This window comes from Acinonyx jubatus, chromosome B2 (genome assembly GCF_027475565.1).
Source record: "Acinonyx jubatus isolate Ajub_Pintada_27869175 chromosome B2, VMU_Ajub_asm_v1.0, whole genome shotgun sequence".
Lineage (NCBI taxonomy): Eukaryota > Metazoa > Chordata > Mammalia > Carnivora > Felidae > Acinonyx > Acinonyx jubatus.
Genome location: NC_069385.1, coordinates 132,022,196 through 132,154,343, shown reverse-complemented (window position 1 = coordinate 132,154,343; position 132,148 = coordinate 132,022,196). Strand labels below are relative to the sequence as shown.

At 40.3% G+C, this 132,148-nt stretch overlaps 2 protein-coding genes and 1 pseudogene across 2 annotated transcripts in view; 2 read left to right on the top strand and 1 right to left on the bottom strand.

The window, feature by feature from the left end:
* Positions 1–12,156: 12,156 nt before the first annotated feature.
* On the bottom strand, positions 12,157–120,950 carry SYCP2L (synaptonemal complex protein 2 like). The gene is made up of 30 exons (XM_053223403.1): positions 120,752–120,950; positions 120,256–120,375; positions 117,521–117,625; positions 116,465–116,489; positions 104,281–104,366; positions 104,075–104,163; positions 101,867–101,901; positions 100,868–101,010; positions 99,032–99,084; positions 98,409–98,454; positions 96,676–96,768; positions 96,518–96,578; positions 81,294–81,439; positions 79,056–79,149; positions 78,449–78,549; positions 77,649–77,709; positions 77,476–77,554; positions 50,663–50,711; positions 48,778–48,925; positions 48,109–48,158; positions 45,895–46,024; positions 44,795–44,868; positions 44,556–44,625; positions 31,010–31,111; positions 29,836–29,942; positions 28,851–28,942; positions 26,731–26,830; positions 26,578–26,636; positions 19,285–19,347; positions 12,157–12,656 (listed from the first exon to the last, which is right to left on the bottom strand). Exons 1-29 carry the CDS (start codon positions 120,932–120,934, stop codon positions 19,323–19,325), a joined length of 2,526 nt encoding a protein of 841 aa, XP_053079378.1. The 5' UTR covers positions 120,935–120,950; the 3' UTR covers positions 12,157–12,656; positions 19,285–19,322.
* On the top strand, positions 92,071–93,148 carry LOC106971959 (tetratricopeptide repeat protein 19, mitochondrial-like; annotated as a pseudogene).
* Positions 120,951–128,685: 7,735 nt separating the features above from the next.
* The window catches only part of GCM2 (glial cells missing transcription factor 2), an 8,827-nt gene continuing 5,364 nt past the window's right edge, over positions 128,686–132,148 (top strand). The window contains exon 1 of the mRNA XM_015068884.3: positions 128,686–129,050. Within this exon, the coding sequence (XP_014924370.2) occupies positions 128,961–129,050 (90 nt within the window). The 5' untranslated portion in view covers positions 128,686–128,960. The remainder of the gene's footprint in view (positions 129,051–132,148) is intronic.

Sequence of the window (132,148 nt, the reverse complement as noted above, 5' to 3'; positions counted from 1 at the left end):
TGATTTTGACAATTACTTTTCCTAAGAAGAAAAACTCTTCTGCCAAATCCTCATAGCTCAGGGGCTTCGGATAGGAGTAGTTTCTCACTTTTTAATTTGGTTTCCTTAACTATTCACATAGTCCTGTCAACCTCCCATGTTAAATTACCCTAGTTTAGGTTGTAAATGGACACCATGATCGGTTTTAAAAGCAGCATCTGAATCTGGCTGCCCGCTTTCGGATCAAGGAATCTTCCCTTCTCCTTGGAAGACTAAGCCACTGGAATATTTATGAATCAGAGCAGTTGGGGCAAAATAGACATTGAATTTGTTCACTCTTGTATTATCCCCAAATACCTGCTGTCACTCTTTTCAGGTTAAGTTTTTGAAAACAGGAAGAAAAAGAGGACTATGGAAAGATCCCAACATTGAGCCTTGGGCTGGTAATGAGCCACAGTGAAAAGTGCCAATTTGGCAAACCCGGTATATCCTACCCCTGCCCAGGTAACACGAGTTCTCCTGAGAACAGGCACAAAAGTGGAGGAAAACATATTTTTTTCCTCCCTAAATATTGGACTTTTACTACTAAATTGCATCAAGCATGGAAACAATATGTTTTGAAGATGTGAGGAAGATTTATACCCTATGAAACTAAAAGACTTGCCAAGTTTGACGCTTTTTCTTTCTGCTCTTCCCTTTAAAATAACTTTGAGGTCATAATGTTAAGGTCAAACACAGAAGTGCCAGAAAGGCATGCTCGCCATTACCCAGTGTTCAATCTGGGAGTGCCTCTCTGTCCTTTTTCCCCCCCCCCCCCCTTGCTTTCTAGTCTGAAAATTATTTCCCCCGTTTAAAAAAGAGCACGGACTTGGGGACGGCATTGCACCACGGACACCAATCCAGGTCTCCCACTTCCCGCTCGTGGCCGCTACCCTCTCAGGCCCAGCCTGCTTTGCAGAAGGTGACTGACCTTAGCTGGTCTTCGTGGGAAATGTGCTGTGCAGATGCGTGCATGTCACATGTGGGCACTTGGTCCATTTTTATCGAACAGACACCCACTTACTCTTGGATTTATTTTTCTAAGTTTTCTAAAGCTGATTTTTCTAGGGTGCCTAACCCCCACTTCCTCCCATCCCATCCTAACAGTGTTATGAGTATTGTCCTCTCCCAGAAACCTGTTTCAAAACAAGGGCTAGCTTCCAGGAGTTCTGTTATTTCTCCTCTGTAACAAAACGCGAGCTGGACTCCAGTGCAGTTTGGGGTCCCAAACAAGGGCTGAAATCGGTGACCAAAGTGCATTCCAGGTAAAAATGAGACACAGAGGGAAGCCAGACCTGTTTGTTCATCGTAAGCAGCTTATTCTCAAATGTCAGTGAGGCCCTAAAGTCTCAGACTCTGCGTCACACCTGCAGTTTTGGTGACCTCACCCACCCCATACTGGCAGAGCAAGGAGGGAAGCCAGCCTTCGGCAGAATGGCAAAGCCAGACAGCTGTTAAGTACAAGGCAGTTGAAAACCTCTTAGATCGAAGGGAAAAACGTGGGTAGTTGGTACTTCCAAGCTCAACTTAGAGGCGTTAGGATGCTATTTTCCCACTGGGGCTTTCATTCTTGTGAAGCCGACCAAACACTTCTAGCCTTAAACCATTCAAGGGCTGATACAAGAGCTATGAAGTCTTAGCCACAAAAACTGAATCAGGTAAATATTTTAACCTGTCTTTAAGCGTTGGAATTTAAAAAAAAAAAAAAAGTCTACATTTAATGTGATTTTCCTAGAACCAGGAAAAAAACTCTCTAATCTGTTAAAAACTTTTGTGCCTGAATTTCCTTTTACTCATTAGAATGAAAATAATACTATAAGCACATGTTACAAATTCAATTTTTTTAAACAAAATGGAATGTTAAATGGAAATGAGACATTTTCAACCCATCAAAATTATACATTGAACCAGTTAGGCTTATTGAAAGATAAGGTCCTCCCTATCCCCGTCAGAGGTATCTATTTTTATTGGTAAGGAAAAATGATATTTACTGTGATGGGCAGAACCGCACTTTGTAAGAGACCATTCTGATACTTCCGTATCATTTTATGATGTTTCTAGAGTCTTCCTTATTTGGAAAATAAGGATATCACTTTTTTGTTTTCTTTTGAAAGTACTTGAGAACATAATATCATGATTGGGGTGGACAGGGAAGCAGGAGAAGCCATTTTTCTTTGTAGACAGATAAAAAGCATTCTGTATGATTGTTGTATAATAAATTTTTACACTAAAGCAAAGCATGTTGAGATTATTCTTATTTGGTTGCAAGAAGTTAAAACGTGTGCCTGCGTGGTATTCCAAATGACCAATTTTACTCAGGAATTTTTTTTTTAATAAAGGGATATTTTAGTAATTAATTTTAGACATTTAATTCATTTCAATAAAAAGTGCACGGCCTTTTATAGCATTATTAGTATATGAATACTATGTAAAACTATTTCAGAAAACGGTCATTACAAGAAAAACGTAGGACCAATTAGAGGAGTAGAGGCTATAATGGCTATTATAAATTTAATGGTTTAATATAATGGTTATATTAAATTTACTGTGTGGGAGCACCGGCTTGGTTGAGGGGACGATGTTAGGCAGAAACACCATACAGTGCTCTGGAGCCTCCGACCATCACTCTGTAGAGTGCCCAGACCAGCAGAGAGGGTGCTGCTTCCGCTCAGGAGTGGGATGTGAGCTTTGACCATGGGGAAGCCCAAGAAAGACACGTCAGTCAAGGTCATGGGGCAGGATCACCGATGGGTGGTGCATCAATGGAGAGTTTTGAATGGTTACATTAAAGAGAACAAGACAGGCCCAAAGGCCATGCTCAAAGTCTGTTTACGAAATGGCTTAAATTCCTGGATGGTAACAGGGATGGGGCAGGGGTGGGGTGGAAGAAAGGGTACGAGAGGTGGCACAGAAGGGGAGAAGGTTCAGTTTCGCTATCTGAACGGGGACCCGAGTTTTTGGGCGGGGGGGGGGGGGAGAGGACATTTTAAAAAGTTTCCTTGTAACCTACTGAGGCTTCATTTTAAACAGTGGGTGGAACCAATTCACGTGTAAAAAGAAACCTTTTTGTCTCTGTGGCAAGGCCTAATAATTCGTTGCAGAGTGAAAGAGCTGCCTGACACGTGGGAAGCATTCACCTAAACACATTTCCTAGTTTCTGTATACAAAGAAGATTGCCATGTGTTTTTATTACAGCAGGCTTTCTTCAAAATCAGCTACGTTCACTTACTTAGGGGACAGCTGTCTTCCCAGGCAAAGAAGTAAGCACTCGTACAAGACTACAGTCACCTAAGATATCCCTTCACCTTCTTCACCTTCAGTCATGGAGAAGAGGAAACGTGATCAACGTGTAGGTCATTTTGCCCTGTTAAAGCGTGTAGAGGGGACACTGGAATAAGAGCAGGAGGGCGCAAATCTGAAATTTGTACCCTCATCGGGCAGCTTGTCAGCACAGGTCATCGTGGATCTGCGGAGCAGCTCACGGGGAGCCCTCGAGGAAGGTGTCTGCGGCCAGGTCACGTTCGGCAGCCCGGGTGAGGCAGACCTCTGCTCCCTCCGTGCACTTGAAGCTCGTGGCACCGACCTGTTCCGTTTGCAGGCACTGCCGTCTGTAGCCCGGAGATGGGCCCGTGAGCTTGTTTTTGCCACAGTTATCATCTGCCTTCGGTCAACAAACCTAGCCGCCCCCCGAAAGGCACGTGGGTCTGTGACTCCCAAGCATTGAACAACAAAAGGCAAGGTTTTGCAGCGTTGCCTGGGATAATGTCACGTACGAAGAGGGAAATGAACTTCACACCCACTAGTAACGAATAGAAGTTGCACATTTCTCTGAAAGATTTAAGCACTCTGCCTGGGCTAGTCCATGTAAAACTGGCCCTTATGTTTTTAATGCTAGTTTAGTCCTACGGGATCTGATAAACTCTGGAAATAGGAATGTTCACTTAAATATTTGTCAAATCTACCTCGCCCAGTGCTGCGTATTACACTAGAGGTACAGAGGCGCCCCAGGTGAAATCCTGCCCGTAGCCTTCATAGTCTGGTTAAGTAGATGGAGAAATGTTTAGTTAGAAAATAATGGATGCGTTAAAAATAGTGGGGGCACCTGGGTGGCTCAGTCAGTTAAGTGTCCGACTCTTGGTTTCTGCTCAGGTCACGATCGCGCAGTTCGTGTGTCCGAGCCCCACATCAGGCTCTGTGCTGACCGAGGGGGGCCTGTTTGGGATTCTCTCCCTCCCTCTCTGCCCTTCCCACACACTCTCTCCAAAATAAACTTAAAAACAACAGCTTACCAAGAAAACTTTCCTAAAGGAGGCAATAATGCCTGAGCTTAGTTTTTGATGGATGGGAAATTGTCCATATAGACAAGGAAGGGACCTTGTTCAAAAAAATCCCAGAAGTTAAACACCTAGGATTCCAATGGATTCCATTACTTGAACAAGTATTTGAATGCCTCCTATGTGCCAAGCATTGTCCCAGGATTTGGAATAAAATGGTAAAAAGAACAGACGAGCAGTCTGCTCTTAAGGAGCTCATGCCTAGTGGGCACCTTCTAGAGGGAAAACGAGCAGTTACCACGCTCTGTAAGATGCGCTATTCACATTAACAAACATGCACTGGGGTCAAGAAGCCTTTGTGCCTAAAAAAGGGAGAGGAGAAAGCTGGCCCCGCCAGAAACTTAGCCAGAAACGAAGGCCTAAGAAGCACTGAGAGAAAGAGGAGGAAGTAGTGTCCCAGAGGCCAAGAGAATATTTAAACAGACTCAGATGCTGCAAGGTTATCAGCTGGGCAAATGCTGGGGGAAGAAAAAGGGCATTAGGTTTGGTCAATGGGAGGCAATTAGCAGATTTCAGGGGCTTTAGAGTTAATGAGAAGCCCTTCTCTCCCCCCCCCCCCCCCCCGCCAATCAAGCCATATAAAAATAATGTCTAAGAGTTAGAAACAGGAAGGGAGAGCTCTAGCTGCTAAAAGAGAGTGAAGCTGAGTGAGCTGCAGTTAGAGGGCAAGTCCAATGACCTCGCAGCTTGAGGGGAAGGATCGGGCAGTCGGGCCCCTCCCTTTGTTCCCACAGGAAAACTACTCAGAGTCCACTGCTGCATCACCTGAGAGCCATCGATGGCCTTGAACGGACCCTACACAGAAAGCAGCCCAGGGGCGTCCTGCCCTTGGGCAACGCTTGGCCTCACTCTCTTTGCCACAGGAAGGGTGAGAAGGAGCCAAGGGGTGGGAGAGATATGAAGATGGGAGAGGCACCCACAGAGCCCAACTTGTGTCTCAAACTGCAAAGTCCAGTTCAAGATGGCAATGTAGTTAGAGTCTGAACTCGCCTCCCCCACAGAACACACCAAATCACATCTATTAATTCAACAGTTCCTCCTGAAGAATGATCGAGGGCTGACCGAACGGCTACTAAACAACCCCAGGCAAAGAAACCAGCAAGAGAGACGGAGACGTGGTAACAAAGGGAACCCCCACTCCCAACTCTGTGACCAGCAGTGGGGAGGGACAGTACTGAGAAATCAGGAACAGATCCCTCTCTGTCCTTGGGCACAGAAAAAAACCCAAGGCTTAAGAGAGCAACACTAGAACTCTGCCAAGCAGCAGGGTCACCACAAGAACACTCTCCAGGTCAGAGGGACCAGAGAATGACACAGTTTACGTTGCCACCCTACCTTGGGAACTTGGACTGGAACAGAGTCCAGCCACCATGGCGAGCAGGTCTGGTTGTTTCGGTGGGCTTGTGACCTCAGCGAACCCAGGGTCCACAAGCCCACGCCAGCCCTAGACACGCTGGAACACAGAAAAAGAACCATGGTTTAAAAGGGCAGAGGAACTATGGGAACCCTCTCCCTTCCATCTGAAGGGCCCAGACTGGAGCAGGTCTGGCTGCCCACAAGGTGTGGGTTCAAGATGCCATATTGGAGGGCCCTGGTACCATAACTGAAGCCCACAGGAGCCCTGGCCATGATGGTGCACAGAAAATAAAAAGCCAAGGTTTACAAGGGCTGAGGAACTGTGGGAAGGTTCTCTTCCCCTCCACCTTCAAAGTCCAGACGAGAACAGGGTCCGGCTCATGGTGAGTGTGCCACCTCAGTAAGCCCAGTGTTCACAAGCCCACACCAGCTCCCCTGTGGTGCTGGGGCACAGAAGACACAAGCTATGGTTTTGTGGGATTTTTATTTCTTTTCCTTTTAAAAATTTGTCAGGTCTTGTTTGTATTTTTTTCTTTTTGGTCTTATTCTTTTTCTTTTTTCTTTTAGTTTACTCTTTTTAAAATTTCATTGTTTTTTCCCTTTATTCTTTCTGTAAAAAGCCATGGTTTAAGAGAGTAGCTGGTGTATCCAGCCACAGCTCCAGCCATCCAGCAGAAGTCACAAAGCACACACAGTCTACGTAGGGAACACCATACAGGGGACCACTCCTTCAACTGTAGGAGAAGTAGCCGTTTTGCTTAGTCCACAGTAAAAAGCACAAAAAGTCAAGCAAAATGGGGAAACAGAGAAATATACTTAAAAAAAAACACTCAGAAAAAGGACCAAATGAAACAGATCAGCAATATGTCTGATAAAGAACTGAAGTAATGATTGTAAAGATATTACTGGGCTGGAGAAAAGAATGGAAGAACTCATTCCAAGAAGTGAGACCAAAAAAAAATATTAAAAAGAACTAAGCAGGAGAGTACCTGGGAGGCTCATTCAGTTAAGTATCCAACTTCAGCTCAGGTCATGGTCTTGCAGTGTGTGAGTTCAAGCCCCGCATCAGGCTCTCCACTGTCAGCAAAGACCACTTCAGATGCTCTGTCTCCCTCTCTCTGCCTGTCTCACCGGTCCTCTCGCTCTCAAAAATAAATAAACTTAAAAGAACCAAGGAGAGCTGGAGAATACAATAACTGAAATAAGAAAACACTAAAGGGAATCAACAGATTAGAGGATGCAGAGGAACATATCAGCAATATGGAAGAGTAATACAACAAACTAAACAAAAAGAAAACAAAATTAATGAGGTTAGATTAAGAGAGCTCTTAAGCAACATCAGGTGAAAAAACACTTGCATTATATGGGTCCCAGAAGGAGAGGGAAAGGTCTAGAAGACTTATTTAAAGAAATAAAAACTGCAGGAGTACCTGGGTGGCTCAGTCGGTTAAGTGTCTGACTCTTGATTTCAGCTCAGGTCATGATTTCACAGTGGTGGGATCGTGCCTCACATCAGGCTCAGCATGGAGCGTGGAGCCTACTTGGGATTCTGTCTCTCTCCCCCACTCTCTCAAAATAAATAAATAAACTGGAGCGCCTGGGTAGCTCAGTCCATTAAGCATCCAACTTCACTCAGGTCATGATCTCACGGTTCATGTGTTTGAGCCCAATGTGGGGCTCTGTGCTGACAGCTTGGAGCCTGCTGAAGATTCTGTATCTCCTTCTCTCTCTGCCCCTCTCCTGCTCATGTTCGGTCTTGCAAAACTAAATGTTTTTTTAAAAAATTAAAAATAAGTAAACTTTAAAAAGAGAAATAACTGAAAACTTCCCTAACTTGAGGGAAATAGATATCCCAAGTCCAAGAAGCAAAGAGAGTTCCAAAGAAGATGAACCCAAGGCGGTCCACACCACGGCACATAATAATTAAAATGTCAAAGGTTAAAGATAAAGAGAGGATCTCAGAAGCAGCAAGAAGCAAACAGTTACTTACAAGGGAAAATTTATAAAGCTATCAGCTGATTTTTCAGCAGAAACTGTGCAAGCCAGAAGAGAGTAGCATAGTATATTCAAAGTGCTGAAAGCAAAAAACCTACAACTAAGAATACCCTGCAAGGTTATCATTCTGATTTGAAGGAGAGATAAAGTTTCCCAGACAAACAAAAGATAAAGTAGTTTCTCACCATTAAATCAGCTTTACAAGAAATGTTAAAAGGACTTCTTTAAGTGGAAAAGAAGTGGCCATAATTAGACATACGTAAAAGAGGAATAAAAAGATGTAAAATACAACAACATATACTTAAAATGTGGAGAAGCGAGTAAAAAGAGAAGGGGGAATCTTTTTGTTTTTAAGAATGTGTTTGAACTCAAATGACCATCAAATTAACCTGGAATGCCATTTAGTTAGGATGTAAATGGTAACCTCATGGTTACCATAAACCCAAAACATATGATAGACACACAAAAAATAGAAAGAAAGCCAAATAAAACACTATAGATATTCCTCGATCACAAAGAAAGAGAGTAAAAGAAGAAAGAACTACAAAAACAACCAGAAAACAATTTTTAAATGGCAATAGGTACATACCTATCAATAATTACTTTAAATGTAAATGGCCTAAATGCTCCAATCAAAAGAGTGGTGGAATAGAAATAAAAAAACAAAAAACACACAAGACCCATCTATACACTGCCTACAAGAGGTTCAGCTCAGATGTAAAGACACATACAAACTGAAAGTGAAGGGATGGAAAAACATTCCACATGCAAATGGAACTGATCAAAAAGCCAGGGTAGCAATACTTATGTTAGACAAAATAGGCTTTAAAACAAAGATTTTAACAAGAGACAAAGCCATTACACAATGATAAAGGGATCAGTCCAACAGGAGAATATAACAACTGTAAATATCTATGCACCTACCACTGGAGCATCTAAATACATGAAGCAAATGTTAATGGACATAAAGAGATAAATTGATGATAATACAAAAGTAGGGGACTTTAATACTCTGCTCACATCAATGGATAGATAATCTAGACAGAAAATCAATGAAGAAACAATGTCTTTGAATGACATATTGGGCCAGATAGATACAACAGATATATACAGAACATTCAACCCCAAAACAATAGAATCCACATTCTTTTTACGTGCACATGAAACATTCTGAAAAACAGATCACATGTTAGGCCGTAAAACGAGCCTCAATAAATTTAAGACGACTTAAACCATGTATCTTTTCTGACCACCACAGTGTGAATCTAGTAATAATTCACAAGAAAAAAAACTGGAAAAAACACATACACGTGGAGACGAAACAACATGATACTAAACAACCAATGAGACAATGAAACAAAGAAGAAATTAAAAAAAAAAACACATGGAAACAAATGAAAATGGAAACATAATAGTCCAAAATCTCTGGGGCACAGCAAAAGCAGTTCGAAGAGCAAAGTATATGGCAGTACAGGCCTACCCCAAGAAACAAGAAAAGTTTCAAATAATCTGACCTTAAGCCTAAGAAATTAGAAAAAGAACAACAAAGTCTGGGGTAAGCAGAAGAAAGGAAATAATAAAGATCAGAGCAGAAATAAATGACATAGACACTTAAAAAAGAAAATCAGTAAAACAAACAGCTGGTCCTTTCAAAAGATCAACAAAATTCACAAATTCTTAGCCAAACAAATCAAGAAAAAAAAAGATAAAGGACCCAAATAAAATCAGAAATGAAAGAGAAAAAGTAACAACTCACATCACATAAATACAAAAAAATTATAAGAGATTAATTATTAAGATTAAGATAATTATAAGAGATTACTGTGATAAGATATATTCCAACAAACTGGACAACCTAAAAGAAATGGATAAATTCTTAGAAATATGTAATCTTCCAAAACTGAACCAGGAAGAAATATAAAATCCGAATAGACTGATTACAGGTAATGAAATTAAATCAGTTATTTAAAAACTACCAAAAAAAAAAAAAAAAAAGTCCAGGACCAGATGGATTCACAATCGAATTCTATCAAATATTTAAAGAAGATTTAATACCTATTTGCCTCAAACAACTCCAAAAAAATAGAATAGGAAGGAAAACTTCCAAATATATTCTGTAAGACCAGTATTACTGTGATGCCAAAACCAAAGACACCACAAAAAAGAAAACTACAAGCCAATATCTCTAATGAACACAGATGCAAAAATCCTCAACAAAATATGAGCAAGCCACATACAACAAAAAAATTATTCATCGCAATCAGGTGGAATTTAGTTCTGGGATGCAAGTATGGTACAACATTCCCCAATTAGTCAACATCATACACCATATCAACAAAGCAAAGAATAAAAAAATCGATAATCCTCTCAGTAGATGCAGAAAAGCATTTGACAAGGTTTAACATTCATTCATGATAAAAACTCAACAAAATGAGGTTAGAGGGAACATACATCAACATAATAAGGGCTATAAATGACAAACCCACAGCTGACATCATCTTCAGTGGTGAAAAATTGAGAGCTTTCCCTCTAACGTCAGGAACAAAACAAGGATGTACACTCCCACTTTTTACTTAACATAATACTGGAAGTCCTAGCCAAAGGATCAGCCAAAACAAAGAAATAAAAGACATCCATATTGGTAAACAAGAAGTTAAATTATAACTATTTGCAGATGACATGATACCATACATAGAAATGAATTCAGTGAAATGGTAGGATACAACATTTATACCCAGAAATTTGTAGCATTTCTAGAAATTAACAACAAAGTTGAAATTCTTTTAAATACCATTTACAATTGGACCACAAAGAACACCCAGAAATAAACTTAGCCAGAGAGGTGAAAGACCTATATTCTGAAAACTATAAAACACTGATGAAAGAAATTGAAGATGACACAAATGGAAAGATATTCCATACTCATAGAAGAATTAATATTATCAAAATATCCACATTACCCAAAGCAATCTACAGATTCAATGCAATCTTTATCAAGATACCACAGCATTTTTCACAGAATGAGCACAAATAATATTAAAATCTGTATGGAACCAGGGGCACCTGGGTGGCTCAGTTGGCTGGGGACTGACTTCAGCTCAGGTCATGATCTCACAGTTCGGGAGTTCGAGCCCCGCGTTGGGGTCCGTGCTGACAGCTCAGAGCCTGGAGCCTGCTTCGGATTCCGTGTCTCCCCCTCTCTCTGCCCCTCCCCTGCTCACCCTCTGTGTCTCTCCGTCTCTCGGTAATAAATAAACGTTAAAAAAAAAAAAATCTCTTCCTTAGCTACCATGTTCATTTGTCATTCTCATAAAGTCCTTCTAATCAAGCCAGTAAAGGCGCTTCGATTTGGGTCTGGACAAACTTTTTTTCAAAAAATTTTAACATTTATTATTGAGAGACAGAGCCTGAACAGAGGAGGGGCAGAGAGAGGAGACACAGAATGCGAAGCAGGCTCCAGGCTCCCAGCTGTCAGCACAAAGCCCGACGCAGGCCTCGAACTCATGAACCGGGAGATCGTGACCTGAGCTGAAGTTGAACTCTCAACCGACTGAGCCACTCGGGTGCCCCTGGGCCTAGACAAACTTAATTTCCACTAATACTCCATAGTATTACAGCCTCGGACCATTCCTGCATTTCTCTGCCTCTGTTCCAGGATTCACGTTAGTCCCTCTGTGCTAACCCTAGAGAAACCCACCCTATCCTTCAAGATCTCATAATGGCACTTTTCCTCCAGGAAAAGCTGTCCCTGATCACCCCAACAAAAATGACCTCTCCCTCCTCACAACCCTGCTTGTGCCCAGTTTACACTTCACATAGGACCCTTGTCACACACAACCTTGAGATTTTTCAGTTACCTGGTGTCTTAAGACTAACTTCTTACTAGCTAAGATCATGCCTTACCCATCCTACCCTGGGAGCTGACGGAAGGCTTTGGAGGGAACAGCTCTCAGATATATGTTTACCAGTTACCAGAAGTCATATACATTCTTTAGATGTTGTTCACTGAAGACGGTCAGTGTAATGGCACTGAAATCCACACAACTCCAGGTCACCAGGAACTGTAAGCCCTACACTGGATACACCCACATGAGATGAAGTGAATTAGATCCTATGGACTTAACTAAAAAGTGTTCTTATACTCTTTTATAAAGCTTACAATAATATACTAAACCATAGCTCATTAAAAAATTCTAAAGAAAAAAGATGACCATTAAATTGAGGCTGTAAACATTTGTTTAGGCAGACTAAATTTACACAACACAGAAGATATTATGTCACGATTATATAAGTTAACCGTTTTCAGTCCGTAGTCTTTAACTGCACTCATCCAATTATGAACAGAGTTCGTTTGTAGATGGCTTCAAATTACATAGGTTTTATTTTTCCAAAATAAATTCACTCAACTGTGCATGCAAACTTCATGCATTCAGACTTTATTAGAGCACTTAGGAATTGTCACATAGGCATCTCTCCTCTGCTAAAGCTGGCCGTTTTGTTTAAGTGCCGAAGAAACCAGAATATTTGCAGATCCAATGAAATAATAAGTATTTCAAAATACAACACTGTTTTCATCTGAGCTATTTGCATCACAAATTAAATTTTCCCTCTACGAGACAGACCAAACAGCAGGTATACAGATGCTAAAATTTTTCCCCCACAAAACTCGAGGACACCTCAAATAAAAGACTGATTTTACTTTAAAATCATTAAAAAAAAAAGCAACACCCCAAGTTAGTAAACATCCGGAGCTTATTTTCTGACCAAATTTTGATACAGAATGCTAACATTTATGACAACTGGACAATAACACAACTACAAACTACCAACGTATCCTGTTCTATTTCCAACTCTGCAGTTCTCAGGGATGCCATTTGTAGCAGAGCAAAATGAAGAAGCCGGGGCCACCGCTGTGTGACCCAAGCCAGCTTTGTCGTCTTTAGGTGGCTCAGACTGGTGGGAAAAAAAAAAAAAAAAACAGCAATTAGTTGAGCCTGAACTACCCAGCTCTTGGTCCCTCAGAACTCGGTGAGCCAACATGAACGTCACTCTGTTTTATGAGCTACGTCCCTAACTCAGATATCCAGCGAAGTTCTGTCTTCCATGGCCACTGGAAGCTAAAGTCAGTTCATTGCGGGAGAACTGGCCGGAGTCAAAAATCACCCTGCAAAAATGTCTCGAACGTGTGACGCTTCGAGGATGTGCCCGCCATCTCTCAACAGTCCAGCACAGCGGGTTATTTTTTTCCTCCCGTCTTGAAGAAAAGACCAGTATTTCTTGGGTGGAATACCAAAGGCAGTGGCTGGGCTGGCTTTTGGGGCCGTGCTGTGTGCAAAATGCATGTTTGTTAATACACAGATTGGGACTGAGCCCAACGTGATGCTCATAAAACAAGATGTAGGTAAGAGCTGATATCAACGAGGGAACTGATTTTCCCGTCCTAAAGCGTCCTAGGCACAGGCTCATCTGCAAAGAATGGCAGACAGAATCACCTGTGTGATTTAAGTTATTTCTCTTTTTTCTGTGTTCAGCTCGGGTAATTTGACTTGGGCATGATAGACAGTACTAGATATCTACCCAACATCTGTTCTCCCTTTCTTATTTACAGAACCCCACTTGTTAGGAAGACAGTAACAGTTAAATTCTCCCCCAACTCCCTTTCAACCAGGGTGGGCTACTGACCCAGTCAGTAAGATGGAGACAAACTTCTGTTGGTTTGGGCTTCCACGAAAACAGTTTTCTTAATTTAGAAAAAAACGGAAGGGGAAGGTAGATTTTCCTGGCACACGTCTTTGACCTTTCGCATTTCACCTATTCTCGTCCTTCCTACCTGGAGTGTAGAAGAGATACCCAGAAGTAGAGTGGACACTCTATCGAGCCCAAAGCCATATGAAGGATGGCTGAGCAGGAAACTAAAGGGACCTGGGTCTCTGATGGCTGCTTACTGTTACCGCATCACCGGCCCTGGATAACCTCCCTCCCTCTGGGCTGCCGCTTACAGGGAAAAAATTAAACCCTTATTTGGTGTAGCTGCTGCAGCCTGATTCCTGTTACATGTGATCAACTGTAACATGTACATTTAATTCACATTTGATCCAGTTCTCCAGTAGAGCTGGGAATTAGGCTAATATTCTTAGTCCAGATTTGTCTTTTTCCTATATCCTCTTTTAGTGCTATTTTGATGTGAAGATTTGTTATTTTTGTTTCTCTAAATTTTGGGGGGCCTTCCCAAATTTTTTCCTGATAATTCAAGTGATTCAAGATATAGGTCAAGTGATTCAAGATACAGGTAAAAGGATGATCACTACAAAATTATTTGTAATAATAATTTAAAATAACCTGGATGTGCATCAATAGGGAATCAAATGTATAAGTTGTAGCAGGTCCACAACCTAGAATATTTTATAGTTATTAAAAAATAATTCTGGACTTGGAAAAGGATCCTTTTATTGCTCAGAGAACGAACAAAAATACACATAATATTTTAGTATAACATTTATGTTACTTAAAGACATACACATGTATACTTATACAGACATTTGTATACATTCTTCTATAAGTATTGACAAAGTGTCTGAAAGAACATATACCAAACTATAAAGAGGTGGTTACTTCTAGATCACAGGTAAGAAGGAGGGTTAAGGAAAGGGGGAAAAAATAACTCTTTATAAATGTTATGTTGTTTGAGTTTATTCCACCAAAGTAATTCGTATCCGGGACTAAATTCTAAAAATACAGAAGTAATCTAATACAAGAAGATTCACCTAAAATGTCACTACACAGAAATACCCCAGTTTTGGTGCATATCTTCTAGAATCTAGACCTCTCACTGTGTATAAATGCACGTACATATGCGCAAACTCTCTTGTCACACCATCCTCCTTGTTATCTCATTGGTCAACTGGTTCTTCTCTTCTTCTCGCTTCATCTCCCTGGAGCAGCCCAAGAGCTTTGTCCTGGCCCTTCTCTCTACGCTCAGTCCCTAAGTCAATTCAGCCAGTCTTATGCTCAGCCTTCGGCCATGAGTTTCAGTCTCAAATATCCAATCACCCACTAGACAACTCCATTCAGATGCTGAAATCACACACTGAATATATGTTCCCAATTAAACTTTTAATATCTATCCACAACCTCCCCTTTGCCCTCCCTGCAAAACCAGACCTTTCCCAGTCTTCTCTATCTCATTAAATGACACCAATCTTTACCAGGCTACTCAAACCCCGACTCTGGATGTGGTCCTTTTCCCTTCCCACCACATCTAACTCATCAGCCAGCCTTCCAGCTCCCTCTCTGCTGCCTGTGTCATCAATCCCCCATCCCGACACACAGAGGGCATTAAGAGGAGTCCTTTACTATTACCCTTTTCACTGCCACTGGAATAAAATCCTGTTCCCCTTTCATAGCCCATAACGTGACCACTGCCATCACACAACCTCATACTACTCTGCCTCACTCCTGTTGTTTGGCCCCCACCGGAACATACCAAGCTGCATATGGCCTCAGACATCCATCTCGGCCATTCCCTCTGAAATGCCCTTCCCTGCTCTCCCCACGGCTGGCTCCCTCCCACCTTCCAAGTTAGCTCAAATGTCACTTCCTTAAGAGAAGTTTGACTGGACTGTTTCCATACCGAATCAGTCTCTTTCATCACACTTTTTTTCTTCTTACCACTGTCACAAATTTTTATCTATTTACTCTTCACTCTCTGTCTATCCTACTAAAATGTACCCTCTAGACGGTCAAGGACCCCTTGGGTGTCATTCTAGCCCCAGCAGTGAAGACAATACTTGGCACCTAATAGATGCAGCAATTTGTGGAGTGAATGAACATAATACACCCTCATCGAACATTTAAAACAAGTGGGATCTGGGGCGCCTGGGTGGCTCAGTCAGTTGAGCATCCGACTCTTGATTTTTGGCTCAGGTCATGATCTCACAGTTCAGGAGGTGGAGCCCCACATGGGGCTTTGTGCTGACAGCACAGAGCCTGCTTGGGATTTTTTTCTCTCCCTCTCTATTGCAGAATAAATAAATAAACTTTAAAAAAATAAAACTAAAAAACCAAATGGGATCACGTGATATACAATGCTTTTCAAGAGGCTTTTAACTTTTTACTCACGATCAAGTGTCTTCCGAATCAATTAATCTAATCTAATTCTTTTCAATGGCAACGCGACATATCATGTAAGTGTATCGATCTATTTAACCAAGCTCCAGCTAGGCATTCAGGTACTTTCCAACAGCTCCTTATCAGAACTGTTATACATACTACTCTACATATCCTTGCATAGTCCAATTTAATCTTTAAGAGAGTTGTCTAGAAGTGGGATTGCCGGGTCAAACATCACAAAGCACAACTTTGGATCCCAAAGGAGTTCTTAAAAATCAACCACTTTTTTTTTTTTTGATAACTACTATACTCTAAGATATATGGAATTACATTCTTAACGAAAATATATTTGGATATGGTCTACTTAGGGAATCTACCTTAGACCTCTAAATTGAAATTTTCAAGTCGGTAACTGTATAAAAAGCCCCATTAGTAAATGCTGTGGGAAAGAAGCCAACAGTACTCAAAGAACCTAACCGGGTGAGAGGGTTGCTATCTTTAAAGCGACTGCATCCAAGAACAGGATAGTTCGTAGTTGTTCAACACATTCTGTATTTGTTTACTCCATGGGTCTCACAATACTTCCTGAAAGCTCACAGGGTGGTAGCCCCACGAGCTGCTGGGCCATCTAGAGAAGCATTAGGGCTCATAGCAATACTTCTATAAACTTCTTCCTTGAAAAATCTCTCCAAATCCATCCCATCCTGTCTCCAATCCTCGGCCTTCCCAATATCCTCGGCCTCTTCTTGAAAGAAAATGTCTCCCTCCCTTCTCCTTTTCACTAAAATGTGGTTGACTTCTGAGGCTACCACCTTCCCCAACACCCTCTCTCAATTAAAAGTTTTTTGTCGTTGCTGTTGTTCTTTTTAACTCTGTTATCCCATTACTTCCTGGCCAGGCAGAGAAACAGGTATTCTCCTTGCTCCAAAATGCCAAAGACAGGAATTGTTCTTCTGCAGACACTTCTCTGCTGCTTATGCCAACCATCTGAATTAGCATCCGTCACCCATCATCTTGGCCCCTCTGTTCACTTGGCCCTGCTTCCTGTCAAGCCTTAGTAGTTACTGGAACTCCGTCATGAGGGACCCACCTTCACTCTCTGGCTTCTCAGTTCTTTCACTTCCTCACCTCGTGTAGGATTTTCTTCCATTTCACCATAGCTACACTCTCTCGGATGCTATCATTACAGAAGTCTTGATTCATAACATCCCGTTTTCTAACTGCATTTTTCGGGCCTTGCCCAGCCACCTGCCGTCCTTCCCTCACTGTCCTAAGTTTTGATCCCACTGAAACTGTCAGTCCATTGACATTATTTATGGACAGAATGTCTGTATCACCCCCACTCCATTCAATTGCGGAAACTCCCCCCATCCCCGCCATGTGATGGTGTTAGGAAGCAGAGCCTCGGGGAGGTAATCAGGATGAAATGAGGTCAGGAGATGAGCCCTCACAAGTGGATTAGTGCTCTTAGAAGAATCAGGACAGAGTTTGCATTCTCTGCTCTCTACCTTGTGAGAACGGACATCTTTATGTTACCGAGTCTCCCCATCTATTGGTCCTGAAATTAGTAATAATGCATTTAGAGTTTCTCCATTAAGCATGATACTGGCTTCTGGACTGATTTATCATACTACAGAGTATCTCATTACTACTATTTTATGTGGGCTTATACAAATTCAGACACAGATGTAGACTTTTCTCAAACACCTTTTGAAATCTATGAAAGAGAGTCACAATGATTTTTCTCCCTAGGTCTATCAGCAACCAATGTATTGATAGATTCCCTAATATCACACCATCTTTGTATGGCTGGAATAAATCTCCCTTGATCGTGACACATTATTCCTTTCATAAGGTGCTAAATGGTGTTTGCCGATATTTTGCTTAGAATTTTGCCTTAATTATTTTGAGGGAGATTTGCTCTATGGTTCTCTGTGTAATTCTTGTTGGATTTTAGCATTGTCACACAAGGTTCATTTAAAAATTGGGTAATTTTTATTCTTCTGTGTGCTGGAACAGTACTAACGTTACCCTTTAGTACCATTTAGTCAACAGCACCGAAGTTATCCTTTCCTGAAGAATAGAAGAACTTCGTGCACAATCTGAACCATACACATCTCCATGGTAGTTCTTTTTGACTCTCCACTTCTTCTATGAATAGTTCCCATCCCTGCAGGAGTCCATTTTGTTAAATTGTAGTTTCCTGGAAAATTGCCCATGATTCCAAGTCCTCATCAAAACCAGTTAACACATGAACAAATAAACTCTAGTCCCTGCTTGACCCACACATTCCTTCCACCCCAGGTCTCCCCCACCTCCCTAACTGGCAACGCCATCCATCCAACTGCTAGGAAACAGAATCCCAGGAGTCATCCTTACTTTATGCATCACTTCCATCTATCAATGATTTATAAACCCTGGCCCCAAAAGGTACCTGGTGTCTCCCCATTTCTCACCGTCTCCAAAGCCCCTCCATCCAGTTCAGCTCCTCTCCTCTATTCTCACTCCCCCAGTCAATTCTTAAGAAGGCAGCTAGGGTGGGATTCTTAAAATATAAATCAGATCACAGTACCCTCACCCCCAATGCCTTTGCTTGAACCCACCCATATTTCCCTTCACCTGTAGTATGAAATTCAAGCTCCTCAGCCTGTTCAGTGAGGCCCTGACCTCAATGAGACTCAGTCATGCTCCCAGCTTCCTTTCAAGTAACTGTCCCCTCAAACACCACTCTGAGCTAAGAACTTTCAGTTTTTCAAATATGTCATGTTCTCCCCTACCCAATCCTGTTGCCTTAAACTGTTCCTAAGTCTGGTTCCTTCCTATTCTTTTTTTTTTTTTTTTTAATGTTAGTTTTGAGGGAGAGACAGAGCATGAATGGGGAAGGGTCGGAGAAAGAGGGAGACACAGAACCTGAAGCAGGCTCCAGGTTCTGAGCTGTCAGCACAGAGCCTGACACGAGGCTCAAACCCACAAACCATGAGAACATGACCTGAGCTGAAGTGGGATGCTTAACCGACTGAGCCACCCAGGCTCCCCTGGTTCCTTCCTATTCTTGAAACCCTATCTTAAATGTCACTTCCCCACAGAGACCTTTGATGACCATCCTATCTGAAACTGCACACCCTTGCTCTCGGCCACAGCACTTGTATCCCTCAAAAGCACTTTGTCAACTTGTGCTTAGTTTATTTGCTCACTTGTCTCTTTCTTTCTTCAAGGAATTTATTTGCAACAGGGGCGGGAACATATCTGTGTGTTACCAATTGTAGCTCCATGTTTAGCCTGTTGCCCGATGCAGAGCAAGCACTCAATTATAAATATTTGTCCAATGAAAGACCAGATCCAAAAGGATAATTTCTAGCATGGAAAATATTATGAAAGAGGAGAAAGCTTCTTGGAGCCCAGAGCGTTAGAACATCTTTCACTGCTTACTTTCCCCCATTCCAATTCCATCGAAGCAATCCTTTGCACCTACCCCAGGAATGCAGTCGTCACACAGGACTTTGGCTTTCCTCATGAAGACTGATCCGGATTGAGCCTGGAAAAAACGGATCCATCTCATTATATTTAGCCAATTTAAGACTATACACAAATGTACATACATACATCATAAGGTTATTTCATAGATCGTTACATTCCTGGATGTCAGCTGAGGAGAATCAATGGCCAATCCAGAATATCATTCTAAGTAATTGATATTTTCACTTGATCCTATTTCATGCACTGCATCTGTCAACACCACTAGCCCAAAACATAGGTAGAGGGATCTCATGACAACCATTCAAAGTATTAATCCCTACTTCCTTGTAGCACTGCGCTAGGGGCTGAAATAATCTAGTCTGAAATAATCTAGTCTAGTGAAAGGAACGGTCTCCTTTCCCTAGCAAAATATGTAAAAAACCATCACTGATGCACAAACATGCCAAGAGGGCAGCCCCTGGGTACCAATCAGATCCAGATACTGGATCTTGACCAAGTCCAGCCTGGTGCCCAGTAAGCACCCAGCATGAGCTAAGAGCATCATTATCATCTCTACAAGCCACGGGGTGGTTTCCTTAGGTGATTGGAAGAGTGGAGAGCAAAGGCAAAACCCTGGGAGATGTGTATTTGGGAGGGATTTTTTTGTTTTTGAGTATTCTAAAGTCATACAAAGGGCCTATTGTCAAGGGAGGTGAAAGCAAATAGTAACTATTCCTACAATGTAATCTGTATGAACTGAAAAGACAGTTGTCTAAAAGCTGAGGTTTAGTCAAAATAAGTGAATTCTCCAGGTTTCAGAAATCTAGGAGGTATAATCCTCTCTGCTTCTTAATCTAGTGTTGGTTTATATCAGCAGTTCTCAAAGTGTGAACCTTTGGGACCCCCTAAGGGACCCCTTAATTTGGAGACCCCTAAGCTTCCAAAGGTTCCTTGAGTCCAAAACTACTTTGGTAATAATGGTAAGTAATAGTAAGACATAATTTGCTTTTTTTCATTCTTTCTTGCACAAATATACAGTGTCTTCCAGAGGCTACAAGATATGTGATATCACAGCAGATTGAACTGAGAAGCAGATATGAGAATACAGCTATCTTCGGTGAAGCCTGATATTAAAGAAATTTGCAAACACAACCCAGTGCTATTCTTCTCACGTTTGTCTTGAAAAATCTGGTTATTTTTCATAAAAATATATTACTCATATCAATATGTAAAATTTGTTATTTTTTTCATTAGTCATTGTATTTTTTTAATTTTTTTTTTAATGTTTATTTATTTTTGAGACAGAGAAAGACAGAGCATGAGCGGGGGAGGGTCAGAGAGAGAGGGAGACACAGAATCCCAAGCAGGCTCCAGGCTCTGAGCTGTCAGCACAGAGCCTGACACGGGGCTTGAACACACAGAGTGTGAAATCATGTCCTGAGCTTAAGTCAGATGCCCAACCAACTGAGCCACCCAGGCGCCCCAGTCATTGTATTTTTACAAACCAGTCTTTTGAATACGTTCAGCCATGAGTGAAAAAAACTCATTATCATTTGAATTGTGAGCTACATATATCATGACAAGACTTTTAGAGAGTGAACCCAGGATAAACCCATACCAGTAAAACAAAAACCACTAAAAATGACAACAACAACAAAAAACCTCCCGAACATGATATATAATAAATATATATACATATTAATTTAACATAAAAAATATTATTGGAAATTATGTATTATCCTGAGTTATTTATGTCAAATTCTATTTTTTAAATGTCTTTCTTTCACATTTTTAAGGTATAATTGATACCTTATCAATTGATACAATGTATTATTAGTTACAGGTGCATACAACACAGTGGCTTTAACAACGCTGTAGGTTATGCTATGCTCACCATGGTGTGGCTACCATCTGTCACCATACGATGCTACTAAAATACCGCGGACTGGGGGCACCTGGGTGGCTCAGTCGGTTAAGCGTCCGACTTCGGCTCAGGTCATGATCTCGTGGTCCGTGAGTTCAAGCCCCGCGTCGGGCTCTGTGCTGACTGCTCAGAGCCTGGAGCCTGTTTCAGATTCTGTGTCTCCCTCCCTCTCTCTGACCCTCCCCCATTCATGCTCTGTCTCTCTCTGTCTCAAAATTAAATAAACGTTAAAAAAATTTTTTTTTTTTAAATAAAATATAATGCCACGGACTGTATTTCCTGTTGTACCTTTCATCCCCATGATTTATTCCTTCCATAACTGGAAGCAGGTGTCTCCCACTCCCCTTCACATATTTTGACCGCTCCCCCATACCCCTAACCTACCTCCATACCTCTGATGGCCACCAGCTTGTTCTCTGGACTTAGGAGTTTTTTGATTTGTTTTTTAGATTCCACATACAAGTGAAATATGGTATTTGTCTTTCTCTGTCTGGCTTATTTCACTTGGAATACCCCCTAGGTCCCTCCGTGTTTTCATACATGGGAGATTTCCTTGTCTTTATGGCCGAGTAACAATCTGTTGTGCGTGTATATGTATATACACACATATACCCCACATCTTTACCCATCCGTCTGTTGATGGACATCTAGGCTGCTTCTGGATCTTGGCTACTGTAAGTAATAGGGGCGCATGTATCCTTTTTGAACTTGTGGTTTTGTTTTCATTAAATACCCCGTCACAGAATTTCTGGATCATATATTTCCATTTTAAATTTTTTGAGAAAGTTCCAAACTGTTTCCCACAGTGACTGCACCAGCTTACATTCCTACCAACAAGGGTTCCTTTTTTTCTCATCCTCACCATCTGTCATTTCTTGCTTTTTTGATACTAGCCACTTTGACAGGTAGAAGGTGATAACTCATTGTGATTTAGAATTGCATTTCTCTAATGATTAGTGATGTTGAGTATCTTTTTATCTGTCTGCAGGCCATCTGTACGTCTTCTTAGAAGAAATTTCTATTCGGGTCCTCCGCCTATCTTTTAATTGGAACATTTGGCTTTTTGGTATGGAGCTATCTACGCCCTTCATATATTTTGGATATTAACCCCTTAACAGATATATCATTTGCAAATATCTTCTCCCATTCAGTAGGTTGCCTAACATTATGTTGATGGTTTCTTTTGCTGTGCGAAATCTATTTTGATGTAGCCTCAATAGTTTATTTTTGCTTTTGTTTCCCTCACCTGAGGAGACACAGGGTTGTGTCAAAGAGATTACTGCCTATGTGTTCTTTCAAGAGTTGTATGGTTTCAGGTCTCACAAGGGATTAAGTCTCTAATCCATTTTGGGTTTATTCATATGCATGGTGTAAGAATGTGGTCCAGTTTTTCCAGCACCACTTATTGAAGAGATGGTCTTTTCCCTAGTGTATATTCTTGTCTTTTTTGTCATATATTAATTGACCATAAAAGCATGGATTGATCTATGGGTCTATATTTGTGCCAGTACCATACTGTTTTGAATACCATAGCTTTGTAATATAGTTTGACACTAGGATTGTGACACCTCCACCTTTGTTCTTCTTTCTTAAGATTGCTTTGACTATTCAGGGTCTCTTGTACTTCCGGATATATTTTAGGATTATTTGTTCTAGTTCTGTGAAAAATGCTGTTGGTATTTTGCTAGGGATTATATTGAATCTGTAGGTTGGGGTAGTATGGACATTTTACAAATGCTAATTCTTCCAGTCCATAAGTATGTATATAGTTCCATTTGTGTCCTCTTCAATTTTTTTCATCAAGATTTTATAGTTTTCAGAGTACAGGTCTTTTTTCCACTTCTTTGGTTAAGTTTATTCTTAGGGATCTTATTCTTGGTGATGTAATTGTAAATGAGATTGTTTTCTTACTTTCTCTTTCTGCTGCTTCATTATTAGTGTAAATATATGTAACAGATTTCTGTATATTAATTTTGTATTCTGTGACTTTACTGTATTTATAGGTTCTAATAGTTTTTTGATGGGATCTTTAGGATTTTCTGGATATAGTATCATGTCATCTACAAATAGTGACAGTTCTACTTTTTCCTCCCCAGTGTGGTGACTTTTACTTCTTTTTCTTCTCCTATTGCTGTGTAAGACTTTCATTACTATGCTGAATGAAAGTGGTGAGTGGGGACAACCTTATCTTGTTCCTGATCTTAGAGAAAAAGTTTTCCATTTTTTACCATTGAGTAATGATGTTAGATGTGGGTTTGACATATATGGCCTTTATTACGTTGAAGTAGGTTTCTCTAAACCCACCTCATTGGAAATTTTTATCAGTAACAGAATTAGCATTCTGTCAAATGCTTTTACTGTATCTATTGAGATGACATGATTGTTATCCTTCATTTTATTAATACAGCGTATCATGTGGATTAATTTGTGGATATGGAACCATCCTTGAGTCTCTAGAATAAATCCCACTTGATCTTGGAGAATGATCCTTTAATGTATGGTTGAATGCAGTTAACTAATATTTTCCTGAGGATTTTCGCATCTATGTTGATCAGGAATATCGGCCTGTAGTTTTCTTGTTTTGTAATATCTTTGCCTAATTTTGGTATCACAATAATGCTGGCCTTGTTGAATGTATTTGGAAGCTTCTCTTTCTCTTCCATTTTCTGGAATAATTTAAGAATGGTATTTTTTTTTTTTTAATGTTGTTGGAACTCACCTGTAAATCCATATGGTCCTGGACTTATGTTTGTTGGGGCTCTTTTCACACACAGTGTTATATTCATTTCAGGTGTACAATGTAGTGATTCAACAATTCCATATATTACTCAGCACTCATCAAGTGTGTTCTTAATCCCCTTCACCTATTTTGCCCATCCCCCCACCCCCCCCCCCATAACCATCTGTTTGTTCTATGTTTGTTTTTTGGTTTGTCTCTTATTTTTTCCCTTTGTGTGTTCTGTTTCTCAAATCCCACATATGAGTGAAATCATATGGTATTTGTTCTTCTCTGCCTTATATTTTGCTTAGCAGTATACTCTAGATCTATCCATGTTATTGTAAATGGCAAGATTTCATTTTTTTATTAAGGTCGCTTCCATAAAGTAGCTATTATAAATAATGTGGCAACACATGTAGGGGTGTGTGTATGCCTTTGAATTCGTGTTTTTATTTTTGGGGTAAATACCCAGTAATCCAACTAGTGGATCATGGGGTGGTTTTATTTTTAATTTTTGGACGAACCTCCTTACGGTCTTCCACAGTAGCTGTACCAGTTTGCATTCCCACCAAAAGTGCACGAGGGTTCTTATTTCTCCACAGTCTCATCAATTTTTGTTGTTGTGTTTTTTATTTTAGTCATTCTGACAGGTAAGAGGTGATATCTCATTGTAGTTTTGATTTGCACATCCATGATGAGTGATGTTGAGCATCTTTTCATGTGTCTGTTGGCCATCTGGATGTTTTCTTTGGAAGAATGTTCATGTCTTCTGCACATTTTTAAACTGGATTCTTCAGTTTTGGGTGTTGAGCTATATACATTCTTTATATTTTTTGGATACTAACCCTTTATCAGATATGTCATTTTCAAATATCTTCCACTATTCAGTAGGTTGCCTTTAGTTTTATTGGCTGTTACCTTCACTGTGCAGAAGCTTTTAATTTTGCTGTAGTCCCAATAGTTTATTTCTGCTTTTGTTTCCCTTGTTTCAGGAGACATATCTACAGATGTTGTTATGGCCAATGTCAGAAATTACTGCTTGTGTTTCTCCTAGGGTTTTTATGGTTTCAGATCTCATATTTAGGTCCTTACTCCATTTTTTGTTTGTTTTTGTGTACGGTGTAAGAAAGTGGTCCAGCTTCATTATTTTGCATGTAAGTGTCGAATAGAATGTCTTTTTCCCGTTGTATATTCTTTCCTGCTTTGTCAAAGATTAACTGACCATATAATTGTGCATTCCCCCAATTCCAAAACCAGATAAAGACCCACAAAAAAATGAAAACTACAGGCTAATATCTCTGATGAGCACAGATGCAAAAATCCTCAACAAAATTAGCAAACATAATCCAGCAATACGTTAGAAAAAAGCATTCCTCATGACTGAATGAGATTTATTCCTGGGATACACAGATGGTTCAATATTTGCAAACCAGTCAATGTGATACATCACATCAATAAGAGAAAGGATAAGAACCATATGATCATTTCAATAGATGCAGAAAAAGCATCTGACAAAGTACAACATCCATTCACAATAAAGCCCCTCAATAAAGTAGGTTTATACAAAACCTCGGAACAAGGTTTATACAAAACTCAGGAACAAGACAAGGATGTCCACTCTCACCACTGTTATTTAACATAGTACTGGATGTCCTAGCCACAGCAATCAGACAAGAGAAAGTAATACAAGGCATCCAAATTGGTAAAAAAGAAGTTAAACTCTTACTGTTTGCAGATGGCATGATACTATATACAGAAAACCCTAAAGACTCCACCAAAAAACTATTAGGTAAACGTATTCAGTAAAGTTGCAGGATACGAAATCAATGTTCAGAAATCTGTTGCATTTCTATACACCAATAATGAAGCAGCAGAAAGAGAAATTAAGAAAACAATCTCATTTACAATTGCACCTAAAATAATAAAGTACCTAGGAATAAGCTTAACCAAAGAGGTGAAAGATCTGTACTCTGAAAACTAGAAAATACTGATGAAAGAAATTGAAGAGACACAAAGAGATATTCGATGCTCATGGATTGGAAGAACAAATACTGGTTTTTAAAATTTTTTTGATGTTTATTTTTGAGAGAGAGACAGACAGAGACAGAGTGTGAGTGGGGGAGGGGCAGAGAGAGAGGGAGACACAGAATCTGAAACAGGCTCCAGGCTCTGAGCTGTCAGTACAGAGCCCGACGTGGGGCTCGAACTCATGAACCCTGAGATCATGACCTGAGCTGAAGTCAAAATGCTTAACCGACTAAGCCACCCAGGGACCCCAAGAACAAATACTGTTAAAATCCCCATACTGCCCAAAGAATACATATAGAGAGAATATATCCTACGATACCACAATTCACTATATATCTAAGTGTTTTTCTCAGGATGGACTCAATTTTTTAAAATTATTGCTTAAAAGAAAACAAACTGGATCAAAAACACTGACATTTGTATGATCCTGCTTATGCTTTTCAAAATTGACACTTCTAGAATGCCCTAAGCCACACTCTCTGCTCAGGGAGTGCCACAAAAGTAGTTGGTTTGAAAGGATGCAGCTACATAGCTGCTTCCGTGCAGTTTCACCCACACCGATCACCCATACTACAGCCAGCGCACTACCCTCATTCTTCAACTAAGATACTTCTAGAAGGAATACTTTGAAAAAATACCTCAGCACTTGCAGATCACAGAATGATTTCAGGGCATCAGACTGTTTCCCCCAAAATTCCTAGAATTGAACAAAAGTTTTAAGTATTTGGCAGTTATTCTAGTCTGGAACAGATCCTCGTAAGTCACAGAGGATATTCAAGAAAAGGACTTACCAGGGCATCCTTCTCAAGGTGTTTCAGAGCCTGAATATCCTTCTCAAGATTGCTCAGCTCTTGAAGGACAAAACTGTGAAACGTCTCTAGTTTATTCAGTCTGATGAAAGTAAAAAGCACCAGATTTCATTGGGACTGCTTGAATAGGACAAAAGACAATCCTCTTATTGCAAGGACACTTCTTATTCTTCTCCAGACGTTTGTTTTAAGGACACATAACTCAGGGCACCCGGGTGGCTCAGTAGGTTGAGCGTCCAACTCTTGATTTCAGCTCAGGTCATGATCTCACTATTTGTGTGTTTGAGCCCCACATCAGGCTCCAGGCTGACAGAGCAGAGCCTGCTTGGGATGCTCTGTCTCTCCCCAACTTGTGCACTCTCTCTCTGTCCCCTCCCCCCCCCCACTCTCCCACCCCTGCGCTCAAAATAAATAAACTTAAAAAAAAAAAAAGAACACCCATCTCCTCTTCCCTCACTAACCATCCTCATCCCTTAGTTCTGCAAACTTTGATTTAGCCTTTCAACAGAAGACTGGAGAAAGCTAGTATTACAGAGCAAAGAAGAGATAACTCCAGGGAAAAGGACATGGAGGCCAGAGCTGTCCTGGAAGCTACTAGACCACCAATCATGGCTCCCCATCGCTCCTTACCTTCCATTTTCTCCCCTTTCTCTTGCCTTAAGCTGGTCCTGAAGGCTGAAATTGGCTAATAGACTCGTTTCTCCTCTACATGTTAGTTCTAAAGTTTCCAACAGTTGCTCTTCTAATGACCCCATAAACTGCTTTTTTCCCTTGTTTATGGTCTGTCTTCTCCATTAGGCTGGAAGTTCTATGAAGTAAAGAAGCTCCCAAAGCTTGTCGTCCCTGCTCTCCTGCACTTAGCATGGGACCCCTGGTGCCACTCAGCGTGCATTTGCCGAATGAAAAATGCATGCATATATAACCCCTAAAAGACAATGGGAGTTCTAGAAGTCCAAAGTCCTTCATGGGCTTGTTTTGAGAACCAAATGACATTGCATGTAAGCAAGTTTGAAAAACATCATAAATTTCTAGTCACATTACATTTTCTGCCCTAAGAAACATCCTCCTTCAGTTAAGCAAACCAACCCGCCATTGTTTTCTTCCTCTCCTTCGTTCACAGGTCATTCTCTTCAACAAGGAACAATCTCTATACATACCTTCCTTATACCATTCAAACCTTTGTTTCCAAAACCTCACTACAGAAGCACTTCCGTTGTAATGGCTCTGGATTAACTCTAATCACTACAGAATCCCATCTCCACTCACCTTTCCTAATCTTCACATCTCTCTGAAATCTTACGCCTTTGTCGTTCTTGCTCTATGGTCATCAAGATATGTTTGTACACGTGTGCGTGTGCGTGTATGTGTGTGTGTGTGTGTGTGTGTGTGTGTGTATGCATGAGTGCACAGCACTTTTTATTGTGGCCATATATGTAACATAAAATTTACCGTTTTAACCATTTCTAATTCAGTGGCAGTAAGTGCATTCACAACGTTGTGCAACTGTCACCACCATCCGTCTCTAGAACTTTTCCCTCATCCCAACAGAAACTCCGTTCTGATTAAACAACAATTCGTTCCCCACTCCCTCACCCTCTGGTAATCTCTACTCTGCTTTCCTTCTCTATGAATTTGCCTCTTTTAGGTACCTCCTACAAGTGAAATTGTGTAAGACTGGTGCTTTTGGATCCAGCTTATTTCACTGAGCATAATGTCCTCGAGGTTCATCCATATTGTAGCACGTGTCAGAATTTCATCCCTTAGGGCTGAATAATATTCCACTGCATGTATTTAACACGTAGCACTTATCCAGCATTTTTACATAGATGTCCGTGCTTCCTCTGTCTTCACAACCGGATTATAAATTTTTTGAAAAGAGTGTTTTAGGATCATACAATGGGAGACCATGAAGAGGCTTCAAGAAGGCTTTAACCCATCATGTTATGAAGGAGGAAGGAGAAACCTAGGAAGGTTAGGTGAGGGAGCAAACCTCACACATCCGCTCAAGCTTCGGCTCCTCGTGACCCCAGCACAGTGGTCATGACACAAAAGCTTGTGAGCGATCCCACTTTCACAAACTTGTTCTGAAGCCCAACACTTACCTGCATTGGTGTATCTGGTTTAAAAGTTGGATTAAGCAATCTGGTGCTTGCTTTGCATTTTTTGAATCAAGCGGACTCCCTTTGTACCTAAGCTAAACCATAACAACAACAGCAAAATGATCACATTTGAGTTAACCATAACTACATAAATTCAGTTCAGGTGTTGCGTGGAAAAGACATTGCATAGCAAACGTTACTGCTAAACGATTGTGATGAGACACCGTGCTACACGCGGTCTATGCATTACCTCAGGTTCAGTGCCAATAAAGAACAATAAGCTAAAATAGGAAAACCTATAGTCTCCCTGTCACAACGTATATTGAATATTATGAACAAATTGCCATTATAAGTGAGCTTACATTGGTATCGAAGAAAATATAAGACTGTGGGGGCTTCCCATGTTAGTTAAATGAATGTATGTCAGGGTAAGAGATTCTTCCCAAATGTGCAAAGATATAACTCTTTAGGGACTTAGGAACAATAGGACATCAAAGGAGGGAACTGAAATTCTTCCAGAGTTCATCCTGCAGACAAGATTACGGGATGGCTACGTGCGCATCGCTCAAAGATACGCCACCACTCAGCTGACCATCTACCCAAAGCCCACCTCCGCCCTTATCCCAGACGCCTCTCTCATCCAGATGGTCCCCTGCTCCCCTCTCCTCCCGCCTATCATTATAACCGAATCATTGCTTCTGGTAGTTCAGTTGTCTGAGAACACTACCAATGAAACCAAACCATGAGTCTGATTTCCATAGACGTGCATCTGGTCCCACCGTAGCAAATGCACAGGTAATAGCAGTCTCATAAATACAAGCCATAATTCACAAAGGCACTGAAATCAGTGACCATGGCTAAGGCAAATGTACCTCCCCAAAAGAGTGCAGAGAACCCTCACACATAAAGGATATCAACGGTACTGATGGATAACAGGAACTTGTTAAACTCGTAACAAGCTAGCTTTTCATTTTTAGTGGAAAATTACCTCAATTTTTCTTCTCAGGTCTCTAGTGAAGGTTTCGAGGGTTGCAATAATAGCAGAACCGTCTGAGTTCTCCGGCGCAACTGCTGGGGACGGAGTGGAAATGCCTTCTGAACAATAAAGAGAGAACATTGGGTAAAACGAACACAGTGCTCGAGGTAGATGTGCTCAGTCTATCAGCTGCTCAGAGGTGGACAGGCAGCTAAGAAGCACAGATACGAGCCGCAGAAGTCCCACGGGGGCCTGGCCGACTCTGGCCGACAAGGCCAGCTTGATCCGAGAGTCCTCGTCGTGAGCACTTCATGCCGCTTCCCACCGAACCTCACTCAAGTGCTCACCTCCTCCAAACTCTCCCAGAATTTTAAATCAGAGCAACTCTGCCTAAGCAGCAGGCAGAGAGAGATGTTGTAAGAGGTTTTAAAGAGGATGTGATGGGTGGGACATTTCTATGGGGCAACACTGGCATGATGGCTTCTGGGCGCCCCAAGTTTTAGGAGGGCTCGCAAGGGCTCCGGCACTATTAAGGGACTGGCAGGTTGTAGCTCATTTCAGCCTCACAAAAGCCATGTCAAATGGGCTCCGTTGTTCCCCATATTGAACAGAGGGATCCAGTAACTTGTGCAAGCTCACACCAACAGTGCCAGGATTGGAACCCAAAACAAAAGGCTCCAAGAGAGCAAAGTGGGAAGACCAGAGGCACTTAACCACCAAACTCTAGTATCTCTGGGCTTCCCAGTTTGCTCTCTTGGAGCCTTTCGTTTTGAAATATGGTGGCCTCACTTACGCAGAAGGCCATCCTTCACTGGGGTAGAGTGGATATCTCTAACACAAAAACCGAACTAATAGCTACCAACTAAAGCAGAGACCCATAATTTTAGGAGCTTTAGGCCCTGAAAATTGCCATCAAGAAGAGTAAAGAGGCAGACATCAACCTGCTAGAAGGACTAGAACATGCTAGAAGTACTTGCTTTGATCTCTAATTTGTGCAACAATTTACTTGTCTTTGAAAGGACAAAATGCTTCAAAATGCTTTGAAAGGACAAAATGCTTGTCTTTGAAAGGCAAAAGCCACTGTGATCTTCAAACTGTAACCCCCTTGGAGTGCGTGCAGGAGCATTCAGTGCTCACAAATCTGTCCCATTCTTGCTTGAATGGCTGGCCGGGCACATAATGTCACCTGCTAAGCCCGTTTCTTCCGTCACCGAGGAGGGGGATTCCGGAGCATCGCCTTCTTCCAGTTTTGATTGTTTGGACTTAGCGAAACTGCCTCCTGATAGGTCTAAAAGCAAACACAGCACGTTAACGATGGCACACCCATTCCTTCTGTCCCAAATTTTATCTCGTCCTCTTCTTACCAGTTAATACCCAACCTTGGTGAGCAGCCAGCGACACTTGTTCCCTGTGACTCATTACTTACCGGTGACAGCACCAGCATCAAAGCATGACGCGTACTGATGCCAGAAAGAGGACACATGGGAACAGGCACCCCTTCGACGAGCCCTGTAACATTTAGGAACGGCCCGCTTAGCAAGGGACAGGCTGATCCAAATGAAAAGCAGCAGTGGTTAGCATCAAAAGCGCTGCCAGGGCTCAGGCTGAACGGGGAGGTAGCAAGGTAATCTGAGCAGATGGGCCTTCAGAAGCTCATCAGATGGCCCCGCGGAGCGCGCCACCTGCTGGCGACGCTGGAGCTTTACTGCTGCGCTGAGTGTCGCCTCCTAGAGGTCATCTTGGCTGCTCACTAGCTGCCGTGACTCTGAGACCTTCGGCTTCTGAGATGTAAATATAGATCCTCTTTTCAATTTGGCAATTACTCGGTATTTTCTATCTGATGTCCGCTTTCATCCCACACATGTCCTGCTCCATCTGCGCCCTCCCAGTCTTAGCAGTGGCACCACCCCTGTCAACAGAACCCTCGAATCAGGCTCAACTCCTGTGTTTCCTTACCATCCACGTCTCCTCCATCATCGAGGTCCTGCATACAGAACGAACCCATCCCTCTTTCTACATTCCCACACCATGACCCTGGTCCAAGGCCATCCTCCCCGGAGGACCTCATCAGTCTCGTGCCTCCAACGGTATTGCCTCCCAAATCTCTCTCCTCCCTGAGCTCCACGAAGCAGCAAACTTGTGTTTCCAACTGCTTGGTCAACCACTCCACCTCGAAACCCACTCTATTCTATTCTTCCCACCCCAAGCGCTTTCTTCCCCACCGTGCACCTAGCCCCGCTTCGCTGTGAAGTCATGTGGCTTTGCCCCTTCTCCCCACTGCTGTTTTTCCCCTCTGAAGTGGAAAAATCCAAATTCATTACTCAATAAATACTGTGTGTAACGAGCTGTACGATATGGTGCTGTAGGGGAGACGCAAAGACACGAGTTTCTCTTTCCGTGCTCTGCTTCTATACGTGGTCTCCCTGGGGTGGGGGTGGGGGCCTCAGACACCCCACGCATGTTCTCATCTCAAGGTCTTTGGTTCTTGCTGCTCCTCGGACTTGAATCCTTTCCCTCACGGATCTGCCCTGAGCTTTCCTCTGGGCGACCGACGTAAAGTTTCAGTACAACCCCCCCAGCTTTGAAATCTCTTTCCATGTTTTTCCTAGCCTCTATCACAACGTAACACAGTGCGTGTTTTACTTTTCTTGTATATTATCTGCCCTCCCCGCCCCTCCTCCCAACACACACACACACTGGAAGGTAAGCTCCACTGAAAGCGGGCATGTTGTCTTCCCCCCCCACCCCCCCATCAGAATAACACTTAGCAAAGTGCCTGGTCTGTAGTAGACACTCAGGAGATGTTCATTGAATGCGTAAATAAGCGAATGCCAAAAATATCTAAGTTCCTACAAAAAAAAAAACAAAACAAAAAGATGTAAGATACCTTAGGAGTTCCTAAGACGGCAACGGAGGGAGACCCGGAACTCCCTCCTTCATAGACACACACACATTTCCAGAACAATTCCTTCTAAAGAATGGTGGGCTGACTAAACAGCTTTTGCACAGCAAGAGAGAGGGAGACACAGCAATGAAGGGACTCCCCTCTGCAGTGGGGAGGGAAAGTACTAAGGGAAGGGGAACAGATTTGTCTGCTCCGGGGCACAGAATAAAAGCTGTGGTTTAAAAGGGCAACTAGAATATAAAAGATCTAGCCTTAGGAACCTGCCTAACGAGGGGGGATGGGGCTGCTGGAACTCACTCTGGATCAGAGGGGCTGGTGAGCGCCATGGTTTACGTTCCCCTTCTACCTTGATAGCACAGATGGAAGCAGGGTTGAGCTGCCAGAGCTGACCTACCTCCACACCAGCCGCAGCCCCAGCCCTCCCATCAAGGGGGTGCCAGTGGAGCACACAGCAGACACCCCTGATCAGCAGTCACTACAGCTCTGGCGGTCTCACCAAGACGCAAAACGCCCTGGAACACTCCAGGCCTGAACCACTTCACCTCCAGACAACTTGCCGGGGCACCTCCCTCCACTTCTCCCCCTCACGGAGAGTCCCGAAACCTCCGGGCCCTTGCCTGCTTCGGCTCCGGCTGCCCCAACAGAGTACCTTCTGCGTGGAGGCACCCAGGACACCCCGGTCTGCACCCACTTCGGTTTCAACTATCCTGCCGGGGTGGTCCTCTACTTACAACGCCTGAGGATGTAGAGAAAAAGGAACCCTCTTGCACTGTGGGTGGGAAGGCAAACTGGTGCAGCCCCTGTGGACAACAGTACGGGAGTTCTTCAAAAAGTTAAAAACAGAACTACCTGATGATCCCGTGATAGCACTATTGGGTATTTACCACCAAAATACAAAAACACTAATTCAAAGGGATACATGCACCCTTATGTTTATAGTCAAATTATGGAATCAACCCAAGTGCCCATGAATTGATGAATGGCTAACGAACAGATGGTGTATACACACACACACACACACACACACACACACAATGGAATATTAGCCATAAAAAAGATCAGCCATAAAAAAGAATGAAATCTCGCCTTTTGCAATGACATGGATGGAGTTAGAGAATACAATGCTAAGCAAAATAAATCAGGCAGAGAAAGACAAATTTCATATGATTTCATTCATATGTGGAATTTAAGAAACAAAGGAGTAAAGAAAAAAAAAGAAAGAGAGACAAACTAAGAAACAGACTCTTAACTATAGAGAACAAACTGGGGCACCTGGGTAGCTTAGTTGGGGAAGCATCCAGCTGTTGATTTCAGCTCAGGCCATGCTCCCAGGGTCATGGGATTGAGCCCCACCATTAGGAGGCTTTGTGCTCACAACAGACAGCCTGCTTGGGATTCTCCTGCTCCCTCTCTCTCTGCCCCTCCCCTGCTCACATGCACTCTCTCTCAAAATAAATAAACTTGAAAAAAAGGAGAACATCCATAATGTTTACCTCTGTTTATATTGAGCAGTTTGGGTATTACAGGTGTAATTATTTTATATCATCTATCAGCAGATTTCTCATCAGATAATTTGCAGGCCAAGAAAAATGGAATGATATGTATAAAGTGCCGAAAGAAAAAAAAAATGCCAACCATGAATACTTGACCTAGAAAAGTTGTCCTTCAGAAAATGGAAAGAGAGATTAAGACGCTCCCAGACAATTAAAAGCTAAGGCAGCTTATCACCACAAGATCTGCCCTACAAGAAATGCTGAAAGTACTTCATCAAGACAAAAATGAAAGGATACTAATTAGTAACATGAGAACATGAGAAAATATGTCACACTTTCAAGTATGTATATAGTCAATATCAGAATACTGTAATATGGTGGTATGTTAATCACTTAACTCTAGTACAAAGAATGAAAATATCGGAAATAACTATACCCATAATGTAATGTGTGCCCAATAGGAACAGAGATAAATTGTGACGACAAAAACATAAAATTTGGGGGAATTTGTATGGAATAAAACTTACGTTGTTACCAGCTTGAAATAGACTGTTAGATATCTAAGACCTTATATGTAAGCCTCATAGTAATGACAAAGCAAAACCTATACAAAAGGGAATATACAAGCATCACCAATTCACAAAAGAGAGGAAGAGATTAACAAAGGAACTACAAAGCAGCCAGAGAACAATAAGATGACATTAGGAATTCCTTACCTATCAATGGCTAAATGTAAATTGACCGATTTAAAAAATGGGCAGAGGATCTGAATACACATTTTTCCAAAGAAGACATCCAGATGGCCAACAGACACATGAAAAGATGCTCAACATCAGTCATCATCAGGGACATGCAAATCAAAACCACAATGAACTATCACCACACCTGTTAGATTGGCTGAAATCAGGGAAACAAGAAACAAGTGTCAACAAGGAGATGGACAAAAAGGAATCCTCATGCACTGTTGGTGAGAATGTAAACTGGTACAGCCACTGTGGAACCAGTATGGAGGTTCCTCAAAACATTAAAAATAGAAATACCATAGGATCCAATAATTCCATTACTGAGGGGCATTTACCCAAAGAAAATAAACTGGAAGAGATCTATGTACCCCTATGTTTATTGCAGCATTATTTACAACAGCCAAGAAATGAAAGCAACCTAAGTGTCCATCAATAGACAAATGGATAAGGAAGGTACGAGGTGTGTGTATATTATATGTGGCATTTAAGAAACACAGCAGATGAACATAGGGGAAGGGAAGCAAAAATAAGATAAAAACAGAGGGAGACAAACCATAAGAGACTCTTAAATAGAACAAACCGAGCGTTGCTGGAGGGGTCGGGGGATGGGTTAAATGGATGATGGGCATTAAGGAGGGCACTTGTGGGGATGAACACTGGGTGTTATATGTAAGTGATGAATCGCTAAATTCTACTCCTGAAATCATTATTACACTATATGTTAGCTAATTTGGATTTAAATTAAAAAATAAAAAATAAAATATATAAAGAAGTTATAAAACTCAACACCCCCCAAAACATATAATCCAATTAAAAATGGGCAGAAGAAATGAGCTGAGAAGGACTCCCGGCACTCAGCCAGCAAGGAAACAGAAGACCAAATCCTCCAGCTATGTGGAACTGAATCCAGCCAACAACCTGAATGAGCTTTCAAGTGGATTTTCCTCCAGAACCTCATCCTCTGGCACCTTGTTCGGCCTTGGGAAACCCAGAGCAGAGAACCCAAAGCAGCCCCCACCCTCCTGATCTACAGAACTGTAAGATAATAGATCTGTATGGTTCCAAGCATGTATTTGACCTGAGTGGTTTTAAGTTTGCGGTAACTTGTTATGGTAGCAATAAAAACCTTTATGTAGAAGACTAAAAAAAATTTTTTTTTAAATAGGCCAAAGAAATGAACAGATATTTCTCTGAAGAAATACAGATGGCCAACACACACATGAAAGATTCTCAACATCACTCATCAGAGAAATGCAAACCGAAACTACAATGAGGTATCACCTAACACCTGTCAGAATCGCCAAAATCAATAACACAAGAAACAAGTGTTGGTGAAGATATGGAGAAAAAGGAACCCTCTTGCACTGTTGGTGGGAACATAAATTGGTGCCGCCACTATGGAAAGCAGTATGGAGGTTCCCCCCAAAGTTATAAATACATACATACGTACATACAAACATACATACATATACACATAAATAAAAGGGAGGCCTGGGTGGTTAAGTCAGTTGAGTGCCCGACTCTTGATTTCGGCTCATGTCATGATCCCAGGGTCGTGGGATTGAGCCCCACATCAGGCTCTGCACTGAGCATGAAACCTGCTTGGGATTCTATCTCTCTTTCCCTCTGCCCCTCTCCCCTGATTGCACACACTCTCTAAAATAAAATAATAATAGTTAAAAATAGAGCTACCCTACAATCCAGTAACTACACTACTGGGTATTTGTGAAAAAATACAGAAACACTCATTTGAAAGGGGTACATGCAAAAAAAAAAAAAAAAAAAGAGAGAGAGAGAGAAGGCCAAATGAAGAAATCTACTCTTAACTATAGAGAACAAACACGGTGGCCAGAGGGGAGGTGGGTATGGGGATGCATGAAATGGGTGATGGTGCACTTGTCACGATGAGCACTGGGTAATGTATGGAAGTGTTGAATCACTATATTGTACATGTGAAACTAACATAACACTGTATGTTAACTATACAGGACTATAAAATAAAAAATTCTATTAAACACTTTTGATTAAAAAATAAAATGAAAATCATATCAAATGTCATTTCCAACTATAATGGTATAAAACTAGAAATCAATTACATCAAATAAGGAAAAATAGAAAAAACAAACACATAGAAGCTAATAACATGCTATTAAACAACCAATGGCTCCATATAGAAATCAAAGAAAAATTCAAATAATGCTTGGCGACAAATAAAAATGAAAACACAAGGATCTAAAATTTTTGCATTGCAGCAAAAGCAGTTCTAAAGGGGAAGTTTATAGTGACATAGATCTACCTAAAAAAACAACAAAAATCTCAAAAAAGAGTGAAAGATAACACCTAAAGAAACTAGAAAAAATAAAGACCAAAGTAAACAGAAAAGGAAGATTAGAGCAAATATAAATGAAGTACAAGCAAAATTTAAAAGCTCATTGAAACCTAGAATTGGTTCCTTGAAAAGACAAATTGATAAACTGTGAGCAAGACACATCAAAAAACTTGAAAAATATGAAAAAAAAAACCCTACTGATACCACAGAGATTAAAACAAATTATAAAGGAATACTATAAAAAATTCTATGAAAACAAATTGGCAAACCAGGAGATGGGTAATGCCCAGAAATACAAAATTTAGCAAAATTGAGTAAGGAAGAGAGAAAATCTGAAGAGATTGATTACAAGTAAGGAGATAAATAAGTAGCCCAAAACTTCCCAACAAGCTAAACTTTATGACCACATGACTTTACTGGTAAACTCTATCAAAGAATATTAATCCTTGAGGTGCCTGGGTGGCTCAGTAGGTTAAGCACCGGACTCTTGATTTCAGCTCCGGTCATGATCTCACTATTGTGAGACTGAGCTCCATATTGGACTCCAAGCTGAGCAGGAAGCCTGCCTGGGATTCTCTCTCTGCCTCTCTCTCTCTCTCTCTCTCTGCTCCTCTCTTGCTTGCGGTCTCTCCCTCTCTCTCAAAATAAACAAACATTTGGAAAAGGAAAGAATATAAATCCTCCTCTCAAACACTTCCCCCAAAACAGAAGAGGAGAGCACATTTCCAAATTCATTTTATGAGGCCAGTGCTACTATAATATCAAAATCAGAAAAAGAGGCCACAGGAAAATTATAGGCCAGTGTACTTGATGAACATAGATGCAAAACTCCTTAACATCATATTACCAAACTGCATTTACCAACTCATTAAAATGATCGTCATGATCAAGCACGATTTATTCCGGGGATGCAACAGTTCAATATCTGCAAACCAACAGGATACGTAACATTCACAAGAGGAAGGATCAAAACCATATGGTCATCTCAACAGGTGCAGAAAAAGCATTTGACAAAATACAACATCCATTCATGTTAAAAAGTCTCAACAAAGTTAGTTTGGAGAAACATACCTCACATCACAAAGGCCGGTCATGAAAAACCCACTGTTAACATCACACTCAATGGTGAAAAAGTGAACACTTTTTCTCTAAGATCAGGAATAAGACATGGATGTCTACTCCTACCACTTTCATTCAACCCCGCACTGGAAGCCCTAGCAGTCACAACTGACAAGGAAAAGAAATAAAAGCATCCATACTGGTAAGGAATAAAACTCTACTCACAGATGGCATCAAAGATACTAGGGATATAGAAAACCCAACAAAACCTCTACCAAATATGCTCAGAATGACTAGATTTAGCACAGTTTCCAGAGACGGAATATATGCAAATCTTCTGCATTTATTATACACTCATAAAGTAGAAGAGAAATTAATAAATCAATCCCATCTATAATTATACCACAAAGAACTTACCTAGTAAAACAAACGTAACCAAGGAGGTGAAACACCTGTACACTGAGAACTGTAAGACATTGATGGAAGAAATTAAAGACAACATAAATGCCAAGATATGCCATGTTCATGGACTGGAAGAATTAATATTTGTTAAGATGTCCATACTACCCAAAGCAACCTATAGATTCAGTGTAATCCCTATCCACACGGCAACAGCATTGTTCACACATCTCAGAACAAATAATCCTAAAGTTGATATGGAACCACGCAAGACTGCAAAGCCAAAGCAATCGTGAGAAAGAACAAAACTGGAGGTATCACAACAAGGTACAAATCACTATCTTTAAGAGATACTTTCACTCTCATGTTCACTGCAGCATTATTAACAATAGCCAAGACATGGAAATAATGAAAGTGTCCGTCAGCAGATGAATGGACAAGGAATATGTGGCATATATACACTATGATATATCATTCAGTGATTAAAAGATGGAAATCCTGGCATTTGTGACAATATGGTTGGACCTGAAGGCACTATGCTAAGTAAGCCAGATAGAGAAAGTATTGTATGATCTCTATCGCTATATGATGATGCATGTATAATCTAAAAAACCGAACTCCTCAGAAGATGAATTGTTGGTTTCCAATAGTGGGGGTAGGGAGGAAATGGATGAAGTTGGTCAAATGGTATATACTTCATGGTCAAATGAGGTTATAAGATGAATACGTTTGGGGAATGTAATGTATAGCATGATGACTACAGTTAGCAATACTGTATTGAATATTTGAAAGTAGCTAAAAGAGTATATCTTAAAAAAATTCTCACACACAAAAAAACTATTTGAAGTAACCTATGTATTGACCTTATTGTGGTAATCCTTTTGCAACATATACATGTATCATATTGTATACCTTATTCATTATTTGTCAATTAAATCTCAATAAAGCTGGAAAATAAAATTTATAGAAGCATAAAATTTCCTTGAACAACTATGTCAACCTTAAAGAAGAGTCAAGAGGATCAACTCTCCCTATTAGATAGCAAGATGTGCTATGAAATTAGAGTAATAAAAAAAAGATAGTATTAGTGTGATAATCCAGACAGACCTATGAAACGCTAAAGAGCTCCCAGAGATTGACCTACATTTATATGGGAACTTAATATTTGACAGAAGGCATCTTAACACCAGGGGAATAATAAAAATTATTTAGAGGTGACACAAAAGACTTAAAATCACTAAATGATTTTAACATCTGGATCATTACTAAAGCCATATGAAACTAAGAAATCCACCTGGATAAGAGATTTCAGTGTGTAAGACAGAAGTCTAAAATTAAAAGAAAATTAAAAGAGTATCTTGGTTATCTAGGGAAACAGATAAGCATTACCAAAGGGGGGAAAAAAAGCAAACAAACCCAAATAATTGGGTTACATTAAAGTTGAGCAATCCTGCCCTGTAAAGAAACTTAACACAATTTTAGTAGGCAGACAATAGATTGGAAGATGTTTGCAAAAAGATAAAAGATACAAAAAGATAAAGCAAAAGAGATTGACATCTAGAATATTCAAGCAGCTACTTTAAAAAAAGACAAGACAGAAACCTCAATGAAAAAGAGTGCAAGAGATATCAAAAGGAATTTACAGAAGAAGAAACCCCAAAGACACACAAGCATATAAAGAGATATCTAGCTTAGTTATCAGAGAAATGGAAATGTAAAACAATGAAATATCAGGTTGCCCTATTAGACTGACAAAACTTGGAAAGCTGCGTAATGCCAACTATTAGTGGGGGTACAGAAATTTAGAAACACTTTGTACTTCTTGTGGGAATTTATAATCATACCATTCAGGAGAGCAATTAATCTCATTAGGGTGCATAAGAAGATACACATAATGGTGTCCATTACTTTTGGTGATGACATGAATTAAAAGTCATTGGTATCCATTACTGAGAGAGGATAGGCAAAGTGTAGTAGATACATAACAGGAGTACTAGAGCAATGAATATATATCTTAAAAACTGCTGAGTAAAATAAGAAATGAGATATAACAATACTATTTACATAAAATTACATGCATTTACTTTACTATTTTATAAGAACATATATAAACAAAAGTTGAGTATTAAACATTTTACAAGGTGAGGGAAATGGGGAGATATTGGTCAAAGGGTACAAACTTCCAATGATAAGATTAAGAAATTCCGGGGATCTAATGTACAGCATGGTGATTTTAGTTAGCAATATACAGCATGGCGATTTCAGGTCAGATTTTAGTGTTATATACTTGAAAGTTGCTAAGAGAGTAGGTCTTAATTGTTCTCACCACAAAAAAGAAAATGGTAAATGCTCTGATGTAATCATTTTCCAATATATAAGTGTATCAAATCAATGTGTATTCTACCCAGTGAAAATCTATTCAAGAATAAGAGTCATTTTCATACAAGCAAAAATTGAGACATTCATTCCTACAAGCAGACCTTCACAAAAGATATATTTTAGGCAGAAAGAGGTCCCCAAAAATGTGGAAGTGTAAGACACAGGAAAAATGTAAGCAAAATGGTAGATATATAGGTGTATAAAAATGGACATTACTACATAAAACAATGTCTTAAGGTTTAAAATTAAAATAAAGGACACTACCACATGTTGTGGTTGGGGCAGGCTAATGGGATTCAAGAGTCTTAAGTTCCTATACATAATCTAGGAGGAAAATAATGTTATTGATTAGACTTTAAAAAGTTATGTATGTTATGATTTCTAAGTCAACCAGTAAATGAAAAGAAATAGAGTATATAAATGATTAGAAGAAGAAATAGAATTAAGAATAAAATACATAAAATGCTTAAGCAAAATGAGAAACACTCAAGCAAAATAATATGAGAAACAAACAAAATGTTTGGGTCACACAGAAAGTACAAAATAAATTGGTAGATACAACCCAAATACAGGAGTATTACATTAAATGTAAATGGACTAAATACTCCAGTAAAAATACATACTATTATATGAGGGCTGGGGGAGTCCAATTATAGGCTGCTTACAAAGGATATCTGTAACATGAGTATATATATGTTACGCATAAAAGGATAAAAAACTTATACCATGCCAATGCTTAACAAAAGAAAGAAACTTCAAGACAAAAACATTACTGAATATAAAGGCAGTCACTTTGTAATAAAAATTTCAGTATTATGTGGATACACCATTTTATATTCATAAGAACCTAAATATATTTTATACAAACCAAAATTGAACAGAACCAGAAAGAGAAATTGGTGAGTCCACAAACATAATGAGAGGTTTTGACGTACTACTCTCAACAACTGATAGAACAATTAGACTGAAAAAAATTAGTAAGAATATAAAATTTGAAGAACATAGTTAAGAAAAGTGACTTAATGGATGTACATTTGTATAGATATTACAGTAACTGTGAAATATACTCTCTTAACAAGTTAGCTTTTTAAAAAGGTTGACATATACTGTGTCAGAAAGTATATCTCAAGATTTCAAAGGATTAAGTTATACAGACTCTAGCCACAATGTGTCCTCTAGCCACAATGCAAACAAACCAGAAAAGAGTAACAGAATCATAGCTAAAAGAAAATCCCCTACCATTGTGACTCAGGAAATACACATCCAGAGCACCTGGGTGGCTCAATCAGTTAAAACATCCGACTCCTGATTTCAATTCAGGTCATGACCCCACAGTTTGTGATTAGAGCCTGAGTCAGACTCTGCACTGACAACATGGAGACTGCTTAGGATTTTCTCTCTCCCTCTCTCTTTGCCCCTCCCCTGCTCACGTACATTCTTTCTCTCTCTGTCTCAAAATAAATAAACTTAAAAAAAGAAAAGAAAAGAAATACATTTCCAGGTAATCTTTGGGTCAAAGAAAAAAATTTTAAAAATAGAAAATACTTCAAAGTGATAATGTATGTTAGAATGTGTGGCACTCACCTATAATGATAAGAAATGTACACCATTAAAAATATAGAACGTAGGAAATCATGTATGAGACTATCTTTGACTTTTTGGTAGGGAAGAATTTCTCAAGACTAAAAAGTGCTAACCATAGAGAAAAGATTAATAAATTAGAATTCATCAAAATTAAAAACTTTATCCGAAAAACCAGCCATAAAAACCTACAGTGAGAGCATCACAAAAAGAGAAGGTGCAAACCACATAGTGGAAAGAAGACATTTACAAGACCTATAACCAAGTCCTCAACATACAAAGAGTTCCTAGGAAGAGATATAAAAAGACCACCCTTTAGACAAGTGGGCAAGACATTTTAGACACTACACAAAAGAGGAAATTCAAATGGCTAACATACAAGATGATGCTTAATCTTATTCGGGGATATTCAAATGAAAACTTCAACGTATGTACATACATAAACACACACAGAAATTTTAAAATCCCAAGGGTTGGGTAACATGAAGCAACACAACTCTTGTACACAGCTGATGAGAAAGCAAATTGATACAACCAGTTTGGAAAACCGGTTTGGCACATCTTCAATAGTTAAAGATATATAAACTCTGTGGTCTACCGATTCTATTCCTAAAACTATACCTAGAGAACATTTTACACATAGGTACCAGGAGAAACATGTGCAATTCTGCATGGTGGCATTATTTATAAACAACCCAAACTGCAAACAATCCAAATGTCCCACCGTCCTAGGACAGATGAAATATGTTCTATTCATATAACTGAATGTTATGCTGTGATTAAAACGAATACGCTTTCACCCACACCCATCAGCATGAATAGATTTTACAAATGATATTGACCAGAAGCAGGCCACATGAAATTTACACAGTATGACCCCACTTGTTTGTATTTTACGTGAGATAAAACTACACTACATATTATTTAGGGATGCATACCAAGAAAGAATAATAAAGAAAAGCAATAGAAACCTTTTCACGAAAGTCAGGACTGTCATTATCTCTTCAAGGGATGGAGGGAAGTAACAGAACATGATCCAGTGTGGAAGCATGCTAGGTCAGCGACAATATTCTAGTTCTCGCTCTGGGTTGTGGTTACACACATGTTCGCTTTAGAACCATTCTTTAAACTGTGCACATATTTTACATTCTCTTCTGAAGGTAGGATATGTATCACAATGTAGAAATGAAAAAAAAAAGAAAAGCACTGGAATCCAACACAAAATTAAGGCTAATGGGCTCCCATGAAGGGGGAAAGGGCAGGGATGGATTTGGGGTGGCGCCTACCAAGATTGGGAGACAGCAATGTTCTTTTTCTTAACCTGGATGTTGATTCACAGATGTTTGTTGTGTTGACATACCGCACATAATATATGCTACATATAATATATAGCCATTTGAATCTTCCGGATACCTCATTTAAAATGTAAAGAGAAAACAAACTATTCAGGAACATCATCAAGAGTGGCTAGGTACTATCCTAATTCACAGCACTGTGAACAGGCCTGCCTGAAAACCTTATCATAAACTGTAAGTGACCAACTTACTTGAGAGTGGAAAGAACCCCTGGACCAGATCCTTAGCAAAGTGCCCCCACTGAGGCCGGAGAAGAGGTAGCTGGCCCCAAGCTATATGCTTCTTGAAACTTCTTGGTCCTGAACAAACCACACCCCGCCCCCATGTCTCCTTGACCTTCATGCACTTTTTGAGCAGGTAAGCAGATCACAGTGCTCTCTCCAACACTCTGTAGAGTGATTTTTCTCTGCTGCAATTAGAATAACAGCCCAGCCTGTCAAAAGCAAATTAATTTTGCTTTATTCTGCAAAGATTTTAGTGCTCTCTCACCTCTGTCTTCCAAGTTTTGCAGCTTATGTTTGAACCCAGTACTTTTCGTCAACGATTCTTGGTCCACCGTCTCAGAAAAAAAAAAAAGAAAAGAAAAGAAAAAGAAAAAAGAAAAGGCCATAAATGTCTATTAAAATAAGAAACAAATGGTGCTACATCATCCCTTAAGAAGGAATAAGTACATTATGCAAGTATAATATTAGTTCTGGAAAACCAGTTGAATAACAATTAAATAGTACCTTAGATACATTTTCTTCAACTTCTGAGTGCTCCAAGGAAGACAGATCGCTCAGTGGGTGGGGACTTTGAAGTTCTGAGTGTTAGAACAGTTTCAAGGGAATAAACAAGCTTAGAAGCAACGTCAGGTAATAAACTTCAGTCTCTATATTAAATATGACCATCCAAAAAATGGTACTAAATGAAAACAAACAAACAAAAAAAACTTGCACCTTTCAGGGCATGTATGGTTATTAGGTTTGTAGATCTGTAGATAAAATCAAGAGTCTCAACTAAATCAGCCCCTTTCAAAGCTGCCCACCACCTGGCCCCAAATATACAGGCAAGGCTCCTCCTACCTCAAGTTTGTGATCTTTCTTCCTCCTCTCATAGTTCCACTTCCTTATTTCCTCTTACTCTCTAACAGTATATTTTTCTTTTTCTCTTCTCCTTACTCCTTTCCTCTCGGTGGCGGCCAAGCTAAGAGGTTGTCAGTCACGTCCTTACGGACTGCTATCATGTGCTTGGCAACGTGCTAAGCTGCAGAATTGATCAAGCAGAACAAACCAAAATCCCTAGCCTTACAAAAGATGTGAATAGTTTTTCATAAAATACAGTGGAGGTTAAGATACACCTAGCAGAACAAAGGTTGGCAAACTCTGGCCCCTCAAGTCAAATCCAGTCTACCACCTGGTTTTATAAAGTTTTATGGAAACACAGCCATGCCCGTTGGTTTACATCTTGTCTGTGGTTCATCTGGGGCTACAACTGCCAAGTTGAATAGTTGCAACAGAAACTATAGGGGCCAAAAAGCAAAAAAAAAAAAAAAAAAAAAAAAAAAAAAAAAAAAATTTACTATCTGGTTCTTTACAGAAAAAGTCTACCAATCCCTGTTATAAGTCATCACCTGAGTTTTCGTGCTTCTTTAAAGATGAGCACAAGCTAATCTCAAATGTTAAAGCAAAATTAAAACAATATCCTCTGTTTTTTGCTAATGAGGAAATTAAAGAAAAGATAGTATTTGTACTTTTAACAGATATTCAAAACAATTTTTTGTTTAGTTCTAAGTATTTTTCCTAAAATATAAGTTTTTTTCTATGTAAATCAACAGAAAATCAGGTACCTGCTTTCTGGGCAGAATCTTCAGGAGTTAAAAGGGCAGAACCACTCTGAAATTTTGTTCCAGAAATTTTTGGAGGTATGGAATTATTTTGCTTGGAGGTATCTTTCCATAGCGGTATTAGAAGTTTAGCCTAAAATATAGTACCTTTTTAAGAGTGTTAACATTCATAACCCCTCAAAATAGTTTTTAGAAACTCCAATACATTTCTAAGAACTTTTAACATAATTTAAGGGGGCACCTGGGTCATGATCTCATGGTCTGTGGGTTCAAGCCCCGTGTTGGGCTCTGTGCTGGCAATGTGGAGCCTGCTTGGGATTCTCTCTCTCTCCTTCTCTCTTTACCCGTTTCCCCACTTGCTCACTCGCTCTCTCTCAAAATATATAAACAAACTTAAAAAATAAAAAAAAAAATTAAATGCTTTAAGTATTGGATTTGCTCCATTTGAAAATAAACACTAAGACCATAAGATCCTAGAATTGGAAGCACATGGTCATATATCAATTCATAATTCTAACTCAAAGATAAGTCTAATCAAAGTTCTCAAAGTAGGGAACACAGCATCGGCAGCACCCCAGAACTTGACAGAAATGCAAATTCCAGAGCCCCATCTATTATTTACTCAGTCAGCAACAATGGGATGGAACCTAGCAAACTGCATTTAAACAAGCCTTCTTGGTCATTCTGATGATCCCTGCAGCTTGAGAACCACGTCTTATAAATACAGTTTTATTGAAACGCAACACGCCCATTGCTTTAGGTATTGTTCATGGCTGCTTTCACGCTACGGTGGAAGAGATGTATAGTCACCACAGAAAATATTACAATCTTCTGTGTCTAGAATGTTAACAATATTTACATCTAACCCTTCACAGAAAAAGTTTGCTGATTCCTGCCCTAAATTATCCTCTTATACTCCAACACAAAGAAATGAATTTTGGATGTTAATATTTGTACAAACTCAGTAACGCCCTTGCCGGAAAATAAACAGACTTCCTGTCAGTTGCAGAGCTTAAATGTATGGATTCTCAAAGCTTTGATGTTTGAGGTTATTTCAAACAAAAGCTGTATGTACTTTAAATTTTTCTTTTGGCCTATTTCTAACGGATAACTCCTATTCGTTTGAACTATTCAAACAAATATTTAGGTCCTCACTCTGGCTCACAGGTTTAAACTATAAGCTATCTTCGTCGGTATAGAACAGGACAGTCCCTTAGATTCACAGAGGACAGCGGATGGAAGGGGGCAGGTGGGGACAGATAACTAGCTGTGATGGGAGTACTAAGCACATTATATTTCTGCACGGGTGGGCAGGGTGCTGCCGATGCCCTGAGAATCCCAGAAGCCACCTCCTTAGAAAACTCACATACATGGCACTATATGTGTAGCCTATATAGTTCATTTGACAAAGAACAAAAACCAAGTATTTAGAGGAGTAATTCAGCTATGAACAGGAAAAATTGGCTTTGAATTTGTCTGGACAACGCTAGTGTCCAATTTTTTTTTTTTTTTAACGTTTATTTATTCTTGAGAGAGAGACAGAGCATGAGCAGGGGAGGGGCAGAGAAAGAGGAAGACACAGATTCTGAGGCAGGCTCCAGGCTCCGAGCTGTCAGCACAGAGCCCGACACGGGGCTGGAACTCACAAGCTGTGAGATCATGACCTGAGCCGAAGTCAGACGCTTAACCGACTGAGCCACCCGGGTCCCCCCTTAACTATGTTACTTTAAAACAAGAATAACTGAAGTGAATTCAGAAACTTTGAGGGTTTATTCAATATTTATGTAAGCCTGAAGTCATTTCAACCACTTACAAAGATTTAAATGTTTAAGTCATTAAAAGCTTTAGAAATAACAGGTCAGCCACCTGAAAACCAAGGGAAGAATTAAACCAAGAAGTTTATTTCAAAGTGTTAATTCAGAGAGCGTATATTTACAGGAAGTCAGGACAGCCCAGATTTTAGCATCATTCGTAAAAAAACATCTTTCAGATCCTGAACTGTTTACCCAAGATTCACACTAAATAACCATTTATAAGACCTTGCCATCTCTATTGACAGCGATTTATGTACCAACAAACTACTGGTTATTCTCCCATTCCTGAAAGAAGATCTTTTTTTTTTTTTTGAGAAATAAATGACATTTAACCCTAAACAGATTGAACTGTTTCAGGCTAATGCCCTAGGGGCACATGGCTGCCCAGATCAAATTTACTTACTTCGTCCTTCTCATGGTCACTGCCGCTGCTGGGGGGGGGAAATGGCAAAACTAAAAGAAAAGAAGTGTACAACGGGGAAGTTTGCCTATGAGACGTACAAAAATTCATTTCTCCCACTCTCCCAGTTATACATGCCCATACTAGAAGTGATTCCCACATCCTGAAGCGTGCTCACATGTGTAGCTCTTAAGATCCCTTTCTAATATCCACCTTGTTCCTGAGACCTCACCCCCCGACATGAATTTTATGCTCCAGACCCTACCTCTGATGCTGTCCTCACGTCAATTTGTCCTCGTAATTTTACCTCATTTGAAACATTTCCTCTTCTGCACACCTCTCTGAGTGCTGGTCTTTCCCAAGGATTAGCTCAAATCCCACCTGCCTCTTCCTTGAAGCTTCTCCTAGCTCCTTCTTCTAGCTCATGCTAGATGATCCTTATCTGAACTCCTACTCCATTTATCTGTAGCTTATATTTAATTATCGGTCAATTCTACATTCTCTCGTATGGTTTCGTGGACGTACATGTTGGCCTTTCCAACGTAATCGTAGCAGGGAAGGGAGGGCACGTAATCAGTTTGTCTTTGGTACCCTCCCTCCTTCCGTCACATAACTGAAAAATGCCTGATTTATTTGAAAAACGACTTGAAAGAAGACACAGACCAAACTCACTTCTCACATTACTTCTAATTCTCGTCTTTTTTCTCCCGGAATACGGTCTTAGGGATTTCCTTTTTTGGTTACTGGTCCAAGATCGTTCACTGGTTCCAGTACTCGAATCCTGATCACTCTCTGAGAAGAGGTGTTTCCTGTAATTGAACTTTCACAAGCACAGATGAGAAATGAGCCCTATTCACAGGGTGTCAGTGTCCTTTATGTACAATTAAACATATCGCTACAGGGTCAGACAAAAGACCGGTAACTCCTTCTAGAAGACTGCGCTCTCCTGTAGTGTAAAGGCAGAGAAGTAAGGAGAGGGGAGAAAAAGAACAGGTTTCATCAGTCAGTTCTCAACCAAACTGCTGTTGTGAGGGATGGGAGTCCTCTCTCATCAAAAATAGTTGCAACTGAAGAGACCATAGGTGACTGTTCAGAAGCTGACATACCTGAATATCATCCCAACACTTTTAACTTCAAAATATTATTGCAAGTGACAGAAGAATTTATAAAAATACTTTTTGCAATGACAAGCATTTCATTTAGAGTACCTAAAGTCGAACAAGGGAGTAATTTCTATTTAAACCTCAAAGTATTTTTGAAAGTAAGACTAGCCTGGGGCGCCTGGGTGGCTCAGTTGGTTAAGCATCGAACTTCGGCTCAGGTCATGATCTCATGGTCCGTGAGTTCGGCTCAGGTCATGATCTCATGGTCCGTGAGTTCGGCTCAGGTCATGACCTCATGGTCCGTGAGTTCGGCTCAGGTCATGATCTCATGGTCCGTGAGTTCAAGCCCCGGGGCCGGGCTCTGTGCTGACAGCTCAGAGCCCGGAGCCTGCTTCAGATTCTGTGTCTCCTTCTCCGCCCCTCCCCTGCTCAAATCCTGGGGGTGGGAGAGCTTTAAAAATTTCCAGGGCCTAAACATCACCCTAGATCAGTTAAGTCAGAATCTGGGGGAAGGGACCCAGGCTCCAATAGTCTCATCAGCTTTCCTAGCGTGTTTCCAGTTCAAAGACTGAGCAGCAAAGAGTGAGGACCATTGCTAAAAGCAAGCCAGATGGAGACTTAACTTGATGAAAGCCCATGATCTCAATTAAAAAAATTTCATTTAGGGGCGCCTGGGTGGCGCAGTCGGTTAGGCGTCCGACTTCAGCCAGGTCACGATCTCGCGGTCCGTGAGTTCGAGCCCCGCGTCAGGCTCTGGGCTGATGGCTCAGAGCCTGGAACCTGTTTCCGATTCTGTGTCTCCCTCTCTCTCTGACCCTCATGCTCTGTCTCTCTCTGTCCCAAAAATAAATAAACGTTGAAAAAAAAATTTCATTTAATGTTCATTATAGAGTTTTTTTTTTTTAATTTTTTTTTCCCAACGTTTATTTTTTTTGGGGGGACAGAGAGAGACAGAGCATGAACGACGCGGGGCTCGAACTCACGGACCGCGAGATCGTGACCTGGCTGAAATCGGGCGCTTAACCGACTGCGCCACCCAGGTGCCCCCATTATAGAGTTTTTAAAATGCACTGACTATGGACTTGGAGCAGTGTGCTTCCTGAAGTGAGAGGCACACAGAAAGGGTGTAAGTTGGTGCAAATAGGAATGAAAAAAAACCACGTTATGGACTCACAGTAAATAATTTCATCTCAGTTCAGCAACACTTCTGATTCAATTCAGGATAAATCACAGGTGCTAGAGGGTCCTTAACACTTTTCTTCTACTTAATCTTTTTTAACAAAGCAAGAACGGACTTTCGGTTTAAAAGTGAAATAATTTTTTTATGATAAGTCTCAGATCAATTTAATTAGAGATAATAAAGGACCAGGGTGGGGACACATTTTGAAGAAGACTTGCAGATAACTGAAATTTTGAAAGTAACTGCCTTAAGACCAGTAAAGTTACTCCATTACCGACATCCTTGTTTCTGGCTTTCTCTCCGCCTCGGAAGCAGAATCTGCCCTAAAACAAAATAGGTCAGATGAACAGAACTGTATCAACACTGCCTTCTCCCTCCCTTCACTGCCCAGCCCAGACATTTTTCCCCCCTTTCTGTGCCCTTTGTCTGATTGTGAGCCCAGTGCGTGGGAGGTACCCCCCACCCCCAATCCTGCAGACCGACTTCTTATCTTATAACCCATTTCTATAGATTCTCTACCAGACGACAACTGGTTCTTTAAAGCAAAGGAATCTTTGTTGGACTCTTCTCTGCCGGGCATACAGAGAACTGGGAAGGGCAAGTTAAAAACCAGCAGGGAAGCAGGGAGGTGTGGCAATGCTGCAGAATGGCATTTCCTGCCTGGCTCTTCCTTAGAATCAACAAGGAAGCTTAACAAGAAAGCTCTTCCCAATAATTAGTGAATACTGAGCAATTTCTCATATACCTGCTGGCCATTTATGGCCTTCGGAGAAGTGTCCATTCAAGTCCTTTGCCCGCTTTTTAAATTGGGCTGATTTTATGGCTATTGAGTTGTAGGAGTTCCTTAGGTATTTTGGTAATTAACTCCTTATTGGATATATGCTGTGATTTAAAAAAAAAAAAAACAACCACACCCAAAAGATAACAAGTGTTGGTGAAAATGCGGAGAAATTGGAACACTTACAAATTGTTTGTAGGAGCGTAAAATGGTATAGCCACCATGGAAAACAATATAGAAATTCCTCAAAAAATTAAAAGTAGAACTATCGTATGATCCAGCAATTGTATTTCCGGGTATACACCCAAAAGAATTAAAATCAAGAGCTTGACGAGATACTGGCAATCCCATATTCATTTACGTATTACTTACAATAGTCAAGTTATGGAGACAATATGGATAAAATGTGGTGTTATATACATTACTTACAGACAGACACACACAAATACTATTCAGTATTAAAAGAAAATCCTGAAATATGTAACAACATGGATAAACTTGGAAGGCATTTTGATAAAATAAGCCAGCCGCAAAAGGACAAATAGAGCATGCTTCTACTTCTAGAATATCTAACGTGATATCTACATATCTGATATTTTAGATATCCGATACCTAAAATAATCAAACAATAGAAACAATAGAGAGGTTATTGAAAGGAGCTGGAGAGAGAAATATGGAGTTATTTTTCAATAGGTATAATGTTGTGTAAGACGCAGGATAAGTTTTAGAGATCCATTGTTTCACACTGTGCCTACAGTTAACAATACTGTGCTCTGCACTTAAAAATGTGTCAAGATGGTAGAACTCACGCTAAGTGTTTTTGTCATAATGAAAACCAAAATCAAAGACAAACGAAAAAGCTAACGCACCATATTTCTGGGTAACCATTGATCCACTTTCTGCCTCTATAAATTAGTTTGCATTTTCTAGTATCTTATATGAATGGAATCATACAACGTGTACTCTTTTTTGTCTGGCTTCTTTCATTTGGCATGATTATTTGGAGATTATTCAGTTGTGTGTATCAACTTTTTATTTCTTTTTATTCCTGAGTAGTCCGTCATGTGGATATACTAAAATCTGTTTATGCACTCATCTGTTGATGGGCATTTGGGTTGTTTCCAGTTCAGGATAATTACAAATAAAGCTGCTCTAAACACTCATTTGTGTGGACATATGCTGTTCCTTCTCTCGGGTAGACGGCTAGGAGTGGAGAAGCGAGACTGTAAGACATGTACATATTTAACATTTTAAAAAACTACCAGCAGTGTATAAAGTTCCAGTTGTTCTTCATCCTCACCAACAATTGGTATAGTCTGTATTTCTCATTTTAATCACTGTACTACATGTGTGCTAGTATCTCACCATTTTAATCTAGATTTCCCTAATAGCTCATGACATTGAACAAGTACTTAGCTATCATCTGTAGATCTTCCTTACTGAAGTGGCTGTTCAAATCTTTTGCCTATATTTTTACCAGGTTGTAGTTTTGTTATTGAATTTTGAGAGTACTTAACATATTTTGGGTACAAGTCCTTTAACAAGTACAGGTTTTACCAATTTTTTCTGCAAGTGTGTATCCGCTCCCTTCATTCTCCTAAATTTTTTTTGAAAGTTTTAAATTTTGATTAAGTTCAATTTATCAATTTGTTTTTTTATGGCCCGCACTTTGGTGTTATATCTAAAAAATCTTTGCCTAGGAACGTCACAAAGATGTTTTCTTATGCTTTCTTTCAGTTAGGTTTTTACATTTGGATTTATGATTGATTTTGTTATTTGTGTGTGTGTGTGTGTGTGTGTGTGTGTGTGTGGTGGAATGTAAAGACCAAATACCATCGATCTTGTTGCATATACAGAGAGTCAATGGTTCTAGCACCATTTGTTGGAAAAAGTGATTTCTCCACTGAATTGTCTTTGCATTTTTGTCACATGGCAGTTGTCCATATAGGCATAGGAAGACTTCCCGCTCTGTTCCACTTATCTACCTTTATGGCAACAACATACTCTCTTGATTACTGTTAGCTTTATACAAAGTCTTGAAATACATAATATATTAGTCACTTTGTATTTCTTTTTGAAATTTGTTCTGGGAGTTACAGGTTCTTTAAATTCCCATCTGAAATATAAAAATACCTTGCCAATTTCTAAAAACAAAAACACAAATCTCTGCTGGGATTTGAACTGGCTTTGTATGAAACCTATTAGAGATCAATTTGAGAAAAACTGGCATCTTATCAACATTCAGGCTGCCATCCCATGATGAGAGAGAGTTATCTCTCTCCATTTATTCAGATCTTCCTTAATAGCTCTTAGCAATACCTTGTACTCTTCAGTGTAAAAGTCTTGCAAATCTTTTGCCAAATTAATCCTTATCTATGTCATTTTTAATACTATTGTAAATGGTGATGCTAAAAAATTTGATTGTTGCTAGCATACAGAAAGAAACTTGATTTTTTATATCAATCTTGTATGCTTCAATTTTGTTACATTTACTTATTAGTCCTTTAATAATTAATTTCCACCGGGGGCTCGCTCCTTGCGTGGCTCAGTCGGTTAAGCATCTGACTTCAGCTCAGGTCATGATTTCATGATTTGTGAGTTTGAGTGCCATGTCTGGCTCTGTGCTCACAGCTTCGAGCCTGGAGCCTGCTTCAGATTCTGTGTCTCCCTCGCTCTTTGCCCCTCCCCCAGTTGTGCTATGTCTGTCTCTGTCTCTCAAAAATAATAATCAACATAAAAAAAATAATTTCCACAAAGTTGCAGGATACAAAATGAACACAGAGACGTCAGTTGTGTTTCTATACACCAATAAAGAACAATCTGCAAAGGAAATGAAGAAAATAATTCCATTTACAACAGCATCAGAAACAAATTATTTAGGCATAGACTCAAGGAGGTGAAAAATGGAAAGATATCCCATGTTCATGGATTAGAATACAATATTATTAAGATGCCAACACTACACAAAGCATTCTACAAATTCAATACTATCCTTATAGAAATCCTAATTTTTTCAGAAAGAAGAGAACCCATCCTAATTGTCATATGATATCCCAAAGAACTCAGAAATGCAAAAAAAAAAAAAAAAAAAAAAAAAAAAGTCTTGGAAAACAAGAACAAAACTGAATACGTCACACTCCCTGATTTCAAAACTTACTACAAAATGACAGTCACAACACTGCGGTGCTGCCACGAAGACAGACATACAGACCAATAATAGAAGGGAGTGCACAGAAAAAAAACTTTCTCACATATGGCCGAATGATTTTTTGACAAAGATACCAAAACTATTCAACGGGAGAAAGAATAATTTCCTCAACAAATGGTGTTGAGAAGCCTAGAAATTCACATTCAAAAGAATGAAGCTGGACCTTCTACAAATACAAAAAGAAACTCAAAATAGATCCAAGACTGAAACATAATCATTGAAACAATAAACCTCCTAACAGAGAAAAACTTAAATGACGTTGGACCTTGCCGGCAATGATTTCTTGAGTATGACACCAATAACATAGCCAACAAAAGAAAAAAATACATTGGACTTTATCAAATTAAAAACTTCTGTGCACCAAGATATATAATCAACGAAGTGAAAAAACAGCCCATAGAGTGGAATATTTTCAGATCACACATTTGATACAGTTAATATTCTAAAATATGCAAAGAACTCCTACAACTCAACAATAAATAACCAAATTTAATTACCTGGCCATTTCTCCAAGTAACATATGCAAGTGGCCAATAAGCATATGAAAAGAATCTCAACATCAGTAATTATAAAAGCAACTCAAACCCCCAGAAAGATACTGTCTTACGTGCATTAGCACGACTATTATCAAAAACAACGGTGTTGGCAAGGAGGTGGAGAAATTTACACCCTTGTGCACTGTTAGTAGGAATATAAAATGATGCAGTTGTTCCAGAGAATCTCAAAAAATTAAAACTAGACTGTTTTACATAAATTCCACTTCTGGATACATGCAAAAGAATTGAAGGTAGGAATTCAAACAGGTATTCAAACACCCATGTTCATAGCAGCATTATTCACAATAGCTAAAAGGTGGAAGCCACCCAACTGTCCACTGAAGGATAAATGGATAAGCAAAATGTGGTATGTATGTATATTCAATCTTCAAAAGAAAGGAAATTCTAACAAAAGTTACAACACGAATGGATCTTGAAAACATTATGCTAAGTGAAATAAGCCAGACACAAAAGGACAAATTTATATGGTATACCTATGCTAGTCAAATTCAGACTAGGGGATCGGGGAGGGGGAAATTGGGAGTTATAGTTTAATGGTACAGAGTTATATTACAAAAAGAAAAAAAAAACAGACCAATATTCCTGATGAACATAGATTCAAAAATCCTCAAAAAAAATATCAGCAAACTGAATTCAGTAACACATGAAAAGGATCGTTCACCACAATCAAGTGGTATTTATTTCAGGAATGCAAGGATGATACAATAGCCACAAATCAATCACCGTGATACACACATTAACAAAATGAAGGGTAAAAGTAAAATGATGATCTCAAAAGATGCAGAAAAAAACATTTGACAAAATTCTACATCCATTTGTAATAAAAACTCTCAACGTAAGTTTAAAGAGAACATACCTCAACGTAATAAAACCACATATGACAAACCCACACCTAATATCCTACTTCATGGTGAAAGGCCAAAAGCTTTTACTCTAAGATCAGCGACAATAAGGATGCCTACTATCATCACTTTTACTCAACATAGTACTGGAAGGCCTAGCTGCAGCAGACAAGAAATAAACACAAATTCATGAGGAAGAAGTAAAACTGTCACTATTCGGGGGCACCTGGGTGGCTCAGTTGGTTGAGCATCCGACTTCAGCTCAGGTCATGATCTCACAGCTCGTGAGTTCAAGCCCCGTGTCAGACTCTGTGCTGACAGCTCGGAGCCTGGAGCCTGCTTCAGAATCTGTGCCTCCCTCTCTCTCTCTCTCTGCCCCAACCCACTCACATTCTCTGTCTCTCTCAAAAATAAATAAAACATTAAAAAAAAAACCTGTCACTATTTGCAGATGGCATAATACTGTGTATAGAAACCATAAAGACTCCACCAAAAAACTATTAGAATAAATGAATTCAGTAAAGTTGCAGATCCAAAGTGTACAGAAATCTGTTGCATTCTTATACACTAATAATGAACTACCAATAATGAAGTTGTTAAAACAACCCATATAAAATTACACCAAAAAAAAACACCTTAAAAATAAATTTAACCAAAGTAGTGCAAGACCTATACTCTGAGAACTGTAGAATGTTAATGAAAGCTAATGAAAATGATATAAATAAATGGAAAGATATACTGTGCTCATGAATTGGAATAATACTGTTAAAATGTCCATGCTATCCAAAGCAATCTACAGATTCAATACAACTTCCATCAAAATACCAGAGTATTTTTAACTGGAATAATTTGTATGGAACCACAAAAGACCCCCAATATCCAAAGCAACCTTGAGAAAAAAAAGAAGGAAAATGGCAGTATCCCAGTCCCAAATTTCAAATTATATTACAAAGCTTTAGTCATCAAAACAGTATGGTACTGGCCCAGGTACAGACATACAGATCAATAGAACAGACAGTCCAGAAATAAACCCACAGTTATATGGTCAAGTAATCTACAGCAAAGGAGTAAAGAACATACTATGGGGAAAAGACAATCTCTTCAATACATGGTGTTGAGAAAAATGGACAGGTACGTGCAAAAGAATGAAACTGGACCACTTTCTTACACCATACAAAAAAATAAACTCAAGCGGAACAAAGGCCTAAATAGAACTGCAACCATAAAACTCCTAGAAGGAAATAGGCAGTAAACTCATGGACATCAGCTATAACAATATTTTTCACGGTCTTCTCAGGCAAGGGCAACAAAAGCAAAAACAAACCATTGGGACTACACCAAAATAAAAAGCTTTTGCACAGCAAGGGAAACCATAGACAAAAGGAAAAGACAACCTATTCAATGAAAGAAGATATATGTAACTGATTTATCGGGTAAGGAGTTAATAACCAAAATATATGAAGCACTGATATAAGTCAACACCAAAAAGACAAGTAATTCCAAAATGCGTGGAGGACCTGAATAGACCTCTTCCCAAAGATGACATAAAGATGACCAACAGACACATGCAAAGATGCCACTAATCAGGGAAATGCAAATCAAAACCACAGCGAGGTATCACCTCACACCTGTTGGAAATGCTAGTATCAAGAAATAACAAGTGTTGCTGAGGATGTAGAGAAAAGGTAGGAATGTAAATTGGTGCAGCCATTATGGAAAACAGTATGCCGTTTCCTCAAAATTAAAAATAGAAATACCGTACAACCCAGCAATTCGACTTCCAGGTATTTACCTGAATAAAACAAAGTCATAATTTGAAAGACACATGTGCCCTGTGTTTACTGCAGCACTATTTTCAATAGCGAAGATATGGAAGCAACCTTCGTGTCCGCTGACAGATTAAAAAAATAAGGAAGATATGGTACAATATGTAATGGAATATTACTCAGCCATAAAACGATTACATCTTCCCATTTGTGATGGATGGAACTCGAGGGTATTCTGCTAAGCGAAAGAAGTCAGAGAAAGAGAAATACTATGTGATTTATATAACGTATCCAATTTATACATAAACATATATAATTGTTGAATCACTAGGATGTACAACTGAAATTAATACTGCATGTCAACTATACAAAAAATGGGTAGTTTGTTTTTGCAAGATAAAGAGTTCTATGGATAAGAGTTCAGTGGGGATGGTTGTACAAAGTACATGTACTTAATGCTACTGAACTATACACTAAAAATTATCTCAACCATTTCTTTGTTCTGCATATTCGAAATTTTTTTTAATTTTATGTTAAAACTTATTAGTTCACACGAGGACACCTCGGCTGCTTCCATCGTTTGGCTATTGTAAATAACTTCCATAAACATATGGGTGTATATATAACTTTGAACTAGTGTTTTTGTGTTTTTGGAAAATACCAGGTGGGTGATTGCTCGATCATAGGATAGTTTTATTTTTAACATTCATCCATTCATCTGTTGATGAACACTTGGTTTCCATATCCTGGCTATTGTAAATAGTGGTACAATAATCATACGGGTGCATATATCTTTTCAAATTAGTGTTTTTGTTTTCTTCAGGTAAATAACCAGTAATGGGATTATTGGATCATACAGTATTTCAGTTTTAATTTTTTTGAGGAAACTTTATACCGTTTTCCACAACGGCTGTACCAATTAGCATTCCCACCAAGAACCAAGAATGCAAGAGGTTCCCTTTTTCTCCACATCCTCAACAACACCTGCTGTTTGTGTTTTTGATTTCAGCCATTATGACAGGTGTGAGGTAATATCTCATTTTGGTTTTGATTTGCATTTTTCTGATGAATGATGTTTAGCATATTTTCATGTGTCTGTTGGCCATCCAGAGGTCTTCTTTGGAGGAATGTCTGTTCATGGCATCTGCCCATTTTTAAATGGGATTGTTTCTTGGGTGTTGAAGTTTATCAGTTCTTTATATATTTTGGATACTAACCCTTTATTGGATATGTTATTTGCAAATATCTTCTGCCATTCTGTAGGTTATCATTTGGTTTTGTTGAACATTTCACCGCACACTAACTTTATCTTGCAGTAGTCCCAATGGTTTATTTTTACTCCATAGTTCTCTTGCCTCTAGAGGCAACAAACAGAAATTTTCCTATGGCTAATGTCATATTGCTCTGTGTTCTCTTCTAGATGTTTTTGGTTTCAGGTCTCACATTTAGGTCTTGAATTTATTTTTAATTTATTTTTGTGTATGGTGAAAGAAAGTGGTCCAGTTTCATGCTTTTGCAAGTGGCTGTCCAGTTTTCCCAATACTATTTGTTGAAGAGACTGTCTTCTTCCCACTGTATATCCATTTCTCTTTTGTCAAAGATTGAATGACCACATAATTGTGGGTTTATTTCTGGGTTTTGTTCTATTCCATTGATCTGAGTCAATTTTTATGCCAGCACCATACTGTTTTTATCACTACTGTTTTGTAATATAACCTGAAGTCTGAAATCGTGATACCTCCAGTTTTGTTATGTTTTAAGATTGCTTTGGATATTCACTATCTTTTATGGTTTCATACAAATTATAGAATTGTTTTAGCTCCATTAAAAATGCCATGGGCATTTTAATTGGGATTGCATTAAGTGTATAGATTGCTTTCAGTAGTATAGACGTTTTTAACAATATTTGTCTTTCTAACCCATGTGCATGGAATGTCTTTCCATTTCTTGGCATCAACTTGAAATTTTTTACAAGTGTTTTATAGTTTTCAGAGTACAGGTTTTTCACCTCTTTGGTTAAGTTAATTCCTGCCTATTTTAGTGTTTTTGGTGTAGTTGTCAATGGGGTTGTTTTCTTAATTTCACTTTCTCCTGCTTCATTATCACTGTAAAAGAATGCAACAGATTTCTGTATATTGACTTTACATTTATCAGCTCTAGTAGTTTTTGGTGGAAACTATAGGGTTTTCTATATCTAGTATCATTTATTTTTTCATCATTATAAATGTATTTTTTGTTTTGTTTTATTGATTTTTAAATTTATATCCAAGTTAGTTAGCATATAGAATAAACGTACTTTTCGATAGGGGATAGGGATTAAAGAGTACACCTATTTCCCCCATCTCCTCTCTGGTAACCATCAGTTTGGGGAGTTGGCTAGGAAGATAGTAGAGTAGGAAGACCTTAAGTTCATCTTGTCCCGTGGATACAAGGGGACAAGAACCATGTCAGAATAAACCCCCAAAACAACTCCAAGACTGACAGAACAAACTACACAACTAAAGGTAGGGAAGAGGCCACATCAAAGGTAGGAAAGGCAAAGACAGGTTCTGGGAGTAAAACGGACAGTGGCCATCTGCAGCAGGAATAGGACCAATGTTGCAGAGAAGGGCAGAAAACAGACTTCGGCACTGGGCAGCCCACAAATAGGGAGGACAGATCTCTGTAACATTTGCCTTTGAAAGTAAGAAGCTGAATTTATAAGTTTGTAAAATCAGCCAGACTTAAAGCCTGGAATTTTAAAAATTGGCAAGCTTTGATCTGGGGGAGCCCAGATGACATGAGAAAGACAGCATTAAAGAGACAACAGGAGGAAAAGCCTGTGTATATACAGCTAGAACTAGGAATATGAATAATGCTGGGGGCAGGTGGGAGGGTGATTTGCTCATTTCAGGGAGCAGCCTAGAGGGACAGGGATCATGAGGGTACCCTTCCAACAACAAGGGAGCTGGCAGATGCTATTTCCCTCCATCATGCCCCAGCATAAACAATGGTCACCTAAGTGGCCCTGGCACTCCTTATTTAACTTGCTTGCACCAAACCACAATATCCCATACTCCCAAACCCACATACTTCAGTGCATCAGCCCTTCCGAGTCACTCTGGTCTCAGCCCCATCACGACAGACCCCTTTCCCCAGAAGACCAGCACAAACACCGCCAATACCACATCTCCTGACCCCCACATTTTGTGGGAATTCAGTTCCAGTAGCGGCATGGGTGGGTCTCATTTTGCAAGCAGACCACCAAACACCTTGCTGGCCCACATTAGGGCAGCAGAGATCTGGACTGAAGGTAAAAGAGGCCAAGATTCAATAGCAGAGCATATGCAAAACAAATAAGAGACACTCTCTGAAGTCCCAGTCCCTGGGGAACAAGGGACACTGTAGTACAGGGCACTACAGAACAGAACCTCCTAAGAACAAGAGAAGTAGCTGACTTTTCTAACACATAGAAATAGACACAGAGTCAGATGGAATGAGAGAAACATCTCCCAAGTGAAAGAATAGGACCAAAACCAAGAGACCAAAGCAAAACAGACAGAAGTAATATGCCTGATAGAGAATTTAATGTAATTATCATAAAGATACTCACAGGACTTGAGAGTGGAGAACATCGGTAAGACCCTTAACACAGAGACTAAAAAGAACCAAACAGAGATGAACTCAATAAATGAAATTTGAAAAATATACTTGATGGAATAAATAACAGTCTAGATGCAGCAGAAAATGAATTAATGACCTGAAAGACAGAATAGAAAGTCTAAGCTGAATGAAAAACAACTATGCAAAATGAGAATAGACTTAGGGAACTCTGATTCCATCAAACATAGTAACACTCATATTATAGCAATCCCAGAAGAGAGAAAAGGGGGCAGAAATTTGAAGAGATCATGTCTGGAAACTTCCCTAATCAAGGAAAGGAAACAGATATCCAGATCCAGGAGGTACAGAGATTCCATCCTAAATTCAACCCAAGATCCCTCCCAAAAATTCAATCACCGAAAATTCACAACAAGATGCTTATTAATTAAAGTGACCAAAAGTAGCTATAAAGAAAAAATTTAAAGCAGCAAGAGAGAATCAGGGTAGAGACAAAGAGGAGTTAAGATGGTGGAGAATTAGGGGGACCCTGGGCTATCCTTGTCCCTCAAACACAGCTGTATTGAGGTCAGATTACTTGGGACACCCAGGAAATAGATCTGTGGGGTGGCAGAAGGATCTCCACAGTCTGAGGGAGATAGCTTGGCAGGATCGAGGTATGTGATGTGAATTGGGCAAAAGAAAATGGCAGAGCCATGGAGGGGACGGAATCCTTTCTATGGAGAGATAAAAGGGAGAGCAAGTGAAGGAGGCATTGAGAAAGTGTGGCATATAGTTACCACAGGAGGAAAACCTCTCTGGACCATGGACTGGGGAACAAGAAGTGCTAATGTCCTAGTTCATTTTTGCAAACATCTTTTGGAGATCAAACTCTGAGGTTTCGGAAGTGCGTGACTCCAGAGTGGCGCCATGGTGCGTGTTGGTAAGGAGGGAGCTGGCCATGGAGTGCATAGCGTGGTATAGAGAACTCTGGGGCACACTGGGAGAGAACAGCCCCCTTCCTGGAGTACCTTTGGGAGACTGTTTATTGCCTCCCCAAAGACAGAAGACCCTGCAGGTGTCAGCCAAAGGCCTTTCATCAGCAGCGTGGAGAGGCTCCACTCAGGAGAGGAATGGATCCATGCCAAGTCCTTTAAAACTTTGGGTTTTGAATCCCCGATGTGTGCCAAAGAGGAAGTACAGGATCGTTGTGATGCAGGGCAAGCTGACTGCCCTTGCTATTCTGGGAGGGCTACCAGAACAGTGGGGGTTGAGAGCCCTGGTCTAGGGATGAGAGAGTGGGGTGGCACCATTTTCCTTCTCAAAACCAAAAAGGTGGTATTTCAGGGAGGAGCACAGTGGACCCCAGCGGAGGCAGGATCCACTTACACCAAACCCTGCCCCTCCATGTCTGGCAACTGCTTATTTACGGGGGCGAGATGGACACTGAGCCAACATCAGCCTCGTCTTCAGACTAGCACAGTGAGCATCCCTAGGCACCAACAGACAGCGGTTTCTTTTTTCCTCATTTTTTTCTTTTGCAATCAGGTTCATAGTTTGATTTGTTTTTTTGTCATCTTTTTTTTTTTTTCTTGGACCGGGTTTTTTATTCTTTTCTTTTTCCTTATCTCTTTTTTTCCCTTTCTTTTCCTTGAAATCAGCCTTAAAGTTTTTTGATTCCCTTTTTGTTGTTGTTCCCTTTCCTTCTCTCTTTTTATGGGATTAGGCCTCCCCACCTCACCCCCATTTTTCCCCAGGGTTATTTCAATAAATAAAAGTACACTTAATTAAAAGTCCAAACACCCTACCAATGCAAACAAGGAGAAGCTCTGCAGAGGACTGACCAGTGGGATAGAGCAGCCGAAACCCAATAGCAGAGTGCACGAAACATACACCAGAAACACTTCCTAGAGTGCTAGGCCCTGAACGGCGTATAACCCCTTTCTAATATAGTAGTACTCTCAGGTGCAGGACACATAACAAGCTTTTAAAACACAAAACACAGAAGCTTAGCCAAAGTGCCAAGATAGAAGAATTCTCCCCCAAAGAAAGGTCAAGAAATCATAGCCAGGGACTTACTGTTAGAAGTTAGAACAACAGTCATAAGACTAATAACTGGGCTTGAGTAGAGCATAGAAGCCACCAGAGAAACCTCTTCTACAGAGATCAAAGATGTAAGGACTAGTTAGGATGAATTAAAAAAAAAAAAAAGCTATGGCTGAGATGTAAAACAAACTAGATACAGTGACAGCAAGGATGGAAGAGGCAGAAGAGAGAATAGTTGAAATAGAAGATAAAACTATGGAAAATAATAAAGCTGGAAAAAAAAGAGGGAAAGGAAGTTACTAGATCATGAGGAGAGACTTACAGAACCAAGGGGTTCCACGAAATGAAACAGTATCTGTATCATAAGAGTCCCAGAAGAAGAGCCAGAAAGAGGGGTAGAAGTTTTATTTGAACAAATTATAGCTGAGAACTTCCCTAATCTAGGGAAGGAAGCAGGCATTCAAGTCCAAGAGGCACAGAGAACAGCCTTCAAATCAACGGACCAGGTCAACACCACAACATGGCATAGTGAAACTTGCAAAATCTAAGGATAGAGAATTCTGAAAGCAGCTAAGGACAAAAGGTCCTTAACCTACAAGGGTAGACACACAAGGGTAGTAGCAGACCTCTACACTGAAACTTGACAGGTCAGAAGGGAGCGGCAGGAAATATTCAGTGTGAACAGGAAAAATGTGCAGCCAAAAATCCTTACCCAGCAAGACTGTCATTCAGAATAATAAAGGCTTTCCCAGAGAAACAAAACCTAAAGGAGTTTGTAAACACTAAACCAGCCCTGCAAGATCCTAAGGGGGACTCTGAGTGGAAAGCAGAAAAGACTACAAAGGACCAGAAAACATCACCACAAACATGAGATCTACAGACAACACAATGGCACTAAATTCATATCTTCTAATCACTCTGAATGCAAATGGACTAAATGCCCCAGGCAAAAGACATAGGGTGCAGAATGGATTCAAAAAACAAGATCCATCTACATGCTGCCTACAAGAGACTATTTTAGACCTGAGGACACCTGCAGATTGAAAGTGAGGGGATGGAGAACCGTGTATCATGTTAATCGATGTCAAAAGAAAGCTGGAGTAGCCATACTTACATCAGACAAACTAGATTTTAAAATGAAGATTGTAACAAGAGATAAAGAAGGGCATCATATCATAATTAAGAAGTCTATTCACCAAGCAGAGCTAACAATTGTAAATAGTACTCCCAACTTGGTTTATATATTTGGGTGCTTCCAGTTAATCACAAACATAAACTGATTGATAAAGATACCATAATTGTAGGAGACTTTAATACTGTACTTACAACAATGGACAGATCATCTTAGCAGAAATTAATAAGGAAACAATGGCGCTGATGACACATTGAACCAGATAGACTTAACTGAAATATTCAGAACATTTCATCTTAAAGCAGCAAGAATACATATTCTTCTCATGTGCACTGAGAAAATTCTCCAGAATACATCACATATTGGGTCACAAATCATCCCTCAACAGGTACAAGAAGACTGAGATCATACCATGCAGGTTTTCAGACCACAATGCTATGAAACTTGAAATCAGCCACAAGAAAAAAATTTGGAAAGCCCTCAAAGATATGGAGGTTAAAGAACATCCTACTAAAGAATGAATGGGTTAACCAGGAATTTAAAGAAATTTAAAAAATACATGGAAGCAAATGAAAATGAAAACATGACAGTCCAAAACCTTTAGGATGCAGCAAAGGCAGTCCTAAGAGGAAAATACATGGCAATTCAGGCCTATCTCAAGAAGCAAAAAGGTCCCAAACTATACAACCTAACGTTACACCTAAAAGGGAAGCAAATAAAGTCCAAAGCCAGCAGAATAAAGGAAATAAAGATTAGAGTAGAAATAAATGATACAGAATAATAATTAAAAAAAAAAAAAGGTCAGTAGAACAGATGAACTAAGAGCTGGTTCTTTGAGAGAATAAACAAAATTGATAACCCCCTAGCTACACTTCTCAAAAGGAGAGAGGACCTAAATAGATCAAATCACAAATGAAAGCAGAGAGATCACAACCAAAACCACAGAAATGCCAACAATTATAAGACAATACTATGAAAAATTATATGCCAACAAACTGGACAACCTGGAATGGACGAATTCCTAGACACTCTCATACTACCAGAACTCAACCAGGAAGAACTAGAAAATTTGAACAGGCCCATAACCAGCAAAGAAATTGAATCGGTTATCAAAAGTCTCCCAACAATTAAGAGTCCTGGGCCAGATGGCTTCCCAAGGGAATTCTACCAGACATTTAAAGAAGAGACCTATTCTTCTCAAATTGTTACAAAAAATACAAATAGAAGGAAAGTTTCCAAACTCATTCTATGAAGCCAGCATTACTTTGATTCCAAAAATCAGAAAAGACCTCATTAGAAAGAATTACAGGCCAATATCCCTGATGAACCTGGATGCAAAAATTCTCAACAAGATAGTAGCAAATCGAATTCAACAGTACATTAAAAGAATTACTCACCATAATCAAGTGGGATTCATTCTTGGTCTGCAGGGCTGGTTCAATGTTTGCAAGTCAATCAACATGATACACCATATTAATAGAAGGATAAGAACCATATGATCCTGTAGATGCAGAGAAAGCATTTGACAAAATACAGCATCCTTTCTTGAGAAAAACCCTCAAGAAAGTAAGGATACAAGGAATATAACTTAACATCATAAAAACCAATATGAAAACACTTAACATCATCCTCAATGGAGAAAAACTGAGAGCTTTCCCCTCAAGATCAGGAACATGACAGGGAGGTCTACTCTTACCACTGTTGTTCAATATAGGACTGCAAGTCCTGGCCTCAGCAATCAGACAACAAAAAGAAATAAAAGGCATCCACACTGGCAAGAAAGAAGTCAAACTTTCACTCTTTGCAAATGAGATGATACTCTACATGGAAAACCTAAAAGACTCCACCCAAAAACTGCTAGAGCTGACACATGAATTCAACAAAGTCACAGGATATAAAATCACTGTATAGAAACTGGTTGATTTCTATACACCAATAATGAAGCAACAGAAAGACATATCAAGGAGTCAATCCCATTTACAATTGCACCAAAAACATAAGATACCTAGGAATAAACCTAACCAAAGAGGTAAAAGACCTGTGTGCTCACAACTATAGAAAGCTTATGAAGGAAACTGAAGAAGATACAAAGAAATGGAAAAATATTCCGTGCTCATGGACTGAAAGAACAAATATTGTTAAAATGTCAATACTCCCCAAAGCAATCTACACATTCAGTGCAATCCCTGTTGAAGTAATACCAGCATTCTCCACAGAGCTAGAACAAACAATCCAAAAATTTGTATTCAGGGAAAGACCTGAATAGCCAAAGTAATGTTGAAAAAGAAGACCAAAACCTGGAGGCATCACAATTCCAGACTTTAAGCTGTATTGCAAAGCTATCGTTATCAAGATAGTATGGTATTGGCATTGAAACAGACACATAGATCAGTGAAATAGAGAACCCAGAAATGGACCCACAAATATATGGCCAACTAATCTTTGACAAAGCAGGAATGAGTATCTAATGTAGAAGACGACAGTTCCTTTAACAATGGTTCTGGGAGAACTGGACAACGACATGAAGAATGAAACTGGCCCACTTTCTTATTCCATACATAACAATAAATTCAAAATGGATGTGAGACAGGAAACCATCAAAATCCTACAGGAAAAAACAGTCAACAACATCTTTGACCTCAGCCACAGCAACTTCTTACTTGACAGGTCTCTGGAGGCAAGGAAAATAAAAGCAAAATGAACTATGGGGACCTCAAGATAAAAAGCTCTGCACAGCAAAGGAAACAATCAACAAAACTAAAAGGCAACTGATGGAATGGGAGAAGAATATTTGCAAATGACAGATCAGATAAAGGGTTAGTATCCAAAAATCTATAAACAACTTACCAAACTCAACACCAAAAAAACAAATAATCCAGTGAAGAAATGGGCAGAAGACATCAAAGGCTGCTTTTCCAAAGAAGACCTCCAGATGGCTAACAGACACACGAAAAGATGCTCAACATCACTCATCATCAGGGAAATACAAATCAAAATCACAATGAAATACCACCTCACATCTGTCAGAAAGGCTAAAATTAATAACTCAGGAAACAACAGATGTTGGCAAGGATGTGGAGAGGGGGGAACACCTTTGCTCTGTTGGTGGGACTGCCAATTGGTGTAGCTACTCTGGAAAACAGTGTGGAAGTTGCTCAAAAAATTAAAAATAGAACTACCCTATGACCCAGGAATTGCACTACTAGGTATTTATCCAAAGGATACAAAAATGCTGATTTGAAAGGGTACATGCACCCCCGTGTTTATAGCAACACTATCAGCAATAGCCAAATTATTGAAAGAGCCCAAATGTCCACCAACTGATGAATGGACAAAGAAGATGTGGTATGTATGTATGTATGAATGTGTACACACACACACACACACACACACACACACACACACACACACAGGAATACTACTTGGTGATGAAAAAGAATGAAATCTTGCCATTTGCAACAATATGGATGGAACTAGAAGGTATTATGCTAAGTGAAATAAGCCAGTCAAAGAAAGAGATGTCATATGATTTCACTCATATGTGGAATTTGAGAAACTCAACAGATGAACACAGAGGAAGGGGAAAAAATAAGATAAAGGAAAAAAAAAAAACAGGAAAAGGAAAAAACAGAAGGAGGCAAACCTTAAGAGGCAAACCATCTCTTATGTGTCATATGTAAGAGATGAATCACTGGGTTCTATTCCTGAAGCCAAGACTACACTGTATGTTAACTAGCTTGAAATTAAATTTAAAAAACAAACAGTAAAAAAAATCACAATAAATTAAAAATTCATATGTAAGCTGTACGATATAGGCTAACACGTAGAATTGGAGACCTTGAAGGACAAGAAAAAGCGAATAAGACTAAATCTTTCAAGAAGTAATGGCTAAAATTTCCTACATTTAATTAAAAAAAAAAACCTATAAGCCAACATATCCAAGAAGCTCAACAATCCCTAAGCTCAAGAAACATGAAAACAAAAACAAAAAACTACACCAAGACACATCACAATGAAATTGTTTAAAATTATTAATAAAGAGAAAATCTGAAAAGCACTATCAGGGAAAAACATCACCTTACACATAAGGGAATAAATAAGAATTATAACGGACTTCTCATCAGAAACAATCAAGTGAGAAAACAATGCAGCAGCATCTTTAAATTATTGGAATAAAAAACTCAGCCTAGAATTCTATATCCAGTGAAAATATCTTTCAAAAACAAAGTTGAAGCAGACTTTATCAGACATGTAAAAATTGTAAGAATTCATCAGCAACAGACCTGCACAAAAATATTGAAAATCTTTAAAGGGAAATAATAACAGATCAAAATTTCTACCTGTACAAAGGAATGAAGAGCAGAACTAGTTAGTATGTGACAAAACATAAATTCTTACTTTTAAAGTTTTTACAAATTATAACAATTAGAAATAATAATAAAATTAGAAGTTTATAGCCTATGTAGAAGTAAATTGCATGATAAAAGTAGCAAAAACTCAAGTCATGTTTAAGGGCTGATGTGTAAAGCAATATAATATTCCCTGAAGATTGAGGATGGTAAGTTAAATGTGTATATAGATCATAAACTATTAAAAACCACCAAAGTTATACCAAATAAACTGACAAAGGAGATAAAATGGAGTCATTAAACATACTCCATTTATCTAAAACACATCAGGAAAAGTGGAACAAAAAACAGACATGACAAATAGAAAACAAATAGCAAGGTAATAGAATACAAATACAACCATATAATCATATGAAATGTAAATGGTTTATCCCAATTAAAGAACAGACCATCATACTGAGATAAATAGCAAAGCACAACCAAATCCTGCCTATAATAAACCCGCCTTAAGTATACAGACCCAAAGAGGTTTAAAGCACGATAGGAAAAGATTTGCCATACTTACACTAATAAAAAGAAAGCACACTAACATCATACTAAATAGTTCTCAGAACAAAGAATATTGCCAGAGGTAATTCTGACATATTTGGCCAACTAATATTTGAAAAGGGGGCCAAGAACACTCAATGAGGAAACAGTCTCTTCAATAAGTGATGCAGGGAAACTGGATAACCACATGCAAAAGAATTAAATTGGACCCCTTTCTTCCAATACTCAAATATTAATTCAAATGGATTAAAGACTTAAGTGTAAGACTTGAGACCACATGTCTCCTAGAAACACACACACAAACACACACACACACACACAGGAAGAAAGCTTCTTGACATTGGTCTTTGCAACAATTTTTTGTACGGAACACCAAAAGCAACAAAAGCAAATATTTAAAAACTGGGACTACATCAAACTAAAAGGCTTCTGCACTGCAAAAGAAACACAAAATAAAAAATGCGGTTTACAGAAAGGAAGGAAGTATTTGCAAATCCTGTTCTGGTAAGGAGTTGATATCCAAAATATATGAAGAACTCCTACAACTCAATAACAGAAAAAAACAAGCAACCTCATTTAAAAATAAGGCAGGGGATTTGAGGAGAAATTTTTCCAGAGAAGATATTCAAGTAGCGAATATGTATATGCAAAGGTGCTCAACACCACTACTCAGGGAAAGAAAAATCAAAACCACAATGAGGTATTACCTCGCACCTGTTAGAACTCCTATCAAAAAGACAAGAGAGTACAAGTGTTGGTGAGGATGCGGAAGAAAGAAAACCCTGGTGCCCTATTAGTGGAAATGTAAACTGATACAGCCACTATGGAAGACTGAACAGCTAGTATGGAGGTTTCCCAAAAAATTGAAAATAGAACTACCATACGATCCAACAATTCCACTTCTGGATATATATCCAAAGGAAATAAAATCACTGTGGAAGGGGATATCTGCATCCTCGTGTGCATTATAGTGTTATTGACAATAACTAAGATATGGAAACAACCTGCCTTTTGACAGATGAACAGATAAAGAAGATGTGGGACACTATTCAGCCATAAAAAATGTAAATCCTGCTATTTGTAATGACACAGACGGACCTTGAAGACACGCTAAGTGAAATAAGTCAAAGAAAGACAAATGCTATAGTATGTTGTTTATATATGGAATAAAAAAAATCAACTGAAAATTGCAACACTAATGCCCATTTATAGATGAGGAAACATGTGGTGTAAATATACACCAGAGTATCACTCAACCATAAAAAAATAAAATCTTGCCATTTACAACATCATAGATGAACCTAGAGGGTATACGACTAAGTGAAGGAAGCCAGAGAAAGACAAATACTGTATGATTGCAACTCGTAGGTTGAATTTAATAAAGGAAACAAAAAAACAGACTCTTAAATATAAAGAGCTGGTTGTTGCCTGAGGGGAGGTGGGGAGGAGGAGGAGTGAAAAAGATAAGGGGGGTTCAGAGTATGGTTATCTTGATGAGCACTAAATGTACAGAATTGTTGAATCATTATACAATACTCCCGAACCTACCCTAACCCTGTGTATTAATTATATTTGAATGAAAACAAAAGTAAATAAAAACGCACTCAAACCCAGAGAAAACAAAGACCAGTTTTGTGGTCACCAGAGGTGGAAGTTGGGAGGGTGGGCGTGGTCAAAAGTGGAGGAAAGTGGTCCAAAGTTATCAACTTCCAGTTAGAAGATAAATACCGGGGTTGTAATGTACATGATGGCTATGGTTAATGCTGCTGCATGGCATGTTTGACAGTTGCTAAGGGTAGACCATAGAAGTTCTCATCACAAGGAAAAGGCAGTTATAATTTTACGAGGAGCTGGATGTTAAATAAAATTCTGTCAGGTGGATTATGAAAAATATTAAGTTGGTTTAGTAAGTTTGCAGGATCTAAGATCGATATACACAAATCAACTGTGTTTCTATAGGATAGGCAACCAGAAATTGAAATTTTAAAACAACATAAAAGTATGGAAAACTTATATATTTTTCTAAATTTACCCCTGATTTATAGGTTTAAGACTATAAAACATTACTGAGCAAAATTTAAAAAGTCCTACATAGGGGCGCCTGGGTGGCTCAGTCGGGTAAGCGTCTGACTTCAGCTCAGGTCACGATCTCGCAGCCTGAGTTCGAGCCCTGCATCGGGCCCTGTGCTGACAGTGCAGAGCCTGGAGTCTGCTTTGGATTCTGTGTCTCCCTCTCTCTGCCCCTCTCATGCTCTGTCTCTCATTCTCAAAATTGAGTAAATGTTAAAAATTGTTTTTTAAATAGAAAGTCCTACATCAATGAAGACATACACCAGGTTTGAGACAATGAAAACAGTCTTACAATGCCAATTCTCCCCAAATTGATCTACAGATTTAATACAATCCCAGTCAAAATCTATAAGACTGTTTTTGTAAAACTGATAAAATTTATACGTAAATGAAAGGGACTAAGTATAGTCAAAACAACTTAAAAAAGTTGGAAGACTAACACTACCTCATTTCAAAATGAGATACAGTTAAGATAGTAAAGCTACAGTAATTCGGATGATATGTAAAGTCTGATCAATAGATCAATATTACAGAATATAGGCATCACTTGCTTCATTGCACTTGGATTTATTCCCCTTCACAGATACTCTGGGCTTTTGTTGTTTTCACAAATTTAAAGTTTGGGGCAACCTGGTAATCAAGCAAGTCTCTCAGTACCATTCTTCCAATGGTATTTGCTCTTTTAGGTCTTTGTGTAACATTTTGGTAATTCTTGCGATGTTTCTAATTTTTTCATTGTATTTGTTATTGGTGATCTGTGAGCTTTGAGGTTACTATCATGATTGTTTTCAGGCACCACAACCCATGCCACAACCATCCGCTTCCACGTCTCTCTTCAGGCCACCCTGAGACACAACAATATTGAAATTAGGCCAACTAATAACCCTACAATGGCTTCTAAGTGTTCAAGTAAAAGAAAGAGTTGTATGTCTTCCACTTTAAATCAAAAGCTATAAATGATTAGGGGTGCCTGGGTGGCTCAGTCAGTTACATGTCCAACTCTTGATTTAGGCTCAGGTCATGATCTCATGGTTTGTGAGATTGAGTCCCTCATGGGACTCTGCACTAACAGTGCAGAGGGTGCTTGGGATTCTCTCTCCCCCTCTCTCTCGGCTCCTCTCCCACTCATATGCAGAGGCACACTTTCTCTCCCTCAAAGCTTTAAAAAGCTAGAAATGATTAAACTTTCTCAGGAAGCCATGTTGAAAGCGCTAGGCCTCTTGCAGCAGTCAGCCAAATTGTGAATGCAAAGGAAAAGTCATAAATTAGAAGTGCTATTCCGGTGATCAGTGATTTAAAAAGATAAAAATTAAAAAAAATAATAAAGCAAAACAGCCTAATTGCTTATCTAGAGAAAGTTTTAGTGGTCTGGATAGAAGATCAAGCCAGCCAGAACCTTCCCTTCAGCCTTCCCTGAAGGCTAAGAGGTGAGGAAGCTGCAGGAGAAAAGCTGGAATCTATCAGAAGCTGGTTCATGAGGTTTAAGGAAAGAAACCATCTCCCTAACATAAAAGTGTAAGGTTAGGCAGCAAGGGCTGATACAGAGGCTGCAGCAAGATCCAGAAGGTCTAGCTAAGGTAATTACTGAAGGTGGCTACACTAAACAGGTCTTCAGTGCAGACAAAACAGACTTCAATTGGAAGAAGATGCCATCTAGGACTTCCATAGCTAGAGAAGTCAATGCCTGGATTCAAAGGACAGGTTGGGTCTCTGGTTAGGGAGTAATGTAGCTGCTGACTTTAACTTAAAGGCAATGCCCGTTTACCATTCCCAAATCCCAAAGCCCTTAAGAATTAAGCTAGATCTACTCTGTACGTGCTCTATAAATGGAACAACAAAGCCTGGATGAGAGCACATCTGTTCACAACATGGCTCACTGAAAATTTTAAGCTTACCACTGAGAACTCCTACTCAGAAGAAAAGATTCCTTTCAAAAGATTTAATACTCACTGGCAATGTACTTGGTCATCCAAGAGCTCTGGTGGAGATATACAAGATGAATGTTATTTCATGCCTGTTAACGACATCTATCCTGCAGCCCATGGATCAAGTAGTCATTCAAGTTTCAAGCCTTATTTAAGAATATATGGGGAGCCTGGGTGGCTCAGTGGGTTGAGCGTCCCACTTCGGCTCAGGTCATGATCTCACAGTTCGTGGGTTCAAGCTGTGCATCGGGCTCTGTGCTGACAGCTAGGAGCCTGGAGCCTGCTTTGCATTCTGTGTCTCTCTCTCTCTGCTTCTTCCCTGCTCACATGTTGTCTCCTGTCTCATAAATGAATGAATGAATGAATGAATGAATGAATGAATGAATGAATGTATTTCATAAGGTTATTGCTGCCATGGACAGGGATTTCTCTGATGGATCTGGGAAGTCAGCTGAAACCTTCTAGAAAGGATTCACCATTCCAGATGCCAGTAAGAATATTCATGATTCATAGGAAGAGGTTAAAATATCAACATGAACAGGATTTGGGGAGAAGTTGATTCCAACTCTCACAGATGACTTTGAAGGGGGTCAAGATTCCAGTGGAGAAGTAACTGCAGGTGGGGTGGAAACAGCCAGAGAACTAGAAGTGGAGCCTCGAGATGCACTGAATTGCTGCAACCTCATGATCAAACTTGAACAGACAAGGTGTTGATCTTCGTGGATGAGGAAAGAAAGTGGTTTCTTGGGATGGAATCTATTCATGGTGAAGAGGTTGTGACGATGGTTATGGTGGCAGCAAAAGATTTAGAACATTTCATATACTTAGTTGATAAAGCAGCAGCAGGGTTTGAGAAGATGGGCTCCAATTTGGAGGGAAGTTCACTGTGGGTAAAATGCTATGAAAGAGCATCTTCTACTACAGAGAAATTGCTCATAAAACGAAGTATCAATTAACGTGGGAAATGTCACCGTTGCCTTATTTGAAGACACTGCCACAGCCACCCCACTTTCAGCAGCCACCACCATGGAGGCAAGAGCCTTTCCCAGCAAAATAACTCCCTGAAAGCTCAGAGAGCATTTTTTTTTAGGAATAACGTTTTAAATTAAGATATATACAGTGTTTGTCCAGACATGATGCTATTGCACACTTTATAGTTTAATGTAACCATAACCTCCATATACATCAGGAAACCAAAAATTCATTTGACTTGCTTTATTGCAACACTCACTTTATTGTGGCGATCTGGAACTGAACGTGCAACACGCATGCTGGTGCACAGTCTAGAAAGAGCTACACATATATGTTTTTTTTATTCTTTCAAAGTTTCCAGGAAAATTCAACGGAAGTAGTAATTGTTTCAATAAATGATCTGGAATAACTGGACAGCCATATGAAAGAAAGGAGAAGGCAGGGAGGGAAAAGGAGAAAGAAATTTCAACCCTTACTTCACACAATATATAAAAATTAACAGAAAATGGTTCATAACTGAAATAAGATCTAAAACTGTAAAACTCCTAGAAGAAAATGTAGGGAAACATATGACTGAGCATGATTTGCCTACGATTGTTTAAGCAGGTCACAAAAATAGCATGAAGTATAAAAGAAAAAAATCAATTGGGCTTAATAAAAATTAAGAACTTTTTCTCTTGGGGCGCCTGGGTGGCTCCATCGGTTAAGCATCCAACTTCAGCTCAGGTCATGATCTCACAGTCCATGAGTTCGAGCCCCGCGTTGGGCTCTGTGCTGACAGCTCAGAGCCTGGAGCCTGCTTCTGATTCTGTGTCTCCCTCTCTCTCTGCCCTTCCCCCATTCATGCTCTCTCTCTGTCTCAAAAATAAATAAACATTAAAAAAATTAAAAGTACTTTTTCTCTTTAAAGACACTGTTCTATTTAAGCCAAAACTTTCTAGGGATACGCCCTTGAGTCATTCTGGTGTCTTCCTTTAGCAAAGGGAGGTAAAAATAATACATTCCGTTAGGGATATTCCTTAGGGTGAAGACTAACCTATGGAAGTGAATGCCTTTAGTAAATGCATTTAGCATTTAGTCTAAAATCTAAGCTGTATTAGCTATGTACCAGCAGGCCTGAAATAAATATGCATGGAAATTTCAAAAAGACATAAAAATAAAAAGGAAGCCACATATAGAAAATAAACACAAAACATAGTTGATCAAGGACTTATGACTTGTATGTAGAATATACAAAGAACACTTAAAATTTTTTTAAGTTTATTCATTCTGAGAGAGAGAGAGAGTGAACAAGCAGGGGAGGGGTGCAGAGAAGGGGAGAGAGAATCCCAAGCAGGCTCCGCACTGTCAATACAGAGCTCAACATGGGGCTTGGAGCCACAAACTGGGGCTCCAACCCACAAACCATGAGATCACGACCTAAGCCAAAGTTGAGTCCAACACTTGAAATGAGCCACCCAGGCACCCCTATAAAGAGAACTTTCCAGTCAAGAAAGCAAATAACCCATTTTTAATAGTATAGGATTTAAAGATTTATTACCCAAGAAGTTACAGAAAGATGGATAATAAACCCATGAACGGATGTTCGACACCATTAGTCATTACAGAAATGCAAATCAGAACCACAATGAAATACCATTACACTCCCACTGGAATGGCTAAGATTAAAAAGATTAACATTACTGGGACACCTGGGTGGCTCAAGGTTAAGCATGTGACTCTTGATTTCGGCTCAGGTCATGATCTCACAGTTCATGGGTTCAAGCCCTGCACTGGGCTCCACACTGTCAGCTTGAGATTCTCTCTCTCTCCCTTTCTCTCTGCCCCCCCAACCCCCGCCACTTGCACATGTGCTGTCAGAATATATAAAAAAAAAAAAAAAAAAAAAAAAAAAAAGACTAACATGACCAAGTACTAGCAAGAATGTGAGCAATTAGAACTCTCAAAGACCTTTGGGAGTGTTCAATAGTTTAACCACCTTAGAAAAACTGTTTTGGCAGCTTTTTAAAAATTAAATGTACACCAACCATGATCTAGTCATTCCATTCCTATGTATTTACTCCAGAGAAAATATATATCCGTACAAAGACTTATCATTGATTCCAAGTGCTTTACTTATAACACAAAACTGGGAACTCAAATGGCCATCAACAGGCGACTGGATGAATGCATCGTGGTATATCCGTGAAGGAACTGGGACTTGGCAACATGAAAGCAAACTATTGATACACACAATGTGGATAAATCTCAAAATAATTATGCTGAATGAGAGAAGCTGGGAGAAAAGAGTGCGTACTTTTTAAAATATTTCTTTTTGAGAGAGAGCAAACGTCACCAGGGGAGGCACAGAGAGAAGGGGACAGAGGATCCAAAGCAGGCTCAGTGCTGACAGCAGAGAGGCCGATGTGGGGCACGAACTCACAAACCATAAGATCATGACCTGAACCAAACAAAGTCAGACGCTCAACCACTGAGCCACCAGGCACCCAAGAGTGCCTATTCTTTGATTCCATTGATAGATTTCTTAAAACGCAATCTCTTCTATCCTGGCAAAAAGCAGATCAGTGATTGCAAGGGGCAGGTGAGGGGGATGGAAAGGGAAGAAGGATTTCAAAGGGGCAAGAGTATCTTGGAGATGATGGCTCTGTTCATTATCTTGATTGCAGTGATGGTCCCAGTGTAGACATATGTCAAAAGTCAAACTCCACACTTTAAATACGTACAGTTTATTTAATTCCAACGATCTCAATAAAGGTATAAAAAGTACTTGTCCTATGACCCATTTTTCATAGGCCTATATGGAAAAGTGACAAATTAATGGCCAGATGGATACACGTTTCCTAGGCTGAGAATATTCGGTGTTTTGCTGCAGAAAAAGACATCACCAAGCATATCACTGGGGGTATAATGGTAGAGATCTATAGGTCAGGAGAATAATCCAGCACTGCTCAAATCATTATGTGGAAAACTGCACACAATACTCTCTCCTTGCGTGGGGTGTGGTCAGATGCAGAAAAGACGGAGAGCCCAGGCCATTGACATATATATTAACTAGTCACCCTAATAGCAATCAACATGGTTTATTAATTTTGAAAATCGCGGGGCACCTGGGGGACTCGGTCCGTTAAATGTCCGACTTCGGCTCAGGTCATGATCTCATGGTTCGTGGGTTTGAGCCCTGCGTCGGGCTCCATGCTGATGGCTCAGAGCCTGGAGCCTGCTTCCGATTCTGTGCCTCCCTCTCTCTCTCTGCCCCTCCCATTTGTGCACATGCTCTCTCAAAAATAAACAAACGTTAAAAAAAAGTCACATACCTAGATTTGTCATTTAATTTAGGATCCTGAATTTTTACTGATGGTTCTTGTAAATCTGAAGATTCATATTTTGAAGTGACTTCCAATCATGAAAATTAAAAACAAAAATTAAGCTTTTCAAGTAAACACTTAAGAATAATACTCAAAAGCCTTAGGATACATTTAAAAAATCTGACCTTGTTGCACATCATCCGGTTTCAATTTTTCAGGTGAACTATCTCCTGTATTTGTTTGCTGTAGAAAAAAATAGTTACGGTGCCTTTGAAGTCCCTCTTTTGAAATGCTCTTGGAGCCACTTTACACATCCACAGAAAAGCATTTCCACTAAACAATGAGATACCAGGCTTTTCATTCACTAGACTTTGCTCCTAATGACTGCTGACTGCTCCAAAAAATTGATATTCACTCTTAGGCAAAGCTTTGCCACTCGCAAAAACACGATCATTACGCTTCTATATAATCTCCATGTAATCAAATATAAACAAAATGGGGACCAGACTGAATACCTGTACATGCCAAGAGGTGTGTTAGGATGAAAATAAAATGTATGCCTAGCATCCAGGAGGGCTATAGTATGAACCAGCTATTACCCCCATCTTATATCTGAGAAGCCTCAGACTCAGTGATGTTAATTTCCCCAAGTTCCTGTATCTAGTCAGGGAAAACCAGGTCCGACTCCAAACATTAGACTCTTTTCCCTATAATCTTTTCCCTACAATCTCAGTCTCCATGAGAAAACGAGGCAGAGGCAGCCAAGTCACACGTTCCTCTGGAGAGTCAAGTTGCGTGGAAGCAGAGAACCCATGAACATGGCAAACAAAAATAAACTAAAGGAGAGGAGTGCCCCCCCCTCAAAAGGGGGAGATCCATTGGTCAGGGAAAAAATGGACTACAAGCCAGGAGAGATGCCTTCCACCTGTCAGCATCCTGGTGGACACAGTTCAAAACTTTGTGCCCAGCATCCCATACTCACGACAGGCTCATTAGACTGATCATTTACGGGGAGAGCTGTTGGGCAGTGGTCATCTCCAGCACTCATTAACTCTGCCAGCTTAGTGGATTCTTCTGTCTGGTCTATACACATAGAGAAAAGAGCATTAAAAGTGGAAATAACCATATGCCATGGTGACCACATTCTCCCATCGTTCTTCATGGGACCCCATGCTGACAGTACATCGCCATCTATTGGTAAGAGCTGGTAATCACATCCTGTCTCAAATCTCAAGTCCGAAATCTACCTGCACTTTTGAGAAAGAAACAGCTTTGGGATGTGACTCCTAATAGATACAGGATCTATGTAGGGTCAGCTTTGGGGGTGGCCGGGCCTTTCCGTGCCCCCATATTCTGCCTCCGGCCACCCCTATCATATTTTCTCCTTTTTCCATTTCCATTGACCCACAAGAGAATGTATCAGACTGGGAAAATAATATAAGATGTTAGCAACTTTTCTTTCTCTGTAGGTACAATGGAACATTTATTACTCTTATAGGACCACAGGTTTTCAGTGACCTCTTCCAAGTAAGGTTTTATTATTGTCTTTATAGGGAATTCAGAGTAAGAAATTTTATTTCCCAGTATACCTGTCTCTCTTTCATGACTGCTAGGAATGTCAGTGTCTGCTTTCTCAAATTTACCAGAAAGTTCGGAGGAGCTTCTTTTCTGGTCAGGCAACATCTGAAATGCAAGCCAAAATCCACATGACCTTTAAAAGGACTAAACTCTTAAAAATTTAAGGAAAAGCTAAGGCTCAGAACACAGCAAAGTGATAAATTCGAAGTTAGTCTTTGGTTTGTCCTCTTTTGAAGGATAGTGTTACTGTTTCCACCTCTCTGACCCCCTTCCCTCCAGGACTAGCCCTGGCTGACCACTTCCCTTCTTCCACTCACTCCATCCTTGTGTCTTCACAGCCTGCAGTGAGTTCCCAACTGTGGGATTTCTCCAACCCCCACTCCTTCCTCACAAGGGCCTCACGGTCTAGGAACTGCAGCTTAATCACAGGAAAACCTTAGTTCTACCCCGAAACATTTTCTTCACTTCAGGAGACATGGAAATACATACAATTCTGAAGTTTTTCTTTTTTTTTTTTTTAATGTTTATTTTAAGAGAGAGAAAATGAATGGGAGAGGGGCAGAGAGAAAGGGAGAGAGAGAATCCCAAGTAGGCTCCACACTGTCAGCGCAGAGCCCGATGTGGGGCTTGAACCCACAAACCGGGGACAGCATGACCTGAGCTGAAATCAAGAGTCAGATGCTTAATGGACTGAGCCACCCAGGAGCCCCCTGAGGTTTTTCACCGAATAAAGGCAAACCTCTAATATTGAGGCAGAAAGGAAGGGAGGCTCAGAAGACTAATTCACCAAAGCAAAGTCATTTTGGTTTTCGACTGACCCTTAACCTGTCGGCAGGTCATAAGAAGAATCATAAGATCTGACTCACAGAAGACTGTAAGACTCCACTCCAACCGGCAGTAAAAGGCGGAGGCCATTGTTAAAATTGGTCCCTATAGGTAATCTCACGACCCTAGGAAAATGGAAAAACTTACTTCCCAGTGTAAATGATAAACCCAAAGCTTCACAGCCCCTCCCTATAGAGTTAGGTAATTTTAAAAACATAAAAGCCTTTTCCAGAGGCAAAGCGGGGTCCCTTTTCCTCATCTTGGAGGAGGGGCCACTGCTTTGTCCGTGAAGTAGCTCTTTTCTTATTTCTAGGTTTAACAAATCTTTGTCCCTTTCTCTAAATGGTTTTCTCTTCTTTCTCCCATAAAGCCAAGAGGGTCTATACACCTTGGTGAGGGTCTATACACCCTCTCTGTGGGGGCCTTAGCCTATGTAGCCTCAGTGTTAGGCCAATTCATATGTAAGATGTTATAGGAAGTAATTTTTCAGTAAATGATTCTCTTTCTCTCGTCCTCACCCATGAAATGGTCTTTTCATAGGGTGAGTCTTTGGGAACACTACCACAGAGCACTTAACAGTATATGAGAGGTCTTCATATGCAACTCAGTGCCCAAAGCAAATGGGCCCAAGGCTTCCCCCGACTTCTTAATTCAACCTTCTATCGGCCATTATCATAGTATCGTAGGTCTCGTCACTAATTTCTTTGCTCTGCCTATCATCTGTGATAGAGAAAATCTTTGTGATCTTGTGTGTCAACAGGAAACATCACAGTCAATGATCTGGAGGCTGTATCAGTCTAGAAGAGGTATAAACCATTTCGGCCTAAGACCAGGAGATAAAATTTCAGAACTCCCTAAGAGACACGATTTCTAGCGATTCCCCTCAGTCCTCAAGGAGGGGAGAGAGAAGGAAATACTAAGAAGCCCACAGCAAGTATCCTCAGAACTTCAGGAAGAATGTGGTGAGGTGGTAATGTTATCCTAGAAGGTTTTTAACTGTTCACAATAAATGGAGTAAAAGCATTTTGAGGCACAAAGGGGTTTTGTGTCCTACGTGTGCTTGTTACAGAATATTCCAAAGATCAAGCTATCTGCTTGAGCAGATGTTCACATCAAAACCCAACAAGAAAGTTAAAGACATAAAAACATGCTAAAACAGGGGCGCCTGGGTGGCTCAGTTGGTTGAGCGACTGATTCGGCTCAAGTCATGGTTTCACAGTTTGTGAGTTCGAGCCCCACGTCGGGCTCTGTGCTGACAGCTCAGAGCCTGAAGCCTGCTTCGGATTCTGTGTCTCCCTCTCTCTGCCCCTTCCCCGCTCACACTCTGTCTCTCTCTCTCTCTCAAAATAAAATAAAAACATTAAAAACATAAAAAAAACATGCTAAAACATTTCCAAACGATCCAAAAGAATTAAGTTTGCCACCTGTTTGTCTTCTCCTAAAGCTTTGATAGAAGCTTGTGAGATGTTGAATTGCAAATCAAAATGGATTTCTATTTTCATCACTTCTTTGTTGCTGATATTCAAAGGTTTCTTCAGGTAAATGATAAGCATCTTCACATTTCCAGTTTCTAACAAAAAACAAAGTATACAAATGCATATCAACACACTGAAAGGTTTTAAGATTTTAGAATCGTAAACAACCGCACTGGGATATTTGTCAACTGCTCAGATTTGTCTGCAAAAAGAAGTTGAAAAGAAATTGTGTTAAAGTTACTTTGAACTCATTTTTATTAGAAGCACATTTGTGTGTTTACACATACAAATACACACAGTATGATTATGTAGTTAATCCTGCAAAGACAGGAAGTTACTTGTCTTAGCAGCCAAGCAATGGAGATGGTTTTGGCTTCTAAAATTTGATCTGATTTTTTTAATTTTTAAGATTTATTTATTTTTGAGACAGAGCACAAGCAGGAAAGGGTGGGGGGATGGGGGGGGGCTTGTGGTGGTGGCAGACACAAGATCCGAAGTGGGCTCTACACTGACAGAAGCAAGCCTGATGCAGGGCTTGAACTTACAAACTGTGAGATCATGACCTGAGCCAAAGTCGGAAGCTGAACCAACTGAGCCATCCAGGAGCCCCAATCTGATTTTTTTTTTAATTTTAAGTGATCTCTACACCCAATGTGGGGCTCAAACTTACAACCTCAAGATCAAGAGTTGTGTGTTCTACCAACTGAGCCAGCCAGGTGTCCCTTCAATCTGATTTTTAAAGATCATTTTGTGAATGCAAAGTTTTACCTGCAGTAAGTATTTTACCACCCAACGTATAAACCACAACACTCATTCTCCTTCCTAATCTCAGATCTCACTTCTAAAATTCGAAATAAAATTCATTGTTCCCCATATGCAAAAATGAAATAATCTTATTTCAATAGACTCCATGTAAGAAAGAGAAATTAAAACATCCTAGAGGCACCTGTGTCTCAGACAACAGTCACCTTGAGGGCTTCCTACCAGGACATCAACTCTTTACTGAAGAACAACAACTGGTTTCAGAAAACAAGATAGAACAAAATTCATGGAGCGTTCAAGAGTAAACCACAATAACTATAAGCTGAGTCAGAGGCACCAGGCAAGAAAGTCCCTGAAAGAGCAGACAAAACTAAGGGTCACAGATTAAGGAGAAGAGTGAGACACACAGGGGCCTGGATCTGTGACCACTGAACCCCTGAAACCTGGCTAGTACAAACTGGCATGTCCTAGAAGCATAACATACACATCAGTTTGTGAAGACTTCACACACAAAACGGTAGAATCTCTCATTTTTTATAGTGATTACCTGTTAAAACAGTAATATTTGGAATATATTGGGTAAAATATGTTAAAATTTGCTTTTTACCTTTTTTAATGGACTATTATAAGATTTTTAAATATGTGGCTCCTTTGATGGCACCACCCCCCCAGCTGCCCTCGCCTCCCCCAGCTGCCCTCACCCCCCCACCCCCCTCCAATATGCCCTTGGCTGCAGTCCATCCAAAGAGGTGCCACAAGCCTGGCACAAGAAGGCCCAATAGGAGCCATGACCCCTCCAAAGGGACTCCTGCTCTGGGGAGTGGGGGTGGGAAAGATAACCACATATACCAGACCCACTGCAGGCCCCAACCATGGGCAGGGACAGGGGGAGAGACATCTAGTGTGAATGCAGGCCCCACTCACCAATGAAAGCTTCTCAGGGTACAACACAGGAAAAGTGCCCTGCATTTTGGTGCTTTGGCATTTTGCAAACCCCTGGTCTGACTCAACTCACACGAATGTGGCCCCAGACTGGCCCACTAACAACAGAGGAACTAAAATCCCTGCCTCCAATAGGCAAAGAGAGCCAATGCAGACAACTGTACTGAAGGCAAAAATGTGGTTACCCACAACAGTAGGGTGCATGCAATACATAAAGGAGCCACCCACGAAGTACCAGATTCTGGTGAACAGGGGACACTGCCCTTCAGGGCACTCCAGGACCTCTTCATAAGGCCACTACTTTCAAGAACTGAAGACATAGCTGATTTTCCTAACACACAGAAACAGACAAAATGAGTACACAGAGGAATATGCCCCATATGAAAGAACAAAATAAGATTACAGCAAGAAAGCTAAATAAAAATGAGCTAAGTAATATGCCTGATAGAGAATTTAAGGTAATAGTCATAAAGATACTCCCTGGACAGGAGAAAAGGGTGGAAGATCTCAGTAAGACCCTCAACAAAGACACAGGAAACCTAAAGAACCAATCAGAGATGAAGAGCTCAATAACCAAAATTAAAAATATACCAGATGGAATAAGTAGTAGACTAGAGGAAGCAGAAGGACAGATCAGTGACCTGGAGGACAGGGTAATGGAAAGCAGCCAAGCTAAAGAGGAGAGAGAAAATAAAAAATGAAAATAGACTAAGGGAACTCAGCAACACCACCAAGTGTAACAACATTCGCATTATAGGGATCTCTGAAGGAGAAGAGAGAAAAAAGGGTGCAGAAAATCTATTTGAGAAATAATAGCTGAAAACTTCCCAAATCTGGGAAAGGAAACAACTACAGATCCAGGAGGCAGAGAGTCCCCAACAAAATTAGCCCAAATAGTCCAGGCCAAGGCACACTGTAATTAAAATAGCAAAAAGTAGTGATAAAGAATTTTAAAAGCAAGAGAAAACAGTTATATACAAGGGAAACCCCATAAGGCTATCGACTGATTTTTCAGCAAAAACTTTTCAGTCCAAAAGGGAGTGGCATGCTATATTCAAAGTGCTGAAAGAAAAAAACCTACAACCAAGCACACTTCATCCATCAAGGCTATCATGTAGAATAGAAGGAAAGATAAAGAGTTTCCAAACAAAAGTTAAAGGAATCCATGACTACTAAAGCAACCCTATAAGACACATTAAAGGGGACTCTCTGAGTGGAAAGGAAAGACCTTAAGAGTAAGAAAACACAAAAGAGTAAGTAAACGCAAAACAGTAAAATGAAGCATATCTATAAAAATCAGTCAAGGGATTCATTTAATAAAAGGATGTTAAGTATGACATCATATACCTAAAACATGGTGGGGAGAAGAGTAAGAACGGATTCAAACTTAAGCAGCCATCAACTTAACATACACTACTATATTCAAAAAATGTTATATACAAACCTAATGGTAATCACAAATCAAAAAATCAGTAACAGATCTGTAAAAATAATGGAGAAAGGAATCCAAGCATCTGACTAAAGAAAGCCAGAAAACTGAAAGAAAAGAGCATGAGAAGAAAGGAATAGAGAAGAACTACAAAAACAACCATAAAACAAATAATAAAATGGCAATAAGTACATACCTATAAATAATTACCTTGAATGTAAATGGACTAAACAAAAGACAGACAGTAACAGAATAGATAAAAAGCAAGACTTATCTATATGTTGCCTATAAGAGATTCATTTCAGACCTAAAGATGCATGGAGATTAAAGGTGAAGGGATGGAAAAGCATTTATCATGTAAAAGGATGTGAAAAGAAAGCTGGGGTAACAATACTTCTATTGGAAAAAAAAGACATGAAAGACTGGCTCTGCCCGCATTCTGCCTTGACCTTTCCATGTGGCCCTTGGGGTATACTGGGTACTTTCCCCAGGATCTGATAAATGATGCTATGAATGCTCAGTGGGGGGAAAAGATGGTGGCAGAGTAGGAGGGCCCGAGGCTCATCTTGTCCCACAAACACAACTAGGTAAATACCAAATCATCCCAAATACCCAAGAAATTGACCTGAACATGGACAGATCAAACTCCACAACTAAAGGGAGAAAAGAGGCCATATAGAGAAAGGTAGAAAGTGTGGAGCCACGATTTAGGGGAGAAATGGATCTCAGGAGCCACAGAAGGGAGGGGGCCATAAACAAGGGCAGGAAAAGGAGGAGCACACACAGGAACACACAGGGAGAATGTTTCCCTAATGCCATTGACTTGGAAAATGAAAGGGGTTGAATTTTGAGAGTTCTTGAAATCAGCAGGGCTTAAGACATGGAGTTTTAAAAGTCAATGGGCTTGGCTTGAATAGAGCATGGAAGGCACTGACTGCTCCTGGAAAGAAGGCAGGTAAACAACTTAGGGGCAGTTTGGAAACAGCAATCTGAAAAACACCTAGGACACACAGAAGGTGATTATTCACTATTCTAGGAGCACTTCCTTGAGAGGTAGGGTTCATGGAGATGTTTCTCCAGGGACAGAGGAGCTGGCCAGTGCCATTTCCCTCCCCTGCCTCTCAGCATAAACACAGAGACACCTGCAGGAGGCAGCATGGTGCCCACACTGGCTTCCTACCTTGCTTACACCAAGCCCCACCTCCTGTGCTCTGGTGGCACTACCCTTCTCAGTCAAGCCTGCCTCAGTTACAACATGGCAGGCCGCACAAACCCCTGCCCAAACCACGTCTCTGATCAGAGTTTTGCAGGGTCTCAGTTTTTGTGTAAGCAGTATCAAGTATCATTTCACAGGTAGATCAGAGTACACCTGGTTAAAAGTCACCACATTCAGGTCAGGGATCAAACACTGCCTGTGGGGGATAAGCTTAGGAACCCCCCAGGCTTACACCAATGGGTTGGCAAGGCATAAAGAAATGCAAAGTCATAAAATGCTCACACCTGAGTTTGGGTAAAACAGATTGGCATTCCAAGAATAGGGGGGTGCAAAGACACCCCAAGAATAGGGAAGCACAAAGGTGCCAGGAATAGGGAGGTGCAAACGCACCCCAAAATAAAGAGGGGGTGCAGAGCCCCCAAAACAGAGAGGGAGAGGCAAAGGCCTGAAACAGAAACAGTGCAAAAGTGCCCAATACATAGGTATATGAAATAAATAAGATTCGATGTTCAGGGTAGAAGCACTCCCAATTTAGTACTATAGCAGAAAAGCTGCTTTCACAGGAGGATAGGGCCAGGTTAGGTAAATTGGTGAATTGGACTATGGACTGCTGCGCTGCAGGCAAAGCAGCCCAGAGCAGAAATGGTTAACAAAGCAGAAAAGGTGCCTTGTCAACCCTGAGGTTATTCCCCCTGTCTTATCCCCTAGGCTAGCTAAGGTAAACAGAGGTGCTGCCTCATGTCCGCTGTAAACAACCCTCCTCCCGACTGCCCGGTGCCCGGATTTTGTTTTATATTAACCCAAACCCCTAACCACAAATATCCTCAAGATCCCCTTTCCCTCACGCCCACAAGTTAGCATTCACAGATTCATTGTCCCTTTGTTCATGTCCATCGCCATGTTTGTAAGCCTTCTGATCTTAATAAAAACGGGGCAAGGACCCTTATTCAGGGCTCTTGTCTTTTCCTGGACATTAGCCATCTCTCGCTTTCAATCCTGTGTCGCACTCTTTTGCTAAACAAGAGAGAACTTTAGACTTAATCTACAACAACTGCCCACAGCAGACAAGGAGAGCCTCTGCAGATGACTGGCCTGAAGGATAGAACAGCCAAAACACAACAGCATAGTGCATGAAGCATGCACCAGAGACACCCTCTGAAGCACCAGGCCCTGGACACTATATGACCTCTTCTTAATAAAGCCATTACTTTCAGGAGGACACATTACTGGCTTTTCTAACACAAAGAAGAAGGCAGAGACTTAGACAAAATGCAAAGACAGAAATTTATCCCCAATGAAAGAACAAGATAAGGCCATGGCCAGAGAGCTAAGTAAAACACATAAGTAACATTCCTGTTGGAGAATTTAAAGCAACAATCATAATACTCACTGGGTTGGAGAAAATACGTCAGAGAGACCCTTACCACAAAGATAAAAGAGTTAAAGAATCAATTAGAGATGAAGAGTGCAATAAAATGAGATTTAAACAGGCTTGATGTAATTAACAGCAGGCTGGAAGAAGGTGAGGAATTAGTGACCTAGAAGACAAAATAATGGAAAGTAATGAAGCTGAACAAGAGAAAAAGAATAAATCACAAGAATAGACTTAGGGAACTCAACGGCTTCATCAAACATAATAACATTCATATTATTAGAGTCACAGAAGAGAAAAAAAGGGGGCAGAAAATTTATTGGAGGAAATAATAGAAGAAAACTTCCCTAATCTCAGGAAGGAAACAGACATCCAGACTCAGGAGGCACAGAGAACTTCCATCAAAATCAACAAAAGCAGGCCAACATTAAGATATACTGTAAATAAATTTGCAAATTATAGTGATAAAAAGTCTTAAAAGCAGCAAGACGAAAGAAGTCCTTAACATACAAGGGAAGACCCACAAGGCTAGCTGGAGACTTCTCAACAGAAACTTCACAAGCCAGAAGGGAGTGGCATGATACATTCAATGTGTTAATTGGGAAAAATCTGCAGCCAAGAATACTCTGTCCAGCAAGGCTATCATTCAGAATAGAAGGAGAGATAAAGTTTCCCAAACAAAAACTAAAAGGAGTTCATGATCACTAAACCAGCACTAATGGAAATATTACAGGGGACTCACGAGTGCAAAGGAGAGACCAAAAGTGACAGAGGATCAGAGATAATCTCCGGAAACATTGACAAAAACAAGCAACAAAATGGCAATAAATACATATCAATAATTACTTTGAATGTAAATGGATCAATCCTCCAACCAAAAGATACAGGGTGTCGAAATGGATTAAAAACAAGACCCATCTATATGCTACCTATAGGAGTCCCATTTTAGACCTAAAGACACCTGCAGATTGAAAACGAGGGGGTGAAGAAACACCGATACACAAACAAATGTTAAAAGAAAGCCAGAGTAGCAAGGCTTATATTGGAGTAGCAAGACTTAAAAATAAAGGCTATGATGGCACAAAAACAGACACTCAGATCAATGGAACAGAATAGAGAACCCAGAAGTGGACCCACAAACATACGGCCAACTACTCTTTGACAAAGCAGGAAAGAACACCCAGTAGAATAAAGACAGTCTCTTCAGCAAGTGGTGCCAGGAAAACTGGACAGCGACATGCAGAAGAATGAACCTGGACCACTTTCCTACACCATACACAAAAATAAACTCAAAATGGATGAAAGACCTAAATGTAAGACAGGAAGCCATCAAAATACTCAAGGAGAAAGCAGGCAAAAAACCTCTTTGATCTTGGCCACAGCAACTTCTTACTCAACACGTCTCCAGAGACCAGGGAAACAAAAGCAAAAATAAACTATTGGGACCTCATCAAAATAAAAAGCTCTGCACAGCGAAGGAAACAATCAGCAAAACTAAAAGGCAACTGACAGAATGGGAGAAGATATTTGCAAACACCATATCAGATAAAGGGTTAGTATCAACAATCTATAAAGAACTTATCAAACTCAACATCCAAAAAACAAATAATCCAGTGAATAAATGGGCAAAAGACATGAATAGACACTTCTCCAAAGAAGACATCCAGATGGCCAACCAACACATGAAAAAATGCTCAACATCACTCATCATCAGGGAAATACAAATCAAAACCACAGTGAGATACGACCTCACACCTGTCACAATGGCTAATAGTAACAACTCAGGCAACAACAGATGTTGGCGAGGATGCAGAGAAAGAGGATCTCTATTGCACTGTTGGTGGGAATGCAAGCTGGTGCAGCCACTCTGGAAAACAGTATGAAGGTTCCTCAAAAAATTAAAAATAGAACTACCCCACGACCCAGCAATTGCACTACTAGATATTTATCCAAGGGATACAGGTATGCTGTTTTGAAGGGGCACATGCACCCCAATGTTTATAGCAGCACTATCAATAATAGCCAAAATACGGAAGGAGCCCAAATGTCCATCGATGGATGATGGATAGAGAAGATGTGATACATATAAACAATGGAGTATTACTCGGCAATCAAAAAGAATGAAATCTTGCCATTTGCAACAACGTGGATGGAACTAAAGGGAATTATGCTAAGCAAAATTAGTCAGAGAAAGACAAATATCATATGGCTTCACTCATATGAGGGCTTTAAGACACAGAACAGATGAACATAAGGGAAGGAAAGCAAAAATAATATAAAAACAGGGAGGGGGACAGAACATAAGAGACTCCTAAATATGGAGAACAAACAGACGGTTACTGGAGGGGTTGTGGGAAGGGGGATGGGCTAAATGGGTAGGGGGCATTAGGGAATCTACTCCTGAAATCATTGTTGCACTATGTACTAACTAATTTGGATGTAAATTAAAAAATTTTTTTTAAAAATAAAAAACAACAAAATAAAAATAAAGACTATGACAAGAGATAAAGAAAGACACTATATAATCATAATGGGTAGCAACCCAAAAAGATATAACAATTGTAAATACTTATGTACCAAACATGAAAGCACCCAAATACAGAAACCTGTTAAAAACAAACATAAAAGAATCATTAATACAATAGCAGTAGGGGACTTTAACACCCCACTTACAGCAAAGGACAGATCATCTAAGCAGAAAATCAATAAGGAAACAATGGCTTTGAATGACACACTGGGTCGGACTTAACACATATTCAGAACATTCCATCCTAAAGCAGAATACACATTCTTTTCAAGTGCACATGGAACATTCTCCAGAATAGATCACATTAGGACACAAATCAGTATAAAAGGACTGTAATCATACCATTTACCTTTTCTGATCACAACATATGAAACTTGAAATCAACCACAAGAAATTTGGAAAGACCAAAAATGCATGGAGGTTAAAGAACATCCTACTAAGTAATTAGTCAACCAGGAAATCAACAAAGAAATAAGAAAATGCGTGGAAACAAATGAAGATGAAAACACAATGGTCCCAAACCTTTGGGATACAGCAAAAGTGGTATTAAGAGGGAAGTTTATAGCAGTACAGGGGTACCTCAAGAAAAAGCTCAAACAACCTAAGTTTAAACCTAAAGGAGCTAGAGAAAGAATAACAAAACCTGAAGCCAGGAGAAGGAAGGAAATAATAAAGATTAGAGCAGAAATAAGTGATATATAAACTAAAAAAGCACTAGAACCGATCAATGAAACCAGGAGCTGCTTCTCTGAAAAACTTAACAAAAGGGATAACCCCCTATTGAGACTTCTATCAAAAAGACAAGAGAAAGGACCCAAATAAATAAAATCAGATGAGAGAAGAGTAATAACAACCAACACCACAGAAAAACAAATTAATTATATTATAAAAAACCACACACCAATAAATTGGGCAACCTGGAAGAAATGGATAAATTCCAAGAAATAAGCTACCAGAACTGAAACAGGAAGAAATAGAAAACTTGAACAGATTGATAACTAGCAAAGAAATTGAATCAGTAATCAAAACTCCCAACAAAAGTCCAGAGACTGATGGCTTTATAGATGAATTATATCATTGAAAGAAGATTTAAACCCTATTCTTCTCAAACTATTCCAAAAAATAGAACAAAAACTTCTGGATTCATTCTGTGAAGTCAGCATTACCTGATACCAAAACCAGATAAAGATCCCATTAAAAAAAGAAAACTACAGGCCAATATCCCAAATCATTCTTCCTGGGATGCAAGCGTGGTTCAATATTGACAAATCAATGTGATACATCACATCAATAAAAGAAAGTATAAGAACCATATGATTATTTCAATAGATGAAGAATCATTTGAAAAAGAACAGCACACATCACATTAATAATAAAAACCCTCAGCAGAGTAGGTTTAGGGGGAATATACCTCAATGTCAGTAAGGCCATATACGAAAACTCCACAGCTAACAACATCATACTCAATGGGGAAAAACAGCTTTTCCACTATGGTTAGGAAAAACACAGATGTCCACTCTCACCACTGTTATTTAACATAGTACTAGAAGTCCTAGCCTCAGCAATCAGACAACAAAAAGAAATAAAAGGCATCCAAATTAGCAAGAAAGTCAAACTTACTATTCACCGGTGACAGGATACTCTATATAGAAAATCCAAAAGACCACCAAAAACTGCTAGAACTGATACAAATTCAGTAAAGTTGCATGATACAAAAACAACCTTCAGAAATATATTGCATTTCCATATGCCAATAGTAAGAGCAGAAAGAGAAATTAGGAAATCAATTTCATTTATAATTGCACCAAAAACAATAAGATACTTATGATGAGGGACCATAAGGCAAGCTGAGGGCCAAGCACAAGCTAGCACACACCCTCCCCCCACCCAAGGTAGGATATGTATAATATTTTAGGAGCTCCTGGTACCCAAGAACAAAGGAAAGGACAGAAAACAGTTAAACTGTTAAGAGTCTCCATCAATTCACAAATATCTTAGTACAATTACCAAAAAAAGGTCAATCTTATCAATGGCCTAAAATCCAGGCACTCCCTACTGTCTTAATGCTTTACTAGAGGGAAAACAACCTTAGTTTGACAATAGCTAGACCTTCAGTACTCTGGGAGTCTTTAGCATATGAAAACCCCTTTAAGAAACTTTCTCCTGACTTTATCTCCCCCAACACCTTAATATGTAACTAGTCACTCTTTACAACCCCAGAGCTGCTCTTTCTGGGTACAGGTCCTGTCCTTGTGCTTCAACAAAATCACCTTCTTGCACCAAAGAGGTTTTCAAGAATTCTTTCTTGGCCATCAGCTCCGAACCCTACCATCACCCCAAAACTTCATCACCTATAAATAAACCTAACCAAGGGGGTGAAAGGCCTATAAACTCTGAAACCCTGATGAGACACTGAGCCCTCTATGTAAGCATACACCAGCTCCTGCGCCTGGATCGAGACCTCCTGTGGGCTGGGAGATGGTGGTACAGGGCCTGTTCCACATCCCTGCTCCTGGGGCAGCAAGAGGCCGGCGTCTTAAGTGGGGGTGCCCTCATCCCGAGGCATGCTGCACCACTGGCCCAGGCCTGCTGTGGCTTCTGGCAGTGCTCACCTAGTTCTCGAGGCCTACTGCAACAGAGAGAAAGGAGACAGGGAGCAGGCAGCTCTGCCTCCCAGGGCACAGTGGAGGAGGCTGAGATCATCCAGCTCCTGAACACAGCCAAGCTGAGCATCACCAAAGATGAGCCAGAAAGGGCTGAGCTAATTTAACATGACACTCACCTTGCCTAGCAGACCAATAATGGAAAGGCCATCACTTACACTTTCGATTTGATGGCCAACTTAGCATTTATATGGGGTCAGCTTGAAAATGCTGAAAAGCTTTTTAAAGCAATAATGAGTTACCTGCTTGGAAGGGACATACAATAGGAAAACAATGCAATAATTCAAATCTCTCTAAAGCTGACCGGTATCTATGCTGCTCAAGATAGCCAGCACGAGCAAATTCCCATCTATGAATTCTACATGCCAACTCTAGAGGGAAAAACTGAAAGAGGAAAGGAATTAGCAGAAGACATTTTGTCGGCAAAAGAGAAAGCCAACACCCACCTCCTCCTTGGCATGTGTTTAGACACCTATACTTGCTACCTTCTATTCTCCAAGCAGAGAACAGAAGATGTATGAAATAGAACGTGTTTGAAAAAGCTTTGCAGATTTCTGAAGAGATACTAGGAGGAAGACACCCATAGACCGTCATGCTGATGAGTGCCATGGCTACCACCCTGGATGCACGGGGCCACTTCGATAGGCCTGTGTTTATGTGCAACGGGCATCAGATCTGGTGAGACAGAACATCCTGAGCTGCTCAGGAATCCATGCTGCTCAGGAATCTAGCTGCAATTCTGATGCACAGAGAAGGATACGCATAAGCAAAAGAGATCTTCCAGGAAACACTAAAGCAAGCAGAACTGAAGAGAGGAGGTTTCCATACAGCACCTCAGGGAAGAGTTGGCTGAGCTGTGAAGAAAAAGTAGACCTTTTAACTTAATTTTATGAAGCACTAACTCCCTTTCTATTATAGGGAATTTTCAGCAACAGCTATTATGTCAGTCTCAGTGGCACCCAAACCATTGACTTAAATCTTTTTTCCTTGATATTCAAGCGTCGTCAACTTACCTATGGTGAAGGACTAGTTGTAGACACTACCTCTTTTGTTTTTTTAAAAAGGAACAACAACTTTTAGCCCTGGCTGATTTTGACTTCTAAGGACAGATAAGTGATGCTTTCAGTTGTAACCTATAGTTAGGTGCTAGCTGTGCTGGTCTAACTATAGGTGGAGATGGGCCAGTTTTCCCTTGGGATGGGTGTGTGGTGATATCCCCCTCCCAAGCATCTCTATCCTAACACTTGGTCTGTTGATTTGCCACCCTTTATTTTATCAATATCTGGCTGATCAGAGCTATGTGTCATGGCAAAGGGGGATTATGGGGAGTTTTCTTATTTGAGAAATAAGAAATGGTGAGTTTTCTTATTTCACGAAGCCCAGTGTGGGATCTAATGCATAATGGACCCAAAGTATTATCTTGGTTTACACCAGTGTCCAGCATGAAGTTTCAAAGTAGGAATTAGGACATTGAAAATATGGCCATTTCATTATAAATGAAAGGGACTATCTGTTTTTATATCTGGTTCTATACAACTATGAAAAAGGGGGGAAAGGAATGCTACAAACTCCTGTCAATGCTATTTGAGCACTCCATTTCCTCTGCAACCTAGGTCCCTGAACAGACTCATCTGAGGAGCTCTTAAAGACACACATGCCCAGGCTGCACCCCCAAACCTTCTGTCTCAGGGTAGGGCCTTACAAATTTAACATGCAAAATATCCGCAGTAATTCTGATATGTACTGCTAGTACCAATCTGGATCCTCGTCCTGGCCTTTTGAGTTTGGGTCTCAATATCCTCATCTGTAAAGTAGGGATGGAGATGGTAGCCATGGGAAAACATATTTAATCATCTGATCTTAAGTGAATAGACTACTGTGTTGAAAGATCTTTATCACACTGCTTCAAAAGTATATACATACAAGATAGGCAGATGGAGGTCTTTACCTTAGCAGTCCAGAAAAGAGCTCTTTGCCTAGCAGAATGGCAATTTTATAAGCACCATAAAGGAACACTGTTATTGCTGGTAAGCTTTTGGGGGTAAGGATGTGAATGGGAATGATAAACAGATATTTTTGTTTCTTGTGTACATACTGCAAGAATCCTTTCACGGTACTCTCAAAAAAAAATCACTCATTAAAGAAATTGAAAAAAAGAAATTGAAGATGACAAAGAAATGGGAAGACCTTCTATACTCATGGATTGGAAGAACAAATACTGTTAAAATATCCATACTACGTAAAGCAAACTACAAAGTTAACACAATCCCTATCAAAATACCAACAGCATTTTTCACAGAGCTAGAACAAACAATGCTAAGATTTATATGGAACCACAGAAGACCCCAAACAGTCAAAGCAGCCTTGAAAAAGAAAAGCAAAGCCAGAGGCATCACAATTCCAGACTTCAAGTTGTGTTACAAAGCTGTAGTGATCAAAACAATATGGTACCAGCACAAAAAAAGACACATAGATCAATGAAACAGAATAGAAAACTCAGAAATGAGCCCACAACATGGTCAATTATGTTAATTATATGGTCAATTACATGATCAATTGATTATATTAATTGAATGGTTAATTAATCTTCAACGAAGCAGGAAATATCCAATGGGAAAAAGACACTCTTCAACAATTGGTATTGGGGAAACCGGACTGCTTTCAAAATGAATTCAAGGCCTAATGTGAAACCTGAAACCATAATAATGCTAGAAAAGAGCCCAGGCAGTAAGATCTCTGACATCAGCCATCCCAACATTTTTTTTTAGGTCTTCTGATGGCAAGGGAAACAACAAAACAAAACTTTTGCACAGAGAAGAAAACAATCAACAAAATTAAAAGGCAACCTATGGAATGGGAGAAGATATTTGCAAATGACCTATCTGATCAAGGGTTAGTATCCAAAATATATAAAGAACTGATACAGCTCAGCACCCACAAAACAAATAATGCAATTAATAACTGGGCAGAAGATGTGAACAGACATTTCTCCAAAGAAGACCTACAGATGGCCAATAGACACATGAAAAGATGGTCAACATCACTCATCAGGGAAATGCAAATCAAAAGCACAATGACGTATCACCTCACACCCGTCAACATGGCTAAAATCAACACAAGAAACAAGTGTTGGCAAGGATGTGGAGAAAGAGGAATTCTCTTGCACTGTTGGTGGGAATGCAAAGTGGTGCAGCCAGTATGGAAAACAGTACGGAGGTTCCTCAAAAAGTTAAAAATTGGATTATCATACGATCTAGTAATTCGACTGTGTGTTTACCCAAAGAATACAAAAACATTAATTCAAAAAGATATATGCACCTTAGGTTTGTTGCAGCATTATTTACAATAGCCAAATTATTGAAGTAGCCCAAATGTCCAAATGGCCCCCCACTCAAAAAGGGTAACTCCTGATTTCATGCCCCTCAACATTACTTACCAACCTAGAAGAAAAAAATATAAGTGGATATGCCTACATGAACTCATCAATAATTACTATAAATCTTTGGGGGAAGGACGGCAGGTACTACCACCTTTTTTTTTTTTTTAATTGTGGTATAAAACGTTTACCATGTTAACCATGCTAGTTCATAGCACTAATATGCTAGTTCATAGCATTAAATTTATTCACATTGTCATACAATAGATTTCCAGAACTTCCTCCTTCCCACAGCGCCTGAAAACCACCATTCTACTTCCTGTCTCTATCAATTTCATTTTTCTAGATACCCTATAAAGTGGAATCATACAATATTTGTCTTTTAGTGACTGGCCTATTCATTTAGCATACTGTCCTGAAGGTTCATCCATGTTGTGGCATGTGTCAGACTTCTTCTAAAAGCTGAATAGTACTCCATCATATATATACATACACACACACTTTTCTTTATTCATCTGTAGATGGACATTTTGGTCGCTTCCACCTCTTGGCTATTATGACTAATGCTGCAGTGAACACCGGTATGCAAATAGCTCAAGTCCTGCTTTCATTTCTTCTGGATATGTACCTAGAAGTGAAATCGCTGGTTCATATGGTGATTCTATTTTTAAGGTTTTCAAAAACTGTAACTATTTTTACAATGAGAAAACCAGGCACGTAACCGAATCCTAAAATCACAGAGTGAAAGAGTCACCAACCCCATACCTCTGCATCCTGGCCCTGAACATAGTGTTCCTTCCACCATGCTATACCATTTCCCTTCCACCTCAAAGAATAGTCTGCTCTAGAATCAGAACTAAATGCGGGGTAGAATTCATCATCTTACCTATTATGCTGAAATTAATCACTGCTTCCTTCAAAATTCTTACTGAGTCCCACAGAGCACTCTTGGAAAAAAATAAGTTAAATTCATGAGCACATAATATACCTGCATATGAACGATTTCTAAGCACTTAGGTTTAAATAGGATTCAAATGCAGTTACCTTAGTATTGTCTATATAAAAAGTTACACTCTGACTTCCGAGGTTGAAATCAATCCAAAATTTCTCTAATTTTTCATCATTTGGTTTTCTCATCTATAATACATAATTAAGGCATAAATTGTATAGATACCATGTTAAAGGGTCAGATGAAAATTATTCCACTAAAAACAACTTCTGCTCTTCATAGAAAAAACACTACCCTAACATTATAGTATGTCTTGATGGTCTTAATCTTTTCTGCAAAATGAGAGGTAGGTCTCAACTTTATACAACTAAGCTATTTCTTCAGGGGGCGGGGGACACAACCACTATCCTTAGCTTAACATTTAAAAGATGTTTAAATGTGTCTGAGGACTCTATCCACACAAATTTCCCACCCCCCCACCCCCCAGTGACAATCATGAGAAAATAATCATATGTTGAAGCAGTAACAATCCATACTGCAGATGCACGGAAACTTCTAGAGAAGGAGGTATTATGATCAAATATAAGTGATTATTTGCTATCCAACTTAATATATCCATTAAAGTAGAGCTAAGACTTAAGTTCAAATTACCTTCATTTTAACTGATTACTACGAGAACATTTTTTTTAAAAAGCTTCAAACAGTATGACCTTTAGAGAAACAGTGTATGTGTCCTTCCCTGGCTTTCAGTTTCCACATAGGTACCTTTCTGAAGGCACGTTACCAATGCCTTTATTTCCTCTCAGCTGTTTTCTAGACCTATCAGGAAATATATAAAGAGTTTTTCTTCCTTAACAATGGAAAAAACACTAGATTTATTACTCTACCACTTGCTTTTCCAAAAATGGCATTTCTTAGACATCTTTCCATCATAGGTGCTTACTTTTTAACAGCCATAGAGTTGCATGAAAGTTTTAAACTATGATGTATGTTACTGGAAGCCAGTTTAGGGCCCTGATTGAAACTGATGAAAATTTAGAAGTGAAAAAAAAAAAAAAATTGAAGAACCACCAAGCAGATGTTGGAACCTTCAGATAACCAGGAAGAAAAAGAATGGAGATAAAGGAATCAAAGAAGCTACTAAACTCAGGGAGAGAGATCCTAGGGAGGAGAAACTTGTGGTATAGTCATGCATTAAAGGCTTAGCTCCCAGAGGCCAAGAAAGGGGCTCTGGACCCAAAACAGAGAAATGGTTAATTAGGATATTTTGAAGACGAGATCCAGGAAACATCAACAGAGTCAAGGTTCAGAGATCTTTGAAGATTTTATCCCCAATGGAGGTGCTATAGGTGGATATTGTTCCTTTAGGAAGCAAAGAAGGTGGTGAAAAGAGACCTTACCCTTAGACTATAAAGTACAAGGTAGAATGATCTAGAAAAAACAGAGTGCTCCCAATTTCTGTGGATAAAATGGGGAATATCAACTGGATGGAAAAAAGGGAATTGCCCTTTTCCCTACAATCTAGGCATGAACAATGGTGCTCATTAACAGGGTAAAATAAGGCCAGATTCCTCTGATTGACTTCATGAACACAGCATCAACCCTAAAATTCCTGCATCTAGTAGTAACAGCAGGGTCCTTAAATGTATTAGTAATGCATTCCAGTTATGGTCGGATAGGATACAGGAGAAAGAAGACTTCAGAGTTGCGGCCTCTAGACGTAAACTTCCTTCTTTAAAAAGCCCTTCTGTGTGGGGAGACCAGTTTGGCCGAACTATGGGTGGGTTACATTATATACCACTCCCAGGGCCCCCAGAGGTAAACTTACCTCATGCCCATCAGCAAAAGCAGCAATACACGGGAAGGAATAGACCCTGCAAAAAAATGCAAAATAAAATGTGGCTGGAGCCTCAATACAACCTACAGATGTTCTGTAACAAGAATTTGTAACTAGGGTGGGCAATTAAGTCGCTTAGCACAAAGTATGGACAAGGGTCTCAAGCCTGCAAATGGATACTATCTCCACCTGGCAGTCTATAAGTCAGGTTTATCGGTACTAGATCTCAGCCCAGTTGTGTGGCAAGATTCCCAATGGTAGGAGTGAATTCAGAAAATTCTCATCAAGGACTTTGTCTGTGAAATAAATTTATCTCCAGGGCCTCAAACCTTCAGGAAGTCACTTTTCATAAAATCTTCTGGCCATGTTAAAAAATGTTCCAAGTTATAAGTAAATGTGCTCAAATACTGATAGAGATAAACACATACAAATGAATCACTAGGGAGAAGGGATCTAATCTTCTGATGTTTCTATTCAATGGATAACCCATTAGTGATCAATAAGTTATGTATCCTATATTCTCTCCTGAAATAAAGCAGATCCTGGATTTTTCTTTAGTATTAGACATTTTCAGAAAACTAGTCAATAAAATAACACCCAGAGAAATATCTTACCTTCTTTCATCACCAAGTCTGTCGTTTAGGTGATTGAGAAATCGTCTACTATCCTTCAAAGGAAATAATGCAAACTTTAATTAAAAAAAAACAACACAGGTCTTATTTAAATACTATTTTTGCCAGCATGAAGAAGCTAGTGTTTGCTTTGAAACTCCCAGGACCCAGTAACATCTCAAGGTTTCACCAAGATTCATTATTACAGGTTAATTAAAACAATGCTTTGTGTTATAAAGAGGCAGCTTCAGACCCAAATTCTGGAAGGAACGCCCAGCCAGCAGATTTTCAGCAGAGGAATGCTTTAAGTCTCCAAAAGTTATAGGCACGGTTACATTTCATTGGGTTAAAAGAAAGAGAAATACACTTAACTAGTGACCTAGATTCGTTTCGCTAACGCACCGGGCGTCCATCTTGCTAACATCTGCCCAGCTCAAGCCAACCACAAATCCATAAACTTGTCAACTTGGAGTTTATCTGGGTGTGTTACCCGCGGCCATTTTTCCTTATGAGGAGTTCTCTAGCCTATTCCTTCCTAGTTTCTCTTTCCTGATACAAGTTCAGAGAATAAGGATTATTTTTTAAAGTTCTCCCGACCCGAAGCTAGTAGAAAGGTAAATTTGTTGCCTCCAAAATACTAAAGCTGAACAGACACTGACCCAGGCTTTTGTCCCTTTTCTTAGCAAGGACTGGCTATTGTAGTACATCCTCACACTTTATACATTTATTCAGCACTAAGTAGACAGCAGTAATGTAAGTCTGGACCTCAAAGCAGCTCAATTAAGAAGTGCATGGCTCTGTGGGGAAGAGGTTTTGAGAAACACTACCTTTGACCGATTTTCACAAAAATTCCCTGCAGAGGAGAGAATGACACAGAGGAAAAAACTAGCATCTGAATGCCCACCACATCCCCGGCACTTTTGGTTTCTCTCATTCAGTGCTCACAATTTTAAGGTGGCTTTTATTCCCATTTCACAGATAACAACCCTAAGCCTTCATAAGTCAACTACCTTACATGACGTGTGCATTTTTGTAAGCCAGGGAGGTAGTACTCGAACCCGAGGCTTATGGGCTTTCCATCTAGATCAAATGGAAAACTGGCTAGACCAACTACTGTGTATCTGGCAACAGCCTCAAAGTTAAATGTATTTTCAATAATATATTTAAGAGTTCAGATTTAATAAAATTCTAATTACATAGCAGTGTTGACTAGAAAGGCTTGGTTCAACGCTTTCATGGTTATTAAGAATTTTACTTTTTCCCCAAGGGCCTACCCCTCATTTTAAGAGTGTTTTGAAAGAAGAGGGACAATATTTTAGCTATTTTAAGATGTGGGTGAATATGCAGCCAAGCTATGAGCTATTTTTGTGCTACTCAAAGATATAACCACGGTGAGCCAGACTGCGTGGAAAGCACTGAAAATTCTTATTCCTCGAAACTGTAGAGCACCCCATGCCAATTTCAGCCTTCCCTCATCTTCCCAGCTGCTCCATGCAAGACTGAAATGTACATTTCTTTCTTCTACAGCTCTGACCACCATCTGAGGGTCGCTAAAATGGCTGCCTACTCCATGTTTTCTCTAACTGGATCCATCCATTCGCATTGTTCTGTGTCCAGTATAAGTTACCTATAAAGCAGCCTTATCTGTATGTCCAGATTTGGCCCACAAATCTGGTGTTCACGTGGTCCTCAAATCATTTCACAGAGATGGAGAACAGGAAGCTTAAGAATGGCAACTTAATCACATTTGAAGAAAAACTCCTCCCCTGAGCCCAATGCTCAGGAAAACAGTGTGAGGATGCATTGATTAAATGGAATTCTGATGACCAAGAATCGCACCGTCTCAAACTCTCGATCCTTAATTTCTTTGAAAGCTTCAGCAATGATGTCATCTTCAAACCACTGATGGACAAGGTCCCCCCTGGATTTTTTCAAGGTCAGTCTACACAATGCTTCAGAAAGAGCAACCTGCTGGTCATAATCTAGAGATTAAAAGCATGATAGACCTAGATCATTCCGGGATGGGCACAAAGCAAAAGAAAAAACAAAAAAAGCTTCTCCAAATTAGCACTGTTGTAAGAAATTCCATCTTGGAAGACTAACATTGTATGCTATAAGCATTATAATGTAACCTGGATCATTATTTAAATTCAATATTTAAGAAACATCAGGAGGAAATCTAAATAAGCTGCCATATAACAATTAAAAAAATCTTTGCATTTTATATTTTAGAAGTATTAAAATATTAAGAAACAGCTCCTCAAACAGCCTTAAAAAATGTTACTACAAAAATAAAAGCCCAAGATAAATTGTGGTATTTCACAACTGATAAAAATATATATGTTTCAATTTCAAATAATTTTAAAAGTCACATCGCAGCTGGATGTACACAACACGAAGACATTTACAGAATGCTTGTAAAATTTGTAAAATAATATATGTTGCTTATGAATCCATAAAATAAAGGTATAAAAACCTACTTTTGAATGAAAACCAAATCTAAGTCAAGGATTATCTCTACCAATGGAGAGAATGGGATCAGGGACAGGTACACAGGGGGCTTTACATGGAACTCTGATTCTACATAAAAAAGACTAAGTAAATGTAGCAAAATGAAAATCTGACTTAGATTGGTTGGTTGGTGAATAAATGAGTATTCGTGAATTATTCTTTATGGCTTTCAACATGGTAAAACCTTTCACAATAAATTACAAATAAAATGCTAATTCTTATTTTCAGCTTGACCGAAATTTATTATCCACAGTTCCAAGATGCTCATAAAGTCCCAAGTGGCCAATATGTAATACTGTAACATTTAAAATTCTGAACACTTCTTACCACCCACAGTCAAGATTGTCCTTGCAAGGTCTTTCCTGAAACATTTAAATAAATTAACATTTTACTGAAGTGAATGAACATACATAAAACTTTACTATTTTGACATTAACATTTAAAATCAAGATGTAGATTTTTGAAATTATTTCAAATTCAGCATCAAAATTTCTGAAATGTCAAGAATACATTTTTATGGAAACGCAGTTTATATATTGACTTAAATGCACTTTTTAAAAGAAGCTAGAGTTGTTATGGATTCTGAGCTTCTATTCCTCCTTCTATAAAATGAATTCAATTGGATGATGTCTGAAGATTTACCAAATGCTAAGAGTCTGCAATTTTATAATCACCCCATCAACGTGTGAGGATATATTTCTTATATAATCTGTTTAAAAAATACAGTTGACACCTGGAAAAAATGGTACAGCAAGTACTAAATCTTTCTAATGAGTTTTTTTTTTTTAAACATTTATTTATTTTTGAGACAGAGAGAGACAGAGCATGAACGGTGGAGGGTCAGAGAGAGGGAGGCACAGAATCTGAAACAGGCTCCAGGCTCTGAGCCATCAGCACAGAGCCTGATGCGGGGCTTGAACTCACGAACCGCAAGATCATGACCTGAGCCGAAGTCGGACACTCAACCGACTGAGCCACCCAGGCGCCCCATCTAATGAGCTTTTGAACTACTTTTAAAAACGGACAAATGGAGAGGGGCACCTGGGTGGCTCAGTCGGTTAAGTGTCCAACTCTTGATTTCAGCTCAGGTGATAATCTCAGCTTGGGAGTTTGAGCCCCACCTCAGGCTCAGAGCTGACAGCCTGAAGCTTGGTTGCGATTCCCTGCCTCTCTCTCCTCTCTGTCTCTCAAAAATAGAGAAGCATTAAAAAACTGACAAATGTATCCCCTTTATTAGATGTAATAGGGTTAACTGGTTGAATTATAATAGACCCCCATATCATATCGTCCTTTAACAATTTCAGTTAATTAAATATCAACAAATATGATGTAGATCTTTCTTATCTGAAATAACACCTGTTTTAAATAGACTGGCCAAGAAATCTTTTAGTTCAGTTTCTCATAAACAGATCGATTAAAAAGAATATTAAAAAGAGGCCTTAAATAGGACCACTGCTTTGTGCTTGCAGACTTTATATTTGACCTGAAGTCCAGAGCATTCCAGACTTTCTAGCACATACAAACAATAAGGCGGGACCATAGGATTAGTTTGAAAACTTAGGAGAAAAGGATCAGGTCAGCTGTTCTCCAAATCTAAATATGTCGCTGAGAATAGTGATTAAACGAATGTAGTTGAATTTTTTTTTTTTTTTTTTTTTTTGGAAATAGTAGATACCCTGCAACCTGCATGCACTAGTTAACGGACAAACGTGATAGAGGTGGGCTCATGGTCACTGATAACCTCATTTGGGCCTACAATATGGCAAACTTGGTTGCCCTTCATCTCACCAGTCACGGCTACATGTCACAGGAATGAGGGTGTGCCGCACGAGGTCAGCGATACTGGTTAGTAGCAGTTAGCACGGTCACGGATACAGGTTCACATTTTAGAATAGGGTACTCGTTTTGCCCTTTCCGCAGCCACACAGTACAACCTTACCCCCAAATGTCAATGTCCCAAGAACTACAGAATTGTAACAGAGTCAAAAAAATTAAGAATCCATTGATTTCATTGTTGAAAAACAATATAAATCCCACGCTTTACTGGCGTAGCTCAAAGTCGGTAGCCTTTGAGCATTTGCTCTTTACCAGATAATAGGCTCATCACTTCCAATGGTTTGCCGGATTCGACCTGTATAAAAACTGTCAGTCAAGGCTCCACTTTGCAGGTGAGCAAACAAAGGGAGCAAACCAGGATTTGAAGCCCCACAGTCTGGCTCCAGAGTCTGTACCCTGAACACGTGAGTCACTAATTCACATTCATGGTGGGGAAAAATGGTCTATAGCCCAAGAAAGCATTTCAGCTCACAAACCTGATAAACATATTACTAAAAAAGAAAAGCCTAGCAAAGTCCAGTCCTCCTTCACTACTTAGCATAGTGCCTGATATAGGGTAGGTGCACAAAGCATTTACTGAAAAGAAGCAATAAAGTCGTCAAGTCTAAGGAGAACAAAGGTTGAGGTAGTACAATCCAGAGATTGTACAATTGTACAATGCCCTTCCGTCATTCCATCATCAAGTACAACCTCACTTACATAAGACGACATGGGCCTTCCAACAAGGGGAGTTGTTTTCTCTCTTTCCGAGGCACAGCATGCAAAATGGAGTTCAAAGTCTTCAGAGCCTGTTTGGAGTTGGAGAAAGTATTCACGGGGAAGACACAAACATGGAGAGCTGGGCACAACCTCCTCTAAGGTCTCTAGAGCAACGGTTAACAACTGATTTGTTACTCGCAACTCACCTCCTGTTGAATCAAATGACTTACAGTCTTTTCTGTCACCAGAAATCCTAAGGTAAATATGAAGGAACTCAGCATCTGAATTTTTCCTGAAATCACAATTTTAAAAGAATCAAACTGACGCTAAGACAAATAAGGAGACTCCCACACGACAGGAAGAGGTAAAGACTGGAAAAGCCGTGAGGGCAGTAAACATGTTAGGAATTAAAACAGCCTGGGCAATAAAACCTGGACAAAACGCACCAGCATTGCATAGACTCTCATTCAGCAAAACAGCAGCATCCACGAAGTGTGACTGTGTGGGATTATCCTATCTCAAGCAAAGCTACTTTTTTTGGTCCAGACTGAGGGACAAATATACAAGGGGAAGCTCCTTGTACAGAAAACAACAGTTTTCTGTTGTTGCTTACATTTGTGCATTTTTAAAAAATAGATATTTGTAATGTCTTATTCAAACAGAAGGTTTTTAATAAAATGTTGGCCTCTATGAAATAGCATAATCATAGAAATTTCAACAGCTATTTATGTCAGTGCATAGTAAAATGAGTATGTGGTTATCCTTCATGCTTATTAAACTAGATTTGCGATTTCATTTATGCACATCAAGATATAAAATGATGGTGGTAGTTTACAAGCTTCTGGTAAGTGCAAAAATTTATGGTAAGGTGATAGCATTACTTTGCTAGGTTCGAATGTGCAATTTTGATGTATGTATTATCATAGGTAATATACTCAACCCCCATATAATTCATGAAACTATAGAAACCCAAACCAGAAAATAGAAAAGAGATTCCTCTTTCATCAAAAAAAAAAAACAAAAAACAAACAAACAAAAACTAAAACCAGGGGCGTCTGGGTGGCTCAGTTGGCTGAGCAGTTGAGCGTCCGACTTCGCTCGGCTCAGGTGGTGATCTCACAGTTTGTGGGTTCGAGCTTCGCGTCGGGCTCTGTGCTGACAGCTGAGAGCCTGAAACTGTCATAGATTCTGTCTCTCTCTGCCCTTCCCCAGCTCGCTCACGCACTTGCCCGCTCTCACACGTGCTCTCTCTCTCAAAAATTAAAAAAAAAAAAAAAAATCCAGATGGATACTGCTAGATGATCTTTGGGAACCAGAAATTTCACTAATGGCTGAGCCAACAACTTGCCTGCCAGCTTAAAACTTGAGATTTCAGATGGACAGCAGGGATCCTAAAGACCTTTATGTACCAGGTTAATTAGCAAATACCAGATGTCAATCTTTTCCTTTAAATAGTAAAGAGAAACTGACAAATGCAGCGCTACAAAAAAGGAAGGAGGGGGCACTGCCATCAGGTAGCAGAAGAGGGACTTTCAAAAAAGTGCTTACTTCAGGAAACAAAAATTTAGGAAGCATCTTGTCACAAAAAACTTCAAAGCGCAGGAAAGAGAGGCCCCACCCTCAAAGAGCCAGCATAATAAATAACCTGGCCTGAGACACAACAGTGTGAAAAGCACCTGGGGAGAGGGGACTATATGTTGAAGAGACTTACTAATCTCAGAATGTGTGGTAGAGGGGCAGGTATCTTTAGGAAATTTCTCCAAGAATAAAAATGCCGGGGGGCACCATTTCTCTCCCCACTCCCAGCTTACACAGCTGGACACGTACGGGAGCCAGCAGCGACCCTCTCAATCTTGCTAGCACCCCATGCCCCACCCCCAAAGCTCCCTTACAGACCTGCTCCATCCAACCCGCCTGCCTCAGCAGCCATCCCTACAAAGTGGGTCCTGCCCCGACACCAGGCAGGCAGCCCCGGTGGGGACCAGCACCACTCCAAAGTGTGTACTGCCCTGGGGAGAAGAGGAGATAATCTCGCACACCAGTTCGCCCCCGTTTCCAGCAGCTAAACCGTTCAGCTGGTCACGCAGAAAGAAAGCTGTGACTGCAGCAAGGACGTTGATTGCAGATACCTAGTCTGACTACCAGCCCATCCACCAATAAAAGCCCTGTGAGCCACATGGGGAGAAAGCCCGGTCATCTGATAGACCCACACAGAGAGGCTAATTGCCAACAGCTAGCCTGACTGCTGATCCTACCGATCTAGGAGCCCCGTGGTCTTGCACAGGCCCCTTATCACGGCATGGACCAAACCCTGCCCAGTGTGCCCACGGTAGGCAAAATGGGTCGTTGCCGCTGACCGGGCTACAAGCAAACACAGCTAGACACAATAGTAACTCAGCCCATCACTCGTAGGGTTGTCTAGGAGACACCCCTGGATTGTCTGGTTCTGATGACCGAGGGACACAGCCCTACAGGAAACCACTGAACCTCTTCTACACAAAGCAACTACTTTCGTCAGGAGGAGATGTAGTGGTCTTCCCTAACACATAGAAATAGATGAAATGAGTCAGTATTCCAAATGAAAGAACAGGACAAAAAATCACAACACAAGAGCTGGAAGAAACAGATAAGCACTAAAGAATTCTAAGCAATGGTCACAAAGATACTCACTGGACTTGCGAGAAGAGTGGATGAACTCAGGGAGAAGGTCAGCAAAAGACAGAAAATATAAAACAGTCAGAGATGAAGGATCCAGTGACTGGAAAAACAAAACAAGGTTTAAAAAAACCACTCGAAGGAATCAGCAGCATATTAGAGGAGACAAGAGAACAGCTCACGGATCTGGAAAACAAGGTAATGGAAAAGAGCCAAGCTGAACAGCAAAAAGTAAAAAAAAAAAAAATGAAAATAGGTAAGGGAACTCATCCAGCATAGTAGCAGTCACTTTATTGGGATCCCAGAAGGAGAGAAGAAAGGGGCAGCAAACTTATTTGAAGAAATACATGGAAAGTTCCCTAAACTGGGAAAGAAAACCGACATCCAGATCCAGGAAGCACAGGGAACTCCTAACAAGATGAACTCAAGGAGGTCTACACCAAGACACATAATAACTAAAAATAGCAAAAATAAGAATTCGGAAAGCAGTGAAGGAAAACAACTACATACAAGGGAAACCGCGTGAGGCTATCAGCTTATTTTTTTTTTTTAGCAGAAACTTTGCGGGCCAGCAGGGAAAGGGATGATACATTCAAACTGATGATAGGAAAAAAAATTTATAACCAAGAATACTCTACCTCGCAATGTTATCATTCAGAATAGAAAAGGGGTTTCCTAGACCAACAAAAGCTAAATGTGTTCATCACCCCTAAACCAGCCTTAGAAGAATTACAGGGAATTATTTGAGTGGAAAAGAAAGGCTAGAACTAAAAGCAAATTACAACAGGAAAAAGTCACAGGTAAAAACAGACCTTTTATTAAGGTAGTATATTCATCACTTATAAAGCCAGTATGGAAGTTCACACACAGAAGTAATAAAGTTTGTCATATCTCAAAAAACAGTCAAGGATATGCAAGATAAAAATATGACATCATGTACATAAAACAGGGGTGGGGGAGTAAAAATTTAGTGCTTTTAGAATGCATTCAAACTTAAGTGACTGTCAACTTAATAAAGACTGCCATACATACAAGATGACATAAACCTAATGGTAACCACAAATCAAAAACCTCTAACAGATACACTTGGGTTCCTTTCTCTTTTTTATGTATAGATAACTCTAGAGAAAGCCTTCAAACCACAAGGAAAGAAGCCAGAAGAAACAGAGCTACCAAAACAACCTGAAAACAACGAACAAAATGCCAACACATACCTCTCAAATTACGTTAAATGTAAATGGACTATTTCCATCACGGAGAAGATGGCAGAGTAACAGAACCCTAAGGCGACCTCATCCCACAGTACAACTTGATCATACTCAACAGCATAGATAATCCAGAAAACCACCCAAAGACTGGCACAACAAACACCATAAGTAAAAGGTATAGAAGAGGCCTTACTGAAGAGGGTGGGAAGGGCAAAGAGGCAGTGGGAAACAAAACAGATCACAGCCATCCACATTGGGGCGGGGGGCCGGAAGTAGAGAGGAGAGAGAAACATACTGTCGTGCTAGGGATCCCACACCAGGAAGACATGTCCCCATAACAACTGGCTTTGGGAGCAAAGGGGATAAATTTTGTGAGCCTTACGACCAGTGGGACTTAAAGCCTGGAGTTATAAAAACCAGTGGATTCTGTTCTGGGAGAGCCTGGAAGCCCCTAGAAAGCTGAGTCTCCACCCTTAAAGAGACAGTACAAACAGTCCATGGAGTTATAGCATAGAAGTAGCAGTTTGAAAAGCTCCTGAGAAATACGGGAAAGAGTAGTTTATTTATTTTGGAGCATGTCCTGGAATGGCAGGGGTTGATGAGGGTCTCTCCAGGCACAAAGGAGCTGGAAGGCACCATCTTCCTCCTCCACTCCCACCTCCCCCCCACCCCAGAATAAACACACAGCTACCTGAAGGAACCAGCACAGCACCAGCATTCACTACCTAACTTGCTTACACCACACCCTGCCCCCTGCCAGGCTTGCCTCAGTCCCAGTGCTGCAGGTCCCCTCCCACAAAAGATTGGCACAAACCTTGCCAACACCACGACTCCCAACCTAAATGTTTTGTGGGGCCTTGGTCCTGGTGGTGGTGGTGGGGAGCCCGGCAGAAGCTGGAGGCACACCTTGTTAAAATTGCACACCCTGCCCACTTTGCACACTTTGTGGATCTGCCCAGGCCACCCAGGTCCCAGCAGCAGCCGCTAGTCTCATTTCATAAGTAATTTGGCACACACCTGGTTAAAACTGCAGGACCCATCCTGGCGGGGTACCAAACACCGCCCACAACAGGCAAAGAGAGCCTCTGCAGATAACTGTACCGAAGGAAAAAGTAGACAGGACACAACAGCAGGCCACACACAACACATACAGTGACAATCCCTGAAGCATCAGGTTCTGGTAAACAGGGGACACTGCACTGCTAGGCAATACAGGACCTTTTCTTCACAAGGCCATTACTTTCAAGATCAGAAGACATAGCGGACTTTCCTAACACAGAGAAACAGACACAGAATTGGACAAAATGAGGGGACCAAGGAATGTTCCAAATGAAAGAACAGGAAAAACCACAGCAAGAGACATAAGCAAAATGAATATAAATAATATGCCTGATAGAGAATTTAAAGTCGCCATCATAAAGATACTCCATGCACTTAAGAATGGAGGACAGCAGGGAGGCCCTTAACAAAGAGATAAAAGAACCAATCAGAGATGAACACAATAAATGAAATTGAAAATACACTAGGTGGAATAAACAGCAGGCTAGAGAAAGGAGGGGAGTGAATTAGTGAGCTGGAGGACAGAGCAATGAAGAGTAGTCAAGAAGAGCAGGTGAGAAAGTTATGCAAAATGAGAATAGACAGATTGAGGGAACTCAGCAACTTCATCAAACATTAACATTCATATTATAGGAATCCCAGAAGGAGAAGAGAGGAAAGGGGGCAGAAAACCTATTAGAAGAAACAATAGCTGAAAATTTCCCCAATCTGGGGCAGGAAACAGATCCAGATCCAGGAGGCACAGAGAGCTCCCAAGAAAATTAACCTGAGGGGATTTACACCAAGACCTACAATAATCAAAATGGCAAAAAAAAAAAAAAAAAAAAAAAGTAATGATCAAGAGAATTTTAAAAGCAACAAGTGAAAAGTTACATATTAAAAAAAAAAACCCATAAGGCTATAAGCTGATCTTTCAGCAGAAATTTTGCAGGCCAGAAAAGAATGGTAGGATATATTCAAAGTGCTGAAGGATAAAATTTGCAGCCAACAATACTCTACCCAGCAAGGCTAGCATTCAGAATAGAGAGATAAAGAGTTTGCCCAAACAAAAGTTAAAGGAGTTAATGACCACTAAATCTTCCCTACAAGAAATGATAAAGGGGACTCTTAATAGAAAGCAAAGACTAGGAGTAATAAAAGGAGGAAACAGAAAAACAGTAAAAATAAGTGTATCTGTAAAAATCAGTCAAGGGACTTATAAAATAAAAGGATGTAAAGTAGGACTCATATCTAAAACATGGGTTGCAGGAAGAGGAATAAAGAATGGGTTCAAAATTGAGCAACCATCAACTTAAAATAGACCACTATATGACGAAGATGTTATACACAAAATTAATGGAAACCACAAGTCAAAAGCTAGAAATAGATTCCTTTCTCTTTATTCTGGCCTAAGTGTATCACTAAAGAAAGCCAACTAATTGTGAGAACAGAAGAAAGGAACACAGGAAAACTACAAAAAACACCATAAAGCAAGCAACAAAATGGCAATAAATACATACCTATCAATTACTTCAAATGTAAATGGACAACACACTCCAATGAAAAGGCACAGGGTGATAGAATGGAAAAAAGACAAAAACAAAAACAACAAGACCCATCTATATGCGGTCTACAAGAGACTCATTTCAGACCTAAAGACACCTGCAGATTGAAAGTGAGGGGATGGAGAAACATTTATCATGCAAATGGATGTGAAAAGAAAGCCAGGGTGCCGATACTTGTATAGGAAAAGATAGACTTTAAAACAAAGACTATAACAAGAGACAAAGAAGGACACCTTATAATCTTATCTCCTTGTTGGATGGTCTCCTTTATAACAATTGTAAATATTTATATATTCAACATAGAAGCACCCAAATACATAAAACAATCCATAGAAAACATAAAAGAATCAATAGTAATGCAATAGTAGGGGACTTAATGCCCCACTTACATCAATGGACAGATCATCAAAACAGAAAATTAACAAGGAAAGAGTAGCTTTGAATGACACACTGGACTAGATGGACTTAACGGATATATATATCCAGAATATTCTGTCCTAAAACGGAATACACATTCTTTTCAAGTACACATGGAACATACTCCAGAATAGATCACATATTAGGCCACAAAACAACAAATACAAAAGAGACTGAAATCATACCATGCATCTTTTCTGAACACAACACTATGAAACTAGAAATCAGCCACAAAAAAATCTGGAAGGAGAATACAGGGAAGTTAAATAACGTGCTACTCAACAATGAATGGGTCAATAAATTAAAGAAGAAATAAAAGACAAAGGAAAGTGAGAACAATGGTCCAAAATCTTTGGGATGCAGCAAAAGCTCTTCGAAGAGGGAAGTTTCTAGCAATACAGGCCTACCTCAAGAAGAAGAGTCTCAAACAAATGACAGAGCTAGGGGGAAATAAAAACACCAAGAACCAGCAGAAGGAAGGAAATAGTAAAGATCAGAGCAGAAATAAAACAAACTGAAACAAACCAAAACAAATAAAAAAAACCAATAGAACAGATTGAAACCAGGATCTCGTTCTTCGAAAAGAACAAAATTGATAAATCTCTAGCTAGACTCATCCAAATAAATGAAAAGGACCTAAATAAAATCACAAATGAAAGAATACCACAAAAATACAAATTATTATAAGAAATTATGGAAAATAATATGCCAACAAATTGAACTACCTGGAAGAAATGGATCAATTCCTAGAAACATAACTTTCCAAAACTGAATCAGGAAGAAATAGAAAACTTAACAGATTACCAGCAAGGAAATTGAATCAGTGATCAAACAATCCCCAACAAACAAAATTCCAAGCCCAGATGGCCTCACAGGGGAATCTACCAAGCATTTAAGGGATAGTTAATACCTATTCTTCTCAAACTATTCCAAAAATTAGAAGAGGAAGGAAAACTTCCAAATTCATCCCCAGAGGTCAACATTACCCTGACACCAAAACCAGACAATGATAAACAAACAAAAAGGTGAACTACAGGCCAGTAGCATTGATGAATACAGACACAAAAATCTTCAAAATACTAGCAAACAGAATCCAAGGATACTTAAAAAAAAAATCATTCACCCTGATCAAGTAAGATTTATTCCTGGGATACACTGATCCCACTCAATGGGGAAAACGGAGAGCTTTTTCACTAAAAGTCAGAAACAAGACAAGGATGTCCACTCTCACCACTTTTATTCAACATAGTATTGGAAGTCCTAGCCACAGCAATCAGACAGCATAAAGAAATAAAAGGCATCCAGACTGGTAAGGAAGAACTAAAACTCTATTTGCAGATGACATGATGCTATCTATATATTGGAAAACCCCCTAAAGACTCCACCAAAAAACTAGAATGGATAAATGAATTCAGTAAAGTCACAGGATACAAAAGTCAGCATACAAAAATACATTGCATTTCTATATACTCATAATGAGGTGACAAAAAGGAACGAAGAAAACAATCCCGTCGACAACTGTACCAAACAAAATTGGTTAAGTTTATTCCTAAGAGGTAAAAGACCTGTACTCTGAACACCAACGAAAAAAATTGAAGAGGACACAAATGAAGATAGTCCATGTTCATGGATTGGAAGAACATTTTTTAAATGTCCATAATATCCAAAGCTATCTAAACATTTAATGCAATCCCTATCAAAATATCTACATCACTTCTCACAGAACTAGAACAATCCTAAAATGTGTAGGTAACCACAGAAGACCCCAAATAGCTAAAGCAATCTTGAAAAAGGAAAAGCTGGATGTATCACAATCCCAGTTTTCAAGTTATACTACAAAGCTGTAGTAAACAAATCAGTATGGTACTGGCACAAAAATAGACCTAAGATCAACAGAATAGAAAACATAGAAACAAATCCATGATTATAAAGTTATTTAATCTTTGACGAAGGAGATAAGAATATGCAATGGGAAAAAGACAGTCTAGTAACAAATGGTATTGGGGAAACTGGACAGCCATATGCAAAAGAATGAAACTAGACCACTTTCACCATATACAAAAATAAACTCAATGGCCTCAAGACCTAAATGTGAGACCTGAAACTATTAAAACCCTAGCAGAGAGCATAGGTGGTAAGGTCTCTGATGTCAGCCATAACATTTTTCTAAACAGATCTTCTGAGGCAAGGGAAATAAAAGCAAAAATAAGTGGCTGGGACTTCCATCAGAATAAAAAGGTTCTGCACAGTGAAGGAAACAACCAATGAAACTATAAGACAACCTACTGAATGGGAGAAGACACTTGTAAATGACCTATCCCCAACAAGGGTTAGTGTCTAAAATATATGGAGAATTTGAACACCAAAGAAATAATTCAATTAAAAAAGTAGGAAGACATGAACAGACATTTCTCCTAAGACAACATACAGATGGCCAACCGACACGTGAAAAGATGCTCAACATCACTCATCAGGGAAATGCAAATCAGCACCATAATACGCTATCACCCCACACCTGTCAGAATGGCTAAACTTAACACAAGAGACAAGTGTTGGTAAGGATGTGGAGAAAAAGGAACTCTCTTGCCCTATTGGTGAATACGGACTGGTGTACCCACTGTGGAACACAGTATGGAAATTCCTCAAAAAATTAAAAATAGAACTACCCTATGATCCAGTAATCACACTACCTAGGTATTTACCCAAAGAATCCAAAAAAAACACTAATTTGAAAGGATATATACACCCCTATGTTTACAGTAGCATTATTTACAATAACCACTTAATAGAAATAGCCCAAGTGTCCATCAACAGATGAATGGAGAAAGACATGGCACATATACAGTGGAATAATACTCAGCCATAAGAAAGAAGTCTTACCATTTACAACAACATGGATGGATCTACAGAGCATAATGCTAAGCAAAATAAGTCAGAGAAAGACAGACAAATACTGGATGAACTCACTCATATGTGGAATTTAAGAAACAAACAAGGGGGGAAAAGACAAACCCAGATAATGAACTGGTAACTGTAGAGAACAAGGAGATGGATACCAGAGAGGAGGTGGGTGGGGGAATGGGTGAAATAAGTGAAGAGGAGTAGGGGCACACTTATCATGATGAACATTAAGTCACGTATAAAATTGTTGAATCACTATATTGTACTAATCTATTAAAACTAATATGTTAACTACACTGGAATTACTTTTTAAAAAAAATTTTTTTTAACTTTTATTTATTATTGAAAGACAGAGTCAGAGCATGAGCAGGGGAGGGGCAGAGGGAGAGGGAGAGGGAGTCACAGAATCTGAAGCAGGCTCCAGGCTCTGAGCTGTCAGCACAGAGCCCGACGTGGGGCTCCAACTCACAAACCGCGAGATCATGACCTGAGCCAAAGTCGGATGCTCAACTGACTGAGCCACCCAGGCGCCCCTGGAATTACTTTAATAAAAGGCAGAAAGAAACTGGAAATCAGAAAACATATTAGAAAAAATGAATTTGTAAATTTTCAGGCTAAAAAAAAAGTCAATATATAGAAATTTGTTCCTATACACTAATAATGAACTAGAAGAAAACACAAATTGAGAAAACAATCCTATTTATAATTTCCATTTTTTAAATACCTAGGAATTAATTTAACTAAGGCGATAGACCTGTACTCTGAAAACTAAGACATAAATGAAAAAAACTGAAGACACAAATAAGTAGAAAGATATAACTGAAAAAATATTGTTAAAATGTTCATACTACACAAAGTGATCTAAAACTTCAATGCAATTCCTATCAAAATACCAGGGGTATTTTTCACAGAACTAGAAAAAAAAACAGTCTTAAAATTTGTATGGGACCAAAGAAAGACCCCAAACAGCCAAAGCAATCTTGAGAAAGAAGAACAAAGATGGAGGCATCATGCTTCCAGGTTTCAAACTATATCACAAAGCTACAGTAATCAAAGCTGTGTGGTACAAGCCCAAGAAATAGATACATAGAGCAATGGAACAGAAGAGAAAACTCAGGATAAACCCATGCTTATCTAGTCAATCTACACCCAAGGAGGCAAGAATATCCAATGTGGATGTTCCTGGGGATGTAGAGAGAAGGGAACCCTTGTGTACGATTGGTGAAAATGTAAATTGGTGAAACCAGTGTGGAAAACAGTATGAAGATTCCTCAAAAAAAAACACCTAAAAATAGGAATACCGTATGGTCCAGTAATTTCACTACTAGGTCTTTACTCAAAAAAAAAAAAAAAATTAGAACACTAATTTGAAAAGATACACGCACCTCTATGTTTATAGCAGGATTATTTATAAGAGACAAGATCAGGAAGCAACTTAAGTGTCCAACAGTAGATGAATGGATAAAAAGGGTATGATACACACTATGGAATATTACTCATCTAAAAAGGAGATCTTGCCATTTACATGGATGGATCTAGAGCATGCATCTAGAGCATGGATCTAGAGCATGGATGGATCTAGAGCATCCATGCATTTACATGGATGGATCTAGAGCATATTATGTTAAGTGAAATAAGTCAGAGAAAGACAAGTACTATAGGATTTCACTTCTATGTGGAATCTAAAAAACAAACAAACAAATGAAGAAACAAACAAGCAGAAAGACTCTTAAGTACAAAGAATAAATGGGTGGTCGCCAGAAGGGAGGGGAGTTGGGAAGGTGAAGTGGGGAGGCAGACAAAATAAAGGGGATTGAGAGTTACAAACTCCCAGTTACAAGTGAGAGAGTCACAAGCACAGCTTTGTAAGAGTGCTGACAACGCTAATTCCATCTCTGGCCTCCATCTTGTCCACGTCTACACCATGACCTCGCTCAAGGCTACGTGTTGCATGCCCTGAGGAGATTAACGTGCCCTGTGACCGGAACGCAGGAAGTCTTTCTCTGACCTTCCCTGAAGTGGCGCACAGAAGGCCCCACTTCAGATAACCACCCTGTGACCACACCACCATGCCCCTCACCCTATAGAAGCTGGGGATTAAGGTCTGGACTTGGCGGCTAATAGCCACATAGCTCAGGGATCGTTTGTCTGCCCAGTCCCCCCTGGTAAGTTACTCTGAATAAAACTATGTAAACAGGATGGAGTGGTTTGCTTTGTTCTTTGGTCTTAGAGTAACTTCTCGGTCTGGAGGAGATCCTCAATAATATTATAATAATGGCGTAGGACGCCAAAGAGACTATACTCATCACAGAGAGCATCAAATAAGGTACGTGACTGTCAAATCACTATGTTGTACACCTGAAATTATGTCAGCTGTATTTCTATTAAAAATAGGAATTTAAAATATTTAAAACTAAATAAAAGGCAGAGACATACTTTACAACAAAATCTCTGCATTGCAATATGGCTACCATTAGATGGTCAATACATCCATGTACTTAAACCTATTGTACTTTTATAGGTCTTTTAGGCAAATATTTACTTACTGTATGCCAGAATATTTTACTAATGAAAGATAGTCAATCAGTGGCAAATAATATACTTACCTTTACTACTACTTCTGGAAACAACCTAGTAAAAAAAGAAAAGGCTTATGTTTCAGAAGCATTATCAACTATAACTTTAATGCATTAATGCCGATATTTCTCTAACAGGCGGGACTTGACTCTAAATACAGTAGAAAAAAGTTTAGGGGCACCTGGATGGCTCAGTCGGTTAAGTGTTTGACTCTTGATTTCAGCTCAGGTTACGATCTCACGGTTCACGAGCCCAAGCCCCGCATCGGGGTCTCGCCTGTCAGTGCAGAGCCTGCTTCAGATCCTCTGTCACCTCCCTCTCTCTCTGCCCCTCCCCTGCTGGTGTGCTAGCACTCTGTCAAAATAAATAAACTTAAAAGTTTAGAGAAATCCGGGGTGCCTGGGTGGCTCAGTCAGTTAAATGTCTAACTATAGTTCAGGTCATGATCTCATGGTTCCTGAGTTCGAGCCCCACATCAGGCTCTGGGCCATGGAGCCTGCTTCAGATTCTGTGTCTCTCTCTCTCTTTCTGCCCCTCCCCTGTTCTCTCTCTCTCTCTCTTAGAAAATGAATAAAACATTAAAAAAATTTTTTTAAAGTTTAGAGAAATCCTATTTGACCTTCAGGCACTATTAAAATCAGCATATCATCCTTAAACAGGTGAATAATGTATATATGAAAATAAATCATTTTTCTTCCATAGCATTGGTTACATAGTTTCTATTTCATATAATATTTTTTTTAATGTTTATTTATTTTTGAGACAGAGAAAGACAGAGCATGAAGGGGGGAGGGTCAGAGAGCAGGAGACACAGAATCCGAAGCAGGCTCCAGGCTCTGAGCGGTCAGCACAGAGCCCGACGCAGGGCTCAAACTCACGGAGTGTGAGACTGTGACCTGAGCTGAAGTCGGACGCTTCACCGACTGAGCCACCCAGGTGCCCCAATTTCATATAATATTCTAAATACTAAATAGGAGTCTTGGTAAAACCGACATCTAAGAAAAGACAAGTTTTATAAATAACTTGAAGATTCCTGCAAATTACCAATGGTATCTGTTCAGTGATGAATCCACCCCCATCCTTACCAAGGCTGTGTCAAAGAAGTCTTCTATCACATTAATCAGGGATGGGTCAGACACTGAATCTGCCATGGTCAGAAATTCTATTGTTCTTTCAAACCAGGAAACCATGTACACAAGAGAAGAAACACAGTTTCAACCTTCTAAGACTCAAACTTCTAGGCCTTATTCAATACCGGCTCATAATTCCAGTAAAAACTAGAGCAAAATAGTTTAAGACTTTTCTAGGACATTTTGATTCCACCTGGCTCTAAGACCTCCGTCTAGAACTCTCCAGAATGAAGACCTATTGTTACAGTGTGGCACTAAGAGGCTCTCAGATACCAGCAAGAGTTGGAGATTTGGCCTAGAGGGATGCCAGGAAGCCATATACGGAGGGCTAGTGATTAAAGATTAAGAGATAAATGAGCCTCCCCACACAGGAGCAATTCTTGTCTTGAAAGCTGTAGAAAACGTACTATCAAAGGAGGCACAGAATTCGGAATGTGCTAGAGAAGTACGTTAATACAGTAACTGTGCCTCAAGCCTTTCTTTTGCCAAAAGCGTCCAGCCAATTGGAGATTTGTTTTTCTACAGGAACGTATATGCAAGTTCATATTAAGCTGCTAGGATTGGTAGGATTTAAGATAAACTCCTACAACATTGATTCAAAAAAGTGAAGGCCATCTTTGGACCACTTTTTTTTTTTTTTTTGCTTAGAAAAAAGAACAACAACAAAATCCTGTGGGCATAGTTTGAAATCCTCAACTGAACGTGGAGTAGGAGTTTGTGATGAAAAACGTTTACAGGAGTGAGGCCTTGGAAACTTCGTCCACTTGGCAGCCAAGAACCCAAAGCACCCCCAGCTGGGGACCATGGACATAGCGATCAGGTCCCAACCTTGACCGCACATTAGGAAAACCTGGGAGGCTTTGAAACACCCTGATGCCTGGGACCCCTCACAGCCCCAGGAAATCAGAATTGCTGCTGGTGGGACACAGACAGTGCTCGTTAAAGCTTTCCAGGTGATTCTAACAGCAAGGTTGGAGGGCCCCTGCTGTGCTCCCAGAGATGCTCCTTTTATCTCACATCAAGCAAAGATTTGCATTAAACTGAATCATCCACCTGCTGGGGCAAACTTTTCTCTGATAGCCTGAAAAATGTCCCTCTATACGATGAAATTCACTGCTAATATGCCACATTTCCCCCTTCCTATATTCAAAGGCAGAATTTTATGCTTTTAAGTACATTTTTGTCACCACGCCACTCACCAACCCAAATCGTATCCCCCTCCCAAGCCCACAAAATACATTGAGTATAGGTAAAGAGATGTGAGGGAAACGCTAGTATCCCAGCCCCTTTGATAATACCAATGTATTTTCCTTGACCAAAACCTACATGAAACAAAACATGCTTTAGAATGTGGCTAAGTTACGGTTCAGAAATTTCCATCACCAATTAGAAATTTCCATATTCCACTGGAATTCGGATTTCAAAAACTCCAGTGGAGACTTATTTGATTGGACTCTTTAAATCTTGGAAGGGTATTTTAAAATCTAAATAGGAAATTCAGGTTGGGATAGTTCTTAACCCATCCCCCTGCCTCCGCCCCCCCCCGCTCCCCCCCCCCCCAAAAAAAAAAAACCCATCGGCCTGTGGTTCCAAGTTACCCGTGGGACATCCTGCTCCATTTCCTTTCAAGTTTTACCTAGTTTTCCCCATTTCCTGTTATCTGCACTGGTAAGTGTAGGAGGGAATTAGGTAGCACTACATGCAAAATGAAATATATACAATTTGCCTAAGCATAATCCTTAGATCTACCCCCCCCCCCCCCGTAAGCGCTTTTAAAGTCCCTGAGAGGAGTTAAGAAAAGCTTGGTCTTTACTTGGTCTCCACCAAGAGATCTTTATTCCTTCCCACAGAGAGGAATTTACAGTAAAGAAAAAAAAAAACAAAAAACAGAGCAATCTCCCTGAGCCAATCTGGCTTTAATAAACTTCAGGTACTAGAGTCCAGGGGGTGGGAGAAAAAAAAAAATCAAAGATTTTAGAGCCAGCCAGATCACCCTCTTGCCCCTCTACCTTCCCTCACCTCCTCACCAACAAATCGAACATCTAACAGCTGCAGAATCTCATCTCATAAAAGAAGGGAGAGGCACCAAGAGATTTCCTAGCCTGTGTTGCTTCCAGCAACATAATATAAAGGCACTCATAATAGTACCCGCTGGTTAACCCCTAAGAAACAGGATAAAATTTCACAACTGCAGGACTTAGAATGAACAAAAAAATGTGTTTGCTCTTTGTGTTTTCAGACTCAACTGAGATTTCTGAAGTTGGAAAAGTGGGCTATGGCGAGGGGAAGTATTTGATCTTTTATCCGGGTCCAATGTGGTTACTAATTCTATTAAAATAGTTATAGAGCCTTTGGTGGGGGGTTGGGGGGGATGGAGAATAGTTTAGTCCCTGCTCATCCTGTATTTCCAAGTTCAGTTCACCAATTTAAACATGTTATTACAGCAACTGGCTTGTCAAAGGGTGTAGAGAGTATGACCGACTCATTCCTGCACACTCCCCAAGTGCCCTGCCCAGCACATACATCAGGAAACCTATGCAGAATTTTTGATGGATACAGGCAGTATGCACATCATTATCAATTTTGGCTCAAATTTGATTTCAAAGGAACAGAAAACACCAAACTAATTAACGGATTTCACACCCGTTTAAATTACCCAAAGCCATACAAGATCAAAACAGGACACTTATCTTTGGGATCAGTCCCTGCTGAATTAGCAAAGGCTCATCTTCTTTGACACCATCAATGCAGAATCGCTGAATACATTTCAGCAACAGCGAAACATACTGAAATTCCTTTTTATCCAGTTCCTGGGTATTAGACCACACAAAGATAAAGCCTTACAATGCAAGTTAAGGGAATAGATCCTAAGCGGTCTCATCACAAGGAGATTTTTAAATTTTACTTAAGTAATGTCGCCACCCAACGTGGGGCTAGAACTCACAACCCCTTTTCTGACTGAGCCAGCCAGGTGCCCCTCATCACAAGGAAATTTTATCTATTTTGTATCTACAGGAGATGACGGATGTTACATGCATTATAAAATGATTACCACAACAAGCCCAGTCATTGTACCATACAGCTTAGACTTACATAATGTGCGTCAATTATAGCTCAATGGGGGGGAGGGGGAAGCCTTGCAAATAACTACACATTGTTGTTCCACCCACAAAACAACTTACTTGCCTTAGTTATTGATCTATGAAGATGGTAGAATACAAGATGATTGTATTTTTGAGGACTGTGGCTTGCTCCCTCTTGAAAATAGTCTTTTATTTTCTGAAATCCTTTATCATGGAAGGCATCAATAATAAGCGATTGAAGCTGGAAAGTTGATAGTTTGCAAATTATTTCCTCCCCCAAGAACATTTCATAGCAACATTTCTAGCATTATCAATAGTAATTCAGTGTGAAAAAAAATTAGAGGGCAAATATAGATCGTTATTTCTTGAACAGTAAATCATTGAGCCAATGGTTGAGTTTGCCGGTTTAAGATAGCAGTTTGCAAAATGTGGTTCCCGGACCACCAGCAGCATGGGCTTCACCTGGGGACTTACTAGTAATCAGAAACTCTAGGGTAGAAGCCTTCATGCATGCTAACTCTGAGAGCCACTGACTTAAGGAGAATTATACTTAAGTACAGGTATCTGCAGAAGAGACTTTATCCTCAGTCATGTTAGAAATTCTAAAACACTAAAAAATTCAAACCTATTAAAAGCAACATAAATGATCAGAATGTAAGAAAATGAACTCAACAATTACAGATGGAAGTCGACTAAGGATGCAAATTGTCATAATGAATGCAATTCTTCTTCTGCCTGAACATTAGGAAGATATACTTCTAAATACATATATTTGAAGAGACACTTCCTTAAATGTCTGTACTATAAAGATAGGATTTTTTCATTCAGTTCAGTCCAATCCTACATGCTAAATTACCAATATACAACATCATTTTAATTTTTTTAAATGTCTACTTATTTTTGAGAGAGAGACAGAGTGTAAGCAGGGGAGGAGCAGAGAGAGGGAGACACAGAATCTGAAGCAGGCTCCAGGCTCTGAGCCATCAGCACAGAGCCCAACGCGGGGTTCGAACCCACAAACTGTGAGATCGTGACCTGAGCCAAAGCCAGACGCTTAACCAACTGAGCCACCCAGGCGCCCCTACAATATTATTTTAATAAGGAAGCAGTTTAGTGCATATGGCCCCAAATTCCACTTATTCTCACTACTGACAAATGGAAAGCTAGCATTGGAAATTAAACGTGCCAACAGCACATTTACAAGTGAACCTTTTTGTTCCAGCTGTATGGTGTTCTACAGATGTTCCCATTTAATCCTTACCACCACCCAGAGAGGACAGATTCCTTATCTGGGGGTAGCAGCAAGGCTGGGAGAGCTTAAGAACTTGCACGAGATCCCTCAGCTGAGATTTACAGTCAGATTCTCGGACTCAGAAACTTAGACTTCTGTCTGCTTAAAACTCCACCTGGCTTCTCTGTGCTCAGTATAAATCCAAACCCTTTGCCTTGGTCTCTAGGGCTCTGCATGATTTGGTCGGTCAACTTTTCTCTTTTTTTAATCAACTTCTGCCTGACTTCCCTATTAAGAAGTCCTAAAAAATAAAATTGTGCCTTGCCTCAGGGCCTTTGCACAAGAAGCCTGGACCGCTCCCCCCACCACTTTCTACCTGGCTGGCTCCCTATCCTCTAATCTCATCTTTCCAGATCACCCCTTTTATTCCTATCTTTTGGGACTTTATCTCAAGTAAGGCAAGTGCCTCTCTCCACATGATACTCTCTTCCTTTTCTTCCTACTCCTTCCCTTTGGTCGGTAACCTGTTTCTTTGGCTTTCTGCCAGGCTGTAAGCTCCCTGCGGACAGGAATTGTTTGTTTTGTTCAATACCGTCTACCTAGACTAGTACCTGGCCCAAGATAGATTAGACTAAGTACTGGTAGGACAGTGGAAAGCATGGTGATAAACTGAATGTGGAAGATGAGGGAAGGAGAAGGAGCAAGGTTTCTCTGCCTCTTGACCTTGAGCTTGGCTTGAGCAACTGGAGAAACCGATTGCGGGGACAGCCCGGCAAACACCGAACTAGAAAGAGCACGCCTGCACACCCTCCCCCACCCGCGGAAAGAAGCTTGATCTTTACGTAGAAAGCATCCGGGGCAATTCTGCTCCCATCTTCTTCCTGAAGGGACTGCAAAGGATCGTCCTCTTCCTGTGTGCAATAAAAATATTGTTTAAAAAAATGTTTCAAAGAAATGCATTTTCAAGTTTCCATAAAATACTTTTATTTTTAAATGTTTTTATTTCTTTGTGGGGGGGGGGAGGGAGAGACAGAACCTAAGTGGGGAAGAGGGAGAGGGAGACACAGAATCTGAAGCAGGCCCCAAGCTGTCAGCACAGAACCTGACCCAGGGGGCTTGAACTTGTGAACTAGGAGATAATGACCTGAGCCAAAGTCCCCTGCTGGCAGCTTAACTGAGTCACCCACCCACACACCCCTATAAGAGGCTCTTAAATACTGAGAATAGAGGGTTGTGGGAGGGGAGTGGGGGAATGGGGAAAATGGGTGATAGGCATTAAGGAGGGCACTTGTGAGAAGCACTGGGCACTGTATGTAAGTGATGAATCACTGGGTTCTACTCCTGAAACCAACACTACATTGTATGTTAACTTTAACTTAAAGGACTTTAAAAAATAAAAGAAACGAAGCTTCATGTTGTCATCCTGAACAAAAACTTTGTTCCCCATGCCATTGATGACGGGTCTAAAGTAAATTACTACTTAAAAACAATCTCTCCTACCTTCCTTAGTACCGTCTATGACACATACAGACTATCACAAGAAACAAAACAAACATCGTTGGAATAAGCAGTCACACAAAATAAGCAAATTAGAGTGACAACGATGAAACAGAAGGCTTCGGATTAATGAACTATTTGTAGAATGGGAGTTCGTAAATAAAGGTTTGGAAAGTGGCTTTCAAGCCCAATCAGGAGTTTAAGCTTTAGGTTTCTGACTTGCACGAATTTTAAGTCTTCCTCTAGGACTTTTACGCAACTGCAAGGATCAAATATCAACCACCCCCGCAAGAGAATTCACCAAACATAGAGGATTGTTACACTTCTCTTCAAGGGCAATCCCGATCTACCACCTTGGTTTTCACCACACGTTGTGCTACATTACGTAACAGCATCTCCTCTGCTCACCGCATCCCAACAATTAATTAAAAGTACAATACACAAAAAAACATCCTTTAATGTCTTCTAAAGAGGTTTTTTAATTATTTTAAATTTTTTAATGTTTTCTTTTGAGACAGCGCGAGGAGGGGAGGGGCAGAGAGAGAGAGAGACAGAGACAGAGAGAGACAGAATCTGAAGCAGGCTCCAGGCTCTGAGCTGTCAGCACAGAGCCCGACCTGGGACTCGAACTCAGGAACCGTGAGAGAGATTATGATCTGAGCAGGAGTCCAAGGCTTAACGGACTGAGCCCCAGGCGCCCTTAAAGAGGTTTTGTTTTGTTTTTTTTTTTAAAGTATAGCTTGGGCGCGCAGTCCTACTGCTATATGGACTTGACCAAACTCCTTGAAGGTCAGCATACTTTGCAATATTATCGTCATTATTTATAGATATGAAAAACTGGGTAAATTCAAAGTCCCAAATCCAGACTTGTTTATTTTTTTCACCAGCAGTGTATTCGGTGAAACGAACGTTGAGAGGTAAGAACGCTGGAGGGACCAATCCACCCCCAAGTCCGGGGCCGCGGGCGTCTTAGGGACCTTTATCTACAGTTCAGGTAGCCTGAAGTCCCAGCGCTTGGGACCATAAGTCTGGGGCCCACATGGGTGAAGGTCACTGCATGGTCTACGCAGCAAGAGGGGAAATGGGCTGGGAAAACATCCAGGGCAAATTGAGAAGAGCCATCTCATTGCCTTCCAAACATTAATCCTCTAGTCTCCCCTTCACTGGGCAAGGGACCAGAGGTTTCTATCCTGCCCGGCCGCCTCACTGAAAGCTCCCAAGAAACTGCCAAGCAAACCTAAGGAGGTTGAAAAGCTCAAGCCAGCCCGCACCCCCAGGCTATCTCCCCGGCGTCCAGCTCGTTTCCCGGCGGCGTCCGGGGTGTTAGCAGGTGCCGCGTCTCTGGGCGACCACGCCAGCCTCTGCAACCCCAGCCCGACGGAGCGTGCGCCCTTGCGCCCGCCTGGAACCGCGGAGAGGGCGCGAGGACCACAGGGGGCCCGGGCCCGCCCAGGGTCACTCACCGCCAGCATCCCGAGGCTCCCGGCCCGTGGCGCGCCTCGCCGCTGCGCCGCCTTCAGCCCCTTCCTGCGGTTCTTCAACCCGAAGCCAGGGCGGGCTGGGCAGCGCTGCGGTGAGGACCCGCGCAGCCCCGCCGCGTTTGGATTCCAATCCTCGCCGGGAACGCTAATCAAAGAACCCGCACCTGAAATTCACTAACATCGTTACTTGAGAGTAACTAGCAATCGTCGTCAGGCCACCCGCGCGCGCGCGCGCACACCTGAAAGCGTTTGTTCAGACGATGTGAACAACGTCCTGTACGCATTCTTTATTGGCGAAATTCTAAACTGCTGGATTTCCCCTTTGCGGAAAGGGTTTCCTCTCCACCTTCAGCGGCTGGTTGGGCTGTCTTTGGTCCATTGATATTGATACGGACGGACTAAAGGTGGCCTTTCCCCACTGGAAGCTGATTTGCGCCTGCAAGGGTGACAATTTTCCTGATACCACAAAAGAAGATGTTGTGCCTTTTTGAACACGACGGGGTAGTCGGTCATAAACCAAACGAAACAAAACCAAAAAAGGCAAACAAATGTTTTCATCCAGTCTGCTTGTTTTCTATCTACTTGCTTTAAGGCGACAAGAGTGTGTACCAACGGCCAGGTTTCAGCCACTAGGTAGCCTAGGCCGTTTGCGCGAACACCCTGGCAAAAGGAAGTTGGACTGGCGTTTTCTTAAAAAAAAAAAAACAAAAAAAAAAACAACGAACAAACGACCCCTCAGATCCAAACGTTCCTCGTGTAAACATCTATTTGTGTTTTAATTACAAGCTACGAATATTTCGTGCCACGACATTTACAGAAGATACTTTTTTGCATCCAAGCAAGACCTGATAGCACCCGAATCTGTGTCAAAGCCCGGTCTGTCCTTGCGGTGCGTTCAAAGTGATACTTATTTCAGAGATCTTGATAGCTGTTCCCTGACAAACAGGATGTAAATATAGTTACACTAATTTACCGATTTTAATCTAAGCCTAGCAAATGCGAAGCCTTCTTCCTTTGCTTTTGAATTAGTGGGCTTTTACTCTACCAAAATTGTAATCAAGGAAGAGCCAGCTGTGACAATAAAGTGTTCTGAACCAATAAAAATACAGATGCAGTAAAAAAAAAAATTCAAGGATGGTAATGAACAATAACCAAAATACAGTTTAAGTGCATTTTATTTTAGAGAATAAAATAAGAATATGATAAACAACATAATAAAATTAGTTTTCTTAACATTAGGCAAAATCTTTATAATCAATCATTTACAGAATTTGGGGGGGGGGGGAATATTCATCCTGCCGAACTACATGGTTGTTGTGGAATTTTCAGGAGAAATGTGAGACAATACAATAGACAACACCACTAATTATTTATTTTTATATTTTCACTTTGACTAACTTCTTTTGCTAACCTATTTTATTTACAGAGACATAATTTTAGAGCAACTTGAAATCTATGCTTTACTTTTTCTCAAACTATGATGGAGATTCTATGACATTTCTTTGGACACCAGAATCCATTTAGAAAAAAGGCATGTGATTTGTTGATTTGGCTTTAACGTTAAAAATCCTATTTGTTTGTATTTTTAAAGGGTAAAGACTCTCCAGGAACATTCTAAGATTAGAGAGACAAGAACAATTCTAAAAAATGTTTACAGTAAGACCTGGAATTAACTTCTATGTAGTCTCAGAGGTGATTTTAAATTAGTTTGTTTTTTTTTTAAGGTTTATTTATTTTTAAGAGAGAGAGAGAGCGTGAGCTGGGGAGGGGCAGAGAGAGAAGGGGGACGCAGAATCCGAAGCAGGCTCCAGGCTCTGACCCATCAGCACAGAGCCCCACGCGGGGCTCGAAACCACGAGCTGTGAGATCATGACCTGAGCCGAAGTCAGACGCTTAACCGACTGAGCCACCCAGGAGCCCCTAAGTTAGTCTTGAAGCTGTGTTTAAATATTTTAAAGTATACATATCTTAACCTATCACAATTAACGGACTATTTGTAAAAGAAAAGTATGAATAACCTTAACGTTTGGAACACAAACGACATAAAACGCAACTGAATGCCAAGAGTGGTCAGACTTTTGGCAGTAGGTTAATATGATGAAAACCTGCGGACGAAATCCCTGGGGGAAGAGTGGACACGCTCTTGGTTTCCTCCCCGATCCTCGTGGCGACTACCTGAGAGTGATATTAATCGGAAAGAGAACTTGAGAGGCGAGGCGGGGAGAGACTGGGGGATGGACGAGTGAGTCACTTTCTTCTGCGTGGACCCTTGCCTCTGCTTGTGGGAGAGAATCCAGCTTGGAACTAGAGAAAGAAGAAAGTTCGTGAAACTGCCCAAAGCTGGCATTTTCCGTCACGGGCGTTGTCCGCGGTCAGGGGCTGGTGGCCCCGAAAAGCATCTCACCACGGAATTGACTTTCCGAACAAACCTGAGTGTGCCCTTGACCGGGAGGTAAGAAGACCGCGAGCGTGCAGTTATCTGGCGCAGGTTGTGAGCTTAGCGCGCATCGGCTTTGTTCTGTCTTTGGCCAGAGGAAGACACTGGTCCGGCAAGAGGTGGTGGCCTGCGCGCTCCCGGCGCGTCCCACGCAGCATCAGTGAGCGCGCCCCGAGCGCGCAGGGCGATGCCTGGGTCTAGGACGCTCGGGCCTCGGGATTCCGACGGATATAGGTCGGAGAATCCCCCTCTAACAGTGATTGGCCTTCGGGGACGGCCCTTCTCTGGATAGGGCTGGGAACCGAAGTGTGCCGCCTGCAGAAAAAGGCTCCGAGAGTACATTCCGGAGACCGTCTTCTCTCGCCGCCCAGCGTGGCCAAAGAGCAAAGTCAGTCATTTCAATCGATTTCTTTTGTTGGGCGCCTCCAGGTACCGGAATCACCCTACGGAGGCGGAAGAACAGATGAAGACGACGTGTCTCGGTCCTGGGGAATCCACAGCGTCCTGGGCCCGTCACCGGGCTTCAGCATTCTTCAGAAAACGTCCCCAGATGGAATGGGGGTAGTTCCACAATACCAGTAAAGACGTTCTTTAAAACGTTTTCCGGTGGATGGCGACTAAGAACTGAGAGTCCCCATCCCCTGTTTAAGCAGATAAGGAAACTGCGCTCAGAGAGAGCCTAGACGAGAGAAGGAGAGGGAGAGAGAGACAGAAGGCGAGAGCGCGCGCCCGAGAGCGCCAGAGCGAGCTAAGTGTCCTGCAGGAGCTTAAGCTCCCGGGGCCCGCAGAGACCACCATCCACCTCCCCGTCCAGCTACCTTTAGCTCGTCTTTCCCTAAGGTTCTCCGGGCTCACTCTTGTCCCACCGGGCTACGTCCCTGCGCAGTCCCTCCGAAGCATAAGGACACATGAGGCCCGCGAGCTCACGGGGACCTTCGGCATTCCTTCGGACGCCACACCACTACTCCCTAAAAACGAGCACGGACTCCCGGACACTCACGACAGCTACGACAAAGCCCGAGACCTGGAGCGCGCGAGCCAAAGGCTAGCTGGCGTGGGCGCAGTTACCCAGACAGCAAAGGTCTTAAATAAGGTGCCCGGGAATTGAGTATCGGTTCTCAGAGGACTTGTCTGGAAAGCGTCGGTCTCAAAACCTTCCATCTAAACCCAATCCGAAACCGCAGAGGCGAGGCGAGGTGGGGGGTGGGGGTGGGGGGGGGGAGATTTCAAGTTAAAAGAGACATTCCAACTTCCCACCTGCACCCTAGCCCCTTGACATCTTGGCTTCCCTTTCCCGAGGGCTCGGGTCCACCTGCCCCTCCGTTCCTAGTTCTGTCCCGGAGGCGGTGACCTTGCAGGTGCCGGGAGCGTGGGAGCTGACGAGGAGCTGGGAAAGGCGGAGCAGGGGGAGGTGTGTCTTTATAAATGCTCGGGCAGCGGTCAGGCGCGCACGCAGCGGTCCGAATGGAGACTTTTCAGCACCGCGGCTGAGAACAGGGCTCTTACCCCGCGGTCACCACTTCTGGATTTCTCAATAAATTTCTCTCTGTCTCTCTCTGTCTCTATCCAATTCATTTTTTAAGAGGAAAACATCACCTTGCACATCTCTAGATTTTTCTTCTGTTTTTCAGGATCGTTGGCGGAGAGCGCAGGCGAGGTGGGGCAGATGCTGGCGGAGGCAGGGCAGAAGGAGGACGCCGTGTGCTCCTACGGAATGAAGCTCAGTTGGGATATCAACGATCCGCAGATGCCTCAGGTGCGGGAAACCGGTGTGGGCGCGCATGTGGCTCTGGCCATCCACAAAAGGGCTGGTGGCGTTCAAGTTCTTGTAGGGACCGAGGAGAGACTCCCCCTCCCACCCCCACATCTCCCGAGAGTCCTCAATGGTTAGAGGGACCCCACAAAGGCAGAGCTGGCTTTAGTGATCTGCCTTCTCCCAGCTCTTTCCTTGCGCGTATTTGAAACACACCCATAGCCCTGAGACTGTCAGGCCCTGGGTTCCCAGTCATCTGACGACAGCAGGATGCCTGTCTCTCACTTTCCTTCATCCCAGATAGAAATCAGGTGATTCTTTCTTGATCCGTTCTTTGAAATTCATGAGAAGGGTAGCAGAGAGTCTCAACAAATGCGGATTCCATTGCTTCTCACGCAGCAAAACTGTAAGATGCGACTATAAATCGGGGTGGCTCGAATCTTAAACAAATAGCATGACTTGGGTGATTTACTCAGACGTCGTGGCTGCCTGCATGGTCATGCTAACCAAACCATAGGTGCACAGAGAGACTCTGGAATCCAGATTTTGGACATAACTTCTGAGCTTACTTTTCTAATGACAAGGAAATCACCTTCTGTTAGGGTGAATTTGTTTTGTTTGTTTTGTTTTAATGGAACAAAGTAGTTGAGGGTCAAGTCCAGGGAAAGATCTGGGCAGTTACTGGCTTGGGGCAAAAGCTGAGGAAATGCCTTTGAAGTCTTGGGTTTAGGTAGAAGGAAAGGGGAGTAGCTTCCCAAGAATTTGCAAAGGTGGACATCTAGCAATGTTGTGGCATAGGGGTAAGAGACATGGTGTTTATTCAACATCTATGATCTGCCATATTGAGATTCAGATGGATAGCAATTCATTAGCAAAGTGAAGTAGCCTCTCCAAGAGATCAGCGCTTTTTTGGATGTATATATGTATAGTAATTCAGGGTTTTTTTTAATGTTTATTTTGGGGGGGGGAGCAAGTGGGGGAGGACAGAGAGAGAGAGGGAGACACAGAATCCAAAGCAGGCTCCAGGCTCCCAGCTGTCAGCCCAGAGCCCAACGCATGGCTCGAATTCAGGAACCATGAGATCATGACCTGAGCCGAAGTCAGATGCTTAACTGACTGAGCCACCCAGGTTCCCCTGTAGTAACTCGTTGTAAAGCCTGCTACCTTACAGTCAACTGGTACCATTTGTGTGAAAGTGGACCACAGCATGGCAAAGACACCTCATTCTCACTGACTTCCATCCGGAAATCTTCATAGGAAAAAAAAAAATAGAATCTTGCATTTCAGAAAAGAGCCACTTCCAGATAATGGGAAGATGGTTCCTCTTTCAAGCATTTTCTAGACTTGTGATGCAAATGTGAATTATTTTGCCTTTGGGCGACTGGTTCTTAAGCAGGGCATGCATGTAACCTCTTAAAAGGGCAGGTGCACTGGGAAGTAGAAGTGGAGAAACAGGATCCTGGCCCTGCTCTGGCTAACTGAAGGGGCAAGAGTGACATTGGCTGGATGACCTTGAGATAGTTCCTGAATTTGCCTGAGTTTCAGGCTAAGACGATCTGTCATCAGGTGGTGGAACTAGATAACAATCTTAAACTGTCATCCAGATTTCCTGTCAAGTTCAGTGTGTGCATGCTCAACTGCGTGTGCACATGTGCTGACACATTTGAACAAATGCAACTCAATCCTGGAGTCCTCTGTTCTTGTTGTGATTTTAAAACATGGTCTCTGCGGCTTCATTTTCAGTGTCACCGCTTTGGTAGCTGGCATGAGACGGTGGGGGGGGGGGCATGATTCTCTATCCCTACGGGGGGGACGCTGATGGAATCCTCTCTTCTGGAAAATTGTCTATTTTACTAACATCCTTAGATTGAAGTGTTCACTTGAAAAACAAAGATATTAGCATTTAGATATCAGAGTTGATAGTACATCATTATATATTTCATTTGTGACTTACCTTAAGTCAGCGTATTAATTTATGTCAATTGCAATATTTCTGAGAAAAGATAAATGATGCCTATTTGTAATAACGATGATTTCGACAATGTCCCTGTGTGTTTGGAACCCACCGGAACCCAAAACTGCCCATTTACCTATTACTGTTGAAATGTTATAATACTAACGATGTAGCCAAGTCAGAATTGTCGGACCGAGAATAGTTTTTGCTCTGCAAATGTTAGATCTCATTACTTGCGGGCGGTGGGAGAGACAGAAGGTGCAAATGGCTTATTACTATGATAATACTGTTCCGGCCTCTACCCTATGGGTGAAGCCAGTCGGATCTGGCTGCCACAGATCTGTTTAAATACGCGTAATGCCACTGTAGAAGGTTGTCTCTCTAACATTGGCTTCCTCATCTGCAAAATAAGAGTATGGATGCCCGTCATGGAAGGTTGTTGTAAGGATCATCGATACTTCGTAACGTGGCTTTGTGGGCCGTACTGTCTCTGTGCCAAACACCCAATTCTGCCATATACAAAAAATAGCCCTAGACAATACGCAGACATATGTGCATGGCCATGTCCCAATACAACTCTCTTTATGGATCTTGATATTTGACTTTCATATAATTTTCTTTTTTTGGGAGGGGAAGGAAGAAGAGAGAGAGAGAGAGAGAGAGAGAGAGGAAGAGTTGGAGCAAGCCAGGGAGGGCAGAGGGGGATGGGGAGAGAAAGAATCTCAGGCAGACTCCATGCCAAGCACAGAGCTCGACAGGGCTCCATGTGAGATCATGACCAGAGCCAAAATCAAGAGTCTGACACTTAACCCACTGAGCCACCCAAGCACCCCTGAGTTTTCTATAGTTTTCATGTGTCACAAAATATAATTCTTTGGATTTCCCCCCAACCATTAAAAAATATAAAAATCCTTCTTAGCTTCTGAGTTGTGTACCAAAATAAGTGACAAGCTGGATTTGGCCAAGGGCTCCAAGTGTGCCGTCCCCTGCCCCAGACAGGACCTGGTAAATACTAAGTGCTTGGTAAAGGGCAATCTTATATTCAACTTCTGTGCAAGAAAGACATTACAGTATCCATACCACGTATCATGGGCAAAGACCACCAACCACGAATATCGAAGCAGTGCTCAGTATTTTATTTTTTTAT

Coding starts and splice junctions, on each gene's coding strand:
- SYCP2L (XM_053223403.1), bottom strand. CDS start 120,934: ATGTTCTTGGGGGAGGAAATAATTTGCAAACTATCAACTTTCCAGCTT. Junction 50,712..77,475: donor AAATTAAATGACAAATCTAG/GTATGTGACTTT, acceptor ATTTTGTTTTAG/GGCAGATTCTGCTTCCGAGG. Junction 26,637..26,730: donor ACCTTGAGAAGGATGCCCTG/GTAAGTCCTTTT, acceptor GTTCAATTCTAG/GAATTTTGGGGGAAACAGTC.